Here is a 144,179-nt window from a genome sequence, read left to right as displayed (position 1 = left end):
ACATCAGAAACACAACATTGCAAATTAACTGTACTTCGATTTAAAAAATAAATAAAACACTTCCTACTTTAATTAACAGATGGTTTTAAATTGAGATAATGCAGTATCTATGGGTTTGCATTTCCCTTTATTCATCTATTTCATATATCTAATAAACTATTCCCCATGTGACTAAACATTTTATTGAAACATTTTTATGTCTGTTAATTGCCAAGCATACACAATTCATTTATTTCATGATTTCCCTCCTGTTACCCAGTTAAACTTTTTCTAAAATCTGATTCTTACAGAAGTTCAAGAAACAGCCTAGCACACAAATTTGCTGCATATCTATTCCTGATTATTTCTCAGAAAAGATTCTAAACATATAGAATTACTAAATCAATGAACATAAGCATTTTTTACCATGATTTATTACTTTATGATATAGTTAAAACTAATATTTGAGAGCTTACATTTTACCAGGCATTTTACCAAGATCGTCAGTTATATTGTCTCTCTTAGCTATTACAGTGATACTACAATGTTAATACTATTACTATTCCTATTGTGCAGACAAGAAAACTGAAGTTGAGAGTGACTTTCCTATAAGTCACACAATTAGTAAGTGGTGGACGCAGGACTGGAGACAAAGCAAGGTGACCGCAGGGCCTAACATTGTCCTCAAAAGTGAAAGTTTGGGAATGTTTGCCTGCGTTTGTCTCTCACATCCACAATTTACTAGCTGTGGGATCTATGCAATTTACTATCTCTTTGGCTTTGGTTTTCTATAAAATTGGAGTTTGTAATAGTACTGTCCATGGTGAGAATTAAATGAGATAATGTACGTGAAAATCTTACTAGTGCTGATACATAAGAGGAGCTCTTTTTTCCCCAAGAGGGCCAGAACAGAACTATAATCTTTATCAAACGTTGACTGTTTACAGAAATGACATCCAAGAAAAACATTTTATAACAAGTACATTGGGGGATCTTTTAGCAACAGACTAAAAGTCTCTCTTGCAGCGAAACATGAAAAGCCTGACCAAAACTTGACGTAAGTTAGTTACCCAGTTGCTATCTTACCTATAAAGTTTTGAATATACCTTGCACATTTTCTATCAAAGCCTCACACATTACATTTCCACCAGAAATGTTGTCAACAGATTTATGCAGCTGCGGATTATACTGGGTTCCAAGAGCGCCAAGAAAAATAATATACAAAGAGATGACCAATATATAACGGAACATACTTCCTTTTGCTTGCACAACATAAATGCATCCTAAAGGTGTTATTTGAATTTCCCACACTAAGCTTCCTTTCTATGCCACAGTATGCATTTTGGAAAGGGGAATGTAAGTAAGTAAAGTGGAGAACTGACAGAGTAACTGCGGTAAATCAAACACTTATCAACGTGATATGAAACCTCTGGTTAATGAAGGGCAAAACTGAACTTGTGTGAAATTATTGATAATTTCATCCTTATTCTATTTTTTTTTTCTATATATACAAGAAGCCAGGGGAAGAGGAGAAATAATGGTATTCCTAAAACTCTGCTCAGTGTCTGAACCACTAAGAAAATAGAGGCATATTTAATTTATACATTACTGCTATGTCATTCAATTTTCTCATTCTTATTGCAGTCAAATCAAACATTTTGATGTTATAATCAAGATATTCTCATAATTTATAGACAACTGGCAGTAATGATCTCAAAACTTTTTAAAATGTAACTATATTCAAAGTGCTCAAAATCTGTTGATGAAAGTACAAAATGTAGAAGATTGGATAAGTACATCCATCAAAATATGGAAATTAAATTAAAGGTAAAAAAAAATCAAATGACAAAAAATTCTATATTTTTAAAGTATTCAAATATGAAAAAATATTCAAAGATGTGTTGAAGTTAAAGGTAAAATACAAACTAGAATTAAACAATATCACAATTTTAAATTAAAATGATTTTTAAATATGAATTTTTATTTACTGTTTGGTAATTTAATTACGTTGTATTCATTGTTTTAAACTAAGCATTTTAAACTAATTCACTGTTTTAAACTATGGACCTAACAGAAGCAGAAGATATTACAAACAGGTGGCAAGAATACACAGATAAGGTAAGGTAAGTCACTCAGTCCTGTCTGACTCTTTGCGACCCCGTGGACTGCAACCTACCAGGCTCCTCCGTCCATGGGATTTTCCAGGCAAGAGTACTGGAGTGGGGTGCCATTGCCTTCTCCAAGAATACACAGAAGAACTATACAAAAAAGATCTTCATGACCCAGATAACCGAAATGGTGTGATCACCCACCTAGAGCCAGACATCCTGGAATGCAAAGCCAAATGGGCCTGAGGAAGCATCACCACGAACAAAGCTACTGGAGGTGATGGAATTCCAGTTGAGCTTTTTCAAATCCTAAATGATGATGCTGCTTAAAGTGCTGCCCTCAATGTGCCAGCAAATTTGGAAAACTCAGCAGTGGCCACAGGACTAGAAAAGGTCAGTTTTCATTCCAATCCCAAAGAAAGGCAATACCAAAGAATGTTCAAACTACCTCAAAATTGTACTCATCTAGCTAGCAAAATAATGCTCAAAATTCTCCAAGCCAGGCTTCAACAGTATGTGAACCGTGAACTTCCAGATGTTCAAGCTGGATTTAGAAAAGGCAGAGGAACCAGAGATCAAATTGCCAACATCTACTGGATCATCGAAAAAGCAAGAGAGTTCCCGAAAAACAGCTACTTCTGTTTTATTGACTATGCCAAAGCCTTTGACTGTGTGGATCACAACAAACTGTGGGAAATTTTCAAGAGATGGGAACACCAGACCACCTTACCTGCCTCCTGATAAATCTGTATGCAGGTCAAGAAGCAACAGTTAGAGCTGGACATGGAACAACAGACTAGTTTCAAATTGGAAAAGGAGTATGTTAAGGCTGTATATTGTCATCCTGCTTATTTAACTTATATGCAGAGTACATCATGTGAAATGTTGGGCTGGATGAAGCACAAGCTGGAATCAAGATTGCTGGGAGAAATATCAATTACCTCAAATACACAGATGGCACCACTCTTAGAAGGACTAAAGAGCCTCTTGATGAAAGTGAAAGAGGAGAGTGAAAAAGTTGGCTTAAAACTCAACATTCAGAAAACGAAGATCATGGCATCCAGTCCCATCACTTCACAGCAAGTAGATGGGGAAAAAATGGAAACAGTGACAGACTTTATTTCTTGGGCTCCAAAATCATTGCAGATGGTGACTGCAGTCATGAACTTAAAAGACACTTGCTCCTTGGAAGAAAAGTTATGAAGCATATTAAAAAGCAGAGACATTACTTTGCCAACAAAGGTCCATCTAGTCAAAGCTATGGTTTTCCCAGTGGTCATGTATGGATGTGAGAGTTGAACTATAAAGGAAGCTGAGCACCAAAGCATCAATTGCTTTTGAACTGTGGTGTTGGAGAAGACTCCTTTGGACTGTAAGGAGATCCAACAAGTAAATCCTAAAGGAAATCACTACTGAATATTCACTGGAAGGACTCATGCTGAAGCTGAAACTCCAATACTTTGGCCACCTGATGCAAAGAACTGACTCATTTGACAAGACCCTGATGCTGGGAAAGATTGAAGGCAGAAGCAGAAGGGGACGACAGAGGATGAGATGATTGGATGGCATCACCGACTTGATGGACACGAGTTTGCACAAGCTCCAGGAGTTGTGATGGACAGGGAAGCCTGGCGTGCTGCAGTCCATGGGGTCGCAAAAGTCGGACACAACTGAGCGACTGAACTGAACTGAACAGAAACTAAGCCTAATTCTAGCATTCACTGCCTGTCAAGTTACCAACGTAAAGAATCTTCATCCCATGTCAGTATGTCCAGACATATGTATGCACTTGTATGAGTAACACGAATCCTTCAGCCTCACTTGCCACTCTTCCAAATACCATGTGAACACCACATGGGAACATGAACAGAAGCAAGAAAGCAGAAGCTTCCCAGTAACTGGAAAATGACACATGCATTAAGCAAGGATCTACTGCATTCACACAATCTGAAGGGAAGGACCTGAGAATCTATCTTGTCTCTTACCTGGCATTCCTGCTCTGCGACTCCTCCTCACACCGTAAGGCAGAGTGTTTTCCTAGCACTGACAGCAGCAGATCTCAAGGCTTCAGTTTGATCACAGGTGGTCTTCAGTTTCAAGAAAAGGAGGCAGGAGAAGTATCTCTATGGAGCCTGAACGATGTCAGCCACCAGAGTGAATTTAGGGTCAAGGACCTCATGGAACCTCATGCCCATGATAATGATAAAGATGCTGTCTTGGGCAGTTCAGGCTGCTACACCAGTGTATCTCAAACTGGGCAGGCATGAACAACAAACATGTATTTCTCCCAGTTCTAGAGGCTGGAAATCTGAGCTGAGGGTGCCAGCATGTTTAGGTCCTCACCAGTTCTTCCTTGGTGCATGCGCAGACATTAATTCCTTTTCTTATTTTTATAAGGGCATTCATCCCATTGCCATTTCCCCTGCCTTTACTCATCAAGGTCATTTTGAGACTTGCACATCCTCCAAGACGCAGGTAGCTGAAACAATATGATGTTTGTCCAAGTTATTTTCCAGGGACCTGAAGTCAGCTGTGCCTAGTTGGAACTGAGCTGGTTGAGACTGGATAGGACCACCGACCCTCCAACTGCTCTGCTCAGTGACCTCATGACATCAGGGGACCAGAGATGATGGTCAGGGGACCACCCACAGATGATGCTGAATGCCTCCCTTTTTTAGTGTGCTCAGGCCTGTAGCTCAGGCCTGCACAGAATAACAATTGCCACATCTTTTCTAATCAGCTTTCTCCATGTCTCCATGTTCCCGAGGCCTCAGATAGCCCTGCTTCACTATTTTTCTAAATCTGATCATTTTATGTATTTATCTATTTTGCTGTTTTGGGTCTTTGTTGTAGCACGTGGGATCAAACTTCGGCCCACTGCATCAAGAATGTGGAGTCTTAGCCACTGGACCACCAGGGAAGGCCCCTGCCTCATTATTTTTTACCCCCAAAGTACCTCAAGCTCCTTGCCTTGAAGGAAGTGGATCTGAGACTTGCTCTCCTGTCTCCTTATTTGGGTTTGGCTGCCTTGAGTATTAATCCTCTTTTGGTTGCAAATATTGGCATCTCTGGTGGCTCAGACAGTAAAGAATCTGCCTGCAGTCTAGGAGACTGGGGTTTGATCCCTGGATCTGGAAGATCCCCTGGAGAAGGGAATGGCTACCTACTCCAGTCTTCTTGCCTGGAGAATTTCATGGACAGAGGAGCCTGGTGTTCTACAGTCCATGGGATTGCAAAGAGCTGGACACAACTAAGCAACTAACCGTTTCACTTCACTTTTGGCATCTCAGTGTTTTGGCTTGCTGCATGTCAAAAATGAACCTAGTTCAGCAGGTTCAGTAGGCAGTTTACCCTAGTTCAGGAGGCAGCACCCTCAAGACCTCATTTAACCCCAACGCTTCCCAAAGTGCATGCGTGTGTGTGCTCAGTCGCTTCAGTGGTGTCCAATATTTTGTGACCCCATGGACTGTAGCCTGCCAGGCTCCTCCATCCATGGGGTTCTCCAGGGGAAGAATACTGGAGTGGGTTGCCATTTCCTCCTCCAGGGCATCTTCCTGACCCAAGGATCGAACCCAAGGCTCCTGCGGCTCCTGCACTGGCAGGTGGATTCTTTACCACTAAGCCACCTGGGAAGTCTCACAAAGATCTGATGCTACATACCATCACACTGGGGGCTAGGGTTTCAGCATATGAATTTGGGAGGACACAAACATGCCGTCCGTAGCAGGTACCCATGTGTTCTTTAAAAATAATTTGTGGATATTTTTGTGACATGTGTGGCCCTCTCCAGTGCGGGACCCAGGGCAACAGTGACTCTTGACCAGTTCTGATACTGCAAGGGAGTAAGGATTGCTCCTGTCATCAGAGTTTCTGTCCAGAACACCCAAGTTGAGATTCCTAGAGTCAGAGCTGCTAGCACAGAGCCCTTTGACATTCTCAGTAGGTCCTCAAGAGCAGGCATTCCTTCAGAGGCCAGAATCTCCAGTGAGAGTTCAAGGAGTCAGCTCTTCCATTCACAATAACAGCAACTCAAAGAGCAGGAGGCCCCAGAAGAGCAGGCTTAGGACAGACAGCGGGGCGAGCCCCTCAGATGCCCTACTTCTCCTGTTTAGTGTCCGAGGCAGCTCCTTGCTCCCACGTCTTATTTCAGAGGCCCTGCTGCATTATTTGTACCCGGGCCTTGGTTGGGACCACCCTCATCCAAATCTATGAATCTACCTGAAATCAAACCTCAGGGAGAAAACGGGGTGAGGAGGGGCGAGGATTGAAGTATCTATCTCTCCCTTTAAGACCCTTGGGCTCCTGATGGAAATGGTTTCCCTCAGAAGCTGGCATTAAATGAAATCCTTCTTTTAACCTTTCTTCTGGGCATCACTCATGTCCTCCTAGTATTCAAAAGGCACAGTGAACTACCACCATCTCTACTGGTACAAGGAGGGAGTGGTAACATTTTTGCAGAAGAAAAGGAAGAAAATATTTATATAATATCTTCCAGGGTATAAATTTGGCAGATAATCCTATTTGGCAAGTAAGTAAAAGCTTGACATTTATATTTTTGTAATTGAGGGAAGGACTTCCCAGGCGGCTCAGGGGTAATGAATGAGAGAGACATGGGTTTGATCCCTAGGTCAGGAAGAGCCCCTGGAGAAGGAAATGGCTACCCACTGCAGTAGTCTTGCCTGGAGAATTCCCATGGACAAAGGAGCCTGGTGAGGTATAGTCCATGGGGTTACAAAGGAGCTGGACATGACTTAGTGACTAAACAGCAGATTTAGGGAAACCCTTCAAACAATTCTGAGATATTATCATAGTAATTGGATACATTTGGTAATTCAATTTTATCTAGTTAGTGTCCTTGGAGAGTCTCTTTATGGTTTGTCAAAACTAATACCTTGGTTGTTTATTAATGGTTATTGTTGATTAATCCCGATGTTGAATGCTTGTCAGGATTCTGAATTTCACCACAGAGAGGCAATCATAACATGTACGTCTTTAAACGTGAGTAGGAAATTTAACACTTAGACAAAGAAAAAAATGAGTCAGTATTTTTATTTCTTCTTGTGTGCACCCCTCACATAAATGGAAATCTTTACTGCATAGGATATGGATGTTATGCAATCACACTATAAAACACTTTAAAATTATTTTTATTACCTATAATATTTTTTCTGATTACAAAATTAATGCTCTCTACTGAAAATCTGGAAAATATAGAGGAGCACAGAGAAAAATTAAAATCATCCACATTTTAAAATTCAGATATAAACCTCTCCACATTTTGATGTAATACCTACTAGTATTTTTTCAGCATATATATGTGTACATAATTTATTTTAAAAACTGTGTTCTGAGTATACATTCAGTTTTACAGTTTGCTGTCTTCACTTACTATATCGCAAATTTTTTCATGTTATTCAATATCCTTTTGTGATATTTTACAGTTACTTATTTATTGGCCACTCTGCGTAACTTGTGAGGATATTCATTCCCTGACCAGGGATCGAACCCAGGCCCTCGGCAGTGAAAGCACAGAGCCCTAACCATTGAACGACCAGGGAATTCCCTGTGATTTTTTTTTTAATGGTTGAAGAAGATCATATCATATAGCTCTACTGTTTAACCAATCCCTATTTTTAGACATGTTAAATTATTACTTATGTTTTACTATTATTAACTCCAAGCAAATTTCTAGAAGTAGAATTTTTGGGCTTAAGTATCTATACATGTTGGGGTTCCGGATATGTACTGCAAATTGCACACAGCCAACCACCAGTACCTTTCACTACACATTTACCTGCAGCCCTTGTATATTCTTATAAGAAATGTGTATTTCCAGCACCTTCCATCATGGAGTGTTACATGTTTTTCAGTACTGCCAATTTCTTTAAAGAGGGGTCTCTCTTTTTTTCTTTTTTATATATTTAATTACTTTTTGTGTGTACCATTTTATTTGAGGTATTTGTTTCTTAATGATAGTTTTACTCTGAAAAAATAAACTTTAATTATCCTTGTCATATATTTGTAAACTTTTTCCCAGTTTATCATTTCTCTGAAAATTTTGACATTTTTTGGACATACAGATGTTTTAAATTATTTGTGCTGTCAACCTTATCAATATTCCCCTTATGTTTCCTTCCTTTGGTTTTATGTCATTACACAGAACTGCTCACTCAGTGCAAATTTGTCCAGCACACTTATGATCTGTGCACTTTTCCATATTGATATTTCAAAAAAATTTACCACACATAGTGGAGATCTTCTCTAGTCTATAACATGCATGTGTACACACACCCAATCACACAAATATATATATATATATATATATATATATATATATATATTTTTTTTTTAACTTTTAAAAATATTTATTTATTTGGGACTGTGCTCTCTTCACTGCTGCCAGCAGGCTTTTCTCTAGTTGTGGCAAGCGGGGCCTACTCTTTGTTGCAGTGCACCAGCTTCTCTTTGAGGTGGCTACTTTTGTTGCAGAGCATGGGTTCTGGGTGCTCGGGCTTCAGTAGTTGCAGCTCGTGGGCTCTGGAGCACGTGCTCAGTAGATGTGGTGCACGGGCTTAGCTTTTCCTCAGCGTGAGGGATCTTCTCAGACCAAGTATTGAACTGGTGTCCCTTGAACTGCAAGGTGGATTCTTAACCACTGAACTGCCAGGGAAAATCGGATTTTTCTCCTACTTCTTTAATCCATTTGACTATATTGCTGTAAAGGGAATTAACTGAATGCATTTTTCCAAACTGTCAATTAATTTTAGCAAAATAATTTTCCTTTGAATAGGAATAAGTTAATACCTATTTCTCACCAAACCTAAGCATCCACATAAGCAAAATGAGTAAGATGGATGGATCTCTTGGCTTTTCTCTGTGTCTGAAGTTCTCTGATATAGTAACATACATGTTGGAGAATAACCTATGGTGATTTAAAATCATAAGTGGAGGAAACACTGAAATTAAATATACTTCATCTAACAAGTCAAGATAGACGTGAATAACCAACCTAACAGCAATTATGTTCAGATTAGCAAAGTCTCAGTTCAGTTCAGTCGCTCAGTCGTGTCCGACTCTTTGCGACCCCATGAATTGCAGCACGCCAGGCCTCCCTGTCCATCACCAACTCCCGGAGTTCACTCAAACTCACGTCCATCGAGTCGGTGACATTAAAAAAAAGATGCAGCTGAAGGTAGAAAAACTATTTCTTCCAGGCTTGTAAGGGAAATCGTCCAGGGAAGAAATTACCAGAAGAAGCCAGTCTAGCCACACAGCATGACAGCACCTTCTCTTCCTTTTGGTAATGGAATTTTCATCTGGTCCTGTGGTTCCTGCACATCCATAGATGCCCCCATCAGCTTCTGACATTGATTTTGGTAGCATGGCAGAATTTGACCTTTATGCTGTTTGTTGTTGTTCAGTTGCTAAGTCATATCTGACTCTTTGCTACTCTGTGGACTGTAGCCCACGGGGACCCTCTGTCCATGGAATTCTGCGAGAATCCTGGAGTAGGTAGCCATTTCGTCCTCCAGAGCAGTAAGGAGGGAACCTACAAATTCATGGAGGCAGCGATGCTCCCATGTAGCTAGAGAATCACCTCCCACCATGGTAACCTGAGGTCCTCTTAACTCTTTGGTCCCTAGAACACAAGGCTTCATGAAATTGGTATACCTCCTGTCTGACCTAACACTCAGTGTTAGTTGCTCAGTTCTGTCCAACTCTTTGCGACCCCATGGACTGTAGCCCACGAGGCTCCTCTGTCCATGGAATTCTCCAGGCAAGAATACTGGAGTGGGTTGCTATTTCCTTCTCCAGGGGATCTCCCTGACCCAGGGATCAAACCTGGGTCTCCTGCATTGCAGGCAGATTTCTTTATTGTCTGAGCCACCAGGGAAGCCTCAACACCCAGGTGCTCCAGGAATTCTAGGTACCAATATTTATTAAAGACTCATACAGCCTTTAATATTATTGACAAAACAACCCATATTTATTGCTGGGGGTAGGGGTCAATAAAGAAATCTACTTTCCATTTACTACTCGGGACAGACTGCCATTATCAACTAACACTGGTTTTCTGTTAGTTTCTTTAATCTCAGGCATCTTTTATAAAAACTCTAGCATCCCTGGGTGTATACTTCTGCATGGGTCTCATTTTGGGTAAAAGAAGTTAGGAGTGAAAAAATAAAAACTGAACAGTAAGATATAACCGTGCTGTTTTGACTATATTACACTCAAGGGATCTTATAATGAATTGCATTTTATACCAAATCAAGGCTTGGTAATCTACTCCAGGAGCACAGAAAACTTGTCTGTCCCTAGCTGTCTGTCCCCAGCTCCCTAATTTATTACTAATGTATATAATAATATCCATCACATACTTATTGAGAGGAATAAAGGGTATTTTTAAAGTTTATTTTCTGAATAGGTAATATATACACACAGTTCAAAATTCAAAAGACACTACACAATATACAATGAAAACTTAGTTTTTCTCCCATGGTCTCCCAGCCACCCACTACCCTCCTCAGAAGCAATACCTATCATCAGTGTTTTTCCATAATTTTTCAGAAATAATGACCATAGGCATATACACACTCATATACATTTCACAGGACTTCCCTGGTGGCTCAGACAGTAAAGTGTCTGCCTGCAATGTGGGAGACCTGTGTTCGATCCCTGGGTTGGGAAGATCCTGTGGAGAAGGAAATGGCAATCCACTCCAGTACTCTTGCCTGGAAAATTCCATGAACTGAAGAGCCTAATAGGCTACAGTCCATGGGGTCGCAGAGTCAGACACAACTTCGAGACTTTGCTTTCACTTTCACTTTCATACATTTCACACAAATAATGGTATATGATAGACAGTTTTGTACCTTGCTTTCTTCAGTTAACAAAAAGATCCTTGATACATCATTATTGCACAAAGAGATAAATATTATTGCATAAAAAGCTGCCTCAATGAAAGATATTTTGGTTTTCTCTCCTAGTAAATATACGAAGTTAGTTAAAACTGATTTTGCCTTCCAGTGAGAACAATTTTGTAAACTAAAAATATGATTTAAAAAAAATTTGAATTTCTAAGAAGGCAATAAGAGTCCAGAAATTAAATGACTTCCTGGATTAGAGTATATTCTATAATTCAAAATTCTTCCAGAATGCACTAGGTTTCAGATGAATTGCCAGTCCAGGTTCAATGCATGATACTGGATGCTTGGGGCTAGTGCACTGGGACGACCCAGAGGGATGGTATGGGGAGGTAGGAGGGAGGAGGGTTCAGGATGGGGAACACATGTATACCTGTGGTGGATTCATTTTGATATTTGGCAAAACTAATACAATTTTGTAAAGTTCAAAAATTAAAAAAAAAAAATCTAAGAGGATATCTTTCCCTCTGAACTTCTGAGTGCTAAAAGCCACAAGTAGAAAGTGCCTACCTAAAATAAAGCCAAACTGAGAAAAAACAGAGCCAAATGATATAGCTAAGTCATGATGTGTTCATTTGAACCTCTGAATTCAGCCATGCCTGAATCAGGTCAGGACTAGGGTGAGGCAAGTGAGGCACTCATCTCTGGAGCAAAAGTTGAAGAGGATGTGAACAAAATGTAGTAATCAAAAAACCAGGATTTTATGCAAATCAAAACTAAAATAAGGTATCATCTCACACTGGTGAGAATGGCCACCATCAAAAAAATCTACAAACAATAAATGCTGGAGAGGGTGTGCAGAAAAGGGAACTCTCCTGTATTCTTGGTGGGAATGTAAATTGCTACAGCCACTATGGAGGACAATATGGAGATTCCTTAAAATGCTAGGAATAAAACTCTCATATAACCCAGTAACCTGACTACTGGGCATATACCCTAAGAAAACCATAATTGAAAAAGACACACGTACCCCAATGTTCACTGCAGCACTTCTCACAACAGCTAGGACATGAAAGCAACCTAGATGTCCATCGACAGACGAATGGATAAAGAAGCTGTTATACATATATACAATGGAATGTTACTACTCAACCATAAAGAGAAATACATTTGAGTCAGTTTGAAAATGAGATGGATGAAACTAGAGCTTATTATACAGAGAGAAGTAAGTCAGAAAGAGAAAAACAAATGTATATTTATGCATACATATGGAATCTAGAAAGATGATACTGACGAACACATTTGCAGGGCAGTGCAGATGTGCATCAGTGCAGATGCAGACATAGTGAAGAGACTTGTGGATACAGTAGGAGAAAGGAGCTGCTACTGCTGCTACTGCTAAGTTGCTTCAGTCGTATCTGACTCTGTGTGACCCCATAGATGGCAGCCCACCAGGCTCCCCCATCCCTGGGATTCTCCAGGCAAGAACACTGGAGTGGGTTGCCATTTCCTTCTCCAATGCATGAAAGTGAAAAGTGAAAGTGTAGTTGTTCAGTCGTGTCCAACTCTTAGCGACCCCATGGACTGCAGCCTACCAGGCTCCTCCGTCCATGGGATTTTCCAGGCAAGAGTACTGGAGTGTGGTGCCATTGCCTTCTCCAGGAGAAAGGAGAGGGTAGGACAAACGGAGAGAGTAGCATGGAAACATATACATTACCATATGTAAAACAGATAGCCAGTGTGAATTTGCTGTATAACAGAGGGGGCTCAAACCAGTGGTGGTCTGTGACAACCTAGAGGAGTGGGATGGGATGGGAGGTTGGGAGAGAGGTTCAAGAGTGAGGAAACATGTGTTTAGCTATGGCTGATTCATGCTGATGTATAGCAAAACCAACACAATATTGTAAAGCAATTATCCTTCAATTAAAAATAAATGTTAAAAACCAGTATTTTAAATAATATTTTTAAGAATCAGAATTAATATAAAAAATTCCTGATGGAAAAGAATATTGACTTTTTCAATAAAAACAGGATCCTACTCTGTTTTTACACCTACCTCACTTTCCTCCCTCCAATCTCAGATCTGAGACAACCTGCTTAGGTGAGCAGGTAAATTTCTAGAAGTTCTTTTTTTTTTTTTTTCACCCAAGTTAATTTTAGTTCCATCATGTCCAACTGGAACAGTCCTGTCTAAAACAGCACTTCATAAAGTTATGGCAAATATTGCATGATTTTATGCACACATAGAGCTCAGCAAGTATTTGCTGCATATGTATACATGCGTGTTAGTCACTTGGTTGTGTCCGACTCTGTGCAACCCCATGGACTGTAGCCATCCAGGCTCCTCTGTCCATGGAATTTTCCAGGCAAGAATACTGGAATGGGTTGCCATTTCCTTCTCCAGGGGATCTTTCCAACCCAGAGATCAAACCCGGGTCTCTCGCATTGCAGGCAGATTCTTTACCATCTGAGCTACCAGGGAAGCTGTCAATATAGATGTCAGCTGTTTCGGCTGAAGTTATTCCCTGATAAGTCACCTCTTCTCCCCCACCATCCTGAAATACTCCAAACTCCTACACAAATTTACTACATATATTTTCAAAATTGTAAAACCAGCCCTGTCTACATGGTATCTAAGGGACATTCCCAGGTTCTGCGAGCTGAATTCAACACCATGTGAGTTCCAAAGTCAGGCTGCCCATGAGCTGCTCCCAGCCAATGACCCCATGTGGTAGGGAAATAAGGTAGGCTCCTTCCTCACCTGGTGACTTTCTCTTGAGGACTCCCCACTGGCTTGGCCAAAGTTTTTGAACCCCACTGCAGTCCAAGACTCTTTCCATCCACCCTTCCTTCCCTCTCTCCTTCACAGAAATCAGATCAATGTAGTTGTCTGAGGCTTCTCTCAGCTTCATCTGTTCCATTTCTCTTCATTCTCCCTCACAGGGAGAATTTTCTCCAATAAATTCCATGTACTTTTAACCCTGATTTGACACCTGATTCTTGAAGGACCTGAATTAACACAGGTCATAATCTGTCTTTTCATTCCTGTGTGCATATTTCTCCCTAAATGACTCAGGCCAAATTTAACTATCAGACTTGTTACACACACACACACACACACACACACACACTCAGAATCAAAGGCCAGGGAATTCCCTTTCAGTCCAGTGGTTAGGACTTGATGCTTTCACTGCTGAGGACACAGGTTCAAAGTTCAATCCCTGGTTAGGGAACTAAGATCATGTAAGCTGTGAAGTGTGGCCAAAAACAGAGGCCAGAGGTGGCCAGAAGGATAAAAGGGGGAATGAAAAGGAGGGAGACAGATCCAGCCAGTAATCAGTTCCCTAAGTGTTCTCCACCGTCTGGAACACACAGAAATTCACAGAGTTGGGTAGAGTAGAGAGGGGTTAGGGAGGAGACACAGGCAACCTGGTGGAGAAAAAGGAGGGTCCAAAGGGAGAGAGAGCAGTCAAGCCAGTAATCTCACTCCCTAGTGAAAAATGGGTCCTGAAGATTGGGTCCTTAAAGGTACAAAATTGGTAACAAATACATAAAAGCAAAAATTAAAAATCTAGAGTAGAGTTTGGAATTTCAAAAATACGATGTTAAAGAAAAGAAGAAGGAAAAGAAAGAGAGAAAGAACGAACAAACAAAAACAAACAAGGTCGCGAAAATTATAAAGAAAGTACAGGTACAAAATTGATAACTAATACCAGAAAGCGAAAATTAAAAATCTAGAGTAGAGTTTGGAATTTCAAAAATACGATGTTAAAGAAAAGAAGAAGGAAAAGAAAGAGAGAAAAAACGAACAAACAAAAACAAACAAGGTCGTGAAAATTATAAAGAAAGTACAGGTACAAAATTGATAACTAATACCAGAAAGCAAAAATTAAAAATCTAGAGTAGAGTTTGGAATTTCAAAAATACAATGTTAAAAAAAAAAAAGAAGAAGAAAAATAAAGAGAGAAAACAAACAAACAAATACGAACAATGTCACAAAAATTATAAAGAAAATACAGGTACAAAATTGATATCAAATACCAAAAAGCATAAATTAAAAATCTAGAGTAAAGTTTGGAATTTCAGATATACAATGTTATATAAAAGAAGAAGAGAAAGAAACAGAGAAGAAGAAAAAAAAAGAAAAAAAAAAAGTCACAGAAATTATATAAAAAAAAACTATAGGTACAAAATTGATAACATATACCAAAAAGCGAAAATTAAAAATCTAGAGTAGAGTTTGGAATTTCAAAAATACAATGTTAAAGAAAAGAAGAAAAAAAGAAAAACAAAAACAAAAAAAACCAGAAGGAAAAACATAAATACAGTATACTAACGCACATATATGGAACTTAGAAAGATGGTAACAATAACCCGGTGTACGAGACAGCAAAAGAGACACTGATGTATAGAACAGTCTTATGGACTCTGTGGGAGAGGGAGAGGGTGGGAAGATTTGGGAGAATGGCAATGAAACATGTAAAATATCATGTAGGAAACGAGTTGCCAGTCCAGGTTCGATGCATGATGCTGGATGCTTGGGGCTGGTGCACTGGGACGGCCCAGAGGGATGGTATGGGGAGGGAGGAGGGAGGAGGGTTCGGGATGGGGAACACATGTATACCTGTGGCGGATTCATTTTGATATTTGGCAAAACTAATACAATTATGTAAAGTTTAAAAATAAAATAAAATTGGAAGAATAAAAGAAAAAAAAAAAAAACCAGAGGCCAAAACTCCTTGGCCATCAGGTCAGCCTTAGAAACTTGGAGGTGTTATATAGGGAAAATTGGGCTGTGGTTAAATCAGACTCTCAGGAACCATGAGTACAGGAGAATTATCGAGAAGCTGAATCATGGGCAATTGTTCCTCCACCTCTGTCTTCTGCTTTTGGCCATAATTTATCTACTTAAATTAGTTAAGAAGTAGGAGTAACCACAGGGTATTCTAGCTTATTTTTCTAAAACACCTATATTCGTGAAAGTGTTAGTCACTCAGTTGTGTCCAATTCTTTGTGACCCACGGTTACAGTCCGTGGGTCTGTAACCCACCAGGTTCCTCTGTCCATGGAATTCTCCGAGCAAGAATACTCAAGTGGGTTCCCATTCCTTTCTCCAGGGGATCTTCCTGACCCAGGGATCAAACCCAGGTCTCCTGCATTGCAGGCAGATCCTTTACCATTTGAGGCACCAAGGAAGCACTACTTATATTCTTGGCAGCCCCAAACTGACCCATAAGTCAGAGTCCCCATTCCCCACCACCCATCTCCAGTTACTAAGGCACCACATGGAAACCACAGGTCAGGGGTCCCCAATCTCTGGGATCTAATGCCTGAAGATCTAAGGTGGAGCTGACATAATAATAATATAAATAAAATATTCAATAAGTGTAATGTGCTTGAATCATCCCCAAACTATCACCCCTGCCACAGTCTATGGAAAAAATGTCTTCTATGAAACCAATCTTGGTGCCAAAAAGGTCGGGGACCACGGATGTAGGTCCAACACGTTGCCACCTTTTACTTTCCTCTGGATCCGCAGATCCTCTTCGAAAACAGACACAGAATTCTTATACCTTCAAGAGTTGTTTTACAATGCCTACACCGACCAGCATCTGTTTAACAGAAAGTCTGTGTCTCAGCAGTGAACCAGATTGCTGCTGCTCTAGCCCCACAAGGTGTATCAGAACCACGGAACTGTGTGCTACTTCCTCACCGGGAGCTCCCCACACATTCCTTAAGATGTAACCCAGCGACAAGAGATATCCAGTGACCCCTGATCCACCACAGCGAGGGAAAGCATGCATACCACCTGTGCCAGGTCTATGCCATGCCCTAAACCTCACCAGTAAACCCAAAAGCCTTCTTCTTAACCTACAGTGGGCAGGGAGGGCTATATTTACTGGTTTTGTGGTGTGGCCTTTGCTTCAAAGTCATGATGACACCCTGGCAACTGTGGATATTGTTTCAATCATGGTTCATTTTTCCTAGGTACTGAGAAACTACCAACACTATCATGCTTGAAACTGATAATGGTTACTACTTCCGGAGAAATTAGAGATGATTAGCAGTCAGGGCATAAGTCATGATTTTTATTTTTATAACCTTGTATAGTTAGACTGAATCGATTTAGCACGCATGCATAGTTACTGACAACCCCTGTAGCTCAAACAGTAAAGAATCTGCCTGCAATGCAGGAGACCAGTGTTCAATCCCTGGGTTGGGAAGATCCTCTGGAGAAGGGAATGGCAATCCACTCCAGTATTCTTGCCTGGAGAATCGCATCGACAGTGAAGCCTGGAGGGCTACGTTCGTGAGGTCGCAAAGAGCTGGACATGACTGAGTGACTAACACACACACACTCACACACACACACATAGTTACTGAAGTTGGGGCTATATAGTTGAATTATCCACTCAACAAACAAACTGTAAAATAAAATAGGTGATTGTGCTGTTCCTATAGGGATTTCAGATGGTCTTACTAAAATCAAACCAAGACTCAAAACTCACCCACTAGGGAAGAGACTCCCCTTGGTCTGTTTGGTCTGCACTCACAGACTAAAAGGCTTAAACAACAAATATTTCTATCTTACAGCTCTGGAGGCTGGGAAGTCCAAGTTCAAGGTACCAGAAAATTCAGTGTCTGGAGAGGACCCGTTTCCTAGTTCAGTGATGCCTTCTTCTACCTGTGTCCTCACAGAGTAGAAGGAGTGAAGTAGATCTTGGTAGTCTTTTATTACAAGGACTTTAATTTCATTTATGAGGGCTTAACCCCCATGACCTAATTGTCTCCCAAAGGCCACACTTTCAAATACTATCATATTAGGGGTTGGGGTTTCAACAAGTGACTTTGCAGGCAACACAAACATTCACTCTATAGCAACACTACTCTTCAGTCACTAGTATCTCTCTGGCACCACACTTTACAGTGTCTTATTTGTGCCTCCTGCTACAAGAACACATGGGTCTTCCCTCTTCACATCTCTGAATCCCTCTAATAATGGCCTTCATTCATCCATCTAGAACATGGTGTCTCAAGAAAACTATGCTTTCTCGCATAAGACTTTCCAAGATAGATAATTCCCTAGCTGACCCCAGTCACTCTGTATTCACCTTTCAACAGACTGAGACAAGGTGAAATTTTTCTATAGATCAGCATAGATCCCCAAAGATAGAGCTTCTTTGGCACTTGAAGTAGAACTTTACAATCCCAATAAATTGAAAAATGCACTGATTACTTTTTTTGAATCAAATTCTCCAAGTGATTGATAACTGTGAAAAAATCTTAAGAGTCACGCAAAGTACATCATGAGAAACGCTGGGCTGGAAGAAGCACAAGCTGGAATCAAGATTGCTGGGAGAAATATCAATAACCTCAGACATTCAGATGACGCCACCCTTATGGCAGAAAGTAAAGAGGAACTAAAAAGCCTCTTGATGAAAGTTAAAGGGGAGACTGAAAGAGTTGGCTTAAAGCTCAACATTCAGAAAACAAAGATCATGGCATCTGGTCCCATTACTTCATGGGAAATAGATGGGGAAACAGTGGAAACAGTGTCAGACTTTATTTTGGGGGGCTCCAAAATCACTGCAGATGGTGACTACAGCCATGAAATTAAAAGACGCTTACTCCTTGGAAGAAAGGTTATGACCAACCTATATAGCATACTGAAAAGTAGAGACATTACTTTACCAACAAAGGTGCGTCTAGTCAAGGCTATGGTTTTTCCAGTGGTCATGTATGGATGTGAGAGTTGGACTGTGAAGAAAGCTGAGTGCCGAAGAATTGATGCTTTTGAACTCTGGTGTTGGAGAAGACTCTTGAGAATCCCTTGGATTGCAAGGAGGTCCAACCAGTCCATTCTGAAGGAGATAAGCCCTGGGATTTCTTTGGAAGGAATGATGCTAAAGCTGAAACTCCGGTACCTTGACCACCTCATGCGAAGAGTTGACTCATTGGAAAAGACTCTGATGCTGGGAGGGATTGGGGGCAGGAGGAGAAGGGGACGACAGAGGATGAGATGGCTGGATGGCATGACTGACTCGATGGACGTGAGTCTGAGTGAACTCTGGGAGTTAGTGATGGACAGGGAGGCCTGGCGTGCTGCAATTCATGGGGTCGCAAAGAGTCGGACACGACTGAGCGACTGAACTGAACTGAACTGAACTGAACAGATACTGTAGGTGCCTGGTCTATATATATCCAACATTTACTGTCCCTATATTTCCTAGCTCAGTTGGTAAAAAATCCGCCAGCAACACAGGAGACCTCAGTTCAATTCCTGGGTCGGGAAGATCCGCTGGAGAAGGGATAGGCTACCCACTCCAGTATTCCTGGGCTTCCCTTGTGGCTCAGCTGGTAAAGAATCTGCCTGCAATGCAGGAGACCTGGGTTAGATTCCTGGGTTGGGAAGATCCCCTGGAGAAGGGAAAGGCTACCCACTCCAGTATTCTGTCCTGGAGAATTCCATGGACTGCATAGTCCATGGGGGTCGCAAAGAGTCAGACATGACTGAGCAACGTTCACTTTCACTTTCTATTTCCTATGGGTAAGAACCAATGGCTGACTGACTGCCTAAGGGCTTCTCCAGGTATGGAGTGTGCTAGGCCCCAAAAGGGCAGATGGGGAATGTTGAGGAGTTACTGTCTCCAGGAACAGCCTTGAGCCATTGACAGATGAGAACTTGTGAATAAGTGCCCCGGCTCCTCACCCATCATATAGGACAACTCCAAGACCTACTCTCCATATCTTCTAAGATCTTCCATTAAGATTAACTCATTATTCACAAAGCCAATCTTCTCATCAACATACCTTCTACTGGCTTTTTCCCATGGTTGTCTCACTTCCCCATTTCCCCTTTTGTGTGTCCTGTGACCTACTGAATAAAAACCTATACTCAAATCTGTACCTCAGGGTCAATCTAAGTCAAACCACTACCCTTTTGGTTCCCATACAGCTAATTCATTACGGCTGTCATTTGGGTCATCTATACTCCAGCCAATCAATACTAAAATCAGAAGGCCTGTTAATGGGCCTAGTCCTATATCCATCTTAGGAAGCCTATCCGCATCTCCCTCATCCTTCCTGAAGTGGTTACATTAGACCCTACTTCCTATTCAACCTCACCACGTTCCACACCACAGAAGGTAACTTATGGGAAAATACATTATTCTTCCTCTTATTTTAGGCTTCTATGCATTGCATCACTACTTTAAAAAATCTCAGCAATCCTTTGGGGGCTGAGGATAAAAATGAAAGGAGTGTAAAGGGAGCTGACCTAGGGTATCAGGAGGCTAAGTGTTTATTCCCTCATTCCTTTGAAGATTACAGCCTACTTTGGTTTATTTGTTTCTTTGACTTGAAACTCCTCCTTCTTGCTGCTGTTACTTGGCTCTCAAGCTTCCTAAGAAATTAATAGGAGTCTTAGTAGCATTCCAAGAAGTTGGCCCCTGGAATCTGCAGGCGTGTCTTCTGGCAGATGGTTTTTTGCGGTTCTGCAGAAAAAACCTAATTATCCTCTTTGAGTTGTCATCTGAGTTTCCATGTGAGTTGCCAATGTTTGTCCATTTGATTCTTCTCCTGTCCATTAAGCAATTTTAGTGCATGAAAGAGCATCTGCAGAAAAAGAATGTCAGGAAACCAACAGCTATTTATTGAGAGCCACATGGGGTACACTCAGACATTCACCAGAAATCCATTTATTTTCTTAATCAAGCAAGTGGGAAACACATAATAATAGAGTAAAGAACTCAACAAAGGTATTACCTAGCACACCTACAGGTCAGTTTGGGAAAATCCTATCACGTTAACAGAGTCCAACGTATGTGCCAAATGCATTTCTACTTGGTCAAGCAGAGTGTACGTAATCTATAGAGATAAATCCACGCACATATGGACACCTTATCTTTGACAAAGGAGGCAAGAATATACAATGGATTAAAGACAATCTCTTTAACAAGTGGTGCTGGGAAAACTGGTCAACCACTTGTAAAAGATTGAAACTAGAACACTTTCTAACACCATACACAAAAATAAACTCAAAATGGATTAAAGATCTAAACATAAGACCAGAAACTATAAAACTCCTAGAGGAGAACATAGGCAAAACACTCTCTGACATACATCACAGCAGGATCCTCTATGACCCACCTCCCAGAATATCGGAAATAAAAGCAAAAATAAACAAATGGGACCTAATTAAACTTAAAAGCTTCTGCACATCAAAGGAAACTATCAGCAAGGTGAAAAGACAGCCTTCAGAATGGGAGAAATAATAGCAAATGAAGCAACTGACAAACAACTAATCTCAAAAATATACAAGCAACTCCTACAGCTCAACTCCAGAAAAATAAATGACCCAATCAAAAAATGGGCCAAAGAACTAAATAGACATTTCTCCAAAGAAAACATACAGATGGCTAACAAATACATGAAAAGATGCTCAACATCACTCATTATCAGAGAAACGCAAATCAAGACCACTATGAGGTACCATTTCACACCACTCAGAATGGCTGTGATCCAAAAGTCTACAAGCAATAAATGCTGGAGAGGGTGTGGAGAAAAGGGAACCCTCTTACACTGTTGGTGGGAATGCAAACTAGTACAGCCACTATGGAGAACAGTGTGGAGATTCCTTAAAAAACTGGAAATAGAACTGCCTTACGATCCAGCAATCCCACTGCTGGGCATACACACTGAGGAAACCAGAAGGGAAAGAGACACGTGTACCCCAATGTTCATCACAACACTGTTTATAATAGCCAGGACATGGAAGCAACCTAGATGTCCATCAGCAGATGAATGGCTAAGAAAGCTGTGGTACATATACACAATGGAGTATTACTCAGCCATTAAAAAGAATTCATTTGAATCAGTTCTAATGAGGTGGATGAAACTGGAACCTATTATACAGAGTGAAGTAAGCCAGAAGGAAAAACACCAATACAGTATACTAACGCATATATATGGAATTTAGAAAGATGGTAACAATAACCCTGTGTACGAGACAGCAAAAGAGACACTGATGTATGCAACAGTCTTATGAACTCTGTGGGAGAGGGAGAGAGTGGGAAGATTTGGGAGAATGGCATTGAAACATGTAAAATATCATGTATGAAACGAGATGCCAGTCCAGGTTCAATGCACGATACTGGATGCTTGGGGCTAGTGCACTGGGACGACCCAGAGGGATGGTATGGGGAGGGAGGAGGGAGGAGGGTTCAAGATGGGGAGCACATGTATACCTGTGATGGATTCATTTTGATATTTGGCAAAACTAATACAATTATGTAAAGTTTAAAAATAAAATAAAATTTAAAAAAATAAAGAAAAAAAAAAGAAAGAAAGAAAATAGCACCACACTATAAGCTATAAATTGGAGCTATCTAAATACTTTGAAATAAGTGCATATTAAATATGTACAAATGTCCTTTCCTCAGTTTTGTTACATTTCAACAAAGGGTCAACTGCCACCCGGCTCCCTCCCCAGCATCTCTTGTTTGTCTAACTCACAACAAAAATTAATCTTCTTTCACTGATTCTCCCTATATTCCTTCATTGCTTTAGCAACAGCAGCACCAGGAAAACAGAAAACAAGCAAAAAACACCTTAAAATCAGCCAGTTTATTTTTATATACAAGGTTTACTATGAAAGTGAAATCGCAGAACTTCCCTGGCAGTACAGTGGACAAGAATCTGCCTGTCAATGGAGGGGACACAGGTTTGATCTCTGGTGTGGGAAGATGCCACATGCCTTGGAGCAACGGCCCACGTGCCACAACTACTGAGCCCATGTGCTGCAACTACAGAAGCCCAAAGACCCGAGAACCCACTTTCCACAATAAAAGAAGCCTCCAGCATAAGAAGCCTGCACACCACAACCAGAGAAAGGCATGTGCAGCAACAAAGACTCAGAGCAGCCAAAAAAAGAGTGAAATCACAATTGTCAGCGATGACAAGAGTACTTTAAAAAATAAATAAATAAAAGTGTTAGTCACTTTGTAGTGTCCGAGTCTTTGCGACCCCATGGACTGTAGCCCACCAGGCTCCTCTATCCATTAAATTCTCCAGGCAAGAGTACTGGAATGGTAGCCATTCCCTTCTCCAGGAGATCTTCCTGACCCACGGATCAAACCTGGGTCTCCTGCATTACAGGCAGATTCTTTACCATCTGAGCCATTCAGGAAGCCCATGAAATAAATAAGAAAGACTTCTTAAATCTTTCAAGTGCTTTTGAATCAAGGATGCTTAGCTTACTTTTAAGCCCATAAAAGTAGGGACAGGTGAGATCACCTTGACAGCAGGCTCATCTTCACAGTAGTAAGGTTCCTCCTAGGACATATTTCCTAGGTGTTCAGAGCTTGAGTTGTAAGTTGGGATAATTTTTTCTCAATACTAGCAATCCCAAACTAGAAATATCCAATATACCTATGAATGGCTTCCTAGATAGGGAGTCACCTGGTTATCGAAAGAACAGGCTTTCCCTGCCCATCCCCACTGCCCCTGGGCCCTCTCCACATCACCTTTCTTCTCTTCTTCACTACTGATTAGCAGAACCGGAGGCTGATAAAGGTTCTGTTCCCCAAGTCCAGTGTGCTTGTATGTGTGTGTGGATGCTCAGCCGCTCAGCCTTGTCCAACTCTTTGTAACCCCATGGACAGTACCCAGTCAGGCTCCTCTGTCCATGGGACTATCCAGGCAAGAATACTGGAGTGGGTGGTCATTTCCTTCTCCAGAGGTTCTTCCTGACAAGGGAATGAACCCAAGTCTCTAGTGTCTCTGCTACCAGGCAATTCTCTGATACCATTTGGGTGTCCTACAATTCAACTCAATTCTGACACTGTTTACCTGGATAGGCATCAGATTCCACAGGTTAAGAGCTCAGTCCTTCAAGGAGTGCCCCTTCCTCCCCCAACACATACACACCCCCCCCTCAGAGGCTAGTTGAAAGCTCTTATTATCACCCATGCATCTTACTAACTGGCTATAACCACCTCCATGATGGGTTTAATTAATTTGCTAGAGTAGACTGCAGATGCCAGTGACAAACCCATGTTGTCACCTGTACTTCTGACCAACTGACTATAAAGCAGAGGTTTCCATACCACCCTCCTTAGGTTTGCTAGTGTGGCTCCCAGAACTCAGGAAACCCACTAGATCGTCAGTTTACTACAAAAGGATATTAAAGGATACAAATCAATAGACAGATGAAGAGATAGAGAGTGAAGTCCTAAACAAAGGAGCTTCTGTCCATAGAGTTTGGGGCCTGGCACAATGGCACATAAAGAGTTTTGTTTCACCAAGCATTCTTTTGGGTTTTTATGGAGACTTTATCACATAAGCAATGATTACATCATTGGCCATTGGTGACTGATTTCTGCCTACAACTCCTCTCCTCACCCCAGAAATCAGGGGATGCGACTGAAAGTTCCAACCCTCTATTCATGGTTAGTTCCCCTGGCAACCAGCCCTCATCTTTAGGGGATTTCCATAAGTCACCTCATTAGCATAAACCCAAAGGTGGTACAAAGTTGCTTGTTGAGAAAATCAAGACACTCACTCCACATTTATGCCTTTGAAGCATTTTCAGGAACTGAGAACAAGAAATCAAATTTTGTAACAAAAGATTCTCCCATTGCTCTTATTGCTAAGGAAAATCCCAAGAGTTTTGGAAGCTGTTTAAGTCAGGTACTGTGGACAAAGAGCAAATCTATATGAGTTATATATTCTGATCATCTGAATGACATATACTAAGTTGATTCAGTCGTGTCTGACTCTTTGCGACCCCATGGACTGTAGCCCTCCAGGCTCCTCTGTGCATGGGATTCTCCAGGCAGGAATACCGGAGTTGGTTGCCATGCCCTCCTCCAGGGGATCTTCCCTGACCCAGGGACTGAAACCCAGTCTCTTGTGTCTTCTGCATTGGCAGGTGGGCTCTTTACCACTAGTGCCACCTGGGAACCCCATATACATGTAAATGTGTATCACAATATTGCAATTGTTATTGTCTCAAACTCATCAACCAAGTCTCCAAAGCTGCCTGGAATCTGTGGTCCCAGGCTTTCTATTTTTCCTGATTTACCACTCCTGCTAGTCACTTAAACTCTAACCAGGGTCCTTCACTCCAACTTTCCACAGCATCCCCACGAGCATCTAGCCATGTTAGATCACTTATCCCCACCCCAATGATCTACCAATTCTCTCCCTCACTTCTTTAAATGCAAATATAGTCCTCTCTCCCTAAAACTACAAGCAGTACTAGTCTACATCATAAAAATGTGACTTGCCCTTAAACACTGTATGCTCCATTATCCCTGGAGAAGAGAATAAGGTTTAGTATAGAAGTCTTCTCTTCCCTGAAGGCTCAGATGGTAAAGAATCCACCTGCAATGCAGGAGACCCAGGTTCGATCCATGGGTGAGGAAAATCCCCTGGAGAAGAAAACAGCCATCCACTCCAATATTCTTACTTGAAGAATTCCATGGATAGAGGAGCCTGGCCAGCTATATTCCATTGGGTTACAAATAGTTGGACACAGCTGAGCTACTAACAAACAGAATTCTCGCTCCCAATTCTACATCTGAGCTAGAGATGTTGCTCTACAGGGGTCCTGGGTTGGCCTTGTAAATTCAAGTCCCCATAGAAGCATTCTGATGAATGATATTTCATCTGCTTTATCAGGAACACAGTAGTCTAAATGGGTGTTGTAGGCTCTCTGGGAAAACGAGCACGGCCGCTATGGGATTTACAAACACTATAAAAAAGAAACTAATTCCTCAAAGGACTGTAATCTAGGTTCCAAAATCTGGATCTCCAGCCAGGTCGTCTCTCTTTCCGGCACTTCCATTTAGAAGTCCACGAGGTGCCAAAAAGCTAACATTTATACTGCACCAAACCTGCCTGTCCTCTATTCCCTGTTTAGTTAATAGCACTTTATCCACTGATTGTCCAAACCTAGAAACCCGAGATGGCTGTCTGGTTTCCTGTTCCTCACAGGCTCACATCCTGCTAGCCTTTCCCTGAAATGTGGCCCAAACCTCGCTTATCCCCACAGCTTGAGTGCAGACTCCAGCAGCCTTCTCTGTGACTATGACAATAATTTCAATGATTTCCTTCCTTTGCTTCTCCCTTGGTACTGCCTCTTCCCAAGGATTATGACAAGCCTTGCTGAAAACAAAAGGCAATAGAAACACCACCACCACCACACACACAAACACACACACACACCCCCCACCTGCTTTCAGAAGATTATTTTTTTTTAGGTATATGACAGTGAAAGTCATTCAACCGTGTCTGACTCTTTGCGACCCCAGAGACAATACGGTCCATGGAATTCTCTAGGCCAGAATACTGGAGTGGATAGCTGTTCCCTTCACCAGGGGATCTTCCCAACCCAGGGATCGAACCCAGGTCTCCCACATTGCAGGTGGATTCTTTACCAGCTGAGCCACTAGGGAAGCCCAAGAATACTGGAGTGGGTAGCCTATCCCTTCTCCAGCAGATCTTCCTGACCCAGGAATTGAACCTGGGTCTCCTGCAGGCAGATTCTTTACCAACTGAGCTATCAGGGAAGCCCCTTTTAGGTGTATAATAAATTTTTTAAAATTTATTTTTATTTTATTTTTTGGGCTCCCTGGGTCTTCATTGCTGTGTATGTGATTTCTCTAGTTGTGGTGCGAGGGCTCCTCATTGCAGTGGCTTCTCTTACGGTGGAGCACAGGCTCTAGGGTATGAGAGCTCAGTAGTTATGGCATGTGGGCTTAGTTGCCCCATGGTGTGTGGAATCTTCCCAGAACATAGGTGGAACCCATGTCCCCCGCAGCAGCACTTAGCCACTGGACCACCAGGGAAGTCCTAAAATAATTTTTTTCACCGAAGTATAATTGACCCGTGGGCTTCCCAGGTGGTGCAGTGGTAGAGAATTTGCCTGCCAGTGCAGGAGATGCAAGAGATGTGGGTTTGATCCCTGGGTCAGGAAGATCCCATGGAGAAGGGCATGGCAGCGCAGTCCAGTACACTGCCTGGAAAATTTCATGGATAGAGGAGCCTGGTGGGTTACAGTCCATAGGGTCACAAAGAGTCAGAAGCAACTGAGCGACTGAGCACACACGCATAATTGACCTAAAATACTAAGTAAGTTTCAGGTGCACAGTGTAGTGATTTGATATTTCCATATGTTACAAAATGGTCACCATGTAGAGAGATTACTGCCCACACTGTGTCACTCAACTGGTTAGTACCTCTGCAGCTTTTGCTGGCAAAAAACCCCCAAGCTCTGATGTGAGTCCTACAATAAGGCCAGGGAACAGATGGCTTGAATGCTTCTAGTCTCTCAGTCTTGCTCTATAGTGAGCCCCTCTTGACGGGTCAAATGAAAATGACAAGATGACTGGAGGCCACAGAGACAAAAGGAAATACAGAGAAGAGACCGGTTCTTGGGTTCAAGTGGGGACTCCTGCTGCAGAAACAATCTCCTGGCTTTTTCGTCTAATCTCAGATTTCCAAAGACCAGAGAGAAATGTTGTGTTGTTGTAATAGCTCCTCTTAATCACAGTTTTTATGCATTCTCGCCTTTCACCATTTTCCTGATTTGTCTCTGGTCATATTATTAGAATTTAAATGGCTTCAGTTTGAATTAAGTTATTAAAACAGTCTATATATTTTGCTATTCAGATAAATTAGAATAATGACTTAGAATGCCACCATTTTCTTTCTGCTCAAATTCTGAAAGAATTTTGTTCAAATTCCTAAAATTCAAATGAATTCAATAAACACATATATGTTGAGCCCATATTTAGCAGCAAGCACTAAAATTGGTGCTGGGGCTACAATAGTAAGGAGACCAGGCGTGTTTCCTGCCCTCCTGGAGCCTACAGTAGAGAGAGTTGAATAGGCACTTGAGAGTTGGTCTGTGAAGAAGGCTGAGCACCGAAGAATTGATGCTTTTGAACTGTGGTGTTGGAGAAGACTCTTGAGAGTCCCTTGGACTGCAAGGAGATCCAACTAGTCCATTCTGAAGGAGATCAGCCCTGGGATTTCTTTGGAAGGAATGATGCTAAAGCTGAAACTCCAGTACTTTGGCCACCTCATGCAAAGTGTTGACTCATTGGAAAAGAGTCTAATGCTGGGAGGGATTGGGGGCAGGAGGAGAAGGGGACGACAGAGGATGAGATGGCTGGATGGCATCACTGACTCGATGGACTTGAGTCTGGGTGAACTCTGGGAGTTGGTGATGGACAGGGAAGCCTGGCGTGCTGCGATTCATGGGGTCGCAAAGAGTCGGACACGACTGAGCGATTGAACTGAACTGAAACAATCACATAACACATTCAAGCGTAAAACCGCAAGTGCTCTGAAGGGGAGGTGCCTGGTATTTTGAAAAACTATAAAGCTGAAATTTTACTTAATCCACAGGTCTCCTTGGTAGGGACACCTGATCTGAGGCAGGAAGGATGACTAGGAGATATCTACTTGAGAAAGTCAAGTATTCCAGGCAGAGAGAACAGCTTCTGCAAAGTGGGAGTATGACATGAGCTTGGAGAGGTGGGTAATAGCTAATCCCATTCATAGGTAAGACGTATCTGTCATTATCATAAACACAATGGAAGCCCTTCAAGAGCTAACTTTCCTGGGAGGGAATGTGCCCTACCATATGTGATATGGTCTAATCAAAGGGAGGGGAAGGTGCAAGTGTTAGTCACTCAGTTGCATCAGACTCTTTGAGACCCCATGGACTGTAGCCTGCCAAGCTCCTCTGTCCATGGAATTCTCCAGGCAAGAATGCTGCAGGGGAGAATACTGGAGTGGCCATTCCCTTCTCCAGGGGATCTTCCCAACCCAAGGGTTGAATCTGGGTCTTCTGAGTTGTAGGCAGATTCTGAGCCACCAGGCAAGAGAGGGGAACTTCTGAATTCTATCTCTGGGATGCATTGTTTACCCTATAATGCCTCTATGACTCAAGTGTCTTTACCTATAACGAGTTTACTTCAATGAGTGCAGTCTCAAGCTTTGTGAGATATTTTAAGAAACAATGAGTCATAATTGCTGAGCTCTTTGAACTCCTTGGATGAAAGATGCCATACAGCCTATAAATGTAAAGCATTGTTATTACCCATCAGACAGAAAGCTGTCTCCAGCCAGAAAGAAACCAGCAAAATTATAAAGTATTTGAGGCTCCAACTACTTCTATAACACATTCATAATCTGGGTATAAATTAAACAGGTTTAATGTTGGGTAAACTCACCATCTTTGATCTAAAATGCCCAGAGCACTCTGCAAACATGAGGTCATCTCTTCTCAAAACACCAGCCACCATAATTCATTCCTGAGAGTTACGACCAAGTTCACAAAGTTTATGTTTCTTTTTAAAGGTCACCACCCAAGGCAGGGTAAAATCTGCAGAAGAGGATATAACCTCCTGGTTTATTCTGCCAGTCCTGTTGTTTGTTTGTTTTTCACTCAAGTAAACAAAAATACCTCAAAACCAAAATATAAACTATAGAACATGGAGATGGGGACTTCCCTGGTTGTCCAATGGTTAAGACTTCACTGTCCAATGCAGGGGGTGTGAGTTTCTGATGCCTGGTCGGGAAGCTAAGATCCCACATGCCTCATGGTCAAAAAAAATCAAACGTAGCACAGAACGATATTGCAACAATTTCAGTAAAGACTCCAAGAAAATAGTCCACGTTTAAAAAAAAAAAAAAAGAGCATGGATATGAAGGAAGAGTTTTAAAAGAAAAAAAAAAAAGCAATAAACTTTACCCCCAGGTAAATGTCTTCTCTCAGTGGATTGCTATTTCCTTCTCCAGGGGATCTTCCCGACCCAGGGCTTGAACTCGTATATCTTATGTCTCCTGCACTGGCAGGCAGGTTCTTTACCACCAGTGCCTCCTGGGAAGCCCCTATCTCCTTCTTTAGTACAGGGAAAATTAATACCTTATGTATCGTTGCAGCGTAAGAGGAAAAGTAGAGAAAAGGAACTGTAGATGAAGAGACGATGAGGATAGAGACTTTTGGCAAAAGAAGTAACATAAAGACAGAGATGAGAAGGAAGTCTGCAAGCTGACTCCTCTTATTTCCTTTCAAAGAAAACCTTTAATATTATTGGCATCTTCGGAACAGCTTATCTTAGGGGTGAAGAAAGGGAGGGAGAGAGAACCAAGGCCCAGAGTAAACTTATCCAGGGCCTGTGAAAATGTTTTCAGGTCTTTTAAAATGATCTAGTCTGGATTAAATTTGTCTCTATATCAACACAGCCATAAAAGATAATATAAATTTTTTTTTAATTGGTGGGAGGGGTTCATGGAGGCAAAAATACCCAGGGCCTGTGAAAGTTAGCACGAGGCCTTAGAAATGCATTAACTTAGATATTTTAAAGAAAAATTGCTGAGAAAATCATTGACAAGGATTTATTTATTCTACCAAGGCACTGGAGAATCTCATGAAAACAACTGAATATAATGTTTTTCAAGTGATTCAACAAACCGAAAGGAGCCAGCTAAATGAAAACATCTGGAGGGCAATCAACAAAGGAAGACATGGTCTAATTTCTCTATATAGCTAATCTAGAGAGCACAGGGTTGTTATTTTATCTAAAAGGGCTATTGAAGCGATGCGAGTGATGAGTCTCATTGAGAATTTATAACTTCAAGCTCTTCCTCGTGCTGGTTTCTGACCATAATTTACATTAACTGTGATCTCTGATAAACCTATTACAAAAAATTATTTTTTAAGTTTTCCTGGATTGGTAGTGCCCCTAAGATCCCAAAAGAAGCTAATACAAATTCTCTCTCAAGGAAGGTATTTAAAAATCCCTCAGATGATTCACACAAAGTTCCACAAATAAGAAGCCAATAATAAGAAATAATCATAGAACATGAAAAAAGAAGCCTAAAATAATCAAGAACCTGTATAAACAACAAGGAAAAAGATGAGACACACAGATTTCAAATACAGTAATTACTGTACACCTAATCTATATTCAATATACTTAGAGAAATAGATATTTGGAAGTATGGGTAAGGAATAAGAAACCAAACAAATAGGAAAAAAGATTAAATGTCTATAAATGAAAAATGTAGTTGAAATTAAAATCCATTAGGAGAACTGAATAGAAGACTCAACACAATTGAAGAGCAAAGTTGTTAACTCAAAGATAAAATTGAAAAAATTACCTGAGATTTAGCTCAGAATACCAAATACTTGAAAAATAAAAGAGTGAGATATGAAAGTTCGAATGAGGAAGTGTAATATATATCTAACTGATATCTCAGAGGATGATAAAAGAATATGGGGAAAACAATACTCAACAAAATTTGGAATACTGAGATTTTTCCAGAATTGAAGGATGACAGTAATTCAGGTTCAGGAAATCCTTGACTGGATAAATAAACAGGAACTCCGAACTTGACACATTGTAATAAAATTAACAAATTAAAGAGAAGATCTTAAAAACAGCCAGATTAACGACAAAGATCATTAGATTAGCTTCATTCCAGCAGCAAAGGAAGACAGAATACAGTGGAACAGAATTTTGAAAGCACAGACAGAATAGACTGACAAGACCCAAATTCTATACCAAGAACACTACTTTTTAAGAAGGAAGGCAAAATAAAGACGTATTTTTAGACAAACAGAAATCATTTCTCAGTAAACAAAGTTTCCTCAGTAAAGGAATTTGTAAAGGACATACTTCTGGAAGAAGGAAAAGAAGTGGTTTGACATACAAGAAAAAATGAGGAAGAATGTGAGAATTGCTGACTAAAGAAAAATGCAGAGCCTGAAAGTTGTGAGTGAGGTTTTATTTGTGGACCATAGTGAGGACTATAGCCTGGGGAGCAGTCTCTCAGATAGTTACAAGTATCTGTTCTGAGGAAGTAAGGGGAAAGCTAGGATATATACTATATAGCAATTTTCTGTTGAAAAAGGAAAAAAAAAGATACATGTGGTCAAACATCAAAATATTACTACTAGTAACAATAAAAACAGACATCTCAAGTTAGTAATTTTAGTGCTTTGCTATATGTGGGAGAAATATCAATAACCTCAGATATGCAGATGACACCACCCTTATGGCAGAAAGTGAAGAGGAACTAAAGAGCCTCTTAATGAAAGTAAAAGAGGAGAGTGAAATAGTTGGCTTAAAACTCAACATTCAGAAAACTAAGATCATGGCATCCAGTCTCATCACTTCATGTCAAATAGATGGGGAAACAGTGGAAACAGTGACAGACTTTATTTTGGGGGGCTTCAAAATCACTGCAGATAGTGACTGCAGCCATGAAATTAAAAGATGTTTGCTCCTTGGAAGCAAAATTATCATCAATCTAGAGAGCTTATTAAAAAGCAGAGATACTACTTTGCCAACAAAGGTCTGTCTAGTCAAAGCTATGGTTTTTCTAGTGGTCATGTATGGATGTGAGAGTTGGACTATAAAGAAAGCTGAGCGCAGAAGAATTGATGCTTTTGAACTGTGGTGTTGGAGAAGACTCTTGAGAGTCCCTTGGACTGCAAGGAGATCCAACCAGTCCATCCTAAAGGAAATCAGTCCTGAATATTCTTTGGAAGGACTGATGCTGAAGCTGAACCTCCAATACTTTGGCCACCTGACTGGAAGAACTGAGTCATTGGAAAAGACCCTGATGCTGGGAAAGATTGAAGGCAGGAGGAGAAGGGGATGACAGAGGATGAGATGGTTGGTCGGCATCACTGACTCAATGGACATGAGTTTGAGTAAACTCCGGGAGTTGGTGATGGACAGGGAGGCCTGGTGAGCTGAAGTCCATGGGGTCACAAAGAGTCGGGCACCACTGAGTGGCTGAACTGAACTGATACATGAGAAGATGCCAGAGTCTGGCCTCACTGAAATTATAAGTTAGATATGCTTCCTTACTATCCAGGGCCTATAGCCAAAGCACAGAATGCTTCCTGTTTTTCTCCATCCTGAACTACCCTCCAGGTGTACATTGGCGGGGGCGGGGTGGGGGGTTGAGGAGGAGGGTAGTTGCAGTTGTTGATGGCCTGATCCTTGTAGAACTGGAATGGCAGGCAAAATTCTATGTTTATTGGAATGGCAGGCAACATTCCCTTTCCACAAGACAAATCTAATTAAACAGTGCTATGTAACAACAACAAAAAAAATGGCAATATATAATTATGAAGTAGACAGAACAAAAACAATGGATTACAATAAATTAGGAGAGGGATTTGGTAGGAGTTAAACCAGTCTAAGATCCTCGTATTATTGGAGAAGAGTAAAGATGTCAATTCTCTTCAGGCCTTAAAATTTTCAATACGCATGGAGACATTTAGCCCCAACTGAGGGCAGAGTTTTGAATAAAGAAGGAGAATTAAACACATGCATTTGCCTCTACTCCTCCCAAAAGAAAATCTCAATAAATTATAGTAAATGGAACTTTTAAAAAGGCCTCCAGGCATAGGGACAAAGGTAAAAGGACAGAGGTTAACAATACCAACATTTTAGAAACTGAAAGCAGATGATGAAAGTTTACAGACTACCTGCACTCAAGAAAGTTGAATTCCAAGCCAGCAGTGGTCCAAGTGAAGCTTCAAACAGTTTTGAAACCAAATAGAACCCTGTGGCGTCCTCCTGGGTACAAATACTTTTTGGTCCTCCTGGGTACAAATGTGCCCCCATTCCCTGTTTGTAGGAAATAGGCATCATTTGCTTTCCTTGACCTTCCCTGAAGTCCAAAAGGCAGATTCAAACAGTTGCCAATTAGAAAAGTGAGGGAGGGACTTCCCTGGAGAGTCCAGTCCAGTGGCTAAGACTCCAAGCTCCTAACATAGGGGGCATGGGGTCTAATCCCTGGTCTGGGAATTTGAACCCACATGCCATAACTAAGGAGTCTGCATGCCACAAGAGTTTTCCTGTTGACACTAGAAGACCCTATGTGCTGCAATTGAGATCCAGCCAAATAAATACATAATCTTTGAAAGAAAGAAAAGTGAGGGAATGCAGAGACAAAGGAGGACCAATCAAGAAACAATAGTGTAGGGCTTCCATGGTGGCTTAGTGGTACAGAATCCGCCTGCCAATGCAGGATACATGAGGTCAATCCCTGTCTGGGAAGATTCCACATGCCTCTAAGCAACTAAGCCCTCGAGCCTCAGCTACTGAGCCTGCATGCCCTAGAGCCTGTGCTCCATGACTAGAGAAGCCACTGCAATGAGTGGCCCTCACACTGCAATGAGGAACGAGCATGGCCAAAAAAATAAATAAATAAAATTATGTGTGTTCAGCTCAGTTCAGTCACTCAGTTGTGTCCAACTCTTTGTGATCCCATGGACTGCAGCACGCCAGGCTTCCCTGTCCATCAACAACTCCCAGAACTTACTCAAACTCATGTCCATTGAGTCAGTGATGCCATCTAAACATCTCATCCTCTGTTGTCCCTTCTCCTCCCACCTTCACTCTTGCCCAGCATCAGGGTTTTTTCCAATGAGTCAGTTCTTCCAATCAGGTGGCCAAAGTATTAGAGTTTCAGCTTTAGCATCAGTCCTTCCAATGAATATTCAGGACTGATTTCCTTTAGGATGGACTGGTTGGATCTCCTTGCAGTCCAAGGGACTCTCAAGAGTCTTCTCCAACACCACAGTTCAAAGGAGATTGCTGCTTCGGTGCTCAGCTTTGTTCATGATCCAACTGTCACACCCATACATGACAACTGGAAAAACCACAGCTTTGACTAGACAGACCTTTGTTGGCAAAGTAATGTCTCTGCTTTTTAATATGCTGTCTAGGTTGGTCATAGCTTTTCTTCCAAGGAGCAAGCATCTTTTAATTTCATGGCTGCAGTCACCATCTGCAGTGATTTTGGAGCCCCCCAAAAATAAAGTCTGTCACTGTTTTCACTGTTTTCTCATCAATTTGCCATGAAGTGATGGGACCGGATGCCATAATCTTAGTTTCTGAATGTTGAGTTTTAAGTCAACTTTTACATTCTCCTCTTTCAGTGTTATCAAGTGGTTCTTTAGTTCTTCTTTGCTTTCTGGCATAAGGGCAGAGATACCATAGGGGCAGAGATGCTAAGAGATACCAAGAGTAACAGGCAAATTTGGCCTTGGAGTACAAAATGAAGCAGGGCAAAGAGTTTTGCCAAGGGAACGCACGGGTCATAGCAAACACCCCCTTCCAACAACATAAGAGAAGACTCTACACATGGACATCACCAGATGGTCAATACTGAAATCAGACTGACTATATTCTTTGCAGCCAAAGATGGAGAAGCTCTATATAGTCAGCAAAAACAAGACCAGGAGCTGACTGTGGCTCAGATCATGAACTCCTTTCATTGTCAAATTCAGACTTAAATTGAAGAAAGTAGGGAAAACCACTAGGTCATTCAGGTATGACATAAATCAAATCCTTTACAATTCTACAGTGGAAGTAACAAATAGATTCAAGAGATTAGATCTGATAGACAGACTGCCTAAAGAATTATAGATGGAGGTTCATGACATTGTACAAGAGACAGTGATCAAGACCATCCCCAAGACAAAGAAATGCAAACAGGCAAAATGGTTGCCTGAGGAGGCCTTAGAAATAGCTGAGAAAAGATGAGAAGCTAAAGGCAAAGGAGAAAAAGAAAGACATTCCCATCTGAATGCAGAGTTCCAAAGAAAAGCAAGGACAGATAAGAAAGCCTTCCTCAGAGATCAATGCAAAGAAATACAGGAAAATAATAGAATGGGAAAGACTAGAGATCTCTTCTGGAGAAGGCAATGGCAACCCACTCCAGTACTCTTGCTTGGAAAATCCTATGGACAGAGCAGCCTGGTAGGCTGCAATCCATGGGTTCGCTAAGAGTCTGGCAGGACTGAGTGACTTCAGTTTCACTTTTCACTTTCATGCATTGGAGAAGGAAATGGCAACCCACTTCAGTGTTCTTGCCTGGAGAATCCCAGGGACGGCAGAGCCTGGTGGGCTGCCGTCTATGGAGTCGCACAGAGTCGGACACAACTGAAGCAACTTAGCAGTAGCAGAGATCTCGTCAAGAAAATTAGAGATACCAAGGGAACTTTCCATGCAAAGATGGGCACAATACAGGACAGAAATGGTATGGACCTAACAGAAGCAAAAGATACTATGAACAGGTGGCAAGAATACACAGAACTATACAAAAAAGATCTTCATGATCCAGATAACGACTATGGTGTGATCACTCACCTAGAGCTAGACATCCTTGAATGTAAAGTTAAGTTGGCCTTAGGAAGCATCACTATGAACAAAGTTAGTGGAAGTGATGAAATTCCATTTGAGCTATTTCAAATCCTAAAAGATGATGCTGTGAAAGTGCTGCACTCAATATGCCAGCAAATCTGGAAAACTCAGCAGTGGCCACAGGACTGGAAAAGGTCAGTTTTCATTGCAATCCAAAGAAAGGCCATGCCAAAGGATGTTCAAACTACGGCACAATTGCAGTCATCTCAAACATTAGCAAAGTAATGCTCAAAATTCTCCAAGCCAGGCTTCAACAGTATGTAAACTGTGAACTTCCAGATGTTCAAGCTGGATTTAGAAAAGGCAGAGGAACCAGACATCAAAATTGCCAACATCCATCAGATCATCGAAAAAGCAGGAGAGTTCTAGAAAAACATCTATTTCTGCCTTATTGACTACGCCAAAGCCTTTGACTGTGTGGATCAGAACAAACTGTGGAAAATTCTTAAAGAGATGGGCATACTACACCACCTAACCTGCCTCCTGAGAAATGTGTATGCAGGTCAAGAAGCAACAGTTAGAACTGACGGAACAGAGTGGTTTCAAATTGGGAAAGGAGTATGTCAAGGCTGTATATATTGTCACCCTGCTAATTTAACTTATGCACATCATGCAAAATGCCATGCTGGATGGATGAAGCACATGCTGGAATGAAGATCGCTGGGAGAAATATATATATGAAACAATAGTGCAGCCACGGGGCAGGTCCTGGGGCCTCCTCAAAGGATATATATATAACAATATCTTTGAGTTCTTCTGCAGGATAAGGCGTCCATGCAGGTGAAGGATGGTAACAAGTTTGAGAACAAGATTTCTAGATTACCAACCTGTTGTTCAGTCACTAAGTTGTGTCCAACTCTTTTCAACCCCAAGGACTGCGGCCCACCAGGCTCCACTGTCCATGCAATTCTCCAAGGAGAACACTGCAGTGGGTTGCCATTTCCTTCTCCAGGGATCTTCCCGACCCAGGGATCGAATCTGGGTCTCCTGCACTGCAGGCTGCTTCTTTACTGTCTGAACCACCAGGGAAACCCAACAAAGGCTGATCTCGTCCCCAAATGACCAACTACAGTTAGCTTCCTTTTTCTCCCTTTAAAAGTTTTCTTGGTTGAGCAGAATCTTGGGAGTTGGATACAAGTCTGCCTTCTTCCCAGGTTGCTGGTCTCCTGAATAAAGCAACCTTTCCTTTCCAACCAACACTTGTCTGTGAGTGTTGGATCCCTTGCTAAGAAAGGGCAATTCATTTCACAGCTGTGAGTTATCTGTAAGCTAGGTTTGAGGATACCAAACAATCCATAATTTGCACATTCTAGAACTAATGAGATTATCTCACTGCCCATTCTAGGAACATAATTTCCAAGCAGGCAGTAACAACAAAGGTTTTTAAGGTGTCAGATTATTTAATAAATTTCAGATTATTGCATAATTTCAGCTACTGCTTATACGAAATAATGCACTAGTAAACCAAAGTCTAAAAAGGACTTCAAATAAATTTTTTCCCCCTTTCCCCAGTTTTAATGTAATTTTTAAAAGAAAAATACTTCACTAAATAGGATAAATGGCTCATTTTAAAGTTATTTAATTCTTAGATATACTCAAGTGTGTGTGCTCAGTTGTGTCTGATTCTTTGTGGCCCCTTGGACTGTAGTTTGCCAGGCTCCTCTGTCCATGGAATTTTCCAGGCAAGAATACTGGAGTGGGTAGCCATTCCCCAATCCAGAGTATCTTCCTGACCCAGGGATCTAACCCTCATCTCTTTCTGACATCTCCTGCATTAGAAGGTGGGTTCTTTACTATGAATGCCACCTGGGAAGCCCTCTTTACTAGTGCTACCTGGTAAGCCCTTTAGAGATGATTCATTTGGAAAAATCTATGTTCAGTAATCTAAAGAAGAAAACATTAATTTAGTGAAATTTACCTGTTAGCAGTACATTCTAAAAGCTATATTAAGATGTAGTGATTTGTGAGTTACTGTATGGATATTTACATACTCTATTAATACAGTCAATATGCTAATTAATACATGAATCAATTGAACAAATCCTAGGGAACCTACTGTGGGCTATGCTCCCCAGAGTAAAAAAGATGAGCAATGTGCCTTTTGGCTTTCTAGAAATATTCGGGAAAGAGAAGTGATTGATAGGAATGAAAATGCCTACCACAGGAGGCAAAAAGCAAGAATTGTAATGACAAAGTACCAGAATAAAAGAGATTAAGGTAAAAATAATTTGGGGTAATTTCTAAAGATTTCCTTTAGTAAGTGACTGAGATGACCCTGGAGGGTGCGTTTGATTTCTCCGGAAGGAGACACTCAAGGTATTAGCAGCAACTTTATAACAAACGTGTGCTGTTCGGAAGTGATTCACTAGAAGAGTCCTCATAAACAGTCTGAAACTTTAATATGTCCCTGGTGGCTCAAATGGTAAAGAATCTGCCTGCAATGTGGGAGACCCAGCTTCCATCCCTGGGGCTGCCCAGTTGGCTTCCTCCATCCAGGTGGTGATAGTAGTAAAGAACCTGTCTGCCAATGCAGGAGACATAAGAGAGGTGGGTTCGAACCCTGGGTCAGGAAGATCCCCTGGGGGAGTGCATGGCAACCCACTTCAGAATTCTTGCCTGGAGAATCCCATGGACAGAGGAGCCTGGCGGTCTATAGTCCATGGGGTTGCAAAGAGTCAGACATGACTGAGGGATTAACAGGTCACAATTTTTTCTCATTTCATAAAGTATAATGTGAAGTGAAGTGCCAATTGCTGGTGTGGGTTGCTGTTTCCTTCTCCAGCAGATCTAGCCAACCCAGGGATGGAACCGGGGCCTCCCATATCGCAGGCAGATTCTTTACCTTTTGTGCCACAAGGGTGCATGCTAAAGTATAATTTGGTGCATAAAAATTCAACTTCCAAATATTTTATACAGTACCTTCAATTATGGGCTTCCCTGGTGGCTTAGTGGTAAAGAATCCTGAGATGTAGGAGACAAGGGTTCAATCCCTGGGTCAGGACGATCCTGGAGAAGGAAACGGCAACCCACTCCAGTCTTCTTGCCTGGGAAATCCCATGGACAGAGAGGCCTGGCAGGCTACAGTCCACGAGGTTGCAAGAGTGGGAAACGACTTAGAGACTAACCCATCACCATCACCTTCAGTTATATCCAGTAGAATTCTTGTTTCCTCAACTAACAGGAAGTCCTTAGCCATTACTCTGGACTCTTCTTAAATCAGCCAAGATTCCACTGGAGACAAGTTAAGCCAGGATTGCCAGACTTGGTGTTCAGGTATTTTAATTTTATAAAAGTTCTCCAATAATTTTAATGTGCAGCCAGGGTTGCAAACCACCCACCTAAATTGCAGGGGGGCAAGTTTGGCCTTACTGATAACTGTTTCACTTTCTTTGCTGGTTCAATAAATATAAGACTTTCCCATCACTTCTTATTAGCTTCCACTTTGACGAGCACTTACTATGTGTCAGGCAATGTGCCAAGCATTCTTTCGTGAATTATCTCATTTAATTTTCATAGCTACCTGTGAAAGTATTAGTCACTCTGTGGCGTCTGACTCTTTATGACCCCATGGACTGTATCCTACCATGCTCCTCTGTCCATGGAATTCTCCAGGCAAGAACACTGGAGTGGGTTGCTATTCCCTTCTCCAGGGGAATCTTCTAGATCCAGGGACTGAACCTAGGTCTCCCACATTGCAGGCAGATTCTTTACCAAACCAGCCACCAGGAAAGACTCCATGCTGCTGCTGCTGCTGCTGCTAAGTCACTTCAGTCGTGTCCGACTCTGTGCGATCCCATAGATGGAAGCCAACCAGGCTGCCCCATCCCTGGGATTCTACAGGCAAGAACACTGGAGTGGATTGCCATTTCCTTCTCCAATGCATGAAAGTGAAAAGTGAAAGTGAAGTCACTCAGTCGTGTCCGACTCTTTGCGACCCCATGGACTGCAGCCCACCAGGCTCCTCTGTTCATGGGATTTTCCAGGCAAGAGTACTGGAGTGGGGTGCCATTGCCTTCTCAGAAGACCCCATGAGGTAGGTGCTACTTCTAAGTTACTTGCGCAGTTATTGCCCCATTCCGGAGCCCAAGAACTCACCCACTGTTTTTCTCCTCTAATTCACTCCTGATAAGGAGCTCCTGGGAACACCAAAGTCTCTCAGTAGTTTATTGTCAGAGACAGTAAAACTCTGCCTGCAGTGCAGAAGACCCAGGTTTGATCCCTGGGTTGGGAAGATCCCCTGGAGAAGAGAATGGCAAGCCACTCCAATATACTTTCCTGGAGAATTCCACGGACTGAAAAGCCATGGTGGCTACAGTCCATGGGATCACACAGTCAGACAGGACTGAGTGACTAACATTTTCACTTTTAGTTATAAATAAACATTGTCTGCAAAGACCAACCAAGGAGAAGTAGCAAAATGACAGAAGAACAAGTATGGCCAGCCCCTGGAGGCAGAAGCAACATCGCAGGGCTGACAGGGAGAGTCTGGAGATTCAGATCTCATTCCCAGGTCTCCTAATCACCGCCCTCTTCCCCACCCCCAAGCCTTTAGCCGTCCCTACTTATCCCTACTTTTCAAACTCACTGATCCTTGGCCAATCTCAGGGCTGGAATAACCTTTAAATACAAGGGAGGAAACCCAATCTGGGTATTTCCCAAATTAGCTCCGTCATTATTGAAGACTCGGAAAAGCCTCTAGCCTTGTAGTACAACAGCCCGAAGGACCCTACCTTTTGGGAGCAAATGCCCGGGGGCTGCCCAGTTGGCTTCCTCCTCCGAGGTGGCGCTAGTGGTAAAGCTTCCCTGGTGGCTCAGACTGTAAAGAGTCTGCCTGCGGTGCGAGAGACAGGGGTTCGATTCCTGTGTCGGGAAGATCCCCTGGAGAAGAATTGGCAACCCACTCCAGTATTCTTGCCTGGAAAATCCCATGGATGGAGGAGCCTGGTGGGCTACAGTCCATAGGGTCCCAAAGAGTTGGACACAATTGAGCGACTTCACTTCACTAGTGGTAAAGAACCCGCCTGCCAACGCAGGAAACATAAGAGAGGAGGGTTCGATCCCTGGGTTGGGAAGATCCCCTGGGGGAGGGCATGGTAACCCAATCCAGAATTCTTGCCTGGAGAATCCCATGGACAGAGGAGCCTGGCGGGCTACAGTCTACAGAGTCGCAAAGAGTCGGAGAGTTCAGTTCAGTTCAGTCGCTCAGTCGTGTCCGACTCTTTGCGACCCCATGAACCTCAGGACGCCAGGCCTCCCTGTCAACTAAGCACACAAGCCCACTCCGGGATCCTTAGGTGGGAGAGCCCGCCTCAGCAGCAAATCTCCAGAGGCAGGAGGCGTGGCTGGAGGCTCCTGCCCCTTCGCCCGCGAGGGTGGGTTTAAGTGCAGGCTGGGCCAACTGCTTTAGTAGCCCTTTTGAGTCTGGGGTCAGGTGGGCGAGGATGTCTCCTGCCTTGCCTTTAAGCAAGGGTGCGACAGCAGTTTCAATCTTCTGGTGAGAAGAGATGGTCCGACCCACGTGGACCAACCCGATTTAACTGAAGGCATGGAGGCGTGGATCCAGGCTCCGGCTTGGGGCGAGTGGCTGCTGGAGCACCTCAACTCCCGAGCTCACCGAGGCAGGAGTGCTTTCCCGGGAGGGTTCCCGGGGCTCCGCGTTGCCATAGCAACCCCACGCACCCGACGGGGATGGCGCGGGCTGCCTGGGCTTCGCTACTACCGGAAGTGACGTATTTCACCTGCCGAGCGAGGGCGGGGTGGGACCGGGCTGCGAGGTGCGGCCGCCGCCAGCCAGTCGGGAGCTCGCGAGGAGACGGGAGACTGAGACCCCGGGGTGAGAGCCGCCTACCTGCCGTTGTCTCCCACGGCCGGGCCGCCACCATGGAGCTTCTGCTGCGCTTCTTGCTCCTGTGCGGAGTGGCGGGTGAGTCGGGGGGGGGGGGCGGTTCTGTCTTTCGGGTCCTCCTCGCCTGGCCAGCCCTCGGGCGCTCACTGCCCGCGGCCACCCGGGAACAATGAGGCGTGGGGGAGGGGGCGATTTGGGGGCGCTGCGGCCGGCGGTGGCGGTGCGCGCCGAATTGCGCCTGGATGGTTTTGCAGGACCCGACGCGCGAGCCGCGTAGGTGGGGTCGCTGGGAGGGGAGCCAGACGGGGACGTGGGGTGCCCGGTGGGGGAGGGGAGGGCAATGTAGTTGGGGGGGGGGGGGTACCGAGCCCCGGGAAGAGGGGGAGGCGGCGGTGGAGAGGCGCCCCGGGCGCGGGCGGGTGGGCGCGGCGTACTGGGTGCGCCTGGCGCTTCTCCCTGACTATTCTTTGCTGCCGGTGCAGGCTTCGCTTTATTTGCTCTCGCCCTTTCCCTTGTTGGCTGCTGTGCCGTGTCCGTCCAGGGTTACCCGATTTCAAAAGCCTTGGGCATCAGCGGATTTTCAGGTGTCGAGCTGCCCTAGCCAGGAGACCGAATTACAAACGCCATGATTAAATGTTACACTGAGCTTCTCAGCGCCTCTGATCGTCCAGGCTACCTCCAGGAAAGAGGCGCAGAGCGATCTGTACGCTGAGCATTCTCGGTCTCTGGGAAAAGGCGAGCTCGAGCTGTACAACTAGACGGTAACTCGGAGAAGTAAACCGTGGAAAATCGGAAGTAGGTTCCAGAAAAAAAATGCAGTATTGATTTCGGCAGTCGCCGGGCCGAGTGCAAAGGAGAAATTAGTAACCTTGAGTTTATAATGTTTTGATTTATGTTGATGATAACATAGAATGACTTGTACGGGGTAATTCCGAAAGGATCCGCCAAGTACGTGTTCGACTGAGCCTTTGTCAAGGGAGGGGGAAAGGGCTTTTAAAATAATGTGGACAAAAGACGTGGTCATTTGATAGTTTTAAAAAACGGATTTGTTTCCATGTCCGTGCTTTAGCCTACTGATCTTGTTATGTCAAAGTAAGCACTTGTCGCATTGTAGAACCAAAAGATTTCAGTAAACCACCCACAACAAAACATCCATCGGTGGGACCCTAGGACGCACACTTTGTGTAGGCCCGGAAGGATAATTTTAAAGCGCTCTGAAGCTGGATGGAGTGGCCCGTTGTGTTGGGATGGCTCTCTGCTTCCTGTTAAAACGTTAATTCCATTGTTGGATGCCACAGCTGTGAGCATTACTCATGGGATCAACATTCTATTAACAAGTCTAATTTTCGATCTGAGTCTATATAGCATTACCTCCACCTTTTTAATGCTTGTCATTTCGACATGGCTGAAATATCCCAAGTAAAGCTTCCGGAAAAGATGAAAGATCCGTAACCATTTTAGGCGATAGGTTTTCACCTTGTTTTGGTCTAGGACTAAACCGAAGAAGTTGAGAACATTGTGATCTCTGTGGAAAAAAGGGAGAAAAATGTTTTAGGCTACATCTAAAGCAGAGAAATGGAGGAATATAAACTTTATAGAGGATTCTTCCTCCCCTGCCCCCAACCCCCATATCAGGATAATTTCATTTTTTCTGGATGCCTCACTTTGGTAGGCACAATCTAAACGCAGGATATTTTGATAGGTGTAGAGTCCTGCTGCTTGTAAACTGCACACTGTGGTACAGTGTTAAAGGGCTGTTGTCTTCAACTAAACTAGTTTTACTTCAGTTTTCCTGCTTAAGCAACAACTCAAAAACTGTAATTGATATATGGCTTTGAGTATTTCTTCAGATACTTCTCCGCACTTGAGAAATTTATTGCCATGAACTCAGTTTGAGTGGTAACACAATTGGAATCTGTTTTACAGTTGGCAACATAAGGTGGAGGCTGTCATTAAAAATGAGCCACTAGTAGATCTTCCTCTAGCGTTGTCTCTGTGGGTTGCAGAGTTTTGTGGTGTACTCTGGTTGCTGGTGGAACACTTTTCTTTGCCTTCCGAGTAGCAAGCCATACCACTAGTAGTTGCAGTAGTAATAGAGTAGTAGCAGTAATAAAGTAAGGCTTGATTTTGCAGTTATTAAATGCCAGGCACTGTTGTAAGGGCTTTACATACATTTATTTAATGTACCTCGCAGCCCTGGAGGATATGTACTGTAATAATCCCAGCTGCACAAATGGAGAAACTGAGGCACAATGTGGTTGTATAACTTTACTTGCCAAGATCATAAATTTCCTCCTGAATCCCTTCTTTTATCACTGTGCTATCACTTTCCTCTTTGATTTCCTCTGATCGATACCCTAAATTAATGTCACTGGTTATCTGTCATTTATTAAGAACTTGCTGTTGGTTTGACCACATGCCAGGTACTGAGGCCTTTTATTAGTAGCCTTTTATTAATAATTTCATAATCTTAGCCGAATATTTTTGGACACTCTAAGAACACGAGGATCCAGGGCTTGTACTGGTGTTGCAAGCTTATATGGCGCATGCCCCACAGCATTGTTGTCTCCTAGGGATGGCAGTGTTAAAAATTTGAGGTGCTGCTGCTTTTCACAGTATCAGTCTGAGTGAGAGTAAAGCACTGGCCAATGAGTCTGGTCTCCAGACTACTTGTTAGCCATTCAGTGACAGCAGGACCCTGTTCTCTGTGAGCCTCAGTTGGTTTATGTGTCAAGAATACTTATTGCTTTGCTTTACCAGGAGTATTTTCCTTTACTTTAAAAAAAAAAAATGAAGATTATTAGATGTGAACTTTATCCCCTCCATATGCCTGTCTCTTAAGTACATTCCTGTATTTATACCACCACCAAAAGTCCCCATTATACCTGGGCAAAAGTTGCTTTTCCTCCAAGGCAAGCCACCCAGCATTGGCTCCTTACCCTATCTCTTGTGGGGTTTCCATAAAATTACCCAATATATCTCACTGTACTGGGTCGTGGGCCTTATCTGTGTTGCTGTTCACTGTTACAGTCCCAGTGTTAGCTTTTGGTGCCTAGCACATAGCAAGTGTTCAGCAAATGTTGAATGACCAAACGTTTTCAGCCTCTTTGCCCCTAGGCTTAAGGATATGATTCAGCTGTCATCAGTTACATCCCTCATTTTCTCCTGGTCTCACCCCCCTACTTCAGTTGTCAAAGGTATCAATCACCACGTGCCAAATCCATCCATTTCTTTGGAGCTCCATGACACCTGTTTGGGCTCCTTCCCATTGTGTTCTCCTGCCCTTCTCTGCCTTCTTCACTGCGTCCCTTAAAGGTCAGCCTCCCCCATGATTTGACCCGTAGCTGTCTTCTCAGTCTCCATCTGAAACCTGGATGACTTCATCTATCCATCACTGCATTCTCAAAATAGTCACTAGGAACTTTAAAATGTTGCCGGCTCACCTCTCCTTTGATTTCTGGGCCACTGTTTCCAACTGCCTTCAACATTCAGCCTTCCACTTTGCATGCACTTGAGTACCTGAGACTCTGCAGGTCCTCAGCTGAACTTAGCATTAGTTAACTGATTAAATGGTCCAGTCATTCAAATATTTATGGCCTGCTGCATACTGTGGTTGTGCCGGATATCCCAGCAGTTGTACAGGATTTTGCAAGATGCGCAAGATTTGATGGAGCATTCCCAGCAGATAGAGATCTGGAAGGAAACTCAACTTGCCTTGGGAGCTGAGACGTTCAGGGCAAATAAGGCATCTAACTAGTCCTTCTTTTGATGTTCACCTGAGTCAGAGGGACGTGTGGGGTGGAGCTTGAGGTTTTGCATGTTAACAGGCTCCACGTGATGTCATTGATGACTGCACTTTGGGCAAAGGCCTGGAGACTGTGTAGAGAGCTTAGGGGAGAATCGCTGTCTGTCACGTAAAGTGTTGTCCTGCCCCTGCCGCCCAGGGGTGGCACTAAGAAGCTCCTGGAGGTGTTAAAGAAGAGAGCCTGTATACCGAGAGTGATTCTCTTGAAGAGTGTAGATCTGGAGGCAGGGAGAACCACAGCCCCAAGGCAGGAATCCATTTGGGATGACCTGGACATGTGCAGTCCCTGGAAATACAGCAGGAGTGGTGCTGGGCCCGCTCTTTCATCTGAAAAGTTGTTCTGAGGGAGGTGCAGTGGAGCCCAGTATCTGGTTGAATGAGTGGGCAAGAAAAAGCTGGAGGGAAGGAGTAAGGCTTCTGGCTTGAGTGAGTGGTGATGTCACTCCACAAATCTTGGATGACTGAGCTTTGGACCAGTCGTATTTGCGGTGGATGCCTGAGGGGAATGGATATGAAAGAAATCCAGTGGGAAGATTCCAACAAAGGACCGGATCTCAGGAGAGAGGCGGAGATGGGTGGTACAGAATTGAGAATCACTGCTGATAGTTTGGCATCTATGTCAGGTTAACTAGGAAAAGCAGGTAGGACTCGAAGAGAAGGTGAAACGTGAAGCTGGGGAACATCAGCGTCTTACTAGATGGTGGGAAGTGAGGAGCTGGGGACAGGAAGGAGTGATGGGAATGTCGGAGAACTAGGGGATGAGGGGGTCCCAGAAAGTGATGAAGAAATGAGACCAGTGCATCTTACAGTAGGAAATTGTTGAGAACATTTGGGAAGTTATTGATTCTGGAGAGAGGACAGTTCCTATACTGAGAGTAAGGCTAGATTTTAGTACGGTGAGGAGTGGACATCAGGTAAGTAGAGAATGTACTTAGAGATGTACTTTTCACTTGCCGTTGGTTTGATAGTGCGTGTTGCTGGGATTTTGCTGGCGGTCCAGTGGTTAAGATCCACGCTTCTATTGCCAGGTAGCAAGGGTGTGATCCCTGGTTGGGGAGCTAACATCCCGTATGCGTGTGTGCATGCTCAGTCATGTCCGATGCTTTGTGACCTCATGGACTGTAGCTCCTCTGTCCATGGGGATTCTCCAGGCAAGAATACTGGAGTGGGTTGCCATTTCTTCCTCCAGGGGATCTTCCCAACCCAGGGATCAAACTGGCATCTCCTGCATTGGCAGGCAGATTCTTTTACCACTGAACCACCTGGGAAGCCCTTTTAAGATCCCACATGCCACCAAAAGACAAACACAAAAAAGTAAAAACAACAACACACAAACAGTGCCTGTTGCACATGTGGCCTTAATTTCAGGGGACGTAGCAGACTCCATGGGAGAATGTGGAAACCAGCAGATGAGGGCTCTAACTTGTAAGTGTATGTTTAATAAAGCGTGTGTTTATACACACACACATACACATACACTTTTTCATATTCTTTTCCATTCTAGGTTATTACAAGGTACTGAATATAGTTCCTTGTTCTATACAGTAGGTGTTTTTTGTTTATTTAGAACTCTCATTTCCAACCACCCCCACTTGGAACCTTGTTCACATGATTCTTCCTTGAAACAGTGTATTCCTCTTTACACTCACTTCAGGACTCTGAACCCTTTGGCTTCCCATCTCATTTGTCTCTTATGTAGGGATTCCCATCAACTTTAAGGAAGCTTGAATATCCTTCCTGACATGCCCTCAACCCTTATATCCGTTATATCCCTCCTTAAGCACTCCCCTGTCTCTCTTTTCTCCACCAGATCTCTTGAAGGAGTTTGCTGCATTTGCTGACTCCAGTGACTTCCTTCATGTTCATTCCCATAGAAGCTCATTTTCAGCCCCCTCTCCCCCTGTGAAACTGCAGTGGCCGCCGTGGCTGCATCGCACAGTGGACATGTCGCACTGTCACCCTCTTAAAGCGAGGATGGCTCTGTTGACTAAGCTCTTTTCCCCTTGAGTCATCCCTCATCATCCTTAGCAGATCCACTCTCCTCCCTCTGCCTAAATGTCTGTTTCTGGCTTCAGTGACCAGTTTCTGTCCCTATAGCCTCCAGGTGGTCTCTGGTCTCACTCACCCGAAGCTTTGCCCATAACGTCAAACCACTCACTCAACAGCGCTGCTTACACTTCGCACAGACACCACCAATCAGTCAAACCTGTCTCCACACCACTGTTCTCTTGCACATTAAATGGCATTTTCAGCCATCAGACTCCCCAGGCAGAAATCTAGGCACCTTACTTGACTTTTCCTATTCTCTCCCCAACTTACACCCGTGTTTCTAGGTCACTTGTATCCTTCCAGCCACCACTCGTAGTTCAAAGAGTATTGCCATCTCTTAAGATGGTTGAAATAGCTTTCTAAGTGGTTTCTCATTGAGTGAATAAATGGGGAAAGATGGACCAGGCAGGAATTTGTGCTTGTTGGCTTCAGAAGAGACCTGGAGCAGGGGCAAAAGCATTTGAAGATCCAGAATGGGTGTATCATTTGAAGAGGTGAGCAGTGGGCCCCGTGTCCTGCACAGGCTTGCTTTGTGTGTCAGTTCTGCCACGTGGGCAGTGTTGGGGTGAATTTGTATTACTCCTCCAGTCTCATCGTAATCCTCTGCTTGCAGCCTGTTCTCCTCCTCCCTTCAGTCCCTCCTTTCCTCTGTCATACTCAAGTGTAAGTAATTAGGTAAAGGCAAGAGTTGAGCCTGGGAACTTTTGCTTTTTTCAAACTTTTTATATTGTATTGGGGTGTAGCCAGTTAACAACATTGTGGTAGTTTCAGGTGAACAGCGAAGGGGCTCAGCCATACATGTATGTGTATCCATTCTCCCCCAAACCCCCTCCCATCCAGGCTGGCACGGAGCTTTGAGTAGAGTTCCATCTGCTATACAGTGGGTCCTTATTGGCTATCCATTTTGAATATAGCAGTGTGTACAGACCTTCCTGAACTCCCTAAGTATTCCTTTACCTTGCTTCATTTGGTGGCCAGCAAGTAATGGATGTGAACTTTAATTTGATAATTATTAAAGTAATTAACAGGCTTCCCTGGTGGCTCAGACAGTAAAGAATCTGTCTGCAATGCCAGAGGCCGGGGTTCAGTCCCTGGGTTGGGAGGATCCCCTGGAGGAGGGCAGGGCAACCCACTCCAGTATTCTTGCCTGAAGAATCCCCATGGACAGAGGAGCTGGGTGGGCTAAAGTCCATGGGGTCACAAAGAGTTGGACACGACTGAGCGACTAAGCACACAGCACAAAGTAGTTAATTATTTAGGTAGCCTGAAAAATAATTAAAAGTTAACTAGAATGAGCTTATGGCTTTATCTTACTGTCTTTCATCCACCTTGCTTTTTAAATGATTTATTAAAATATTCACTTATTTATATATTTTGGCTTTGCTGGATCCTATTTGTGTCTCCAGTGCTCTTCATTGTGGCATGCACAGTGATCTAGTTCCCCAGCCAGGGATCAAACCCAGGCCCCCTGCATTGGGAGCACGGAGTCCTACCCAGTGGACCACCACTGAAGTACCTTGCATTTCTAAAGAAAATAATGTTGTAGAATAATTGTTAGATTGGTTTTGAAATTAGATTGTTAAGAGTGTGATGCTAAGTGGAAGTAAAGAGCAGTCACCTTCTCTAGCTCTGGCTCCTTTATCTTCTATCTAATTTCTTCAGTGGGGCCGAAATTACAAATGGCAGAGAGTGAGGGGGTGGGGCACTCACCCTGGCACAGTGATCTGTGCAGGACGCTGGTAGTTCCTGGTTTGGTGATCTCTTGGGAGCCTGTTATCGGTGTTCTTTGTAATTTGTTCAGTTTGTTGACTCCATTACTGTCTCCACACGAAAGAAAATAGGCAGGAAGTTGAAAATGTTTCTGCATTGAGTGGCAAGATGGTGACTTAAAGGGACATTTTATCTCTTTAGTCCTTTTCCACTGGTTGTAGGCTTTCCCTCCCCTCATGGACTCACCCTTTCTGGTTGCTAATAAGGAGTTAGCCAGTTGAAGTTTAAGCCTTAAAGGCCTTTGCTTGACTCAGCAGTATTTGCAGTTCATTTTAGTTGGCAGGATTCCGGTAGAAGAAAAGATGATTGCCTGCTCTGTTGAACAAGAGAAGGTAGGATAAGGGACAGTAACAGCCTATTTTTAGGGTGGGTGTGAGATCGGGGACATAGTTCAGTTTGTCCTTTGATAGTTGGTGAGAAAAAGGATTAATAGTCACATTAACCCGTGTTTACATACTGAGACAATGCACTTTTCTTTAGAGACTATTAAATCACTTCCATTCTTTCAAGGGTACTTTACAGATTGGAGTGGGAATAACTTTGTTTCATTTATTTCTAAAAAGTATCAATAAAACTGTGTTTAGATTTTGAGAAGAAGCAACAGAACTCATCACGGTTCCCTTTTCACTTCCCCATAGCGTCACTGTATGTTCCATGTGAGTTTTAGAGGTTTCTCCGAAGGAAGAAACACCGATAAAAATGCTCTCAAGGAATCTCAAGGAATATGCAGATGCAGTGAAATCAAACGTGCTGCACCACATCTTTGTTGAATCGTTAGAGTGACTCGAGTTGACCCTCCTCAGTCTCTCAGACTCCCCAGTGAAGAGTGCTTTGAACTCTTGAATAACAGGCGATTCCCAGGGGGGTTTTCTTTAATAAACCAGACAAAAACTTTCAAGTGTTTTGTGCGCTGGATAGTTCTACAGTAAGAATTGAGAAGACTCTTTGACCTACTTGGTTGTACAACGTGAAATCTGAGACTTAGAGAAGGAACTGGTGACTTGGGGCTAGAAGAGTATCTTACTGTGTTTTTAAAGACAATTTCACACGCATCTCATTTGAATCCAGTCTCCTGACAGCCTATGAGTAGGAGGGACACTGTTTTTTGTTTTTTGTAACAGGAATCAAGTCATAAAGCCAAGGCCTAAGTCTAATAAATTATGGCATCGGTCCAGACAGTGCCGTCCTAGTAGAAACATAATGCAAGCCACATATGTCATTTAAAATGTTCTGGTAGTCACATTTTAAAGTGAAAAGGAAAAGGGTGAAATTAATTTAAATATTAATTTTGTTTAACCCAGTATATACAAAATATTAATTTTATATGTGGTCCAACTGAACATCAATAACATTTTTTTTTTCCTACTAAGTCTTCAAAATCTGGTCTGTATTTTACCTGCAGCACATCTCAGTGTGCACTAGCCACATTTCATGTGCTCAGTAGTCGGGTGTGGCTACCACACTGGTTAGCAGAGGTCTAGAACCTGGAGCTTTAATTCCAGTCACCCTCCACTATATTTAGTTTCGGAACATGCTACTGATTAAAATAGCATGGGTGTGGTGTGCCATCAGAACAGCTTCTTCAGTGGGAAGTGCCTTTAGAATTGCTGTCATGAGATTTTATCTAAAATATTTGTATCACATAATATTCCTATCGGCAACAAGTTAAATAAAGATTTTATCTAAAATATTTGTATCACATAATATTCCTATCGGCAACAAGTTAAATAAAAGTCTCACTTCATATTTAGTTTCATAAAATCATCAGAGAATTATAAAAACTGTCTTTATTTGATAGTTATATGCATTTGTATTTTAGGTATAAGGGAAAAAACCAAATATAGGGGAAAAATAATATTTTTAGCTTGCCTTTGAGGAAAATAAATGCATTTATGGAAATATCAGAAGTAAGTGGTCCCTGGTGATGGTTGCTAGGGAAATTTGAATTCATTTGGGGATATTAGAAAGGAAATCATGCCAAGATTGAAGCAGTCAAGTTAAATATACTTACAACAGGAATTTTTTTTTTTTTTGGTAACCTTTTCCTTATTAACTTCACGGTTTTTCGTAAGATCAGTTTATTTGCTTGTTTTGCTGTAATCTCTTTGCTTTTTTACTTTCTGTGATCTCTCTAAGACACTTCACCTGAGTTTTTTGTTGTTGTTGTTTTTGCCAAGTACTCACTCTTTCCTCTTTCATGTTAATTAAAGGAAGAAAAGAGAGCCTGAGGTTTTTTTGAGCAAGGAGGCAAAGGCAGATTTCTTAAAATGGAGCGATACATACTATTCTCTGAAGGTGATGAAAATATTCACCATGGCAACGGATCTGCTTTACCCATAATGCAAAATACCCAATTTGCATTTGTTTTGCCAGAGAATTCTGAAATTAGCATCTCTGTATTAGAGAACATGAGGAAAGTAGTATACTACATAGACTGAAAAAGGCTGAGACTTAATTTTAATCAAGAAATGAAATTTCTGTCCTTTCCTTAGATGAGTCTGTCTGTGTGCCCTTGAGGAGAGGAGGAAGGAGTGGGTCGCAGTCCAGCTCCACAGATACAGTCTGTGCTCACATTCCTGACTCTCCCGTTTGGCTTTACATTGTAATTTGTGCTTTAAGTGCTCCTGATTTATAAGTTACATATTCAGTTTCTCATACAGGACCACAATCGCCATGGAAGAAGTTTGGGGGAATAAATAATATGTACATGTGCGTTAGGTATGGCAGTAGGTTCTTTTGGAGACAGGAGGAAGATGTCGTTGCAATACTGTGGGCAAGCTTCAGTCTGGAGGAGGGTGACTGGCATTTAATCCTGAATAAAATAAATAAATAAGACCATAAATGAGTAGATAAGTAAGTGAATAAATAAAGAAAAACAGGTACAGATTAGGGCAGATGTGCTATGTGATGTAAAAACCATATGGTTTTCTGATTATTCTCTTGAGGACCCACTGGCTTCTCCAACCCATTTCCCCCTTCACCTTGTATGCCAGCCCTTCAGCCCACTGTTCTTACTGTCCATTTGGCTACAGTTTTTTTAAAGTACATTTTTATAAAGCATCAGAAATATAACAGGTGGAGCCCGCAGAGAGGCTTATGGGGTCTTAGTTCCCTGACCAGGAGTGGCAGCAAGCTCGCCAAGTTCTAACCACTAGACCACCAGGGAATTCCCAGAACATCGTGTTTTTTTTAACAAAGACAAAATAAAGACAAATTTTCTGCTTTAATTCCTTCACCTTTTAAAATTCATTTTTAAATAAACCTTTGACTTCCCTGCTGGCTCAGACAGTAAAGTGTCTGCCTACAATGCGGGAGACCCGGTTTCCATCCCTGGGTTGGGAAGATCCCCTGGAGAAAACAGTGGCAACCACTCCAGTATTCTTGCCTGGAAAATCCCATGGACGGAGAATCCTGGTAGGCTACAGTCCATGGGATCGCAGAGTCAGACATGACTGAGCGACTTCACTTTCTTTCTTTTCTTTCACTCGTAGAAAAGCATGCTGTGCTGTGCTTAGTCACTCAGTCGTGTCAAACTCTTTGTGACCCCATGCACTGCAGCTCGCCAGTCTCGTCTGTCCATGGGGCTTCTGCAGGCAAGAATATTGGAGTGGCTTGCCATGCCCTCCTCCAGGGGATCTTCCCAACCCAAGGATTGAACTCAGGTCTCCCACATTGCTGGCGGATTCTTTACTGTCTGAGCCACCAGGGAGGCCCGAAAAGCATGCAGTTTAGAGCATTATTTACCAGTGAGAGAACATTATCACAAAGCAGACACATCTATACAGTTATAACCCAAGTCAAGAGATAGAACAAAACCCACCATCAAAAGTCCCCTCATGCCCCCTGCAGTCATTTCCAGCACTGTCTTCTCATTTCTAACGGCGTAGATCGGCGTTGACACTGTATACACAGAATTATATTATACGATGTATGTTTTTCTGCCTAAACCTGGCTTCCTGTCACGTTTGTACAGTTGTTTCTGTTGGGTAGCTCTAGTTTATTCATTCGCTCTGCCATACGGTATTCTGTCATGTGACTGTACCACAGCTGATTTACGCATTCCACTGTTATGGACATGTTTTTCCTCTAGTTTTCTGCTCTCATGAAAAATCTGGCTATGACGTTCTCAGCCACGTGTTTTAGGGCACACAGTAACTATGAATGGCATTTCTGGGGTCTTGGTTACACATCTGTTTAGCTTTAGGTGATGCTACTAGACATTTTCCAAAATTAATTGTACCAGCTGATACTCCCTTCTGTAGAGACGAGACTGGCTCCGAATCACGGCCTTTCTTCATTTTGTTCTGGTGAGTGTGTAGTGCCACATCATTGTAGTTTTCTTTTTTAAACACTCTTATTATGGCAAATTTCGAATATATATAAACTAGAAAAAAATGGTATGATGTTATGATATAAAATGGTATTTATCATACCAAAAAATAGTAGGATAAATGTCTTTGCTCCTCTTCATCAGCTATCAGCTCACTTCCATTGGACTCATGGTACCATTCTGCAGTCTTTCAACTCTTCTCCCATTCCTTTTCACATATTAAAGGTTTGAACCAGTCTCCGAAAGCCTCTCTTAGTTCAGTCATTCAGTTGTGTCCAGCTCTTTGCAACCCCGTGGAGTGTAGCATGCCAGGCCTCCCTGTCCATCCCCAGTTCTCAGATCTTGCTCAAACTCATGTCCATCCAGTCAATGATGCTATCCAACCATCTCATCCTTCTCTCTTGTCCCCTTCTCCTCCTGCCTTCAATCTTTCCCAGCATCAGGATCTTTTCAAATGAGTCACTTCTTCCTATCAGGTGGCCGAAGTATTGGAGCTTCAGCATCAGTCCTTCCAATGAATATTCGGGACTGATTTCCTTTAGGTTTGACTGGTTTGATCTCCTTGCAGTTCAGGGAACTTTCAAGAGTCTTCTCCAACATCACAATTCAAAAGCATCAATTCTTTGGTGCTTAGCTTTCTTTACGTCCAGTTCTCAAATCCATACATGGCTACTGGGAAAACCATAGCCTTGACGATGGATCTTTATTGGCAAAGTAATGTCTCTGCTTTTTAGTATGCTGTCTAGGTTTGTCATAGCTTTTCTTCCAGGGAGCAAGCATCTTTTAATTTCATGGCTGCAGTTGCCACCTGCAGTGATTTTGGAGCCCAAGAAAATAGTCTGTAACTGTTTCCATTGTTTCCCCATCTATTTGCTATGAAGTGATGGGACCAGATGCCATGATCTTAGTTTTCTGAATGTTGAGCTTTAAGCCAACTTTTTCACTTTCCTCTTTCACTTTCATCAAGAGGCTCTTTAGTTCTTTTTCACTTTCTGCCATAAGGGTGGTATCATCTGCGTGTCTGAGGTTATTGATGTTTTTCCCAGCAATCTTGATTCCAGCTTGTGTTTCATTCAGCCCAGTGTTTCTCATAATGTACTATGCATGTAAGTTAAATAAGCAGGATGACAATATACAGCCTTGATGTACTCCTTTCCCAATTTGGAACCAGTCTGTTGTTCCATTTCCAGTTATAACTGTTGCTTTTTGACCTACATACAGGTTTCTCAAGAGGCAGGTCAGGTGGTCTGATATTCCCATCTCTTTAAGAATTTTCCACAGTTTATTGTGATCCACACAGTCAAAGGCTTTAGCATAGTCAATGAAGCATAAGTAGCTGTTTTTCTGGAATTCTCTATCCACATTTTTTTCTGCCTCTTATATTCTAGGTAAATACTCCATGTCTCTCCTTTGTTACAGCAGAAGAAATGTCCTTCCCTCGAATCTCATTTAAAATTGTCTTATCCCTTTTTTCTAGGTCTCATTGTTTCCTTCAGTCTCTGAGTGTTCTTTGTATGTAACCTCCCATTCCCCTTTCCTTCTGACTTTATAAACATGCTCTACATTTCTCACTTCAAAACAACCTTTCCTTGATGACATATCACAGTGCTATTTTTCTCCTACTCTTAAGAGCCACGTTCCTCAAAATAGCAGTCATTTCTGTCTCTGCTCACATACTCAACTTCTGTAGTTAGAAATGTCCCTCCCCCACCTGCAGCCTTTAATTAAAAAAAAAAAAAATCAGATTTGGTCTAGGTCGCCAGTGAGGTTCTGATTGCCAGATCTAGTATAAACAAGTCAGTGTCCTTTATTTACATAACAGATTTTGAGTTCTGTATCTAAGGTGCTGCTCAGTGTGAGGGATAAAAGATACCTTCCCAACACTACATGAGTTCATTTCCTAGTAGGAATGACGGGTTTTGGAAGACAACAGCAAGTTGTCATACTGGATACTGTTTATCGAAAGGATGATACCTAAGAGCTTTACATGCATTATTGTATTTAATCTCTATGTGGAAGTAAGCATTCTTCCTGCTAATGCTCACTTTATAGTAGAAAACATCAATACTTAAAAGACTAGAAACTTGCTCTCCCTAAGCATTTGGTAGGGCTTCCCAGATGGCACAGTGCTAAAGAATCCGCCTGCTGATGCAGGAGACCTGGGTTTGATCCCTGGTTCAGGAAGATGTCCTGGAGTAGGAAATGGCAACCTACTCTAGTATTCTTGCCTGGAACATCCCGTGGACAGAGGAGTCTGGTGGGCTACAGTCCATGGGGTCACGAAGAGTTGGACATGGCTGAGTGACTAAGTACGCACGCCTGCAAGCATTTGGTAACCTCGGTTTGAATTATAGCGCAGCTCGCACTTCAGAGCCCGTGCTACTTGTAGGCAGAACTGCTTGCACAATTTCGCCTGCTCATATTTCAGAAATGTCTGCACTTGCTGCGAGGTAAGCCCGGACAACTGTCACTGCCGGCATGGAGTCGTGCAGGGAGGGGAGGGGATGGGTGTTGGGGGAAGGCTTCCTGTTGGTTGCTTGCTTGATTGATGGTCTACACTTAGGACGTATTTAGATCTGAAAGAGATACTTTAGTTTAACACCCTTAATTTATGTTTGAGCCCCGGAGAAACAACATGTCCAAAGTGATAGAGCTTTTTTTTATGACAGACTTGACAACAGATCCTAGTCTGGTATATCTCATTTTAAAAACGGGTCAGCCCATACTCCTGAACTTTGTGCTACCGAAAATGATGTCTTGTTGGAAATCTAGTATAGGAAGGGAATAGCGAAAATCCCAAACCTTCTGCCACCACAGTGACTGAAAGGGGGTCTAATAATGTACTCACTGTATTATTTTGTAGTGATTTTTAAAAGGAAATCTCTTAATGTCCAGGGGTATTGACTCATAGACTTCTACTTGCAGGGGAAGTGTGGCTTGGGAGCCAGTCTACCTCGATTTGTATCTTGCTCACTTAGTAGCTTAGGTACCTCTTATTGTCTCTGTTTCGTCACTGCTTGAGATAATAGTAGTAACGCCCTCAGAGTTGTTATGAGATTTGAAGGAGTTAATGTGTATAAAATATTTTGAAAAGTGCCTGGCACATAATCTAACACCCATGGTGGCTCAGACAGTAAAGAATCTGCCTGCAGTGCAGGAGACCTGGGTTCAGTCCCTGGGTCAGGAAGATCCCCTGGAGAAGGGAATGGCTACCCACTCCAGTATTCTTGCCTGGAAAATTCCATGGACAAAGGAGTTTGGTGGGCTGCAGTCCATGGGGTTGCTAAGAGTGAGAAACGGCTGAGCGACTAACCCTGGCACTTAATAGGTACTCAGTCACTGTTCATTACTATTTATGGTTAAGGTGATGGTTTCCCTATTTCCATCTCAGTTTATTTTCTGGGCACTTGCTTTTTGATTACTCATTGAGGGTAGGGAGCTGAGAGTTGATTTTAAAAAAACAGCATAGAAAAGCAAATAAGTATACCTAATGTTGTTTCTCATTGTTATTAACTTCTCTGACTCTCAGTATTATTTTCTTAGCTCAACAGTACCTATTAACACCCTGTACTGAGTAACACATGGGAATGGGATCACAGAGAGTTGGACGTGACTGAATGACTAGCACACACACTAGGCGGCGCGGAGGGTGATTTCTACCTTCCAGTGTTTTTTTTCTCTTCCTGAGCAATGTTTAAAGGCCTAGTTGGAGTAGTTAACTACCCTTAATGCATAGTAAGTTTTTCTTTTTCTTTCCTAAAAAGAAACCCTTAGTATTTGGGTGACTTTTAACATGCTAATCCCAAAGCAGCTCCCTGGTGAGAAGGAAATTGGCAGTTTAGATTTAAGGTCAAGGAAAGGGTCTAAATAGTTTGGCAGTTGCATTTTTGCAATATTTAAAACAGGGTTTAAAGCATCCCAGTGAGTTGCTTGCTAACCCAGACATCTGATTTGTAGTATTTGTTAATCAGACATACACAACAAAATTATACTTGTCCCAATCAACTTCTTAAACATACCACTTCCTGATTTTCCCAGTTTATTTTTTAACATTGCCCTAATGAATCGTTTTTGAGTGTTTCTGTGTTTTTATGTAAGGTTCCTGAACTCCATATTCTGAACTAAGCAATACAACTGAATGTCTTCTCTATTTAAAATAGTAACCTTTTTGACATTTTTGATATTTCTCACAAAAGTCAATATCAAATAAATTCTTTATAAAAATTGACACTAAGATCATACCCCTTTTCAAGCAACCAAAGAATTATGCCAGACCTTTGGAAAATGAAGTTAAATTACTCTTATTTTTATTCCTAGTTTCTCTTTTTTGTTTATGTCTTTGGAATGACTCCAGATATTTTGAGAAAACATGCATAAGTGTATAACATTTTTCTCATTTTGCTTCATGTTGTTCTCGAGGTAGTTGCAAGACAGACAAGCAACTTTTTCTTCATCCCTAGTTGTGATTTTAGTGAAGTGAAAGTCACTCAGTCATGTCCGACTCTTTATGACCCCATGGACTATACAGTCCATGAAATTCTCTAGGCCAGAATACTGGAGTGGGTAGCCTTTCCCTTCTCTAGGGGATCTTCCCAACCTAGTGATGGAACCCAGGTCTCCCGCATTGCAGGTGGACCCTTTACTGGCTGAGCCACAAGGGTTGTGATTTTAGAATATTCACAAATTAAAGTTTTAATGTCATCTTTCTTTCATGTTAACATAAATTTACAGGCTTCCCAAGTGGCACGAGTGGTAAAGAACCCACCTGTCAATGCAGGAGATGTAAGAGATCCCTGGATGGGGCAGATCTCCTGCAGGAGGACATGGCAACCCACTCCAGTATTCTTACCTGGAGAATTACGCGGACAGAGGAGCCTGGCAGGCTACATCCATGGGGTCGAAAAGAGTCAGACACGACTGAAGTGACTTACACGCAACATAACTATATAGTTGAATCCATGTTAATTTCTTATCAGCTAATATTTCTTGTGATGTGAATATTAAAGCAATAAGCATCAGTCTTTGCTCCTGTTAGCATACAGTCAGGTTTGCTCAGCTCCCTCTGAGCTCCATGCATCCCCAGTGGCTTCGCTGTTCCTTTACTGTGCTACATACACAGTCTGCCCATGGCCCTCCTTCCCATGACTTTCCCAGAAGGTTTCATGATCTTTTCTCCCATGAGCATTCCTCTTGCAAACAGCTCCTTCACCTTCACTCTGCCGAGAACTCCCGCTCTGTGCTTAAACTAAGCAGTTTCTTCTGAGGCAGGTCCAGGGTGTGTTGAATAAGGCTTGGAACGTGCCCTCCAGAGATGAAACCCTGGGACCCTGTTAAGCAACTGAAAGTGTGTGCTTAAGGGTGTGCGTGTATGCTCAGTCGTGTCTGAGCCTGCCAGGCCCCTCTGTCCATGGGATTTCCCAGGCAAGAATACTGGAGTGGGGAGTCACTTCCTCCTCCAAGCGATCTTCCCGACCCAGGGGTGGAATCTGCGCCTTGCGAGTGTCCTGGATTGGCAGATGGATTCTTTATACCCCTGAGCCTTCGAAGAAGCCCTCAGGTAAGGGTGGGAACTTGCTCCGTGCTTGCAGTAGAGGAGCAGATTGTGTTATTGTGAGCGGAGCGGGAAGCAATTAACACTGCCTGCGGGGATCTGCGGGGAGGAGGCCACTGGTGAGAGGTGTTGAATGGCTGCCAGGTGCTTTCAGTGGGAGAAGGTGGGCCTTGCAGACAAGGGAAATGTGTGCAAACACAGATGCTCCACAGTGTGTATGCACTTAATTCTGTCTTCGCCCTTCGGTGCTTCCTCTGGTATCTTTGATTTCCTTTGATGATTGGGCTCTGACCAGAATGCCTTCGCTGTTGTGATTCCATCTTTGATAGAAAAAGACCTTAACTTATTTTCACCGGCTTTTAGCCACACCTTGTTAATTTTTCTTCACTACTTTGAAATGGAACACCTTTCATTCAGGTAGACTCTGTTTCCTTCCTCTTACATAAAGGAACTACATGCTTATGCCGTAGCTTTTCTTTTCCTTATTTTTAACCTGAGCACTAGAAATTTTGCTCCGCTAAAGGAAATCAGTGATAATCAAGAAGCTTTGGCTTCTAAGTCAAATGTGAACTATTCACCTAGGGTGTAGGGTAGGAAGTGTTACCAAGTCCAAGTTTGCTCTGCTCGCTGCACAACAGGCCAATGAATCGAAGACAGGAGGAGTTGAGGCAAAGAAGAGACTTTATTCAGGGAGCTGGCTGACAGAGGATGGCAGGCTAGTGCCTCAAAATAACCATTTTATCGGGGTGTGGATACCAGGTTCTTTTGTAGATCAGAGATGGGGGTAGGTGAGGAAGCAAAGTAAAAATACCATTAATCTTGGAAACATCTCCTAGAATAGTAAGCCTCAGGCAAGGGATGTGTTAATTTCTTCCTTCCTGCCATGCACAGGTGGACAAGGTTCTGAACAAAGGCACTCTAGTTTAACAGGCAGGCGAAGGGCCAAGAGTCTCAGGGGCAGGCCATTCTGTTTGGTTATAATAACAAAAGCAAGTTAAAGAAACAGTTCCAACATGGAGTCAGTATTGGCTTCTTCTCTGCAAAAGAGCGCTTCCCAAGTGTCACTAGTGGTAAAGAACCCACTTGCCAGTGCAGGAGTCATAAGAGACTCGGGTTTGATTCCTGGGTCTGGAAGATCCCCTGGAGGAGGGCATGACAACCCACTCTAGTATTCTTGCCTGGACAGAAGAGCCTGGGGGGCTATGGGCCTTCTGGTCCCCACCTGGTGGGCAGCCCACCAGGCTCCGCCATCCCCGGGGTTCCCCAGGCAGGAACACCGGAGTGGGTACAGTAAAGAAGCAGCCTCAGTGAAACAGGGTAAGTGCTCGTGATGGAGGCCTTATCCAGTCAGTCAGTCAACCGATAAGGCCTCCATCACGAGCACTTATCCTGTTTTACTGAGGCTGCTTCTTTACTGTGTGTCTTTCTGAGGCAGTGCGTGCTTGCTTAGGAGCTTTGGGCGTGTATGACCCTGCATTGGCTTGTCAGTTGTTGGACTGCTGTTATTGGATTCAGTCTCTTGTTTAGTTGCTCAGTCATGTTTGACTTTGGGATCACAAGGTCCTTCTCTGTCCATGGAATTCTCCAGGCAAGAAGACTGTAGGTTGCCATTCCCTTTTCCAGGGGATCTTCCCAACCCAGAGATCGAACCCGTGTCACCTGCATCGCAGGCAGATTCTTTATCACTGAATCACCAGGGGACCCCTTAATTGGGCACAAAGAATGCTTTCTGGGGAAGGGCCTGGCCTGAGACCAAACTAACATAATTGCCCTAAAAGGTGGGCTTGATCAGGGAAGGCAGTGTCGTAAAGTGTGTGGGTGCTCAGTGCTGAGGTACACACGGAGAGTGGGGGTACTGAGCAGCTAAAGGTGGGGAGGTGCCTGGTCATAAAGGGTGCTGAGGAGAATAAAGGCATCTGAGCTAGTGTGGACCCACAGAGGTTTTCAGACCAGGCAGTGATACAGTTGAAAAAGCAATGTGTAGTGAACACTGGGTGAAGTATGGAGATGGTTAGAATGAAGTAGAGTGGGTGCAGGGAAGACCTCAGGCTTAGCCTATGGGAGAGATAATAGAGGCCTGAACGTGTTACGGAATCTGAGCTCAGCCTGCTCACTGCACGGCAGGAATTCGGAATTTGGAGATTAGAAAAAGCAAGCAGAAAACCGGGAGATGTTATTTCAGTCACTCCCAAAAAGGGACATGACTCAGCTAGTTTATTTACATAATCCAGTACTGAGCTCTTACTAACAAGACTCTGCAAACACTTAGGGTTGATCATGTGCTACCTATTTCATCACATTCTGAATATAAGGTTGTATTTCATCACACTCTGAATATAAGGTTGAGTAAAATTGTTAAGAAGGTTTGTTACGTGATTTAGTTTAGAGATCATGTTTGAACTTGAAAGTAGTTTACGAGTTAAATTATCCCTCATGTGCTGCATACATAGAATTGGGCAGTATTAAGAATATCCAGAGACGCTACATGAGACCAAGTGTCTGCCTTTGTCTTCTACAGTTTGTGACTGATGCATGCATCAATATTGAAAAACATGCCTGCATGCCGAGAGGCCCCTTCAGAGTTGCTAGGAAACCCAATAACTGTTTTGTACCATCCTGAGATTTTAATTCCTTTCTAGTGTAACACAATGAAGAGTAGTTGAATGTTTTAAACATTTTTGGAAAAAGAAGTACTGCAGGTCTGTAAGAGTCTGTTTAAAATTTCTTATAGCAGTATACATATTAAGGAAATCTCATTATAAAACTCATCCTTCTTAAAATCTCTGTTGTGAAAAATAACTGCTAACAATTTGTCTATCCAGATCACTTTTATATACATGTAACTGTTTTCTAAGATACTCTTTGAAAGAGAAGTAATTTTATGTATCAGACAGGAAAGAGTGGATGATACTATCATGAAAACAAAGTTACATTTCATTCTAATGATGGTAGTGTCAGTGCTGAGAACATGAATTAGGAGGATTGCAAGTTTTACTCAGTTTAGATGTCTCAGGGATGCCTCTTAACTTTTCCATTTGATTTTTATAAAATAAAAACTTGAAGCACAGAGTAGGTTTTAATTATTTTTTCTATAGCAAATTTCATTCTTAGATATTTTGCCTCCATAATTTTGAGCTGTCTTGATTCATTTGAAATGGACTTCTCTATCTTATATCATTTCTATGGTATTCATTCCCAGGCCAATTAGATGCAGGCAACAGTTACAGGAGCTGTAGATAGGAGATCTTCAAATAGGACCTGCTGACAAATTAATGCTCTTTTTCAACATTCCTAAAATTGATCAAACTTACAATCCAGCCACCATTTATTTTCTACTAATATGCAAGGAACCCAGCAAGAGATAAATGCCACAATTTCCCCAAACCCTGATGGAGCTAATGGTGAATCAGGGTATACATTTTAAAATTTTTCTTAAACATACAAGGTGGTATGGGAAGATAAGCTCACTGATGTCTGGAAGATGAGGCAAAAACCATGGAGCCTGAGTCAATTTCACAGTAAAGTTTATAAAAGGGAAAATAAAAAATAGTATACACTGAGTGCCAAATGAGTGATAATACAGATAGCAGAAAGTAAAGTACTGTGAGCATTCCAGAAAGGCAGAAAGAAAAATCATTGTAGGCTGAAAAGATAGCAGAATGCCTTAAGTGAATGAAGCAGGACTGGAACTGAGTTATTAGAGATGATAGAAAGTATTCACTCAGAGAATTGAATATTAATCAGGAGAATTAGCTGTAATTATACACATAAGTCGGAGAAGGCAATGGCACCCCACTCCAGTACTCTTGCTTGGAAAATCCCATGGATGGAGGAGCCTGATGGGCTGCAGTCCATGGGGTCGCTATGAGTCTGACATGACTGATCGACTTCACTTTCACTTTTCACTTTCATGCATTGGAGAAGGAAATGGCAATCCACTCCAGTGTTCTTGCCTGGAGAATCCCAGGGATGGCGGAGCCTCGTGGGCTGCCTTCTGTGGGGTCGCACAGAGTCGGACACAACTGAAGCGACTTAGCACCAGCAGCAGCATACACATAAGTATCAAATCATACCATCTAAACTAGAAATGTGTACATGAAATGGAGATTGGGGTAGTATGGACTTTGGGGGATGGTAAGTAGTTCATTTGGGCTGAATCAGAGATTTTGGATGGCGTATCATTAATATTTGCTGTTTAACAAACCAACCCAAACTTGAGAGGCTCTAAAACAACAATCATGTGTTAGTTCACGATCCTATCCGGGCTCAGTCCTGGGGCTGCAGGTGGCTGTTGTGGGGCTGGGCCTGTGTTCCAGGGTGGCTGTGTGTTGGGCACTGGTAGCTGCTGTGCTCACACCTCAGCTCTCTCCTGTCATGCACATGGTGGCAGGTGGCAGGGGTCCTAGTGGGCCAGAGTGGGGGCAGCAACACCTCCTGAAGCCTGGCCACGGGAGGCTCAGCAGGACTCAGGCCACAGGCTATTGGCCAAAGCAAGGCCAGCCTCTCGTTTAGGGGAAGTTGTGCAGAGAGTCTGTGTCCAGTGTTTATTGTTGTTTTTTTAAATTAGTTTTGGCTGTGCTGGATCTCTGTTGCTTCGTGGTATTTTTCTAGTTGCAGCAAGCAGGGGGCGCTGCTCTCTAGTTGCGGTACACGGGCTCTTGTGGTGGTTTCTCCTGTGGCGGAGCACAGGTTCTGGGGCACCTGAGCTCAGCAGTTGTGGCTCCAGGGCTCCAGAGCACAGGCTCAGCAGTTATGGCACACAGGCTTAGTTGCCCTGCAGCATGTGGGATCTTCCCAGACCAAGGATCAAGCACGCGTCTCCTGCACTGGCAGGCAGATTTTTTACCCCTGAGCTACCAGGGAAACTATGTGTCCAGTTTTAATTTGCTGTTTGATAAGTGCACTTAAATGTGATAAAAGCTTAGGATGGTGCATGAACATAAACGGTCTTGAATGTAACTTTTCTTTCATTCTTAAATCTGTTGGTTTCAGCCTTACTAACATTTTATTACAGCTGATAATCCATGTGTATTAAGCCTCTTGTAAGGGCTAATAGGAAGGATCATATAATGGCTGATAATACAATTCTTCATTTTGGCTTGTTCTGTTGGAATGTATCATTGGAAAACCAGCAATGAAATCATTATGGAGAATTAGGACTGGATTTACTTTTAATTTTGCTCTGTGTTTATTTTTACATTGTGAACGGGGAGAGGCGGGTAGAGGGGAGAGAGGCAAGCCCCATGTATCATCATCTTAGCACTTGGGGCCCCTTCCAGGTCATCTTTCAGCCCTGAAAGTCAGGGTCGGATGATGCAGAGGTCGAAGTGGTAGAGCTGCTAAACAGAAACCAGTGTGTGCATTTGAAACTTCAGATCTGCATTCATTACACATTTGACTTTACACATAACAAAATGTTGGGTTATCACAAGGAAAACATACAGTGACAGACTGGTGCTGAGCAAACTTTTATAGTGTAAATAGTAAGAAAAAAATTAAGTTTTGTGTAATAGTTCATTTACAGACTGAATTTACATTTTATGTTAAATCGTTGGCTGTTCAAACTGCAGTCTTACTATAAGGCATAAGTAGTGAACAGACCTATTTTTATGAGTGTAATTAAACTGGATTTTTTTTTCCCTTATAGGTAAGAAAGAGCATCATTATATTCATAGTTTGTTCCATCTTTTATGCATGTAATGGATACTAGTTTTGTTACAGTAAGTCATTAACCATAAGGAGGAGACATTTTTTTCAATTCTTATGGGATTGTACTGAGTTTAAGCCATCTCACAAAATCAGTCAGAAGAAACTATGTTGGAATTTTTGTTTGGAGCTCTGGACATCTATTTTTGCTTTTAGAGAGTTTTAAAATATTGGTATTTAGCATTAATTCTCTTAGTAATCTAAGTGGAAGTTTCATAGGATACAAATTTGAAAATAAGTTACAGAATTTTAAGATGTCTTCTTAAAATTATATAATAACTTTGACTTTTTCAGAAGGGAAATAGGAAGAGATAAAGTAAGAAATGTCTTATAGATAATATTGAGGTCAACATTTTGATATGTTTAAAACTATATAAATTGACACTCTTTCTTCTCCTTTTGAATTGTCATCAAAATTTATTGCTTAGAAATATGTTTAAGCATTCAGTAAAAGTCACAAAATCAAATTTAATAAAAATTTTTATTTTGTGTCCAGAAGCCTGGACACAAAATGTGTCAGAATTCATCAGTCAGCATGTGCCCAGTGATGGGAATTCCAAGTGTGTTTCTGACACCATGGCAAGCATGAATTAATGTGGCCTTGAATTAGACTGATGTGACGGACCTTTCAGAGACTCTAGCCAGGTTCAGTTTTAAACACCTGCCTGGATAATAAAAATCCTGTTAGGTTCTTCTAACTCATGTGAGAATGCTGTTATTCCAAATAATATTGGGAAGTTTCCAGTGCTCTGAAACGAAATTGTATTGAATAGGATGTGTATTAGTATTTCTATTTCTACAGAGGCGCACACACACAACCTGGGACCACTGAGTTGGAGTTTCATTACTCTGGTCCCCAGTAAAGTCCTGTTTCCCCCACCCCCTGTGGTGCCTCTGAACAGTCGAGGTGTCCTGAGGGTGCTGCCAGCCTGGGAGCAGATACTCAGTCCATTTGTGTTTCATTTTCTAGATTTCACCAGAGGGTTGAGTATCACTACTCCTGAACAGATGATTGAAAAGGCCAAAGGGGAAACTGCTTATTTGCCATGCAAATTTACCCTGGGTCCGGAAGACCAGGGGCCTCTGGACATCGAGTGGCTGCTGTCACCAGCTGATAATCAGAAGGTGGATCAAGTGGTAAGTGCTGCTCACTCGGCAGATGTCGGGGAGCCTGTGTTTGGTGTCTGTCACTGTGTTGATACCACAGGTGGGGGGACACGGGGAGCTGTGAAGAAAGCCTGAGACTTCCTCGGCTTGCAGTGTAGGGGAGAAAGGCAGATGCTTGGAAAGTAAGCACCCTGATGTAATGGAGTGAAATGGATAAGTGACCTCAGATTTCAGAGGAAGGAGAGGTCACCAGACTTCTTACAGAGGGCTGCAAGGAAGAAGGGGAGCTTGAGCATATTCTGATAATCTGGCCTTGGAAGTGTGTGTGGCCCGGGGCATGGGAGGCATGTAGGGAGCAGGCATGTTAGTCTGCAGGGAAGTGCGTGACATGTCAGGGGGCGCCGGGGTAAACTGGACATTGTGAAAGGTTAGAGAGAATAGAATTTCCAAGTTTCACACAAGGATTCCATCACCAGTATAAGGGTCAAGTCTAACAGAGGAGCGAAGGTACATATTATTACAGTCTATTTCCCATATTTTTTGCAAGTTAAATATCCTGTGTGTTGAATGCTTTAAAAAACAAAATAGCAGTTGGCCCTCCAGATCTGTGAGTTCTGCATTGGTGGATTAAACCAATCATGGATTGAAAACATTCAGGAAAAAAAAAAATTCCAGAATATTCCAGACAGCAAAACTTGAACTTCCCACATGCCAGCAATAATTAACATAGCACTTACATTGTATTAAGTATTCTAGATAAAGGTAATCTGGATAAAGTATATGGGATAATGGATAAGTGACCTCAGATTTCAGAGGAAGGAAAGGTCACCAGACTTAGAGAAGGCTGCAAGGAAGAAGAGGAGCTTGGGAATGTTCTGAAAATCTGGCCTTGGAAGTGTGTGTGGCCCGGGGGCATGGGAGACGTGTACGGAGCAGGCATGTTAGTCCACAGGGATGTGCGTGACATGTCAGGGATGCCATCATAGGTCATCTAGATAAAAATATGGGAGGATGCATATGCTTTACCATCTCATAAGTACGTCAGACTTCCCTGGTGGCTCAGTGGTAAAGAACCCACTTGCTAATAATGCAGGAGACACAGGTTCGATTCCTGGTTCAGGAAGATCCCCTGGAGAAATGGCAACACCTGCTCCAGTATTCTTGCCTGGGAAATCCCGTGGACAGAGGAGCCTGGTGGGTCACAGAAGGGTTGAATACGATTTTAGTGACTAAACAACAATATATGTATGCCATCTTATTTGAGGGAGCTGAGTATCTGTGGATTTTGGCATCTGAGGAAGGGAAGGGGAAAAGGGAGGAGGTCCTAGAACCAACCCCCCACCCTATGGTTACCTAGGGATGACTGTATTGTTACAGAATTTTTTCTAGTTACACCTTAACAGGGACCTAATGTAGAAAACCCCATTACTCTGTGACCCATAATCAGAGGCATTTTTATAAAGGTGATCAAGGAATTAAAAAAATAATTAAGGCACGCTTGGTCAGCGAAGGCAGGATACAAGTGGAGGGGTTTTTATAAGCTGTTCTCTTGTATGCTATTCTGTAAGACAAGCTCAAGACTTCCTGTTAGTCACCAGTTTCCATTAACCCTGTGGGGCGCAATTTCAGCCCAGTCTGCAAATAATGTATCACACTTTGCCTTTTAATGGTACCATAATATTTCACTTCATTTAGAATGCTTCATATCAGCTTTGTCTGACATACTTAAAAATACGACAGTGTTAACAAATACTATTAAACCAGGGAGAGAAAAAGAAGTTCAAATATTTGGAGTAATGTACTATATATATATATATATATATATATATTTGTAAGAGAAATTTTTACATGTTGTCCATATTCAAAAAGGGGGTTATCCAGGCAGTCTGTGGCTGAATCAGTGCAGTTAGGTAATTAACTGTTTTTGGCAAATACAAGTAGTGTGCCCATGATGTTTTTGTGAAGGAAAAAATTAAGGTGCTTTCCTGAGTTGTAAATGGCTGGGGCCACTCCCTCCAAGGATATATCTCTACCCTGATTCTGGTATGAGAACTTCCTTCTCTCCCTGAAGGAAAAGAAATTGAGCCTGACTCCTCCTGTCTACTCAGCCCAGATACCCTGTCCCCCTCCCATCTTGCTTTTCATTCCTCCCCTCTTTCCATGACAGTGCCGACACCCTGAACTCAGGCTTCTGCCTGAGCGCCTGCACGCCCCTCATTCCTTTGCCAGTGAAGTGCCCACCTCCTTTAGAATCTAGGACTCTGGTTCCATGGTTAAGATGTGAGAATGGAGAGCACAGATCCTGGCTTAAGGCTCAGGGGTGAAGCCCTGTGACACGGCGCCTTTCGAGACCAAAAAGGCCAGTGTGTCCTGCAGCCTCATGTTTCCATTCAGGGAAGGAGAATCCAAGGACTTCTGTGCTAAGTGGGAGGCCCAGCCTCACTGTCCACAGGACCTGAGAGACAGATGTGATAGTGGGTGCTGGGCTGAAGTGTCCATTTCTGGTTAAGACACCAGCCTGTAACCTAAAGCACAGTAAATAAGTCCAAAAGAAAGAAGGGTTAGGGAGAGATTGATGCATAGGAGGATGTGCGCACAGAATTACAGCTGTATTATAACGCTCGCTAAATCCTTCTTTTAAGCTAGCAGGCAGTGTGATGGGGGCCTGGGCTGGAGAAATTTCCTTCCTCATTGCCTGTGTGATCTCTTTAATCAGCAGTTATGATGTACTCACGCACTTACCATGTGCTGGGCTTTATATGCTTTATAAACCCTGGACAGGGTTTTATATACTTTAATTATATATACCTACTTAAGTTTTAAAACAACACCCCAGAATGAAGGTCATTATACATTCGAGGAGGAGGAGAAGGAGGCCCAGGAATTTGAAGGAGCATGCCCAGGGTCACATAGCTGGCAACAGACACAGTGAGGGTTTTGAGCCCAGATCTCTCCTGACTACTCCTCCCACCCCCCGCCCTGATCCCGTCTGGATTATCTTTTGCAGTATCATGTACTGCCTCCCATATTTCATAAGCCTCTGTTTCCTCATATGTAAACTAAGAACAGGTACACCTGCTTTTCAGGGTTGTGATAAGATTTTCTGAAAATACTGTATGCTTTAGTGTTTTCTGAGTCTACAAGTCATACAGAAATGTTCATCCAGCCTGCAATGCCAGACTGGATGGATCTGGTTTGCATCGCAGCCGTATGATTGAGAGAGTTTGTCTGTGACAGCCACTGCCTTCCGCAGGGTTAAAAGGTTAAATATGGATCGTGCCTCCATCCCCATTGGGCTGTAAAGAGGAATCAAAGTTGCCTGGTACATGTTACTTCCCCATTTCTTAGCTACTGTTCATAAAATTTTTTTCATGAGAACATGACCAAGTTAGTTTACAAAAATGACTGACTGTGAAGACACATTTGTCAGGCCCTCTTTGAAAGCCTGGGCTTCCAGATGGCTCAGTGGTAAAGAATCCGCCTGCCAATGCAGGAGACTCCAGTTCGATCCCTGGTTCAGGAAGATCCCCTGGGGAAGGAAATGGCAATCCGCTCCAGTATTTTTGACTGAGAAATCCCACAGACAGAGGATGCTGGCAGTCTACGGTTCATGGGTTTGCAAAGAGTCGGACACAACTTAAGGACTGATGACTAGGGCCTCCTAGAAAGGCATGTGTGTGTGTGAAAATGAGGGGTTCAAAGTATCATGGGTTGCACTTCCTGGCTTTTCACAACAGGAGAGTCCATTGGTTAATACAGAGGAAGATACACTTAAGGAGTTCTCAGTACTGCTGTTGAAGCTGTTGACAGTTGGATGTGGGCAGAGATGGAGCAAATAAAGTGATGGCTTGTGTTTACGGAGCAAGTCAGCTGTGGACCCTTCAACCGCTTTTATTTACTTAGCAAGCTGATATTGGGTGCTTCCTCAGTGCTGACTCTTAATATGTATCCAGAAGATCTTCAGTGAATTAGGAGCAGGGTCAACATGGTAGAGGAGGTCATGAAAGAAAACCCAAGTCTGTGCTCTGGAGAAATTCCTACACATAATGCCAGTTCTGATCTTACTGAACATACGAGCTAAATGGTCTGCAGGATGTATGCTATAGTTTTCTGATTATTATTTAAGTTTGGTACTATTGCTCTTTGGCCCTTGGGTCTCAGATGGCCAGAATGAAGGACTTCATGAGTGAATAAAACGTAGGAAGTATTTAAATTAATTTTCAGTTCAGTCACTCAGTTGTGTCCGACTCTTTGCGACCCCATGAATCGCAGCACGCCAGGCCTCCCTGTCCAACACCAACTCCCAGAGTTCACTCAAACTCATGTCTGTTGAGTCGGTGATGCCATCCAGCCATCTCATCCTCTGTCATCCCCTTCTCCTCCTGCCCCCAATCCCTCCCAGCATCAGAGTCTTTCCAGTGAGTCAACTCTTCTCATGAGGTGGCCAAAGTACTGGAGTTTCAGCTTCAGCATCAGTCCTTCCAGTGAACACCCAGGACTGATCTCCTTTAGGATGGACTGGTTGGATCTCCCTGCAGTCCAAGGGACTCTCAAGAGTCTTCTCCAACACCACAGTTCAAAAGTATCGATTCTTCGGCGCTCAGCTTTCTTCACAGTCCAACTCTCACATCCATACGTGACTACTGGAAAAACCATAGCCTTGACTAGACGGACTTTTGTTGGCAAAGTAATGTCTCTGCTTTTGAATATGCTATCTAGGTTGGTCATAACTTTTCTTCCAAGGAGTAAGCGTCTTTTAATTTCATGGCTGCAGTCACCATCTGCAGTGATTTTGGAGCCCCCCAAAATAAAGTCTGACACTGTTTCCACTGTTTCCCCATCTATTTCCCATGAAGTGATGGGATCAGATGCTATGATCTTTGTTTTCTGAATGTTGAGCTTTAAGCCAACTTTTTCACTCTACTCTTTCACTTTCATCAAGAGGCTTTTAGTTCCTCTTCACTTTCTGCCATAAGGGTGGTATCATCTGGGTATCTGAGGTTATTGATATTTCTCCTGGCAATCTTGATTCCAGCTTGTGCTTCTTCCAGCCCAGCGTTTCTCATGATGTACTCTGCAAATAAGTTAAATAAGCAGGGTGACAATATACAGCCTTGACATACTCCTTTTCCTATTTGGAACCAGTCTGTTGTTCCATGTCCAGCTCTAACTGTTGCTTCCTGACCTGCATATAGGTTTCTCAACAGGCAGGTCAGGTGGTCTGGTATTCCCATCTCTTTCAGAATTTTCCACAGTTTATTGTGATCTACACAGTCAAAGGCTTTGGCATAGTCAATAAATTAATTTTAGTGATAGTTAAAAATGAATCAAAGCCTACAGCAGTGGTTCAGAAAACTCAGTGAGGTTAGGAAGGGTCTTTGCTTTTAGTCACTGAAGATTAATTGGAAGGTCCTGTTAACCAGGCTGGGCAGACACATCTTAACAGGTTTATGATTTTATATGTTATAGCCTGGAACCTTCAAGTGCCCCCAGCTTAGTATATTAAGATAAAAAAATGTCTTTGTCGTTGTTACTGTTCTGAAGTTCCACAGGTAAATGATCATAAGCCCTCTTTGGGGAGTAGTGTTGGTGGTTGATAACCTGATTTTATACGGTTGATTGGCATACTTCTTTCTCTGAGGCAGCTGAAAAACAGTGTATAAGAATTCACAAATCCACGAACTTGTGGGTCTCACCGAATGGCTCGCATAGAGGGCTGTATTATTTAATCATGTCGGGTCTTGGTTTCCCTATCTGTAATGACCACGAGTGACCATACTTAAGGATCATATTGGCCTCTTTCCGTTTTCTTGAGAGCTCGTTTGGAGATTCTAGTAGGGGAGCACAGGTACTCTTTATACCCTTGACTGAAGACCGATCCTCCTCTATCGGGGATGGTCTTCATCTCCCACCGAATGTGCAGCTTCAGGAGGGGTGCTCCTGGAGTGGTGAGGGAGGGAGGGGCTAATCTAGCCAGCCAGATCAGCTGAATCAGCCCCGCCTATCAGTGGGCTGACAGATGTCGCAAACAGATCGCCCTCACATTCTCCTTCCGTTTTCTTAACCTGTGGTTTGAATAATTGTAGATTCCTCAGGATATTGTGTTCTTGTTTTTTTTTTTTGGATCCCTACAGTACTGTGGTGTATCTAGAACTCCTTTAACAAGACAGGGAGTTCACTTGCTTGCTTGTTTTCTCATTGTCTTATTTTGTCTTTCTTTCAGATTATTTTATATTCCGGAGACAAAATTTATGATGACTACTATCAAGACCTGAAAGGACGAGTACATTTTACAAGTAATGATCTCAAATCTGGTGATGCTTCAATAAATGTGACAAATTTACAGCTGTCAGATATTGGCACATATCAGTGCAAAGTGAAAAAAGCTCCTGGTGTTGGAAATAAGAAGATTCAGCTGACAGTTCTTGGTAAGTTATTTGTATCAGTGTTACTTATTAACAGGGTAAGGGATAACAGTACTGTAGTAGCAGCATTTACGTGAGACAGAACTTAGAATTCTAGGGTAGTACGTTTAAATATTTGACATACTGTCCTCAAATAGCATAAAGCTGGCAATTTTTTTTCTTATATAGAAAAAATAAGTGAACAGCTTCTTCGTCAAGTTCATGAAAGCATTTGAAAGTAAATGAAGGAGTTCTGTGATATGGGAGATGAACTGTAAGGCAGGGGTAGGGGATCCAGACTTTTTGCCTTGTTCTCAGGTTTGCCCTGGGAATTAAATAGAACCTCTTCATTGCCTGGGCCTCAGCCTACATATTTGAAGCATAAAAATGATAATCATTAAATCTCTATGCAGTCTCATTCAGCTCAAAATTGTGACGTGTGCTTTAAGCTTTATCAAACTGCATATCCCAAGGAGTAAATGAGATTTCTATGATGAATAATTGGAGTATTTAGAGTAGAGGAGATGGAATATGGTAGCTGGAATATTGAATTGGGGTAAGGCCATTAGACCCCAGACAGTCCTTTAACCTCCCTGAGCATCATGGGATGCTTTTTTTTTTCATCCTTAAAAGTAAGGAGGTTAGACAGATGGCCACTAGGATGTAGCTCTCCAGGACAGTTAAGAAGAAGAATAAGTATAAGCTGCTTTGTGAACATCATAGACTGAAAAGTTTATTATCCTTCTCTAGATTTTGTGGTCATGCACAAGCACCCTTAAGCCCTGCAAACTGAGAAACTCTGAAAGGTACTGCTCAGAAATATACTTCTCAAATCTTGCTGTGGTAGCTTTGCCCAAAAGTACAATGCATTGCCATGTAGAGAATCTCAACAGTCTGGCACTATTATGTGACAGTAAATTCCCGTGTGACCTAAAGTGTCAGGTTTGGGGGATACTTGGGGACCCACTTTACATAGGAAATGCTAACTGCCGAAATTGCCTTCCATATCCCTGGAAATAACTCATCTGCACAAGTCTCCCTCACATCAACTTCTACCTTTTGTTCCTTTTAATTTAGAGAACTGAGCAGGGGTTAAGTGTGTCGGATTCCAGACTTACTTAGAGCAGGTCAGTTCAGTTCAGTCCAGTCACTCAGTCGTGTCCGACTCTGTGATGCCATGAACCGCAGCACACCAGGCCTCCCTGTCCATCACCAACTCCCGGAGTCCACCCAAACTCATGTCCATTGAGTCAGTGATGCCATCCAACCATCTCATCCTCTGTCGTCCCCTTCTCCTCCTGCCCTCAATCTTTCACAGCATCAGGGTCTTTTCAATCAGTCAGCTCTTCGTATCAGGTGGCCAAAGTATTGGAGTTTCAGCTTCAGCATCAGTCCTTCCAATGAACACCCAGGACTGATCTTTACAATGGACTGGGTGGATCTCCTTGCTGTCCAAGGGACTCTCAAGGGTCTTCTCCAACACCACAGTTCAAAAGTATCAGTTCTTTGGCGCTCAGCTTTCTTCCTAGTCCAACTCTCACATCCATACATGACTACTGGAAAAACCATAGCCTTGACTAGATGGACCTTTGTTGGCAAAGTAATGTCTCTGTGTTTTAATATGCTATCTAGGTTAGTTATAACTTTCCTTCCAAGGAGTAAGTGTCTTTTAATTTCATGGCTGCAATCACCATTTGCAGTGATTTTGGAGCCCCAAAAAATAGCCAGTAGAGACTAATTTTTGTGCATCCTAGCAACAACTCCCAGGGTTGTCGTGGTTGATAAGGCAGTCTTCTGGCAACATCGTCAAGGGCGTCCTGGTAAGAGGCACTCCATGCTGAGTGGAACTCATTCAGAATATGAAAGCAAGTGAACCTGAAGAGGACCTGGGAAAGGCAATATGGTAACAATGGAAGTTCTAGCCTTTTGCGTCTATATTCAGCAAACGTGGAGTTGCCTTTCTTTTTTATAAATGTGAAAGCTGGTAAAAGTTTAATAACTTGTCTGAGCTCTTATCCCAGAACGTGGCATACCTGAAATTATAACTCTGAGTATATCTTCTTTGGGGCTTCCCTGGTGATTTCAGAGGGTAAAGAATCTGCCTGCAGTGCAGGAGACATGGGTTGGATCCCTGGGTCGGGAAGATCCCCTGGAGGAAGGAATGGCCTCCCATTCCAGTATTCGTGCCTGGAGAATTCCATGGACAGAGGAGCCTGGCGGGCTACAGTCACTGCTTTCCAGGAAGCGTTGAGTTAGGATATATATGGAATTTTAACTGGTTCCTGATATACCAAGCAGATGATACATATTTGTCAGAATTATTTACTGTGGAGTCCCTGTTTGATGTGGGCAGGTACACTGGGAAGGATGTAATTGGGGCACATGTTCCCAAAAGAGGTGTGGACAGATACTCTGTGTATCTGCGTGTGTGTGTGTGAGAGAAAGATCTCGTAGGGGCTGTCGTAGACTCTGGCCAGGCACACCCGAGGCAGCAACCGTGACTGTCGGGCAGGAGGGATGGCCTTTTACATTAAACCTCACACCTCTGACATCTTCGTCCTCAGCCTGGATGGGTGGAAACACTGACACTGTAACTCCTTTGGTCAGCTCTGTTTGGGAACAACATGGCCAAGCAAGCCCTGGTGTCAAACCAAGGGGCAGGGAGAGACTGAACGAGGGGTGAGGGGAGAGAGGGGACAGTGGTGGCCGAAGGGGAAAGCAGGGATGACCTCTGACCTGGTGAGACTGTCTCAGAGCCAGAGGAGAATTTCTTCATCTCTCCTCCATGTTTTCAGATGAGTCAGGACCACTGTGGCAGAAAACACTAGACGTTTCTCTTGCAAGTGAGAGCTGGATAGAAACTTGTTTGCTTTTTTCCTGAAATTACTGCTTAGGCAATCTGGAGGAAAGATTAAACAAAATGCCTTATAGAGACCAGACTGTCCAGTGGAGCTTTTGATTGCCTCACTGTCAGAGGCTCGGCCTGATACTTCGATTTGCTTGTCTGAAATCTGTAGGTGCCACCATGGTGTCCCCATAGTAATACAAACTTGTTCGGGGACTTCCCTGGTGGTCCAGTGATTAAGACTCCGAGTTCCCAATGCAGGGGTCACAGCTTCCATCTCTGGTTGGGGAACTAAGATCCACATGGCACAGCCAAAAAACAATTAAAAAAAAAAAAAGAAAGCTTGTTCAGAGCCCTGGTTGCTGTACAGACATAAACGGGGATGACTGTTAGCTGCCTGGGTGTGAGGGGTGGCGTGTTGATATCCCATGTTCTGTTGCTAGGGCCCGCCCTGCTCTTTCAGATGCGCCAGCTGTACATGTGGATGCAACTCAGTAAAGAAGCTGGACAGGGCGGGTGATGACAAGGGTTAGTATGGGGGCTGCTGACTGCCAGCGCCTTCCCTGGGAACTCCAGAAAAACCTGTAACTGGGAACTTTTGGTGTAAATAGACTTGGCTATTTTGTATATGGTGTACTCAGACTGCACCCGCACCACGAGAAGGGCATGTGCAGGGATTCAGTCAACACTGGGATTTATTTGGTTTTTTTTTTTTCACTTTTTATTCTGAAATAATTTTAGTTTTACAGACAAGTTGGAAAACTAGCAGAAAGTTGATGAGAGTGTACCCATTACCTAATTTTTCCTAATGATAACATTTTGCAAAATCATAATACAACTACTAAAACCAAAGATCCAACCAGTCCATTCTAAAGGAGATCAGCCCTGGGATTTCTTTGGAGGGAATGATGCTGAAGCTGAAACTCCAGTACTTTGGCCACCTCATGCGAAGAGTTGACTCATTGGAAAAGACTCTGATGCTGGGAGGGATTGGGGGCAGGAGGAGAAGGGGACGACAGAGGATGAGATGGCTGGATGGCATCATGAGTCTGAGTGAAGGGAGTTGGTGATGGACAGGGAGGCCTGGCGTGCTGCGATTCATGGGGTCGCAAAGACTTGGACATGACTGAGTGACTGAACTGAACTGAACTAAAACCAAGAAATTAGTATTGAAGCTATACTATTAATTATGGGCCTAATTTGAATTTTATAGCTTCCCATTAGTGCCTGTTTGTTCCCCTGTCAAGTCAAAGGTCCATGCTGAATTGATGTCCCCTTTAGTCTCCTCAAGTTAATGTCAAGGGGCACATGTTGTTCTGTCTTATTGTTAACCATGATCACTTGGTTTAGATTTTATCTGATAGATTTCTCCATTATAAAATTACTAATTTTCCCTCTGGGATTGAAAAATACCACCACCCCCCCCCCAAATCCCCAATACCAGCTCTTTGTATATAAAACAAAAATTTGAAAACTTAAAAAAAAAATCCCAGTCGGGGAGCCACTTTGAGACTTTGAAAATATCCTTTCTCTTCAAACTTTTTGCCTATTGATTTTTAGCATTTATGCATGGATTTTTACCAGAAGTCAGGGTATTTTGAACCAAACAAAAATACTATTCCTGGGTGGATCACATGATGATAAAAGTATATTCTGTCCCAAATAGAGATTTGGAGTATTTTCTGTAGTCTGAGGTAGTGGGCCCCTAGCTTGGAGGGATGATGATATAACACACAGATGGAACACAGCATTACTGAATTGGTGGGATGCCAACCAAGTGCAAGTTGAAAGTCATAGATCTTTAACTGAGAAGGATTATTTGTTGGTTTTGTCACTAAACATGGGGACAGATGTTCTGAGGACAATGGCTGGGTATCCTGGAGCCCCAGACCAAAGAAATGTTAGGTGATAAAACTTGATCTTTGTTCCCTTTCTGGTTTTATCTTTCAGTCCAGCAAGGTGTAATGGATTAAGAGTTCATCTTCCCTGTATTGGGATGGTAAAATTATAATATGGTTAGTGGTTGGGGTTGCCATGTAAAAGGCTTGCACTTTCTCCTCCCTTTGGAAAGCAGGTAGCCACCCCTAGGCAGGGTTTCCCAGGTGTCACTAGTGGTAAAAAGCCTGCCTGCCAACACAGGAGACATCAGAGACTCGAGTTCAGTCCTTGGGTTGGGAAGATCCTCTGGAGGAGGATATGGCAACTCATTCCAGTATTCCTGCCTGGAGAATCTCATGGACAGAGGAGCCTGGTGGGCTACAGTCTATGGGGTTGCACAGAGTTGGACACGACTGAAGCAACTTAGCACACTTGTACTCCTAGGCGACACTCAGAACTAGTATTGGTAAAATCTTGCTCTGTTGTGGACGGAGTATCTTGAAATCTCACACTCAGTGGAACCCTGACTTCCTGAGCAGCCACTATAAATAACTGCCCTTTATTGGATATATTTGGGAGGGGGACATTTTCAGTAGAAAAAAGTTTAGGGTTAGAATGCTGTATTACCAATAGATGCTTGATGTCCGAAGCATTGCTCCAGTATCTCACTTACTGCTCATCTGTGTAATAAAGGATTTATTGGTAGTTTGAAAAAATGGAGAACAAGACTCATTTTGTTGAAGACTCAGAGGATGAAATAATTGTGCAAAGCTGATTCAAAAGTCCAAATGATGTAGTGTCCAGGGCGACTGATAGATGTGAAAAAGAAACAGATTTGCTTAGGAAAATCAACAACACAGTTAAATGCATCTGTTGATGCTTATTAAAAAGAGTAAGTTGTAACAGAATAACAGACAAAGGGGAGAAATCCAATTAAATTTTAGAATTATCAAGAAATGTGTGAAATGAGACCATGATCAACACCCTTATTTAAAGAGACCCCACTGGGTATGACAGACCCTGTCAGCCAGATTTGGAAAACAGTTTGACATTTTCTTATAGAGTTAAACATTCACTAACCTGATGTGAAAAAGGAAAACATATACCAGCACTTATAAGCAGCATTGTTGTTCATAACAGTGCAAAACTGTAAAACCCATTCACATTTATTCTTAGTAGTGAAAAAATAAAAGCCCAACCAGGACTTGAAAGACTCAACAAAGAAAAAGCAGTCCTGCTATCTGTCAGACTGGGAGGATGGCTGCAGACAGTCAGGTCGAGGGTCTATGGGAAGGTTGCTCTCCCAAGGGTGTGGAGCGTTGGTAAACTGTGGCCTATGGCTGTCTCCTCACTGTTGCCCCCAGAGACACCGGCACTGCACCTCCTGTCCTGGAGGGCTCAGGTTGCTGGGTTGTCCTCGACTCCAGTTTAATCCCCGCTTCTCCTAATCCTGCTGCAGAAACGGCATCAGATTCAGAACTGGTCTCTGCTCTTGAAGACTCTTCTCCAAACCTTCAGACTCTCTCTCTGCCTTGTCCAGTGACATGCCACCACTTCTCACAGTGCCTCCTCGCCAGTCCATCTGATTCCTGCTGACTTCACACCTGCTCCTGGTCTTAACTGGGCTTTGGTAGTAACCCTCAGACGGAAACAGCATTCATCAATATCTGAATGAAAAAGCAAATTTATGTTACAGTCAATGGGATCCAACTCAACAATAGGAAAGAACAGATAACTGATATATATATACAACAACATGGATCAATTGGATCAATCTCAAAGTGAAGAGGAATTAAAGAGCCTCTTGATAAGGATGAAAGAGGAGAGTGAAAAAGCTAGTTTTAAAGTCAACATGCCAAAAAACTAAGCTCATGGCATCCATTCCCATCACTTCATTTCAAATAGAAAGGGAAAAAATGGAAACAGTGGCAGATTTTATTTTCTAGGGCTCCAAAATCATTGCAGACAGTGACTGCAGCCAGGAAATTAAGTTATGACCAACCTAGACAGCATATTAAAAAGTAGAGTCATTACTTTGCCAACAAAGGTCCATCTGGTCAAAGCTGTGGTTTTTCCAGTAGTCATGTATGGATGTGAGAGTTGTATCATAAAGAAAGCTGAGCACCAAAGAATTGATGCTTTCAAACTGTGGTGTTGGAGAAGACTCTTTGAGAGTCCCTTGGACTGCAAGAGGATCAAACCAGTCAATCCTAAAGGAAGTCAACCCTGACTCCATTGGAAGGACTGATGTTGAAGCTCTAATACTTTTGCCACTTGATGCAAAGAGCTGACTCAATAGAAAAGACTGATGCTAGGAAAGATTGAGGGCAGGAGGAGAAGGGGGCGACATAGTCTGAGATGGTTAGATGGCATCACCAACTCAATGGACATGAAGTTGAGCAAACTCCAGAGATAGTGAACAACAGAGGAGCCTGGCATGCTGCAGTCCATGGGGTCACAAAGAGTTGGACACAACTAAGCAACTGAAAAACAATAACAGAAGCCTTATGATGAATAAAAGAAGCAAAAATACATACTGTGTATTCCATTTATGTGACTCACAGAGAAGCAGAACCAACCTATAGTGATTATGCAGTTCAGCAAGAGGGTATGACCTGCCAAGGTGTTAACTAGGATTGAGGTGGGTTGCATGTAATGGAGCTATTAGCAGCTGCTCTAAACAGTACCCCAGAGAGACCTGGAGTATAACCTCAGAACTGCCTTTTTGTAACACTGCTCTCTGGGGGGGCTTGGATTGCTATAACCATGGAATGTAATTGGCCCTTGCTGCTCTTATGTGAGTTGTCCCTTTTATCAGCATACCTTATCATAAATCCCCTGACTGTGGGCTAACAGATGTGACAGTGCACACACACTCCAAGGGGACCACATACTCCCGGAAATCTATGCTACGTGTCAAGCTCCAAGTAGAAGAATAGGTTTAGGACTGGAGGGGAAGCGTCCTTGGGTCTGAAGCAGCCCAGCCCGCATCATTCTTGCTTCTTTCAGATGTGCCCTGTGGGAGGGGCACAGACCCGCGTCTGAGCTGCTGCCTGGCCTCTTACGCAATGGCTGCTTGCCTGAGCTCATTCTCGCCTGTTCTGAGCTGGACGCAGCTAAGGAAACTGGCATTGGCAACCTGTTTTAGTCTCTCAGTCTTGTCTGCTCCGAACCCAGGACCGCTGCTCTTGATTTAGCGGTTTGCGACATGCTGTGTTTGTTTAAATCAACATTTAGAAACACACGTTCCGTTTTCCTGTATAAACTTATAACTTGATGTCTTTTCTTAGTTAAGCCTTCAGGTATACGATGTTATGTTGATGGATCAGAAGAAATTGGAAATGACTTTAAACTCAAATGTGAACCAAAAGAAGGTTCACTCCCACTACGATATGAATGGCAGAAGTTATCCGACTCACAGAAACTGCCCACCTCTTGGTTACCAGGTACTGCTGATTATACAGCTTGATTCTGTGCCATCAATTTGAACTTAAGCCTGGTAGGATTTGTGCATGTATGTATAGATGTTTTAATCTCCAAAGCATTCCCTTTCCTAGACAGAGAAATCGGGATTCTAAGGGTATTCATGTTTTATAATGACAACTTGGTGTCATGCAGTATAAATGAAGAGACATTTTATAACTGTTAAGGATATTATAATTGATTTCTTTGGTGTGTATTTTTAATTACCAGTAATATTGATGGAAACTTCCTTATCATAAATTAGTGGCTAAGCTACAAGGAGAGATGGATCTTCAGTGTTTTGGCTGAATTCAGGTTGAAGATATGGTTATTTACACATGGCATGTCTGTAAAAACAAAATAGCTGTGTGACACTAACCACAATGATTCAAATTGGTTAAATCTGATCACTCATCTATGTGTTATAATTAATCTATTCAGACTGATTAATTCCCCTCCATGCCCTGTCCTCCAATAGGATCTCTCTCTACCTCTGTCTTTTTTCAGACTAAGAGGCTGAACAGGGGGACCCCGTCTACTTTTCTGTTTCTTCTGTCTGGTGGGATGAGATACATTTTGCAGATCTTGTTGCTGCACCTAAGAGCTTTCATGCCACAGAGTATTTTTTTTATAATCAGTGTGGCTCTGTTTCAGCAGAGACTTTGTGCCTGACCAAAGGGTTCATGATTACTTTGGCTCTGACATGAATGAACCGGAGGCGCAATGGTTTGCATTCAGGAGACGTGCACGTGTCTTGCTGTGTTTGTTCTGCGTCTCGCTTGAGTTTGTCTCACTTTTACCTGGATTGTCAACCAAGTAGGGTTTGCCTTACTAGAAACTCAGCAGTCTGTTATTATAAAAATGGGTTTTGCTCCCTCACCCCCTCTTTCTTCCCATAGAAATGACATCACCTGTTATATCTGTGAAAAATGCCAGTGCCGAATACTCCGGGACATACACCTGTACGGTCAGAAACAGAGTGGGCTCTGATCAGTGCCTGCTGCGCCTGGATGTCGTTCCTCGTAAGTATCTTCCCTGTGCTCTGAGAAGGTGGTTTCGTGATGTTTATGCAGTCATCTTCGGTTCCATCAGCAAGTGTGTGTGATGGGCAGTGGCATGCTGCCTTTGAGCAAAGCACTCTGGCTTGGTTACTCGCTTTTTTAAGACATGGAAGGGAAAGAAGTACTACATTTTATTAATAAAACCTTCAGTATTGTAGCACCATTATGGAGGCAAGAGTTGTCAAGTTAATTCTTGTACCATATTTAGCCAATGTAAGTAAGGCGTCCCTGGTGGCTCTAGTGGTAAAAAAATCCGCCTGCCGATGCAGGAGATATAAGAGATGCAGTTCAGTCCTTGGGTTGGGAAGATCCCCTGGAGGAGGGCATGGCAACCCGCTCCAGTGTTCTTGCCTGGAAAATCCCATGGACAGAGGAGCCTGGCGGTCCATAGTCCGTGGGGTCGCAAAGAGGTGGACACGACTGAAGTGATTTAGCATGCATGCAACTAAGGACAAATTATTTAGAACATTCTTATGCCAACCTAGCTGTGAATAGTAAAATCTTTCAGAGTGATTTTATTGTTTTTATCCTTGAAATAGATTATACAGTTCAGAAGAAAGTTCGTTTAGTAGATTTTCCCCCGACCAGAAAAAGCTAGCTAATTTGTCTCTTAAAGTTAATATATGCAATGAAATCAATCTGTTATTGTGTATCATTACCTTAAATATGACTAGGTAAAAAGTATTTTTGTTTTGTGTTGTTTTTACTATTATTTATTTTCTTGTTAACATTTTATTCTAGCTTCAAACAGAGCCGGGACAATTGCAGGAGCTGTTATAGGAACTTTGCTTGCGCTTGTGCTTATTGCTCTTATTGTCTTTTGCTGTCATAAAAAGCGCAGAGAAGAAAAATACGAAAAGGAGGTTCACCATGATATCAGGTAATTAAGTGACACAGGAGTTGACTGATATACTGAATTTATTACGTCATTAAAGCATTAGTTCTCTTAACCATCTGAAGCATTTGGCCGCATGAGGACTGGATGAAAGCTGTAGCTTTTCCCCTTAACACATTTGCAAGCATTTTAATACTTATTTCAAGTGTGTGGAGCCAACTAACCTCTCCCCTACTTGGTGCCCTACTTTAAGAACCACTGCTGAATGGTTATCTCAAGGCTATTTGCCTTCTCCCATTAAAGTACAGGCATGCAGTTTTCAAGAAATGAAGATGTTAAGGTTGGTTTGTTTTTTAAACGTCTGATTGTATCTAGTGACGTAGCTAGTTAAAAGATCTATTGGTAATGTGACTTAATTTTTTAAAAATATTCTAAACCAGTAGATCTTAACTAGAAGTGAATTATAACATTGAATTATAGATCTTGTAAGAATAACAACATATGACCAAAGTAACACCCAGAAAATTGACATTTGCTAAGTCTGGGGTGGGGTCTGGCACTTTTCTTTTTGAAGTGTACCAGAAGTGACTCAGATATATATTCTGTGTCAGTGCTTATTATGAAAATTCTTATGCCTGCTTCTCAGTTTTTGCAAACTTAAATCTGCTAAGTTTTCAGCTAAAGTCTTAGATGAGTAGCTTTCATAATAAAAACAATATTTTATCTTTTTTTTTTTTGGTTGAAATATCTGTCGGTTTATTAACTATGGAGTATTACACGACTATAACCAGGTTATCTAGATCAGTGATACTAGAATATGAAAACATTTGAGGTTTGTTCTTTGTGAGACAACATTATAGAGTCATGCATTTTTGTAAAACCCACATTTCGTTGTGTGTGAAGATGGAAACTCTGTATTGATAAACTCGGGCCAAACACACAGTTGCTGACATTATGCCTTCCTGTGCTTGTTTTCTGTGTGTCACTTGCACTGTTACACACTTGATGCTTAAATAGCGGCTCTTCCCTCATCCCTACCCATGATTCACAGCTCACATAGTCTAAGATTTTTTAGAAACGTTCTTTGGGATCTTCGCTTTCTAGAGAAGACGTGCCTCCTCCCAAGAGCCGTACGTCCACTGCCAGAAGCTACATCGGCAGCAATCACTCATCCCTGGGATCCATGTCCCCGTCCAACATGGAAGGATATTCCAAGACTCAGTACAACCAGGTGCCAAGCGAAGACTTGGAACGCGCTCCTCAGAGTCCGACGCTCCCACCCGCCAAGGTAGCGGCCCCTAATCTCAGTAGGATGGGGGCGGTGCCTGTGATGATTCCAGCGCAGAGCAAGGACGGGTCCATAGTGTAGAGCCTCTGTGCCCGTCACCCATGCTGTCCTCTGGAAATATGAACATCCGTACATTTTGCTACCAGCCTCAAAATAGGTGAAAAAAGAAAAGCTAACCAAAAACTGTAAGAATAATACATCAAAAAGTTTTGTTTGGTTATACTGAAATAGTAAAGGCATTGAAGTTCTGAGGAGATTCACTATCTAAATAATATTTCCTTTAAGAGCTTGACTTTATAGGTTTCTGAATATCAATACTTAAGTCAGATGTGGCACTTTGAATATGAAATCAGAGGTGAAGAAAGAAATTGGTGAACTTTGGTACACACCAAGTTGATACTTGAATCATCTGAAATTTCTGCCATTGTCTTCAGATTGCTTTTTTTCCACGTAATTTATGTGACCCGATAGTGTTCCCCTAACCCCTCAAAATCGGTAAAGAAAGATTCATGGCAAAAAGACTTAGATGCATTTGTTTGTTCTTGTTTTCACTTCTTTGAAAGCTTTGTGTTTGAAATGTCTCTAATAACTAGGAAACACTACAGGGTTCTAGAAATCACCTAGTTCTGTGTCATTCATAAGCCTTGGATATGAAATGACTTCTTAAGTATTTAATGGATAGATTGCTGTGGGTGGCAGGGACATAGTAGGCTCTTTGGTATGCTAAATTAAAGGAGCATTTATCTGATTCGTTTAGAAAATTTGCTGTTACCTGTATACAGTGATGATACTCGTGGTGCAATAGTGAGGAGAGGATGGATCTTGTTGATTAATGTTCCAGTGCCCTGAGGCCTGTGGTGGTCTGCAGAACAGTGGCCTGTTATCAAAGATGTAGAGTATTTTGCAGTTGCCAAGTAAATGCTGGCCCTGCGCTTTAGGTGATATTTTCCTAATAAGAAAAAAAATTATAACTCATTTATTGTTTGGCAATTACAGATTGTCATTCTCTAAATTATTGGTTCTAAATTGAAGAATTTTTTGTTTTCCTGGTTCGGTTCTTTTGTGTTTGTGATGGTGTTGCATAGTATATGTTCTAGAAAGGTAATCTGAAATTTACCCTCTTGAATGCAGTTCCTGGAGGATATTTTCTTCATAGACTTAGAATGATGAACTACATTTTAAACTAGTAAGTGTCCTCTGTCAATTCTGTATTTCAGACTTGGGAGGATGTACAGTTGCTATTGTATGGCCAACATGTCTTGTGTAGTTTCAGAAAATCAAGTTGAGCTTGGAAAAGTTTGTCTTAGTTTTGTGGAAGTGACTTAATCTTTTTAAAAGAAAAAAAGAGAGAGAGAAATGAAAGGAAAAGGAATTAGAAAAATACTCCTACTGCCAAATGTGTTAAATACTGTTTTAGTAGATGAAAGTGAATTTATTGTATTTCCCTTAAGATTGTGAGGGAGTGTGGATTTAGTAGAATGAGCCAACAGTTTCTTTATAGTAATAAGGTCTGCAATAAATTATTTCACTAGCTCTAAAACCTTTTCCCTAGATTTTAGTAGGGAGTTGGTTTCTGTTCATCTCTTTGGGTGCTGTGGTGGTAAATGCTACATTATACATTAATGTTGGCATGTATTTATGATTAGACAGAGTATTGTATACATTTTTTAATGGCAAATTAAAGCTGAATGTGTAATGGATTCGTGTATAGTTTTACATATTTGGAAGCATTTTTAACATAGGTTTTTAACGTTACATAATGTTGCTTTTATACTTACGTTAACATTTTCATCCGTGCCTTTTGGGTAATTTAGTTGTATTATGAATTTCTGGTGCCTATGAGCTAGCTATCACCTGAAAGGTGCTTAGAGGTGAAGGTACTGGTCCTGGAAATGCATCACTGTGATACCTATCTATCTTCATACCTTCAGTCTTGCCTCTTCCTGTTCTTTTTGGATACAAGGTAACTGATTGTGTTACTCATATGAAGTTTTTAAAATGTCAACATCCCCTACACTCTTTGACTGTGTTTCTGATTTTATAATAATAACTATTTTTGAATATCAGAGCTCTGATCTGTTTTATATGAATAAAATATATAAGGTATTATAGAAGTAAATAACCAAGCACAGACATTACTAATAAGAATTTTGGTCCTTCCTGGTCCCAGTTTTGTAATGAAAAGTATGCTATCAGTATAAGTAGAAATCCCTACAAAAAGTGGACATATGTAAGGCTTTCCTTACCTTAGACTTCATAGTTAATCTGGGGTTTGGCTGTAGAATCTCTTCCAAAAGTGCTTTTCAGGCAAGAATCTTGGAGTGGTTGCCATTTCCTATTCCAGGGGGTCTTCCCTACCCAGGGATCAAATCCACGTCTCTTGCGTGTCTCCTGCGTTGGCAGGTAGATTCTTTACCTCTAGTGCCATCCGGGAAACCCCCCATTGTTTTCTCTTCCCTTAGACTTCGCAGTTAATCTATGATTTGGCTGTAGAGTCTCTTCCAGAATGCTTCCTTCCAATTCAGGTCCATTACTACCTACAGCCTGAGAAACAAGCTCAGGAAAAAAGGCCACTGTCATGACCTCAAGAGACCTGTTAGATGTGGTTGAGTTTAGAGGACAGAACTCAGTTTTCAGTTTTTATCTCCAGCCACTTGTAAATTTCAGTGAATCCAAAAGTCAGATAGTACTGGTAACTTCCTAAATAATTCTGACTGATAGTTTCCACTGAACTAGAGATCAAAGATGTGTTCTAGAATTACTGTTGGTAATCATCAAGCAAGTCAACAAAAGATTATTATTCAAGCATTTTGAAACATCAGTCAAGGACAGCACTGAACCATCAAAGCAAAGCTGTTCTATTCCACTTTGTACCTAAGAGATTGACACCGTATTTTTGAGTTAGTTGGGGTAACTTTAAAAGAAATATAGAGGTTATAATTCTGTGTTTTGAATATGTAGGTTACAGGTGTTTGTTTTCATATGGCAACCTTACTAATATTTCCCTGAATGGAGATCAAAAACAAAATGTATTAAACTGGCCAGTTATTCCAGGCAGATAACCTTTAAATTTGGGCTGTCATGGAGTTGTTACAATGGAAACACAGACTGAGTGTGTCTTATAGGGAGGTTAATTCAAGAAACACAATTAGATTATTGATATGAAGACATGGTTCTTACTAAAAAGATGATTTTTAGGATTGAGTTCTGGAAATTTGTAGCAGGTGAAGGGGCAGATAAGACAATTTGATTAAATATGAAAAGAATTCATTGCATGAAGTTGGATATCCAGTCCTGTAATGTATGGCTTCTTAACTATTCTGTCTTTCTGTGTGCGTGCAGCATGTAAATTTGAAGTTATATAAACGTTGAAAGTTTTTTTCTAATCTTTTTTCATCTCCATAGTGTTTAAGGCTTTCAGATGGCCTTATTCCAGTGTGCAAAGAAAAAAATTTCATATTTTTTGTGGTTAATGCTTTGATGTGTCATGTAAGGAGTAGTTTGTAGAAAATGTTGGCACAATTTTAACTTTTTAGTGGCTTGTGACATATTATATATATGTGTATATATATATATATATCTTTATAATATTTCTGTGTTTAGTAGTAGAAATGTTCTGGGCAAGTTTTAATATTTCAAATGCCTTTGGATATTCTTGCAATAAAGGCGACGTGTTCTGTAGTTAGACCTTTTTTACTCATTTGACACTAAAATGGTTCATAACTGAGCACAAATTCTACCTAATAGAAATAGGAACGAACAATGTATACATTGGTGAATTGTGGTTCTGTTTGTCTTATGAAAGGTAACACCAACACACGTTTGTTGTTTTGGCTTCTCACTGTTAATTAAAATCTAGTTTTGCAAAATATCCTAGTTAATGATTTCAGAGTGTGGTAAATGTCAGTTGAGTTTGGTTTAGACCTCAAACACTAAAAGCTCCAAAGAACTCTGTTTTCTACTAACTTATTTTATGACACAAGCATTGAGAGAGCCACAATTCACTGATTGTCCTATTCTCATCCCTAACTGTGAATTTTTGTGACAAATGTACTACTGAGAAGAAATATTTTGACACTTCACATATGCAAGTAGAGAACTGCGAGTGTCAGTTTCAAAAATGATTTTTTTGTATTTCAAGTTTCTGGCTTAAATATCCAATGGTGCAGATTTTGAAATTTGTAAGAACAAAGTTTGGTTTGAAAAAAGCCAAAAACTTGCTCTAGTTTTGTGACTTTGTGTACTTTGAAAATAAAATCAAGAAAGCAATTTTTTGCCTCATGGTGTGGCTTCATTGTGCCTCTTATTTTTAAAAAAAAAAAAAAGTCTACTTTATAACGTTTCAATATTACTGTTCTCCCTGCTTTCTTGAGCCAGGGTTTCTTCCCCCGCACCCCCCTTGCATCTTTTATTAAACAAAGTAAAGATCAGAACAATCACACATCAATGAAAACTTATCCATGAAAATTTCTCCAGTCCTGTGCATCTATTTGACAGTGTATAACAATGTTTTTGGGGTTGAAGCCTCCAAACTTCCATGGAGGATCATGTCACAATTATAGTCTAAACTCAAGAGTTTTCAGATACATTGAAAATGTGTGTACAGTGGCTTTCCTGCTGGCCCCGTGGTAAGCCTCCGTGCTTCCCATGCAGGGGGCTTAGGTTCAGTCCCTGGTTGGGGAACTAAAATCCCCCATGCCCCATGGTATGGCCAAAAAGAAAAATGTTCATGCATATATGTATTAAATACACATACATCTAGTTATGCTTAAAGCCATTTTCATTGACTCTAAACAGTGATTTCAGAAAAAATGGGGTAGTAAAGCTTTTGTAAGAAGATATTTTGAGAAATATTTTGTTTTTACTATAGTTTCTCAACCTTGGCTCTTTTAACATTTGGGGATGGATGATTCTTGGTTGCTGGGGACTATCTGTGCATTGCCGATGTTTAACGGCATTGCTGACCTTTACCTGCAAAATGCTCATAGCTCCTGCCCTCCCCACCAAGAGGTGACAACCAAAAATGTCTTCAGTGTTGCCAAATAGTCACTGGGGTGGGACAAAACCACCCCTGGTTGAGAATCAGTGGTTTATACTAATGTGAAGCTTTCCACTCACATTAAAAGGAGAGCATAGAGTTTGGAGTCAGACATATCTGAGTACCATTTATTACTAGATGCTTTGCTTCACTTCAGTTGCCTGGTGTTTAAAACGGGGATAAAAATACCTGCATCACAGGGGATGTTGAAAGATTTTAAAGAAATAAAATTGATATAACGATGAAAATTCTTTGCATTTATCTCTGTTTGCTGGGATGCTGATAGGGAGGCACAGATTTTCAGAGCATCAAGATTACAGTAATATAGGCTTAGTGAAACTACTAAGTATAATTCAATGCTTTTCATTTAGATCATATTTTAATCATGCATTTCTGAAGGCCAGATCATACTTCTGGATAATTAAGTGCCAAATGGCAAAACTGTTGAAATTGAGACAAAATTTTTGTCTCAAATTTGAGCATGAAATAATTTGTTGTTAAATAAAAATGGTTCAACTCTAAGGTGTAAACAAATGTAATTTCTAAATGTGGCAAAGGCAACTGAAAAAGATCAGGAAGCCAGTGCTAGAAATTCAGCTGTTTTTCTTGCTGGTATTTCTGATGTATAAATCATATTGGATTTGTTGTTTTTCTACTTATATGATTTTTCTAAATTTTTAAACTATTTACAGGGGAAAAAAGTCATCCTAAGATAACTGCAGAGAAAGTAGAATTTCCAGAGTTAATGAAGCACTGAGAAATAAATTTTAGTCCAGTTAACCAAGGACAAGGATCAGTGTGTTTCTTGTTTTAAGTGCTGAGCTTGGAAATTCTAACTCTATTGGAGAATGAGAGCAGGTGAGAAGAAGACACAGGAAATTACAGAGGTGACATCTGATGTTAGCTGCCGAGAAAGTGCTAAAAGCCGTCATTATCTTGACTTTGTCTTTCCCTAAGTCATTTGTTGTCTGTGATCCTAGCGGATTGGTTGTCTTAAAGTGTAAATCTGATCGTATTGAAATTTAAACCAGATCATCTTAACCTGATATAGAAGGTCTCTCATGACCACTCCATTTCTCTGTGCTTTATTTTTTGTGCAGTTCTAGGTGCATCTCTATGATAGCCATACTCCAGAAATAAAGGGCACGGTCTCATAACTTTGTGAACATACCATTTCCTCAACCAGAAAGGAGCCCAGCCTTGTTGATCTGCCCAGTGCATATTTGCCTGCCCGTATCAGTCCACACTCTTGTCTCCTTGGAATCATTTTTCCTATTCACAACCCTGCCCTCAACTCAAGCTAAGCTAGGGGTGCAGGACCCTCAACATTGCCAGTGTGGGTCTTTATGGCACAGAACCTTTTGCATTCTAACCGTTCAGCATGCTCAATATATCTTCTTGATGAGTTTGACTGACTTTTATCCCCAGTTCTTAACTCTAATTTGCATATTGCTTAGTAAATGCCAAATAAATTTTTGGAAGGGACGTTATGGGCATGTGTCATATGTTTCGTAAGACAATTGGCCTGATTTCTTCCAAGAAGGCAATATCAAGAGAAAAAGGGTGAGTAAGTGTGGTGACGGAAAATTCTGCATAGGGCTTAAAAAGATAACTTGTGCAAATAAAGACTAGGTGAACTGACTCAATAAGAGCCAACACAGAAACAAGCTAGTTATTATACCAACCTAGAGCGGTGGAGAAGCATTGGAGAAATACATTTCTAAAACCCTCCTCAGAGATTCTGAGTAGGTTCAGGTAAGGTCAGTGGGTCTGTGTCTCTCCCAGGTTATTTTCAATAATCACCCAAACTTGGGAACTTCTGAATGGTTTGGAAAACTGTGCAGATGACTGGTGTCCTTGCTACGTCACTTGTGGTAGAATGGTTTTTCTTGAGCTTCATGAACTTTGAGAAGTATTTGAGTCCACCTTCAGTGAGACCAAAAAACTTCAATGCTTTTAGATGTCATGGCCTAATTTGAATATCAAAATAATATTTCAGAATTTAGGGAAACCTACTTAGGTAAATAAAGCACCATATCTTAGAAGATTTAATTTTTAATGAAAAAAAATTTTTTTACATGGCATTATGTCAGTTGTTTTCAAGTCTCTGAAAATGATTAGTCTCCCAAACAGACCTGGTCATTTATGATTAATTCTGCGTATAGTTGTATTAGTTTGCTGGGACTGCCATAACAAAGTACCACAAATTGGGTGACTTAAGAAACAGAAAGTTACTGTCTCACAGTTCTGGAGGCTAAAGGTCTGAGAGCAAGGTTATGGTAGGATTGGTTCCTTTTCCAAAAAAATTTGAAGTATAGTTAGTGGATTTCCAATATTGATTTCAGGTGTACAGCACTGTGATTCAGTATTTTTTTTTATAGATTATACTCCATTCAAAGTTATTATAAAACAATGGCTGTATATCCTTGTGCTGGATGATGAATACTTGTAAGCTTATTTTATACGTAATAGTTGGTACCTCTCAATCCCATACCCCTCTCCTCCCCCTCTCTCTGCTGATAACCACAAGTTCTATATTTGTAAGTCTTTTTGTTTTGCACATATATTCACTTGTATTAGTTTTTTATTCCATGTGCAAGTGATATCATACAGTATTGGCCTTTCTCTGACTTAATTCACCAAGTATAATATTCTCCAGGTCCACCCACTTTGATGCAAATGGCAGAATTTCATTCTTTTTAATGGATGAGCAGTATTCCATTTTATATATATATGTGAGGTTTTATATATATATAAATATATGAAATTTATATATATGGATATAGATATATATATATGGTGGTGGGTTAGTCATATCCCACTCTTTGCAACCGCATAGACTGTAGCCCACCAGGCTCCTCTGTCCATGGGATTTCCCAGACAAGAATACTTGAGCAGGTTGCCATTTCCTTCTCCACATCTTAATCAATCATCTCTTGATGGGCACTTGGGTTGCTTCCATGTCTTGGCTATTGTAATAGTGCTGTTATGAACATTAGAGTACACTTGTCTTTTCAAATTTGTGTTTTCATTTTGTTTGACTGTATACCCAGGAATGGAATTGTTGGATCACATGACAATTCTATTTTTAGTTTTTGAAAGACTTCCATACTATTCTCGATAGTCAGTCAGTCAGTTCAGTCACTCTGTCATGTCCGACTCTTTGTGACCCTGTGGACTGCAGCATGCCAGGCTTCCCTGTCCATCAAGAAGTCCCAGAGCTTGCTTAAGCTCGTGTCCATCGAGTCAGTAATGCCATCCAATCATCTCATCGTCTGTCGTCCCCTTCTCCTGCCTTCAATCTTTCCCAGCATCAGGGTCTTTTCCAATGGGTTGTTTCTTTGCATCAGGTGGCCCAAGTATTGGAGCTTCAGCCTCAGCATCAGTCCTTGCAATGAATATTCAGGGTTGATTTCCTTTAGAATTGACTGATCTCCTTGCAGTGCAAGGGACTCTCAAGAGTTTTCTCCAACACCACAATTCAAAAGCATCAATTCTTCAGAGCTCAGCTTTCTTTATAGTCCAACTCTCACTTCCATACATAACTACTGGAAAAACCATAGCTTTGACTAGACGGACCTTTGTTGGCAAAGTAAGGTCTCTGCTTTTTAATATGCTGTCTAGGTTTGCCACAGCTTTTCTTCTAAGGAGCAAGCGTCTTTAATTTCTTGGCTGCAGTCACCATCTGCAATGATTTTGGAGCCCAAGAAAATAAAGTCTGTCACTGTTTCCATTGTTTCCCTATCTATTTGCCATGAAGTGATGGGACTGGATGCCATGATCTTTGTTTCTTGAATGTTGAGTTTTAAGCTAGTCTTTTCACTCCTCTTTCACTTTCATGGAGAGGCTCTTTAGTTTCTCTTTGCTTTCTGCCATAAGGGTGGTGTCATCTGCATATCTGAGATTATTAATATTTCTTCCAGCAGTCTTGATTCCAACTTGTGCTTCGTCAAGCCTGGCGTTTCATATGATGTACTCTGCATATAAGTTAAATAAGCAGGGTGACAATATACAGCCTTTTCCATAGTAGCTAAATATTTTCATTAGTAGCTGTATCAATTTACATTCCCATCAACAGTATACAAGGGTTCTGTCTTCTCCACATCCTCAGCAACATTCATTTGTAACTTTTCAGTGATAGCCATTCTGACAGGTGTGAGGTAATGTTGTGGTTTTTTTTTTCTTTTTTTTTTTTATGTTGTGGTTTTGATTTGCATTTTTGATGATTAGTGATGACCATCATATCATGTGTACCTTTTGGCCATTCGTATGTCTTTAAAAAAGTATCTATTCAGGTTTTCTGCCCATTTAAAAAAATATTTATTTTTAATTGAAAATTAATTAATTTACAAAATTTTGTTGGTTTCTGCCAAACATCAACATGAATCAACCATAAGTATATATATATATCTCCTCCCTCTTGAACTTCCCTCCCATCTCCCTCCCCACCCCACCCTTCTAGGTTGTTAGCCCCTGTTTGGGTTCCCCAAGTCATCCACCAAATTCCCACTGCCTGCCCATTTTTTAATCAGCTTGTTTGTCTGTTTGATATTGAGTTGCATGAACATTTTATATATTTTGGATATTAAACCCTTACCCATTGTATTGTTTGCACATTTCTCTTTTAGTAAGATGTCTTTTTGTTTTGTCGACAGTTTCCTTTGCTGTGCAAGAGCTTTTCAATTTAATTAGGTCCCAGTTGCTCATTTTTGCTTTTGTTTCCTTTGTGTTAGGAGATAGATCCAACAAAATATTACAATTTGTTTCAAAGCGTATTTTCCCTTTCTTTTAGGAGTTTAATGGTTGCTTTCCTTTAGGAGTTTAATGGTTTCTGGTCTTATATTTAGGTCTCTAATTCATTTTTAGTTTAGTTTTCTGTATGCTATGAGAAAATGTTCTAATTTCATTCTTTTACATGTAGCAGTCCAGTTTTCCCAGCACCATTTACTGAAGAGACTGTCTTTTCTCCATTGTGTGTTCTTGCTGCCTTTGTCATAGATTAATTGGCCATAGGTGTGTGGGCTTATTCTGGGTCTTCTGTCCTGTTCCACTTATCTGTTTTTGTGCCAGTACCATATTGTTTTGATTATCATAGCTTTGTAGTATAGTCTGAAGTCAGTGAGCATGATTTCTTCAGCTTTGTTCTTTAGCCTCAAGGTTGCTTTGGCTATTGGGGATCTTTTGTGGTTCCAAATAAATTATAGGATTTTTGTTCTAGTTCTATAAAAAATGTCATGTGTGAAATTATCCTTCAATTGAAAAATATAAAATTTTTAAAAAATGTCATGGGTATTTTGATAGGGATTGCATTGCATTGATAGATTGCCTTGGGTAATATGGACATTTTAACAATATTCCTCCAATCCATAAACATGGAATTTCTTTTCGTTTGGTTGTGTTTTCAGTTTCTTTCATCATTGTCTTATAGTTTCAGAGTATAGGTCTTTCATCACCTTGGTTAAGTTTATTTCTAGGTATTTTATTCTTTTTGATACAGTGGTAAATGGGATTCGTTTTCCTCAATTCTCTTTGTGATAGTTCATTGTTAGAGTATAGAAAAGCAACACAATTCTGTACATTAATCTTGCATCCTAAAACTTTGGTGAGTTTCTTTCTTAGTTCTCATAGCTTTCTTGGTGGAGGAGGTCGGTTCCTTCTGATTGTTGTGAGGGAAGTCCTCTCTCCGTGGCTGTGGTTGGCTGACTTCTCTCTGGGTCACTTCAGGTCACCGTTCCTCTGTGTGTCTGTCACTGTGCCCTAGTTTTCCCTTTGTATAAGGACATCAGTCATTGGATGAAGACCCAACCCTAATGACCTTATTTGAACTAATTGTGTCTTCGACAACCCTATTTTCAAATAAGGTAACATTCTCAGGTACTGGAGATTAGAACAGCAACATACAAATTTGGGGGCACACAGTTCTACCCATAACAGTAATGATGATTGGAAATTGTGAAGCAGAACTAATAAAATAGTGGAAGTTGGACAGAATACATTACCAGAAAGTTTTCCTTTTTTTCTTAGTTGTTAGTGAAATGCTAAAAAAATATCAGCACCTAAGTAACTATGCCAATATAGTTTTTTCATAGTTTTCAGTCTCCCCCATTCTTAACCCAGGAGTATTCTATCTTTATTTCAGAGATGGAATGACCATAATACACTATTAACCTCACATCTGCTTGTCAGGTGAAAGAGATTGATGAAATGATTATGGATTGTTTTCTTATGAATCTTGCTGACAAGGTGAAACTATTTTTCCAGGGAAATCAATTTTTAAAGTTCTGTATTTCAAGTTGCTAATACAGTTTTTTGTGAAATGAACAGCTTTTTTTTTTAGAGTTTCAGATAGATAGTGCACATGATATAGAGTGAAATGTGAAACACCTTCTCATTCACGTTTTTCAGTTTCTGTCCTCAGTTTCCTTCAAGAAACATAACAGAATTTTTTGTTAATTTTTTAAATAAGTAGTTCATTAATGGGGTATAAAATTCATAAGGTATAAGAGCATGTAGTGAGAAGTATGATCAGCTTCTTATTTATCCTTCTAGAAATACTTTATACTTATAGAGATACATGTCTGTATTTTTAATAAGTAATAGTAAATGGATTGGCCATAGGGGTATGAGGGGATATTAAGTGGAAAATGAAAACATTGAATCCTGTTTCTATTAGAATTCATTGGAATCTATGCAGGATGATAGTAGGCAGGTGAATCCTGAACCTGGATCTAAATAGAAAACTCAGGGCCAGAGATACAAGTGTGGCAGTCATAAGCATGAAGACAAGAATAGATCATGACAGAGAAATAATAAAGGTGGGGATTGGAGCCCTGACTCTTTGAGTGTTTGAAAGTTAAGCTAAAGAGATCAGTTTTTAACATGTTGAGTTTGAGAAGTTTATTATGTGTATTAATGAAGTGTTGGATGGACACATGGATATGTGGATCTAGAGTGTGAGGGGTGGACTGAAAATGGAAGTCATGTGTGTGAAAACTTTGGAGGTTACTCAGGAAGTGAAGTAGGGGACAATGAGTGACCAGACCAGGCACTTCACTTATGTAACTAGAAAGAAAATGAAGGGGGGAAAAGTGTATGTGTGTGAAAGGTTTGATATTGTGGGAGTCCAATGCTGTCAGCCAGTGGAGAACTAGTATTCCTGGGAACTTCGGAAGAGCTGTTTCAAACCATCTTTCTGTTCCTGTTGAGAAGGTTTTTCTGGTATTTTGAAGAATTTCTGTTCCTCAGTTTTGGATTTTTATTTTTTAGGGGATTGCTGCTTTAGTTGGAGAGAAAAGTACCCAAGAGGGATCCATTTATTGAACACATTTTATTTGGTATAACAGGCAGTCAGTGTAGGTGTGGGGTGAGGGTGGGGCCTTCAGACAGGGTAACACTATAAAATGAGTTTGGAAGACAACTTGCTTGATTCTATCTGGGTAACCTTAGACAAAACACTTTACCTGTATTCTCCTTTTCCTTAACACTACAATAATAGGACCAACTTTGTGGAATTTTTCTGAAAATGATTAGTCCATCTGAGGCACTTAGGCTAGCACATCGGTGCTCTGTAAGCATTGATTGCTGTCATTATGATTATTACTGTGTTGTAATAACAGTATTTGCCTCATATCTTATGGGATTGGGTGACTGTATCCCTTTCCCCAAGACAGTTCTGTCTTTGCCTGTTATCTCACTGTCAATACATATAGCAAGAGATGTTTTGCTCTAGAAAATGTCTCAGTTTGGACAACAAGATCTGCCATTACCCTGCCTTTGACATGTATGGAGTCATGGTGATGTAGTACTTGGCATGAAGAAAGGAAATGTCTGTGTTCATTTTTTCTGACACTGTTCAATGAAAAGCAACACCAATATATTTACATATAATTAAATTTCCTGTATGTTTAGGTTATTCCTAAAAGTCTAGAACATGCACCAGTACTACTATAATGTGTGGGATTGTCCCATGTGTTACGTAGGAATATTTACCAGTATGGAAAGTAGTGAAGAAGTGTCAGTTCCAAAATTGGTTTAACTCATTACACCTTCTAAATTTGATTTCATCTGACTTAAATGGTGGAATATTTTGAAAAGCTCTTTCCTTATTAAGATAGCATGGTAACAACAGTAAATGAGTTGAAAAATAATTTCACCTAAATGACATCACTACCAAAGACCTTTCTGTTCTATTTCTCTTCTAGTATATTTAATATCCCTATTAAAGTAAACGTCCTCTATTTGATTTCTTTCTCCTACGTGATATTGTATCATATTTGTATATCTTCAGTTCAGTTCATTTGCCCAGTCATGTCCAACTCTCTGCGACCCCATGAATCGCAGCACGCCAGGCCTCCCTGTCCATCACCAACCCCCGGAGTTCACTCAAACTCATGTCCATCGAGTCGGTGATGTCATCCAGCCATCTCATCCTCTGTCGTCCCCTTCTCCTGCCCCCAATCCCTCCCAGCATCAGAGTCTTTTTCCAGTGAGTCAAGTCTTCACATGAGGTGGCCAAAGTACTGGAGTTTCAGCTTTAGCATCATTCCTTCCAAAGAACACCCAGGGCTGATCTCCTCTAGAATGGACTAGTTGGATCTCCCTTCAGTCCCAGGGACTCTCAAGAGACTTCTCCAGCACCACAGTTCAAAAGCATCAATTCTTCGGCGCTCAGCTTTCTTCACAGTCCAACTCTCACATCCATACATGACCACTGGGAAAACCATAGCCTTGACTAGATGGACTTTTGTTAGCAAAGTAATGGCTCTGCTTTTGAATATGCTATCTAGGTTGGTCATAACTTTTCTTCCAAGGAGTAAGCATCTTTTAATTTCATGGCTGCAGTCACCATCTGCAGTGATTTTGGAGCCCCCCAAAATAAAGTCTGACACTATTTTCACTATTTTCCCATCTATTTGCCATGAAGTGATGGGACCGGATGCCATGATCTTCATTTTCTGAATGTTGAGCTTTAAGCCAACTTTTTCACTCTACTCTTTCACTTTCATCAAGAGGCTTTTTAGTTCCTCTTCACTTTCTGCCATAAGGGTGATCATCTGCATATCTGAGGTGATTGATATTTCTCCCAGCCATCTTGATTCCAGCTTGTGCTTCTTCCAGCCCAGCGTTTCTCATGATGTACTCTGCATAGAAGTTAAATAAGTTGGGTGACGATATACAGCCTTGACATACTCCTTTTCCTATTTGGAACCAGTCTGTTGTTCCATGTCCAGTTCTAACTGTTGCCTCCTGACCTGCATATAGGTTTCTCAAGAAGCAGTTCAGGTGGTCTGGTATTCCCATCTCTTTCAGAATTTTCCACAGTTTATTGTGATCCACACAGTCAAAGGCTTTGGCATAGTCAATAAACCAGAAATAGATGTTTTTCTGGAACTCTCTTGCTTTTTCCATGATCCAGCAGATGTTGGCAATTTGATCTCTGGTTCCTTTGCCTTTTCTAAAACCAGCTTGAACATCTGGAAGTTCACGGTTCACGTATTGCTGTTGTTAAAAGTATTTATATATATATATATATATATATAGCTGCATGATGTCTCATTAAGATGATCCTCTATAATTCCTTTTTTTCCCCACTTTTGGACCTAGAAGTTGCTTCTGATTTTTTGGTTATATGTAATTTGATTTGCATTCCTAGAGTCTCCCCCATTCTTTGAGGTATTTCAGAGCATAAGTATTAGAACAGTGGGTTGTTAGGGCAAGTTAAGTTGTGGGATTTAAGTGAAAGTACTGTTGTTTCTTATACAACTAAACTAGATTATTTCACAAGCTTCTTTTTGTGAATGCAAAGCACAATTTGAGGAACCTGGTAAGGTGAAAAAGTGAAGTTCTGGCCTTTTTAAGCCAAAGGCATATATATATACATTAAATCTGAAAGAAAAAAAAGGTGGGGGGAGGGTGAAATCACTCAGGAGAGAGTTGTGTGGGATGAGAAGAGGACCCGAATCAGCCCTCTGGAGCACAGCAGACTAAAACAGAAACCATTCTGGGAATGAAGTCATTCATAATGACGGACCAGTTCTGGTGGATTGGTTGTCCCACACCTTAGTTCTATGGGTTGAAGCATGCATGAGAGCTGAGGAGGATCTAGAAACATAGTTAACATTCAAAACACACCCCACTCAGATTAAATCCTACCAAGTCCAAACTGTTGTTGTTTCTCTTCCCACAATATCCCCACCAGCTCTTGAGATGTCTGATTCATAAGATGCAACTTGAAAGCTATATTAGACTGTTCTTTCAATATTCTTGGCCATGAAGGGAAGGAGGAAGGCAGAGGAAACAGTAACTAGAGTGGGGTAAAGGTTAGCTACTTTGTGAGGCTGCGGAAAAGGAGTCTGGAAAGAGGAAGGGGTCAAAACGGAATGTGGGTAGGATTGAGTTGACGAAATCAAGGAGAACGTCTTCTGAGATTGAGGGGAAAAGTCAGTGAGGTTGGGGGCAGATTTAATAGGATTGTGACTGTGGATGGAATATAATTAGATAGTCTCACTTTTCTCCAGGAAGTAAAGGTGAGGTCATACTCTGGGAGGGTGGGGGGTGGGTGGCTAGGTGGTAAGAGGACTGAGGAAGGAGATGAAATTACAAAGTTTTGGTTGAAGAATGGGAGAAGGAGGAGGCTAACACACACAGAAAAGGGACCTCAGATAATCCTGAGAGAGCAGATGCGGTTTTGACCATGAATGTGTTATGCCTAGCCTGTTTAGCATCTGGTACTAGAGCTGACTAAAATTAAATATTCAGTGAAAGCGTGCTTGTATGATTTGTTTCAGCTCTGTTGCTTTTATAAAAAGAAATATCCTTTTCCATTCATTTACTACTTGCTTGGTGAGAACTGGAAGCATCCAACCTCAGGAAGACCTGAAGAGGTGCTTATTGCTCAGTCACTAAGTTATGTCCAACTCTTTGCAACCCCGTGGACTGCAGCACGCCAGGCTTCCCTGTCCTTCACCAACTCCTGGAGGCTGCTCAAACTCATGTCCATCGAGTCAGTGATGCCACCCAACCATCTCATGCTCTGTCTTCCCCCTGCTCTTGCCCTCAATCTTTCCCAGCATCAGAGTCTTTTCTAATGAGTTGGCTCTTTGCATCAGGTGGCCAGAATATTGGAGCTTTCAGCATAAGTCCTTCCAATGAATTTTGACTGCTTTAGATAGAAATAATCTATCTGATATTTGAAGTGAATAGATGACCATTTCTCTATAGTTAACCTTTGTTCAGACAAAAGTTGATTAAAACTCTCCGATTCAAAGTTAATCTTCTTAAAACACTTCAGTGCACTCCCTTGCTCAAAAGTTTTCCTGGACAATATCTAACTTAAAGTCCACACTCTGCCTACCTTTAAACTTTCACAGCTAGCTCTCCACTGCAACATTTACTCTATGCTTATGCCTGCATATATGTACATGTATATCATGTGTTCATTCACTCAGTTGTGTCCGACTCTTTCCAACCCCATGGACCGAAGCCTGCCAGGTTCCTCTGTCCCTGAAATTCTCCAGGCAAGAATACTGGAGTGTGTTACCATTTCCTCCTCCAGGAGATCTTTCTGACCCAGGGATAAAACCTAGGTCTCCTGCACTGCAGGCTGATCTTTACCAGAGTCACCAAGGAAACTCCACATATGTGTTTTTTTTTTTAATAATGTTTTATGCACACTTATTTAACAAATCCTCTCAGACCATCTTACATCTATTTATCTATTATCTATCATTTATATATCTATCTAAAATAATCTTATTTTCAAAACTGTATAATATTACTTCAGAGTGCTACACTGTAACTTACTTAACCAGTCTCCAATTGGCCACTTAAGTTGATCCCATCTTTTTGATACAATGAGTAAAATTATAAGTAATATTTGTCTATATATCAGTTTTCTTATGTGCAAATATGTCTTTAAACTTCCAGAAGGGAGAGGTATGAGTAAAGCCTATTTTGAAGCTGTCATTACAATATCTTCTTTAATTAGTGTAGCAGCTTATGCTTGCAACGGATAAGAGTGCTTTACTTATCCCCTTCCAGTTCCTCACCAATACTCTTATCCAGCATTTTTTATCTTTCCTAATCTCTGAGAAGAAAATTTTGTCATGGCTTAAAATTCTATTTCCGTGTAGTTAATTGAGCATCTTTTCCTATGTTTAAAAACCATTTGTGGTTTTGAGAACTATGTTCATATGCTTTGCCCATGTTTCTTTTATATCACAATTCTGCTTATTTGGTGTGTGTATTGTGTGTGTTAGTCACTCAGTCATGTACGACTCTTTGCGACCCCATGGATTGTAGCCCGCCAGGATCTTCTGGCCATGGGATTCTCCAGGCATGAATACAGGAGTGGGTTGCCATTCCCTTCTCCAACCCAGGGATGGAACCCAAGTCTCCCACATTGCAGGCAGATTCTTTACCATCTGAGCGGGAGCTCTTAAATATTACAAAAGATAGCCCTTTGTGATACGAAATGCACTTTTTTTTTCCTTTTACCAGGTTACTCTTTTTCTTTCATTCTGCATATGGTCTTATCCTTTTCTGACCATGTAATCCCAATCCTTTCTAAGCTCTCCTCCTAATCTTTTCCTTCTTGAGATTGTACCCTCCGAGGAAACTGAGGGTTCCGTCTTCACCTGTCTCCTCTCTGTAAGCAGATGTCACTCTTCTCAAAGACAGATCATGTTTACATCTACATGACCAATGCATAGTAGAGTCTCAGTTAAACTTTGTTGATGGAGTAGGAAATGGCAACCCACTCCAGTATTCTTGCCTGGAAAATCCCAGGGACAGAGGAACCTGGTGGGCTACAGACCATGGTATCACAAAGAGTTGGATACCACTGAGCGATTAAGCACATGCACTCAAACTTTGTTGATGATAATTGGAGCAGTTCTGACTATGTTCATATCAATTCATTGCCACAAGTGTACCCATCATTGTGTATTTCTTGGTTTATTTATCCTTGGTTTCTTCAAGTTTATGGAGGTTTTGCCCACAGCAGTTTTATGGAATCAGCACAAACTACTAATGGTGAACATGAGTTATCTTGCACTTGAAGATGTGTTGGTCACGTGTTAGGTCAACTGTCACGTTGGCTACTGGCACTGTGTTCTTTATATGTTGCTAAGTAGGACATTTTTCCTCATGGCGTCCCAGAACTGTCAACAGTGAGAACATTTCTGGAGACCAGTACAGTGACCTTGCAATTCTGAGAGGAGACTGTGATGGTGAAGATCCAGTAGTCCCCCCTTACCGGGCATACAGTCCAAGACCCCCCTTGGACACCTGGATCTGCAGATAATACTGAACCCTATGTTTACTGTGTTTTTCCTACACATACATACCTGTGTTACTGTTTCATTTATAAATAGGCACAGTAAGAGATTAATAACATAATAATAAAGTAGAACAATTACAACAATATGCTATAATAAAATTTATGTGAATGTAATCCCTCTCAAAAATCTTATTGTACAAATTTAATGCCTTTTCCATTTAATTAAATACCTGCCCCTCTCAGTGGCTATAACTTGGCAGTTTGAAGTGTGACAGCAAAACCAGCACATTTTTTTTCCTTCTTCACAATTTACGGATGAATGATTTATTCTTCCTGTAGATGTTAGCAATCTCAGCAGTTTTTTCTTATTAAGTAAAGTTTTACATTTTCACTTAAAGGAAGCACTTTATGGCTTTTCTTGGGCATATTACAATTACCAGCATCGCTACACTTGTTAGAGCCATCATGAAGTAACACAAAGGGTTACCGGGACACGAATGTTCATCTGATGACTGAGAGGGTCACTAAGTGACTAGCAGGTGGGGTACACAGGACAAAAGGATGCTTCATGTCCCAGGCAGGATGAACAGCATGGTGCAATATTTCATCACACTGCCCAGAACTGTGCAGTTTAAAACTTATGAATTTTTTATTCATAACAGTAATATTAAATGGAAAAATGTTTGAACCATGGTTGACTGCAAGTAAGTGAAACCGTGGAAAGTGACACCATGCAGAGGCCTACTGTGCCAATGATTTGAAACCTTTTGGACAATCAGCCCTCCATCATTCAGTCTCCACCAGCCTTCTGACCTCCAGATAAGGGGGAAGATGATTTATATGTTCAGAGAAACAAGAGAACACAAAGCAAGATAATTACATGAAAGGAAATGTAATCTCTGCCTTGCCAACTTAAAGATACAGTCTGTTACATCCAAGACACTGGATAGTAGCCAACAGAACTTGATGAACACATGTTTTTGTAGGTTTCATTTTTTGGTGTGTGATTTTGTAGCATTTTAATTTTCACAATATTATGGGCAAAAGATTTGTAATATAGTTAAGTGAAGAAAATTCACATAGCAGTTAAATTTGATAAGTCAAACAACCCCCAAGATATCCTTGGGCTATGTTATCTAATTCAGTATCATTTTATGAGAGGTTCCCTGGTGGCTCAGTGGTAAAGAATCCACCTGACAATGCAGGAGACTCAGGTTCAATCTCTGGGTCTGGAAGATCCCCTAGAATAGGAAATGCCAACTCGATCCAGTATTCTTGCCTGGAAAATTCCATGGACAGAGGAGCCTGGTGGGCTACAGTCCATGGGGTCACAAGGAATTGGACATGACTTAGCAACTAAACAACATCATTTTATGAAAATATCAAGATTCAGAAAGGTTTGGATTTACCAAAGCAAACAGAAATGAAATTCAGGTCTCCTAATTCTATTTTTTTGGCTGTGTGGGCTTCTCTAATTGTTGTGCACTGGTTTAGTTGTGGCATGCATATGAGATCTTAGTTCCCCAACCAGGGTCAAATCCTCTTCCCCTGAATTGCAAGGCAGATTCTCAACTACTGGACCACCAGGGAAGTCCTGATATTAGATGACTGACTGTATACTGATACATTTTAAATATTTAAAATGTTTATTGGGTAGATCATTTGTAATGGTTTCCCACCTAAACTTTTTGATTGGCAATCCTAATCATGCTAGGGAGGGTAATTTTACAGTAAATCTGCATGCCAAATCCCTGTAAGAGAGCTTGCATTTTAGTTTTTTCTGTCCAGATTTCACAGTGACTATCGAGCATTCACAAGCTGTCTTTTCAGAATTATTTATGAAATAATTTGATCTTATCAGCTATCAATATCTGATTTTAAATATGGTCTGTATTAACATCGGCAATATTAGGAAACATGAAATATTATTTCACCTTAACTCAGGTGAAAAAATTTAAGTTTACATTTGTCATGTTCCAGTCACTTTAGACAAAGTTTATAAATTTTAAATACTTTTATTTTTAATCAGTAAATTTTATTTCATGTCTTTATATGTGTTTGATGATCAATAAGATTCAAAACCAAAACTTTTTTTTCATTGAATTTAGTGCAACAGTCCTATTTTTCTGTTGAAATTTTACAGCTTATTGACTTGACTCTTAAGAAATTTATCATCTATAGATGATATGTATGTATGTAAATTAAACTGGCAGCTCTGAAACAAATTTGCTCATTTATTTCTGGACTTCAAAGGAATACCTCCCTGCCTGCAACCACCTCCAACAAAGGAGATATATATTTAAATAATGTGGCTAAAAAAAAATTTCCTATAGAGATCAGTAGCTTACAATACAGTATTGTAATTAGTCTCCAATTAAAATAAATAAATTTACATTAAAGCTTCAATAAACAATTATGGACAAAAAAAATAAACCGGGGGGGGGGGGAGAGATCGGTAGCTTAATAGCTAATGATAAAGACTGGTTAAATCAATTAAGGTACATAAATATGAATACCATGAAAATATTAAAAATCATGTTTTAGGAAAAAAATCAATGACATAAGAAAATGTCCCACATTTTCAAACTGTGAGACCATAAAATGAGTATATTTCATAACAACAAAACAGAGGTTTATAAAGTAAAAGCTCCCTCTTTTATATATCCCCATCCACTAAAATAGTAACTCGGCTACTAGATAAAATACTTTGCTAGATAAAATAGTTATCTCAGCTGGAAATATTATAGTTAATTTGATCATCTCTTTCTTTGTGCTTTTAGGTACTTTTATTTTCCTAAATGAACTATATATTTTTTTTAATTAACAAAAATGATTCCAGTAAAGCCATGTATATAATAACAACTTTGGCATACTTAACATTCTCCATTACAAGTAGCAATTTCTGTATGTAGATGTCTAGGAAAAACAGTGATTTAAACTATAACCACAAATACTTTACCTTGGAGAAGGGAGATTATAATTACAACCTTTAGTTTGGAAGTTGGAAAAAGAACATCTGATGCCCTCTTGTGGCCAATAATTTTGATAAAGTGATTTTCATTGAAATCCAGTCTTAACTAAGAGAATAATACCATAGCTCTGTCGATAAGGGGCTTCCCTGATAGCTCAGTTGGTATACAGTCTGCCTGCAATGCAGGAGATCGTGCCTGGTTCCGATTCCTGGGTTGGGAAGATCCGCTGGAGAAGGGATAGACTACCCACTCCAGTATTCTTGGGCTTCCCTTGTGGCTCAGCTGGTAAAGAATCCACCTGGGTTAGGAAGATACCCTGGAGAAAGGAAAAGGCCACCCACTCCAGTATTCTGGCCTAGAGAATTCCAGGGACTGTTTAGTCCACGGGGTTGAAAAGAGTCAGACACAACTGAGCAACTTTCACTTCACTTCACTTCAGTTGGTAAAGAATCTGCCTGCAGTGCAGGAGACCTGGGTTCAAGCCCTGAATCGGGAAGATGCCCTGAGAAGGAAATGTCAACCCATTCCAGTATTCTTGGCTGGAGTATTCCATGGACTAAGGAGCCTGGCAGGCTACAGTCCATGGTGTCGCCAAAGTTGGACATGACTCTGCAGTTAACTAGCGCTACTGAAGAGCACAGTAACATTGAAACCAGAAGTCTCTGAGGTTTAAAGGTAAATTTTCTGTTGAGATTGCAGACATTTTGAATACCACATACCCTGAGAGCTATGTATCTTTATGATTTGTGCACTTTTCTGGTAGTCTATACTCAACAGAATTTACCAGCAACAGGAATATCTGGAACAGCCAAGGACATCCAATGTTTATTAGCAAGTGTTGATTTTTCTGATCAAATAATTTAGGACTAGAAATTTAAAGATGTGTATAATGAGAAAGTGTAATCATCTTAGTTTTTAAAAATATACCTTCGGGGAAAAAATACAATTTTTTTTTAAATCCAAATTTTTCTATCTCTTTTTGTTTTTGTAGTTCAAGTACACTTACAAGACTGATGGCACTACAGTGGTATAAATACGAAGGACCACTGAAGAATCTGAAGTACTGTACTGTTTGACTTTATTTTAGACCACTAATAAAGACTTTTAAAAATTCCATCGAATAGCTCAGACTGTAAAGCGTCTGCCTACAATGTGGAAGACGCGGGTTCAATCCCTGGGTCAGGAAGATCCTCTGGAGAAGGAAATTGCAACCCACTCCAGTACTCTTGCCTGGAAAATCCCATGGACGGAGGAGCATGGCAGGCTACAGTCTATGGGGTCGCAAAGAGTCGGATACGACTGAGCGACGTCACTTTCACTTTCACTTTAATAAAGACTTTAACGTGTTGAAGAAAAAAAAGCACAAGGCAGAGCTTAGAGCATCTACAAGGACATTTCTGCTTTATGCAGTGGCACTAGGCATAGTCAGATGTCTTATCAACATTTGTACAGGCCAAATTCCAGGCTAAGAAAATCCTATGTATAGTGACTTTGATGACTGAAAGATGTTTCACTGTATTTATATTTTCAATTAGGTACTACTAACAAATTTTAGACTTTTTATATGAATCACTTGCTACTATAGCCTTTGGGAAAGTTATGGTTAATAAAAAAATTTTTTAAAGAAAAATGGAAATTGCTACATGGCTTTTTCTTTGCTAAATATTTAACTAAACACTGCAGTGAGATATCCCTTTCACTCTTCTCTGTTTATGCACAGAACAGCAGCACACATTGTCATGCCTCAAACTACTTTTTATTTGCAACTACATGATTTTATGCAATTCTTCTAAACAACAACATAAAATAGATTTCCATGTGTATAAATAACTTACATACTTTCCATAAAGTAAATGCTCAAAGGTGCTAGATCATCCACTCCTACAGTATCCTCATAAGCAACAGAGCTGATGCACAATATATAAATACTCAAGTTTAATATTAAAAACTCAGGCACTTGACTAACTTTTATAAAGTTTCTCAAACTATATCAATATATCTAAAGTGCATATATATTTTTAAGAAAAGATTATTCTTAATAACTTCTCTATAAAAATAAGTTTGATGGTTTAGCCCATCTAACTTTACTACTTTAAGTATGAACTTTTAATGTGTAGTCAGGCTTATTCTACCTTCGCTCAACATGACACCAACAGACAAAAGCAGCTAGTGAGGTGCTAACATGTGAGGATTAATCCAGTGATTGCGGTCACAATGCATTCCAGGAGGAGGTACCCATGTTACTGGAACTGGGCGATATGGTTTATTCTTCCGTCCCTGATTTGGATAACCAAATGGAATGGGAGGAGGGTAGTGACTTTGATTGCCATTCCCTCGATACATTATTGGCTTTTTTCTGGGCAGCGGGTGCCACATTGGAAGAGGTGGGAATATTAATTCCGAAATCTGTAGGGAAAATAAAATGGTAAATCAATAAAAAAACAAACTCACTCACCCACAACCCAAAGAGTAGCTCTAAGGGACATTCCCTACAGTCAAGTCTAAATATGTTAAAAACTTCAAATATAGTAAGGGATCAGTATTTTTCAAATGAACAAAAATTAATAAACTCAAACACACCCCTCGAAAACCAGGTATTCTCTGGCTGTATCAACCAGAAAAGATGAAAACACAGAATGAGTAGAGGCCTGTAAGGACACATCATGTTTAAGACCGCTGGTGTCCAAAGCTGGCTGAAGAGTCACCTATGAAGCTTTTAAACACAAAAATGTCATGCCCCAGTCCTGGTCTAGTGAACAGTATTAACAACATTTTAGGAAGAGAGGCCAGGTATTTTGATGACACTCTGCAGGTGATTCTAATGTAGCCAGTTTAGCATTTTGGAACAACAGTCTTAGATTATGCTCTAAGTCAAGTGGGACATCAAGTTCACATTATGCAAAATGTTTTCAGCAGTCTTGGACCTCTCTGCTCAGAATACTGTGCCCTGTGACTATGAGTTTCAGAGTTCTGATTTCTAATCTGCTCTTAGCATAGGGATTAAAAAATTTATATTCTGTATATCAGCACTACATTCAGGATAGAAAATTCAAAAGGCACGAAGTTGTATATAGTGGAAAAAAAAAGTCTCTCTTTATCTGATTACCAGCTACCCTCTCAGAGGCAGCAGACACTAATCAATTTTTTGATTACCTTTAGAGAGATTCTATGAATATACTTGTGTGTACATCAATATACACATTAAATATCCACAATTCTGCATACTGCTTCTATACTCAAATACATATCAGAGACATTCATATATATAATGACTTTTTCCATAAATCTACAGCTAGACAGTAATGCAGTGACTATGCCATAACTAAATCAAGTGGTATCTTGTTGATAGGACATTTCGGCTGCTTTCAGTCTTTTAAAACAACAATGCACAAAAGCACACAAAACAATGCTGCAGTGAATAACCTTAGCATGCACAGTTAATTCTTGATTACCTACAATGGGGAAATGAAAACATTTATTAATAGTTCCAACTAATAATTGACCTATACTAAAAACCAATAGTGAAGTGGAATGTTTTCATTTCTTTCTACAATGGGGTCCTGGTAAGCTTTTAAAACTCAAAAAGTAGACACAATTCTGGAACAATGATTCCCACAAGCAACCACTGTTCAAATTTCTATCACAGACTGAGTTTTCCCTGTTTGTGAACACCATATAAATGGAAGGTATATATTCTTTTGTGTCTAGCAATATTCTTTTTTTGGGGCTGTAACACATGACTTGTGGGATCTTAGTTTCCCTACCAGGAACCAACTTGTGCCCTTGGCAGTGAAAACAAGAGTCCTTAACCACTGGACCACTAAAGAATTCCCTGGCAAAATTCTTCTGCTCAAAAGAATGTTTTTTAGGTCCTTCTGTACTGTGTCTATTATGAAATCTGTTTTATTGTTATTATCCTATGGTATAAATGAATATATGACTATCTTCCCCCATTCACTTGTTAATGGATATTTGTTTTTTTTACTGTTATAAACATTCTAGTAAGAGGCTTTGTAGATATGGTTCTTTTCATTTCTCTTGTTAAAATACTTAGGAGTGGAACTGTTGGGTTATAGGGCAGATGCATATTTAAGTGCCAAGCAGTTTTCAAAGTGATAGTACCATTTTTTACACTTTCATCAACAGTTTATGAATCCAGCTTCTTCACATCCTTGTCAGCACTTGGTACTGTCAGATGTTTTAATTTTAGCCATTCTGAAAGTAGTGTTTCACTGTGGCTTAAATTTACAATTACCTGATAACAAATAAGGCTGAGCACCTTTTTCATTTGCTTACTGGCCATTTATATAACTTCTTTTGTACAAGTGTTTTTTCACATCTTATACCCACTGTTGTTATTTGGATCATTTGTCTTTTATTGTTGATTTATAGGACTGATTTTTAAAGTATATTCTGAAAACAAGTCCTTTGACAAATATATGTATTGAGAATATTTTGTTCCAGCCTATACTTCTGCCCATTCATTTTCTTTACAGTTTCTTTTGATGGGCAAAGATTTTTAATTTTGATGAGGTCAAATTTAATAACATTTTTGGAAGAAATCTTTGCCTATCCTAAATAATAAAGGTATCTCCCTATGTTTTCTTCCAAGTGTCAGATTTAGCATTTATGTTTAGGCCTGTGACCCATTTAAAATTAGTTGTTGTTGTTGTTGTTTTAATGTATGGAATAAGGTAGCAGTTAGGGTCACTTTTTAAAAAATAAATGGATTATCCAATCGTTTCAGTACCAGTTCTTATAGATTTTCCCCACTGAATTGCTTTGGCACTTATTAAAAAAAATTTTGTACGTAAGGAGTCTACTATCTGTTCCAATAATATATTTGTGTATCTTTAAACCATTACCACAGGGATTGCCTAGTGGTTCAGTGGTAAAGAATTCATCTGCCAGTGTAGGAGAGGCGGGTTGATTCCTGGGTGGGGAAGATGCCCTGGAGAAGGAAATCATAACCCACTCCACTATTCTTGCCTGGGAAATCCCATGAACAGTGGAGCCTGGTGGACTACAGTCCATGGGGTCACAAAAGAGTTGGACACAACTTGGAGAGTAAACAACAAACCATTAACACACTGTCTTGATAAACATAATGACTTGATATTAGTGTGAGATGTCTGACTTGATTCTCCTTTCTTTCAATTTTATCTAGAAAAAAGCCTTTTGGGATTTTGATAGCAAGGTGAATCTATAGACCAATTTGGGGAGAAATTACATAATCTTCATTTTTAGTGGAGAATTATCTTTGGAGGTTCCTTTCAGAAAACACAGACCCCTATCAGAGAACAAAGACCCCCAAGCTAGAAATTATTTTGTCCATACTTTGATAACCTGTTTTTTTAAGGTTCTTCTTGGTAAAGCCAGATCCAAGATGAAAAAAATGGACAGGTAAAAAAGATCTTAAAGTGGACCATCTGCTCCAACTTTCTACACAATGACTGTTAAGAGCTGAACTATACTTCTCCATTATGAAATGTTTTGTGAAAGTGAATGTAATGTCAAAAAGAACTGTTTTATTTTAAAAGCACATAAAAGACACTTCCATTTCTATGCTTTTCTGTTAGAATTTTATCCCAGTAGTCTTTCAACAAGGGGGAAAACAAGTACAATTTAATTTTAAAAGAAAATCTAAAAATTAAAGGTCAATTTACTTGTAAAAATTAGTAGCAATAAGTTCAATTTGGGATTCATATTCTTGCTTTACTGAGTAACAACAAATAAAATTCTGAGATCAAATTACCACACATCTCAATGAATTGCAAGTAATTTAACAATGGTAATTTGTAGCACATAATGTATCACACAGGGAAAAAAAGTCCAAAATATTTATGTCAGTGGTCTTAAAATGATCCCCGAAATACAAATATTATGTTTACTTATCTATATAGGGACTCTATTGGGAAGGATACAAAAATAACTGGTAATGAACACCTTCATGCAAGGGCACAAGACTGGTGGCTGGGGAAGCGGAGGACCTGTCACTGTTGTACTCTGGCTTTCCAGGTGACGCTAGTGGTAAAGAATCTGTCTGCCAGTGTAGGAGACGTTAAGAGATGTAGGTACAATCCCTGGGTTGGGAAGAGTCCCTGAAAAAGGGCATGGCAACCTCTCCAATATTCTTGCCTGGAGAATCCCATGGACAGAGGAGCCTCATGGGCTACAGTTTATAGGGCTGCAGAGTCGGACACAACTGAAGTGACTCAGCATGGACGCACATACTGTTTCAAGTTAATTTTTTAAAGGTTCAGTCTCTAATACTCATGATACTCTGATTTCTTACTCATTAAAATCTAAATTCTCATTTTAGGCCAAATCAAACCATACCAGAAACCTGTTATGTTTAATTATATCTAATTAAGCCCAACTTAATAAAAACAGGTATATTTAAAAATAGACTCAAAATCAGAAAAAGTACATGTACAGAATAAGGCTCAACTCAAAAGATTTTTTTTTTTTTTACTTGACAATATTTCCTGTTGAAAAGTCCTGTTAAGAATTTTACAATCTATAATACATTAACTGTTCTTTGGTATGTGGGGTATAAGTAATAAATAAGTGAACAAACTTTGACTGCTATGTGTTAGTTGCTCAGTTGTGTCCCACTCTTTGTGACCATATAGACCACAGCCTGCCAGGCTCCTCTGTCCATATAATTCTCTGGGCAAGAATACTGGAGTGGGTTGCTATTCCATTTTCCAGGGGATATTCCCAACCCAGGGATCGAATCCGGGTCTCCTGAATTGCAGGCAGATTCTTTACCAACCGAAACAGCAGGAAAGCTCTCATGCTTGCTATATGATTCTTACATGTTAAGGCAAAGAAAGATATTGTTTTGGCTTGAATGAAAAATTAACTAAAGAAAAATTTATTGATGTTTCTCTTTAACCACAGGGAGGGAGGAACATGAAAGTTAAACCTAAAGTTACAAATTGGAAGAGTTAAAGGCTACAAAAAAAAAAAAAAGTAGCTGTTTCTGAAAGCACTAAGGATTTTAAAACATCAGAAATGTTTTATTTCCATGATTCTTCCTATTCTTTTTGAAATATATTTATCCTACATATTGAATAGTAAAGCAGACCTTTGATAAAATGACTCAGGATGCCTATTCTCATCTCAGATGAAACAGCTTCCCCTTAGTGTGGAAAGGCAAGAACTGTGATCTAAAATCTCAAGTCAGAAATCCTGGGCAATATGAGCAGAATTACCCAGGATGACCTTGCAAGCCCTGCTCAGGACCTTCAGTATGGGGCCACTTCATGGTTACCTGGTACACAGGGCTGGGGGTCGCAGCCACAGAATTCGGTTTCACTTCCACTTCCTTACATGTTTCTTCATCTGAAGAGGAGGATCCTGAATGATAATCAGAGGTAACCTTATCAAGGGCCCTGGTAACTTTCTTGGAAATCTCATCCTTGTTTTCATCCTCATTTTCAAAGCTGGCAACAATGAATGCATTATTTTTCTCTCCATACCTTAGAATAAAAAAATCCAAAAACAAAAAACTTAGAAACCCTGAAGTTATATCAACAAAGCAACAAATGTCCATAAAAACAACTGAACAGGTCTGGACATGCCACCAGTCCCGGGCCAAGAAGGAACCCTCCCAGAACTTGATTCTACATATATAGTATGTTAACCCAGCTCCATGCCAACAGGCAGGCGACAGTTTTCCAGTCTATTAACGTATCAAAAAAGTGACCTCATTCATTCTCTTTTCCGATTTTCTTTTTTACTGCCCCAAGAGAAATTCATTGATTACATTTTTGTATGCACCACTGAAATTGGCCATACATTAAAGTACTGGACATTTACATTAATACAGTAAAACTTTCTAATGAATTTTTAATTGACCCCTATATTGTAGATCATAGTAATTCAAGTCAAAAATCAACTAGACATTTCTTATGGGATTTACTTTTACTGCAATTAAATTAAAAAAGGGGCCTGTGTTTCCTGTATCTACACTGACAAAAATGAGAACTGAGGGAACTGTTGAGGTTAAAGAGAAAAAGAAAATATAGCTACTGTTGAGGAAAATAAAAGGATTTTTCTTGAATTACACTGCTGATTTCAGAGATTCCTATGATAAATGTTCACTTCTTTTAAGCAGTGTTTTTATTCTTCCAAAACATTTTTAAAGCCTTGATCTAAGAAAAACTGTCAGGATATCTAACTTTGGCTATTGGTTACTAGAAAAAAAAATTCTGCGATCAGGGGAAAATAGCATAATACACAGTAAAACTAGGAGTTTTCATTGAGAGGACAGAGAAGAAACCGACAAATCCATTCAAATAAATTAGACATCATAAACACTATGAAACAATTTCTAGGAAGTGTTAGGACAAAGGAAATGAACTGTTAAGCAGTCTTACACAACATGTAATTAAAGTTAAACAAATGATTCCAAGCTTACAAAATGTAAGAATGACTTCAAAAGAAAAATAAGGTTAACTATGATGTCAATTAATTTCAAGATAACTCATCTCAAATTATTTCTGAATCAGGATATTAACAATTAAGTAAAAGGCCTAATTACAACAAAGTCTATGAAAGTTTAAATAGCAATCAAGTAGTCTCATAGGTGAGTTCTATTTCTTTTAGCTGTGCTATCTTCTATTCTCATGGGCTGAATGGGGCCATAAATGCAATCTAAATACAGTATATAATTCCCTTTTTCTATTCTCTTTCAGTCTGTCTCATAAACTGCTATAGGATGGTGGAAAGAGCACAAGACATGTTTTTGGTTCTGCTCTGCCATGTACTAGCTGTAACCAGGTACAAGTTATGCAGTCTGTCCAGGCCTTAGTTTCTTATCTGCAGGATGAGGAAGCTGGAAATAGCTGGATAGTGGTTGTTCTTCAACTGGTGATTCTTCTTCTTAGAAAATGCCTGAACAATTGGGTGAGTTCTTAACAACACAGAATTCACAAACTACAATTTCAACTCAGGCAAAACAGAAAGGCAGGAAATCTGAGAAAAAACCCTACCTCAGTAGAAACAGAAACCTAAACCAAGGGCAGACATCTAAATGACTGAAGGATCAGCTTTATTAACTCAGATTTCTTTGACACTTGAGCTCAATTAGGTTTTGCATTTTTCCCTTGGTAGTATTTTGGCATGAGGGCTCTCTTCAGGGTAAGTGAAACAGCTTACTATATTACCGTAATAGCAGAACATGCAATTAATTCCTCAGAATTAGTAAGGGACAAGTTTTAAACTTTACAATTTAAAATTTAAACACACTGCTAAAACATTAAGACCAACTGAGTTAATTTGAAAAATATCAATAGTATCTAATGCTCTTTATCAGGAAAAGAAAGGATTACAGAAATTACAAACAAAAAAGAAGTGTAGACTACTGAGTAGATAATAACATGCCAGCTATTTGCAGGATTTCTCCTTATAGGAAAGATCTGTTTTCTATTCAGTATAATCTGAAGTATTTCACGAAGTGATTACCTTTCTAACTATATAACACTTTTGCATTTTTCCAATATCTATCCTGAGGGAATAATTCTATGAATAATGTTCTGAGTAGATTTCAAATATTTTTTACAACCACAGCCTTTAGTATACAATGATTTATTATTTTTAATGACTCACATTATTTATTCAACTATGTAACTGCTGTATCAGTTTTAATTTTCAGAATATTCCCAGTTTGGATTCAAAAGCACTAATAAATATCTCAATTTCCTTTATTAATTTATAGCAATCATCTCTACCCAATTACTAACACTTTGTTTCCTCTGGGGTTTCTATCATCACTTAATGAACATTCTAAAGATAATTTCTATTAACTGTGAAGAAACTCACATCATAGTCAATTTGGGGCAAAATTTTGATCATACAGAAGGCAATGCAAGGATTTTCTTATACTAGCAAGATGAGAAAGCTCAGTAATTTTTCATTATCTGGTATTATCATATAATGAAGTATTCACTTTAAAACAGAATGTCCACGTAACTAAAGCTCTCATCTTCAGGTGTCAAGATATGGTTTAAGCATTTCAAATAAATATGTCCATAATGTTCATGTAATTCACCAACTTCTTAAACATCCTTGGATATAGAAACTTTCCCCTATGATTTAAGACTGTTGTATTAAATATTCCTTATTTGACAGTGTGATAATATATTTGGCTCAACTCTTGCTTTTTTGTTCCCACTTCTATGTTAGACTATTACTTTTTTTGTAAATTTATGACAACAGTATCCTAGGGGACTGGTTCCAGGACCATCCCCTCCCCCTCCTCTCCCAGTGTGAAAATCTATGGCTGCCCAAGTATTGTACCTTAAATAAAATGGCAAGGTATTTGCATACAACCTGCCCACACGCTCCCATACACTTTAAACTATCTCCAGATTACTTATCATATCTAATACAATGTAAATATTATGCAGATACTTTGAATATTATGTAAATAGTTGCATAGCATGGCAAATTCAAGTTTTGCTTTTTAGAACTTATCTTTAATTTTTTCCCCTCAAATATTTTTGAACTAAAGTTGGTTGAATGCGTGGATATGGAACCCTCAGATATGGAAAGTCAACTGTATTTTGAACAGTCCCCCTTCAAATGTCATGTAAGTCTTAATGGCTTAAAAAACTATAAACTTAAAGAACTGTGCATGAAGTAAGAGTAAATCAGGATCAAAGTATAGGCCTTAAAAAAGTAAGTATTTCAATATAGTTATTTTTGTGATAGCTATTTCTTGTATACTGAAAAGTCTTCTGCAGGGATTCAGTGGACCAAGTCTACAAAACAAAGTCTGACCCTGGCCTGAGGTAAATCCGTCCTTAGTCCCAGACTCTAAAAATTGTCTGACCTTCTCAGACCAAAAATTGCTGCTATTCCTTTTTATGAGAAATAAGTACTGGAAAATCTACCTGCCTCCAGTTTTCCAAAGCAATAAGCTTACATAAGACACCAGCTTACATCAAGCAGCCCCAGGGTGGTCCAGAAAATTGTTGCAGAACAACCATGTATTTATCCAGCATGTCTTCGTCACCACTTTCATTGATGAAGATCAAGTCACAGCCCATGACCACCTTTAGAAGATATTAGGGTTACATCAAAAGCACCTCTACTACAATCAATGGGTAAACTGTACCTCTAAACCAAAGAGAAAACCCTAATGGAACAGCTGTAGGAAATCACTCACAGGGGGTTCCATGCATCTGTTCATCCTGTCTGGAAACATCTTTCCTACTTTGTCATCTAGTCAGTCAACTGCAACTCCTTCACCACTCAGCTCAAGTATCACCTACTCAATAAAATCAGTCCTCTGTATCTATGGGTTCTGCATCCGTGCATTCAGCCAACCACAGACCAAAAATATTGGGGGGAAAAAATCTAGAAAGTTCGTAAAAGAAAAACTTGAACTTCTTCAATTTAAGGCAACTATTTACATAGCATTTACATTGTATTAGGTATTATAAGTAATCTAGAGATGATTTAAAGTAAATGGGAGGTTATACACAAGTTATATGCAAATACTGCACTATTTTATATAAGGGACGTGGGCATCCAAGGATCTTAGTTCTGGCTGTGTATGCGCGTGTGTGGTGAGGAGTGTCCTGGAACTAATCCTTCACTGATTTACCAAGGGGTGACTACAGTCTTCCGTGAGGCAGTAACTTTCTCCTTTGTGCCACCAACCAGGGCATCTTGTACATATTTCTATTATAGCATAAATCTCACTCTGTTGTTATCTGCTTATTCTTTCTTCTCCCTTATTACACTTTGAACTACCTGAAAGAATAATGTCACTTTCATTTCCACAACTAAGAATGCCTGGTCCACAATGAATGCTTTTAAAGTGAATGAAGTTCAGCTTCATACCTAACACACCTAGCTTTTACAATTCTGCTCATTAGGAAACAAGAAATAATTTCCATTATGAAAATAAAACCACAGAAAGTTCACTCAGCCACTTAAAAGCCAAAAGGGGCAGGGGGCAGGGAGAGGCAAGAGTAGAAACAAACAGCAACAGAGACCAACCAAAAGTAATTATCCAGTATTATTTGGGATTAGCAACTTTCCTAGTTTGAAGAGGGGAAAGGGCACTATCAAATGCGAGAAGGTAATAACTGACCTATGGGGAGTCAAGGTATCTAAATTCTACAATAAACTTGGTAAAGCTCTTCAAAAAAAAACCCCTACTCTATCATTTCTTAAGTTTCTTTAGTTGTAAAACAGGAGTGTAACCAGTCTTTTACTATCACCTCCTAGAAGATTAGTTTACAAAATTCACATCTGAGAAAGCCAAACAACCAGCTCCTGGCCATTAAGATACGTGTATAGGCAGTACCTGAGAGAATTTCATAAAAATCAATTCCAGCATGGTGATCAGTTCAGTTGCCAAACTCAAGAACTCACCTACAGCACACCTCACATGGGTCCACCCATAGAGTGAGTTCCTTTGGCAAGCCCAGGTCACTGTACAAGATGCAGCTGTTCTCACAGGCTTTCAGGACATCAGGATCAACTCTCTGAAACTTATTGACACGAATGCATCTACAAAAAAGTGGAGTAATGTTAATAGCTTTAAATAAAATTTAAACCAGAAACTTAGTTATATCTACTAGTATTTGCCAACATGAATTAAAAAAAATAAAACCCTGGTAAAGAACTCAGGAATACCTATCCTAAATAGATTAACAAATCTGAACTAAAGGCAAAGAGACAGCAGCAGCATCAATGCTGCTGTCTACCCAGCCTGGTAGAAAGAAGAGGGCATCTGCATGAGCACAGGGAAATCAGAACTGGCTCTACCTCATTTCAGATAGTAACTACTCAACCTCACATGTACTTCAACAAGCAAGGAGTATGAAAGTTGCATGAAATTACTTAGAACTTTGAATGCAAAAAATTAGCCAAATTCCTATATAACAAAATCTCCAGCTAACAAAAAGACCTCAACTAATGTTTTAAACAATATTCAGAAATTTTTGTGACAAGTTTTGCTCTGTCATTACTTTGCTTAAGAAGAGTATCCTTTGCCTTACCTATAACTGTTCTCTAAATACCAAATCAGTCAAGGACACAGAACCATTTTTATCATGTATTAAGAGTAAAATATAATCCAAAAGTGTTACTGGCTTATTTAAGTTGTGTTACTCAAGGGTTTTCCTATTTTTTAGTTAGCAAAAAAGTGAAAAAATTCTAAACCAATAAAGACTGTTCCAGCACACAGTTTATAGGATCTTAGTTCCCTGACCAGGGATCAAACCTGGGCCCACAGCAGTAAAAGCACAGAGTCCTAACCACTGGGCTACCAGGGAATTCCCATCTGTCCCATTTTTTCTTTTAACTCAAGAAGTACTTACCACAGCTACCTAACAGAATGCTCAAAGATGGCTCTCAGTATGAATGCAAAAATACCTCTTAAAATAAGTATCCTGCTTACATAGAGAAATTTTTAGTTACAATGAAAGTATTTACTGCCTACAGCTAAGAAATGAACCAAGAGAATCCAGGTTTTTGTACTAATCCTGATTTATAGTGTGAAAGTATGAAAGTAAAAGTGTTATGTCTCTCAGTCATGTCCAACTCTTTGTGATCCCCATGGACTGTAGCCCCCAGGTTCCTCTATTCAAGAGATTCTTCAGGTAAAAATACTGGAGTGGGTAGCTATTCCCTTCTCCAGGGGGTCTTCCCATCCCAGGGATTGAACCTGGGTCTCCTGCACTGCAGGCAGATTCTTTACCGTCTGAGCCACCAGAGAAGCCCACGATTTACAAGGGGAATTTAGATTAAATCATTTTACTTCTTCTTCAGACCCAAAGCTTTAAAATATAGAAAATATAAGTTAATTGACAAATATTGATAATACTACTAACTATAATACTGTAACATCAAGAGAATAATGTGTTTATATTTAATTAGTCAATTTCCATTTTCATTTAAAACAGTGAAAAAGTTCTCATTAGATAATAGCTAATATATATTTCTAAGTAATAATAATAACAACCCTTTTTGAAAGTTTTCTAAATACTTTGTATGTATGGCCATACCTCAGACATTGTGGGTTGGTTAAAGACCAGAGCAATAAAGTATCACAATAAAGCCAGTCACAAATTTTTTATTTCTCAGTGTATATAAAAGTTATATTTATACTACACTGTAGTCTATTAAATGTGTAATAGCATTACATCTAAAACACAATATACATAGCTTTATGCTAAAAAATGCTAACCATCACCTGAGCCTTCATCGAGTCTCTGTAATAGTAACATCAAAGATCCCTTATTACAGATCACTGAAACAAATATAATAACAAAAAAGTATGAAATACTGTAAGATTTACCAAAATGTGACAGAGACGCAAAGTGAGCAAATGCAATTGCAAATGTGGCGCTGATAGACTTGCTCAATGCATGCTTGCACAAAACTTCAATTTATAAAAACCACATCTGTGATATAAAATAAAGCAAAGTACAATAAAACAAAGTATGTCTATATTAACTCTTTAAATTTTCACATTGATCCTGTGAGTTACATACTATTTTCTCCATTGCAAGAAAGAAAGGAGGCAGAGAGAGTTTGAGTAACTTGCCCAACATTACCCGGCAAGAAAGTAGTGAATGCAGGGTTCAGATCCACAACAGATGCCAAAGTTCATCTTATTGAACAACCCAATTAGGCCTATATTTATCATAACATCACCATTAACAATTTAGCAAATTCAGAGTAAAAATTTAAAACTAGTTTAAAACATGTAAGAAAATCTTTGTTCCTTTCTATGAGATGGTCTTATGTTATAGATTCTAATGTTGTGTAGGTTGATTCAAAAGTCCCATGTGCCCAGGATCAAAATCAGTTAAGGGTAAGGAGATAGATCTTACATGTATACATGTATGTGTTTTTTAACACACAGTGAAGATGTAGGCTCTGAGCTTAAAAAAAAATATGTAAATATAAAGGCTTAGAGACACTGTTTCAACAAAATTTGCATACCATACATATTTCTATGCTATTTTTTTTTCACTCTAGATACTGTGACTACTTACCCATTAGCCACTCTTCAAAAACAAGATTTTAAAAGCTGCATAAAAATAGTCTATCATTTACTTGACAGTGTAGTGCTTTCCAATTTTTTGCAATTATAAAGTGTAAGAAATATCCATATTCATACATATTTGTCTGCATTTCTGATTATGATTCTAGAATAGATTTTAGGAGACTCAGTTTTCAAAGACTATGAATATTTTTACAGATCTCGGTAATGTTGCCAAATTGCCCTTATTTGTGTATGTTGCAGAGAAACATACTAATATAAAAACTTTAGAAGAAAAAGAACACTTCCAACCTACTCTATGAAGAGTCTAAAACTTTGGTTAATTCTATAGTCTACTAATTTTTATAAAAGAAAACAACCCACTATTAACTCTAATAGTTTTCTACTTCAAAGATGGCTTCAAAATGACTCAATAATGATAGTTCTGATTACATGCCAATTTAATCCTGTTTGGCTAACTTTTTTCCTCAAGTTTTTGAAATTAATGGAAATGAAATTGTACACTGTCTGATCTTTAAGCATTTATTTGACAGTGTCTCCTTTTTCAGTAACAGTACAGTGGCTTGGCACTACCAAAAGCCTTAGTCCAATGTCAATTACATCAGTGTAAAAAGCCTCAAGAGCTCTAATTCACAAAAGCTGTACACTTTATCAGAAATGAAGATATGCAGGAAAAAACTGAGAGAATCAAGTGAGAGGATAAAAAACAATAACTTGAATTATATCCACATCTCTACTTTCACTCACATTTTCCAGTATACTAGGAAACCTCTTTGGATAAAAATGAGAGAGAAATATATCAATTACTTTGATTCTTTTCAACAGATCACATGCTTACCTTGCTTTTCACAAATGAAAACTAAACAAGTCATATTTTTACCTCCTTTGCACACTGAATAGTCATACACTTGACAAGAACACAGTGACTGGAAGAAAATTCTTTTTACTGTGAAGTGCTGATTTGTGGAGGAATCTTTAGGGGCAGCAATATGCATAAATAAAAGAATTTATATTCATGACAGTCACAACTGTTCCACTTTTATTTTTTGGTCACATCCACAAATGGGACACAGTTTGACAGCTGAGTTTAGTAGAACATTCTCAACTCAGGTTCCCAAGTAGTCACATAAACACTAAAGAGAGAACATGCCAGGACAAGTTTTACAGGAGTCTGCTCTTCTTTAAACTGTATATGCAACTTATAAACTGGAGTACAAAAGACAGCTGGGAGTGAGAACTGCCTTCACCCTCAGAGACAAGGCAGTGGTCAGACTGTGGTGTAACAGAAAGCTCCTAAGAATTTAGGGTGAGTTAGACCTGAATTCAAATTCCAGAGCTAGTATTTACCATTTGCAAATCATAGGTAAGTTACCTTCATCTATAAAATGGTTACACTGGCTTCTACTACAACGAATTATGCACAGTACAAATGAAATCATTCCTGTGTCGAGAACATATGAGGTGTTCTAATAATCTTATTTCTCATTTGCCAGAAAACTTTTAATATGTCGCATGTAATTTACTTTTAGATACAAGGATCTCATTTCTCTCAGCTCTTACCATGCCCTTTTCTAAGTGATAGTTTCAAGGGTCCTCTACAATTGTGAAAATCCTCAACTACCTGTGATACACAAAGAAAAACACTCAGGAGTCACACTATGACCACAAAACTAATTCCCAGGAGTCTACAGATTGGCATCCCAAGTCCAGGCAGTAGGAGTCCCAACAACAAATGCTTGTATTTTTAAGTGAATAAGGAAAAAATAAATGAGCCACTCCTGAGCTGGGTATGATGCAGCTAAACTGTGAAAGACATAGACAGGACACCATCACTCCTCTGGCTCCTAACCCTAACCCTAACCCTTTGAGGAGCTGATGATCATCCCCTTCACTCAGTCCAATTCAAATGTCCAAGCTAATCCTTTACCTGTAGGCTTGTCCTTTTGATGGTTTTTCCGGATACCAGTGATTTTTATATTTTTCTTGAAGTATCAGGGTCAATTTCTCAGCAAACCTCTCGACTGCTTCTTTTTTCAATTTATCATGTTTTCGAACTAGTCTTGTGAAAAAGAAGACTACAGCAGCAATTTCGTTCTTCATTTTCTCCTGCAAAGATAAAATAGTTTTTCTCAAAAAAGTGGAAACATCAAAATTTGAAGATAAAGCTCTGTGAAATATACCTCCTTTACAGCCCCCTTTCCTCCTGCCAATTTTATCTCATGTTTCATTGGCTGATATCTGGAGCAAGGAACAGTCACTAATTTATGCCATAAAGACCTTATTATTAAATACTGCTTAAGAATTTTATCACCTTTGTAAGGAGTTCACTAAAGAGAGCACACCAAGTTGTTCCTGTTAGCTAAAATAAAAATCAGAGATATCACTCAGAAGTACTACAATGATACCACTATAAGCTTTTACTACATGCATAAATATTTAACTATAATAATTCAAGTTTAAAATTATAAGAAATAACATGTACTTTAAAACATAAAAAAGTCCACTTTAAAATCCAGTATTGTAGAGCCAATATAGAAAACAGTTTAGCAGTTCCTAAAAAGGTCATATATATAGGGCTACCACATGACCCAGCAATTCTACTTCTAGCTCTATACCCAAGAAAAATGAAGCCATATGTTCACACAAAAACTTGTACACAAATGTCCGCAGAAACATTATTCATAATAACCAAAAAGCAGAAACAAACTAAATGTGGAGCAACCGATATATGCATAAATAAAATGTGGAATATTATTCATCAACAGAAATGACAAACTGGTAGGTGCTACAACATGTATGAAACTTGAATACATTATGCTAAGGGAAAGAAGCCAAAAGACCAAATACTGTATAACACTATATGAAATGTCCAGAATAAGCAAATCTATATAAACAGGAAATAGATTAGTGGCCTAGGGGTAGGAAGAATGGGGGAGGAGTGATGTCAGTGAGTATAAGACTGCCTTTTGAAATGATGAAAATGTCCTAAAATTGACTGTGGTGATGGTTCTACAACTTAATGAATATACTAATACCAATGAACTGTACATTTTAAATGCGTGGATTATAGAGTGTGTGAACTATATTTCAACAAACCTGTCATACACAAAGATCCACCATCGAGCTTCTCTAAGTATTCTTTCAGGACCAGAGACATAGGTAAATATGACCAAAAAACCCAGCTCTATCAAAGCATATTTAAGAAAGTGGAAATTCAGGATCATTCATGGAAAACCAAACTAAAAGGAATAATTAGACATTCAGTTGCATTTTGGAACTGCCTCAAGAAGGATTCTTTTTAAACGTCAGATCTGATTTATCATTGATTAATCCATAAAAGCAAAAACCTTGTACTGGATATCTTTCTTGTACTGGGATTGTTTCAATGTATATTCTGTCTTTACCCGATGAGCTCATTCATTTGGCTGCTGTAAGTAACTTGGAGTTATCAGATGCTGCATTTACTAAGCAACACCACCTTTTCAGAGCCAATTATTAAAGACATACAGCCTCTGCTATGTCTGGTGTAAAAACTGACTAACCTAGCCTATAGTTCTTTCAGATTTAAAAACTAAAGCTGATTCTGTTAGCTTCCTTTTTCTTTTCCCAAACTTCCTCTTAAAGTCTGTCTTCATAGTATGATTCCTTTCCTCCTTGTGCAAATTCAAACAAGGGACATCAGTGTGAAATAAATTCTGTATGGTATTTGAGAAGTATGCTGGCAGCCATAGCTACCCTGATCCTAGATGGGAAGACACCCAAACCTTCCTCCTGGAACCCTAGAATGGGTTTCTTCTATGGCCAGCGGCACACAACCCCAGCCCTCTGCAACTGCTGTGCAGCCTCCTGTTGAAAAAAACGTCAGCCATTTCCACATATAAAGCTATATTTATACTCCACCACGTTATGATAGAAAAGAAAACCCACTGCAATTTAATATATGCTTTGGGATGAAACTTGCTGATGGAACTACATCAGCCTCCACCCCACCAAAGAAAACAAGGAATCACGCTAAAGAAATATACTCCATCCCCAACTAACTCATTTTCTTCATTCAATTTGCCAACTCTGCTCTACATATCTGAGTGTGGGGTTTTGTTTTCCTTTCCTGCCCCCCTCCACCCCTCCTCGGCCCTCTGTTTCACATCAGAAAATAAAAGGAAGAAAGGAAGGAAAGAACCACTTAGTGGTGGCTTTGGGTTGTAACACAAGATGAGTCATACGGAATTTTTTTTTTTTCCACTTTTGAAGGAATAGTGCCTGATTTGCTGACAATTTAACCCACCCTCACAGGTCAGTATTCCAGGAGGATCCGAAGGGTACCCCCCAGAGGGGAGAGTTATGAAGTCAGGAAGCAGAACCCAGCAAGGCCCAGAAGACCCGAGGTACGCAAGCGAAGTATCTCGAGTAAGGGGCCACAAACCCTCCACCCACACTCGGAGCGAAAAGCTCCCATTTTAAATCTCGCACGGTGACGTCATCCGGGGACGTAGTCACCGCGGCAGCTCCTCAAGTTCTACTTTGTTCCACAGTCTCCTCGGCTCCCGGCGGCGGGCCGAGAACCCCAAGGAAAACCCAGCCCTGCCTGCCAGGAGTTTATAACTTTGTACTTTTCCCTCCCTTGTAACGAGAGGCGAGTCGAGCCCGTTTCTGGAAACAAGTATTTTTCCGGACAGACTTTCCCAAGGTTGAGGGAATCCCAGCCGCGGGGGGCGGGTGAGGAGCCTCGGACCAGCCTCGCGGCGCCACAAAGCGGGCTCCAGACCCCGAGAGGCAGGATTCCCGCGGCGCTGGGAGGTGGGCTTTTCATGCCCCGGCAGCCCGCGGCCCGGCACTGGCACGGGGCTCTTGAGGAGCGCTAGGTGAGGGGGCACCCCACGTATCCACCCACTCCTGGAAGAACCGCCCGCGAGCGCGTCCAACTTCTGCAATCGCGGATTTTCCCGAGTTAAGGGGGCAGGGCCCCGAACCCCGTTCCCTTCCTCCCCCGCGAACAGTCGCGCAGGGTCCGTCGCCCCCGGGCAGGTTCCAGCCTTCGGAGGCCCGGGTTCGAGAACTCGACTGCCCTCAGGCGCGACCTCCCTCCACCCCGACATAGGAAGCCGGGTCTCCGGGTCCAGAAAACCCACGGCCGCGCGAGGAAGGCTGTCGCCCACCCCGAGCGGAAGGTAACGCGCTGTGGAAACGTGGCAGGAGCCTCTAGGCGGCGTCTCCGTCGTCGCGATGCCCCTGAGGGTCTCGCGGAAACCCTCGAGGACCGCCCCCTTCAGTTCCCAGCCCTTCCTTCGCGCCGGGCCAGAGCCGATGCAAGCCTGTTTGACCCAGCACTCCTCGCGGTCCCCCCACGCACTGCCCGCCCGCGAGCCTTCGACGTGGCCTCCTGGGCGCCCGGACCACCCTCCTCCCGCTGCCCTGAGCCCCGCCATGTCCGCCTCCTCCTGGCCCAGTCCTCTCACCGCCGCCGCCTCCGCTCTGGGGCCACAGATTCGGCGACCCCAACAGTCCCCGGGCCGGGAACCGAACGTACCGCCTTAGCGGACAGGCGCTCAGTGGTAACGAGCGCTGCAAGCCTCGTCAGGCTTGTGAGGCTCCCGCGTCGTCGGGCTGCCAAGCGCGCGCTGAGAGGGCGGGCTGGCTAGCGCGCGAGAGCTAGCGAACGCGGCCCAGAAGCGACGCGCGGGGGGCTCGCGGGCCGGAAGAGGGGCGGGGCGATGACCCGGGAAAGGGATGGCGCCGCTCAGGACTGGCTCGCGCTCCTAGGGGGAGGAGCCTGAGGCGGGGCTTCGCCTCGGCCACGCCCCCGGGGCGCCGGCCCCGCGGCGCGGGCGGCGAAGCACCCTCAGTCGTATCACGCGCGCGGCAGACCCTCCAGTCCGAGCACCAGGGCAACAACGCCATGGGCTTCCCCCTTCCGGAAAGAATGGCACTGAGGGTCTAGCGGACTCTCGCCAGCCCGACCCACCTGCCGCAGCCCCTTCGTGGGTCGCGTGGGCCACTTCCCCTCTGCTGCTGGGGTCTCTGCTTCTTCCTCTCGTGTCTGCTTGTTGCCCTGAGCCCTGACACCCCGTGGCGGGGAGGGCGAGTCTTAGACCCTGCTCTGTAGAGGCCCAGCTCTCTAGTCCCCGGGCTTGGGGGGCGGCGGTGAGGGATGCGAGTAGGGGGCGTTTACACAGATCAGACGGAAGGCAGACGTTGCTTTTGTGGACAGAACCTCTTCATTGGTTTGATAATTAGGGGCACGTCAGCTGTGCAGCCTCTTGGTGACATTTCAGTTTGTTTCAGAGTCCTAGTTGGGCCGCTCCCTGAGCGGCGGGTAGCTCCCTGAGAGCAGGGACTGCCGCCTGCTGACCTTTGTGTCCCAACCGCACACCAAAGAGGGTCTCCTGCACAGAAGAGGGTCTCCAGGGATATTAGCTGAATGAAACCTTGAGTCCAAGCTTTCTGTTTCCCAGACGCTTCTAGTCAAGGACTTCCACATGCAAAATTTAATCTTTGACCAAATACATATGTGAAAAATGTATATTAATTTTCTGGGCGGGGGGGGGACATCTTTCTAACGTTTCTTACTGGCCCCATGGTATTCGTTTTGTGAAAGCACTTTAATACATTAAACAGGCCAGAAAAATACAAGATATTTCTACTTTTTTCTTTTAACTGAAAACTAGCTTTCATTGTTTCTAGCCAAAGCATAATGCAAATTACTCAAGAACTTATTGTTCAAGTTATATGTTGACCAGATATTTCACTGCCTGCTAGGCCTGGGAGTATTTTAAGTTTGCATTACTGGTGGTGAGTGTAGCCTATTTGCAAATTCAAAATGCTAATATTTTAGCAGTAAAAAAATATGCGATTCCCAAACCAGTACAATAAAACTGTGTGTGTGTGTGTTTGTATAAAGTATACTGTTCTAACTGAAGCTACTCACCGGTCATTTAAAAAGGATACTTAAATTCACACCCTAGTCTGTTCTAGGAGATACGAAGGTGTTTTCATTCTAATCTCATAACGGAGGTTATTTTCCTGTTGAAGCCTTTTCTGTCTACAATTTAATAAAATAGCTAGGCAGTGACAAACACTACTCAGAACTTGTCCAGAAATATCTATAGCTCAAGATTAGTATTTTGATGTTTTTTAATAAATCTGTGACCCATATGGTCCAGTCTTAGAGCACTACTATATTCAAAACACACAGGAATACCTGAAACCCAATTTCAAAATCCAAAAAATTCTCATAGCCTTGAAACTGGGAAGCAGGTAATTAACAAACTATCTTAAACACTTCTGTCATCAACCGTTCTTACACAAAGTTACTGATTGTGTGCCTCTTTTTCAAACCACCCTACTCTTCTTCAGTTCTGGCTGTGTGCTTTAGATCTTTCTCCCTCAGCTCTTTCCTCTTAATTCAGAATCACACAAGCCCAAAAGAATTGGTCTCAATGCAGGTCCCTACTCTAGGAGGCTGGAACAGGGGAACAGAGCTGATACAAACAATTACCCATTCATATGGGTTTTTTCCTTTCACAGTTGATTTCTTTTCTCAGTTCACTCTAAATGTTCACTAAATCATGTATTAATAGATGTAGTTTTCTTTTAGCACAAGCTGTTTCCTTTGAGAATGAGCCACCTAAATGAGCCTAGGGCAAGGGCTGTATAATCACACACATAAAGTCACAGAGACCATGATTCAACAATCACCAAAATTTCAAATCTGTTATTCCTTTGAGCTCAGAGAAATTCAGCATTGAAAGCACAACAGTCTCAGGTACCATCTTCTCAATCCACATTTCTAGGGGAAAGTGTGCGGCCTTTGAGGGCCTTTGGAGGTCTACCAAGTGGGATTTAAGACTTTTTAATTCTAAAAACACTTCAACATATTACTTCAAAAATTTCCAGGACCTAACCACTTGGATGAATTAAAAGAAACTAAATCTGCTTTCTTTGCTTCAACTTTTTAAATATCCATAAACTGGCAGTAGTTTAAAACAACATAAGCATAAAGAAAATTTGTAATCTTCATTATTTTCTCCATTACATCATGCAATAAAACTGACTTCCAAGAGTCACAACACAAACTCTCTTGATGAATGAGGCAATGGAAACTGGGCAAACCAACATCTTATTTTGAGTTGCATTAACTCTTAAAACCCTCCTCCCTGTCCCAAATATGGTCTATCTTTTTTGGGAAAAAAAAGGTTTTGATCAAGCTTATCAGAAGTTGGTTGTTATGTTATTGTTTATTTGCTTGATTTGTGTCCCACTCTTTTGAGAGCCTATGGACTGCAGCCCATCAGGCTACTCTGTCCATGGGATATCCCAAGCAAGAATCCTGGATTCCTGCCATTTCCCTCTCCAGGGGATCTTCCCAACTCAGGGATCCAACCCACGTCTCCTGCATTGCAGGTGGATTCTTTACCACTGAGCCACCAGGGAAGCCCATGGAAATTGCTTAGGATTTGTCAGTTCACATGAATTAGCTTAAGAAAATCTGTGTGTTTAGTCATTCAGTCGTGTCCGACTCTTTGTGACCCCATGAACAGTAGCCCACCAGGCTCCTCTGTTCATGGGATTCTCCAGGCAAGAATACTGGAGTGGGTTGCCATTTCCTTCTCCATAAGAAAATCTATAGGTAGGTTGCACACTCTGGACTCAAATAGAGCTTCATACTGAAAACTTCTGGTATAGGATTTCCCTGCTTGCCAGGAGAGGTGCCAGTGTTGTTGGATTCCTTGCACAATACTCTCTTGTTCTTCACACCAGCAGAATTCACTATTAGTAAGCAGTATGTAAACTCCTACCCCTATTCAATATAACGAAAGTAAGAATAAAGATATATTCATTAAGCAAAACATTCAGAAATACTGTGAAAGAAAGAACTGTTTAGAAACACAGTTGTGTTAGGGTTCTTCAGAGAAACAGAACCAAGAGGATACATATATGGCGAAAGAGATTAATTTCAAGGAATTGGTTCATGAGATTGTGGGAGCTGGAAAGTCTGAAATCTGTAGGCCAGGCCACCAGGAAACACAAAAGAGTCAGAGCTGCTGTCTTGCGTCCAGAGTCCATAGAAGGGATTTTTATGTTAACCTGTTGAGGAAGGAGTAATAATCCTTCTACTCTGGGAAATCTCATTTATTTGCTCTGAAGGCCTTCAAATAATTGAGTCCCACCCATGTTATTGAGGGTAATCTTTTCTTGAACTCCTAGTTATAAATGTTAACCAACATCTACAAAATACCAGTTGCAGCAATATCTAGGCTAGTGTTTGACCAAACAACTGGACACCACAGTATGACCAAGTTGACACATAAAATTAACTATCACAACTACCTTCATTCAATAGTATTTCCTCAGTAGGTTTAAAAATATAAATTCCCTTAATGAACACTGTAAAGCTTGCTTTTAATAAGAAAACAAATCCCCTCATTTTTATGTTTCTTTGCTCTTTTCAGTCAGTTGTCTGGTGATGGGGATGGGTGGGGGTGAGGGAGAGAGGATTGGATGTTGGTCTTCAGGTACTCAAGTCTGCTTAGTGATGTCACATATCTATGCTAGAGTACTGGGGACAGGACCCTGTGTCCATTCAAGAGGATCTAAAGATGAGCAAATGAGTTGCTCACAATCTAGTGGAAGATAGAGATGTAAACAATCCACCTGACATGTTACATGTTAACATATGCAGAGTACATCATGAGAAACGCTGGGCTGCAGGAAGCACAAGCTAGAATCAAGATTTCCAGGAGAAATATCAATAACCTCAGATATGCAGATGACACCACCCTTATGGCAGAAAGTGAAGAAAAACTAAAGAGCCTCTTGATGAAAGTGAAGAGAGTGAAAAAGTTGGCTTAAAGCTCAACATTCAGAAAACGAAGATCATGGCATCTGGTCCCATTACTTCATGGCAAATAGATGGGGAAAAAGGGGAAACTGTGGCTGACTTTATTTTTGGGGCTCCAAAATCACTGTAGATGGTGATTGCAGCCATGAAGTTAAAAGATGCTTACTCCTTGGAAGGAAAGTTATGACCAACCTAGACAGCATACTAAAAAGCAGAGACATTACTTTGTCAACAAAGGTCCGTCTAGTCAAGGCTATGGTTTTTCCAGTAGTCATGTATGGATGTGAGAGCTGGACTATAAAGAAAGCTGAGTGCCGAAGAATTGATGCTTTTGAACTGTGGTGTTGGAGAAGACTCTTGAGAGTCCCTTGGACTGCAAGGAGATCCAACCAGTCCATCCTAAAGGAGATCAGTCCTGGGTGTTCATTGGAAGGCCTGATGCTGAAACCGAACCTCCAATACTTTGACTACCTGATGTGAAGAGCTGACTCATTTGAAAAGACCCTGATGCTGGGAAAGATTGAGGGCAGGAGGAGAAGGGGGCGACAGAGGATGAGATGGTTGGATGACATCACCGACTCAGTTCACATGGGTTTGGGTGGACAGGGAGGCCTGGCGTGCTTCGGTTCACGGGGTCGCAAAGAGTCGGACATGACTGAGTGAATGAACTGGAACTGGACATGTTACAAGTTGTATTATAAAGTCCCACAAAAATATATATAGGCAATAGTGATGTAGGTATATAAAAGGGTGTGGATGTGATTGGGACCCCATCTGAAAGGAAGTTTCACAGACTTGGAAGGCAGCATTGCAAACCTTCCTTGCTACTTTTTCAGTTCAGGTGGGTGGAGGGGGAGAGACCATAAGCATAAAGAAATTGCTCCCAAGGCAGAGTCACTCCTCTGATGCAGCAGCATCAGTTGCACCACAAAGATAGCTAGAATTAGTCAAATTCACGCAGCATGTCCTGACACTTGATGGCTTAATTAGGATGATTATGGGTGAACTTTTAAAATCTGCTTTGTCAGCAGATGATCCCATGAGATGTTACCATAAGGAGCATGTTTCCATCCCTCACCCAGCCCAGGAGAAGCTCAAAACATGGAGCTAAAGTTAGTACATTAATAGTTTGTGATGTGGTTGGTGAAAATACTTTGTAATTGTGTCTATAGGAGTACTTTAGGTACTTTACTACTTTAGATAATTGCAACAGGTCAGGTTTTTTTTTTCCTATTAGGTTGTTGCAAAAGTAATTGCAGTTTGCATTGTTGAACTTTGCCGTTTGATATTGGAATATATTCTTAAATGTGGTTATGTTTTATACCATTTTAATCCTCATTTCTCACTTTATTTTTTTTTGCTAATGATATTACTTGATGCTTATTTTATATTTATTTTAGACTATAGAAATGATGTTAGACAAAAAGCAAATTCAAGTGATTTATTTTATTCAAGTTCAAAGTGGGTCATAAAATAGCAGAGACAACTTGCAACATAAACAGTCTTTTGGCCCAGGAACTGCTAATGAATGAACAGTGCAGTGGTGGTTCAAGAAGTTTGCAAAAGAGATGAGAGCCTTGAAGATGAGGAATGCAATGGCTGGCCACAGGAATTTGACAACTATGAATTGAGAGGGATCCTTTTACAACTACCTGAAAAGTTGCTGAAGAACTCAGTGTCGACCATTCTATGGTCATTTGGCATTTGAAGCAAATTGAAATGGTGAAAAAGCTCGATAAGTGTATCTCATGAGCTGACTCCAAATTTTAAAAAAAAAATTGTCAATTTGAAGTGTTATCTTCTCTTATTCTGTGCAACAACAATGAACCATTTCTCAATTGGATTGTGATACGTGATGGAAAGTGGATCGTATATGACAACTGGCGATGACCAGCTCAATGGCTGGACAGAGATAGAAGCTCCAAAGCACTTCCCAAAACCAAACTTGTCCCCCAGAAAACGTCATGGTCACTGTTCGGTGGTCTGCTGCCTGTGCAATCTGCTCTAACTTTCTGAATCCCAGCAAAACCATTACATCTGAGAAGTATGCTCAGCAAATCGATGAGTTGCACCAAGAACTGGAGCCGGCATTGGTCAAGAAAAGGCCCAATTCTCCACAATAATGCCTGATCGCATGTGGCACAACCAATGCTTCAAAAGCTGAATGAGTTGGGCTATGAAGTTTTGCTTCATCCACCATATTCATCTGACCTTGTGCCAACAACTACTTCTTCAAGCATCTTGACAACCTTTTGCAGGGAAAGTGCTTCCACAACCAGCAGGAGGCAGAAAATGCTTTCCAAGAGTTCACTGAATCCCGAAGCATGGATTTTTATGCTACAGGAATGAACAAACTTACTTCTCATTGGCAAAATTTGTTGATCGTAATGGTTCTATTTTGAGCCTAGTTATAACGATTTAAAATTCATGGTCCAAAACCACAATTACTTTTTCCTCAAACTAATATGTTGTAGGAAGATTGCAACAGCTCTTTGTGATACAAAAAGTTTTATGTGTAGGACACACACATATGTATTTACACACAGATATATATTTGTATATTTGTAATACTTATAGATAGATATCTATATAACATATATGTATAAATAAAAGCTTTATCTCTGAGAGAGAGAATAAGACAGAAAATGAGAGTCATGATACAAAGAGAAAGATTTATGACAGAGTTGAGTTTTTTTTTTTAAAGTGTTTTTATACTAGCCTAGTATGAAGGCTAGCCTAGCTGAAGCTGAAGCTCCAAATATTGGGCCACCTGGTGCAAAAAGTCAACTCATTAGAAAAGACACCAATGCTGGGAAAGACTGAAAACAGGAGGAGAAAGGGACAACAGAGGACAAGATGATTGGATAGCATCACCAACTCAATGGACATAAGTCTGGGCAAACTCAGGGAGGGACTCAGGTGAAGGACAGGGAAGCCTGGTGTGTTGCAGTTCATGAGATTGCAAAGAGGTGGACATGATTGAGCAACTGAACAACAAAATACTAGCCTAAGGGCTTTCCAGGGGGCTCAGTGGTAAAGAATCTGCCTGCCAAGCAAAAGATGCAGGTTTGATCCCTGTGTCAAGAAGATCCCCCCCGAGAAGGAAATGGCAACGCACTCTAGTATTCTTGCCTGGAAAATCCAATGGACAGAGGAGCCTGGCGGGCTACTGTCCATGGAGTTGCAAAGGGTCAGATATGACTTAGTGATTAAAAAACAACAAATACCAGCCTAAAGTGCTCACAAATTTTTTTTTTTTTTTTTTCAGAAGGAAAGTTGGTGAGAGTAAACTAGCTATGACCCATACCATGACTAACAACTGACAATGGTGGCAGTATGTGTGAGAGAAAACAAAGAGTAGAACAAAGCTGCTGGGTTGGTAATTTTCTGTTTTTTTTATTTTTTTTTTGCAGACATGTAAACACTCAATTCTCATAGGGCTGAGGTACCAAAAATGAATTGAAAAACAATACCCCTCACCAGATGTTTAGCATGTTATATAAAAATGGACATAATTCTAGGATGTTAAAATGCCTCAGAGCAACAGGGTAATATAATTTACTGGGTTTTTGATATGGGTGTGTAGCTTATGCTGAATTCACTGGGCTTTTTCAACTCTTTGTTTTGTGTTTAATTTAGAAGACCTAACTAAAATTAAGTGATGACTGTGTATTTGGGGTTTTCTGTGATAGTATGGGTTTTATTCAATTTTCTCATTTTTTAAGACAGGGAATTCATTAAACATGTAACTAAATATTTTTTAAATATTTTAGTTTCTGGGGTTATTCTTATATTTGTATTTATAAATTAAAAAAATAATAGCATCTAGGAGAGAGTTTTAAAAAGGGGGCTTCCCTGGTGGCTCAGATGGTAAAGGATCTGCCTGCAATGCTGGAGACCTGGGTTCAGTCCCTGGGTCAGGAAGATCCCCTGGAGAAGGGAATGGCAACCGACTCCAGTATTCTGGCCTGGAGAATCCCATGGACAGAGGAGCCTGGCAGGCCCCAGTGTATGGGGTCACAAAGAGTCAGATACATGACTGAGCAACTTTCACTTTGACTTTCCAAGCCAGGAAGTACCATTCTTCTCTCTTTGTACTCTTTTCCATGGCATTTGAACTCATCATCTTAAGACTTTGGACACTGTTGATGAGAGAGAACTCCCTAATGAATAGTTCCAGCTCCAGATAGTTCTCTGAACTCTAGACTTTTGCATGTAACAGTTCAATGAACATCTCCACTTGGAGTCTGATTGGCCTTTCATATATATATGTTCCAGGATGAACTCTTCTCTGCCCCTGGTCCCCAATCCCCCTCTAGACTTGCTCCTCCTGCATTGTTAGTCATCTCAGTACTACACTTCTACCCTTGCCTCAGGCCAGTGGTTTTGGAATCAACAATGACTCCTCTCTCGAAAGCATGTCATGGGCCATGTGCGTGTGCACGCATGCTTGGTCATGTCTGACTCTTTGTGACCCTTGGGACTTCAGCCCACCAGACTCCTCTGTCCATGGGATTTTTCAGACAAGAATACCAGAGTGGGTTGCCATTTCTATGAGCCAATCTTCTTGACTCATCCTTTGATTTTCTACTCTTTTTGAGCCACTCAGATGGCAGTTTTATATACTTCAGCCTGATGTACCCAGACTCTGAAGTCTTCTCTCTCTTACAGTTTCCCCAGGTTTATATTGTTGTGTCAACTACTATAGCATCCATCTAACTGGATTCTTACACAGGATAGTTCAAAGTGATCCTTTCACAACATAAGTTTGATTATGTTATACCTGCCCCAGTCCCCCTCTGACTCCTCATTTCACCCACAGTAAAAGACAAAGGGCTTCCAATGGTCCACAAGGCCCACAGGAGCTGCCCTCATGTTTCCCTTCTTCTAATCCATGCTTTTGAACGCTTGCTTCATCTATTACGTTCCCCCTCATTTCTTTTTTTTTTTTTTTTTGAACTACGTAATTCTTTTAATTTATTTATTTATTTTATTTTGGTTTGCTAGGTCTTTTGTTGTGTTTGGGCTTTCTCTGGCTGCAGTGAGTGGGGACTACTCCTCACTGTTCTCATTTTGGTGGCTTCTTTTGTCGTGGAGCACAAACTCGAGGTGCACCGGCCTCAGTAGTTGCGGCACAGGGGCCCATTAGTTGTGACCCGAGGATCGTAGAGTGTGTGGGCTCAGGTAGTCGTGGTGCAGGGCCTTAGCAGCTCCACAGCGTGTGGAATCTCCCTGGACCAGGGATCGAACCTGTGTGCTCTGCATTGGCAGGTGGATTCCCATCCACTATACCACCGAGGAAGTCCTCCCCCATCATTTCAATCCATTGTCGTGGTCTACGACTTTTCAATTGCTGCTTATGGCCCCAAAGGCCACAAATTGCCACAAATTTAGCAGCTTAAAACAATAAAAATTTATTATTTCACAATTTTGAAGGTCAGAAGTTGGGTTGGTTCAGCTGGTTTTTCTGGTTGTTAGAGACTTGGGCTTGATGTTTCTAGGACTAAGGTCTCTGTTTCCTTGCTGGCTGACAACCAAAGGCTGCTGTTAACTCCCTAAGGCCTCTCTCCTCACTCAGGGGACCTTACATGTCAGAGCCAGCAACATTGTGTGGTTGTATTCTCACACTAGGAATCTCTCTGGTTTCCTTTTCTGCCAAATCTCTCTTGCTGCAGCCAGAGGAAGTTTTCTGCTTTTAAGGACTCATGTAATTAGATGTATGTGGGGGGGTGGGGGTGGGGTGTGGGCCGGGGCCCTGCTTCCCAGGTGGCTCAGTGATAAAGTACATGATTATATGGGACTCACCTGGATAAACCAGGATAGTCTATTTTAGGATCTCAAACTTCAATTCCATCTGCAGTGTTCCTTTGCCATATAATATAGCAAATTCACCCCAGTGGCTCAGTAGTAAAGAATCTGCCTGCAATGCAACAGATGCAGTTTCGATCCCCTGGGTCAGGAAGATCCCCTGGAGAAGGAAGGGCAACCCATTCCAGTATTATTGCTTGGGAAATTCCATGGACAGAGGAGCCTGGTGGGTGACAGTCCATAGGGTCACAAAGAATGGGACACAACTTAGCAAGTGAACAACAACAACACGGCAAATTTACAGGTTCTGGGAGTTAAGACATGGACCTCTTTGGGGAACTATCATTCTGTTTACAGAGGGCCTCTTGGATAAAAATGCTTCCATCTCATGGCTCATATACTTGCTGTCCTGTTACCTGGAACATTCCTCCTCAGATAATTACACAACTCATTCTATCACTTTGTCCAGATCTCTCAGTGGAAGATCTGTTATCACTATATCCTATCAGCTTCTCTGATCAGCCTTTAAAAGAAACCTCTCCTTACTCTTTTTTTCTCTTTAACCTGCTTTTTTTTTTTTTCCTTTGTCTCACCAGTACCTGACAAAAGAATATAACCATTAACTTCTCTGTTTTCTCCCTCGCTCAGCCACATCCTTTGAGATCAGGGACTTTGATTTATTTACCATTGGATTTCCACTTCCTACAGCAGTTCCTGGCACATGGTAAAATGTTCAATACATATTTGTTGTATTAATGAAAATCACTAAACAGACCCAGAGACCACTCCATTAATCATCTCTGAGAAAAATTAGTCAAGTAACTCTGAATTGGCCTACTAATAGAATAACGTAAAAAAAAAAAAAATCTTATTCATGAGAATATCATTAGTTTGCCAAAAGTCTTGCTGAAATCATTAGTGGCAACTTCCCTAGCATCTCCCCATCTATCATAAAAGGAAACAAGGAGCTTGGCATTTGTGTCCTTGGTGTACCTGAACTAGCTCAAAAATTTTATTCCCTTCCATTTCTAAGAGCTGACAAGCTTTTTAATAATCTGTTCTAAAATCTTGAAAGAGCTCAAGTCTGTAGTTTTCAGAATTCCCTTTTTTCCTTCTTTCAAAATCAGGATATCTCTCATTTGCAAATTCTTTAAAAAATTTTTTATTGTATTTATTTTTGGCTGCGCTGTGTCTTCACTGTGGCACAAGGGGCTCTTTGTTTCTGTGTGCAGACTCTTTCTTGTGGCACACTGGCCTCTCGTTGCGGTGGCTTCTCTTGTTGCGGAGCACAGACTCTAGGCACATGCTCCGTAGTTGTGACTCAGCTGCAGACTCAGTTGCCTCGTGCAAATGGGATCCTAATTCCTGGGCCAGGGATCGAACCTATGCCCCGTGCATTATCAAGCACTGACTCACCTGGGAAGTCCCTCATTTGAAAATTCTTGATACTTGTCTTAAATATTCGCTCAAGATGATTGACAGTGCACTCTCAATCTATCAATGGCTCTATAATTAGAGATATGAATCCCTTTAACATTACCATTTCTTCTTTTGCTTAACCCCCAACCATCCAATCCCCCTCTTCTGTGATGTTTCTTTTGTTTATTCTTAGTTAAGGTTGCTTTGCTTGGAGCAAAGAATCAGCACAAAATGAAACTTTAAGGTTTTGCTGTCTGTCTCCAGCTGCAGCTGAGCAAAGATCTGAACATTTTCTCTGCTGCTAAATCACTTCAGTCGTGTCTGACCCTGTGTGACCCATAGATGGCAGCCCACCAGGCTCCCCTATTCCTGGGATTCTCAAGGCAAGAACACTGGAGTGGGTTGCCATTTCCTTCTCCAATGCAGGAAAGTGAAAAGTGAAAGTGAAGTCGCTCAGTCCTGTCAGACTCTTAGCGACCCCATGGACTGCAGCCTACCAGGCTCATCTGTCCATGGGATTTTCCAGGCAGGAGTACTGGAGTGGGGTGTCGTTGCCTTCTCTGGACTTAGCTAAACAGCTGCTTGAGAAGTTCTGACACATTCTGACAGTTAACCTTCCCCTCACCACTGTTCAGGGTTGCAGTGACTATCTTTTTTACTTGTAGCTGATCCACCAGACAGCACCTGGTGCAATCTCTTTGGTTTCCTATGATTTTCTTCTTTCCTTTCCTCTTGGGTAATATTTATAATAATATGGGCAAAATATTTTAGTTTCCCCTTCTTCCTGAGCCATTTCCTAGTTTAGATCTGTGTCACTGCAAGTATACCTACACTTCTGAATTAAAACAGGTTTTTCAAAAAATATTTTTTTGAAACCAAGCACAAGCAAAATGTGCTGTATGCAATGGAGCAGTTATTTTGTCAAGGTGTGCTCCCTGGACTACTGCATTAGAATCATGGGATAGGAAGGGGGCTGCTTATTACAATGTAGATTATCAACTGTGTGTGTGCTCAGTCATGTCTGACTCTTTGCTACCCTATGGACTATAACCCAGGCTCCTGGGCTCCTCTGTCCATGGGATTTTCCAGGCAGGAATACTGGAGTGGGTTGCCATTCCCTCCTTCAGGGGATCTTCCCAACCCAGGAATTGGACCCAAATCTCCTGCATTGGCAGGCAGATTCTTTATCCCCAAGCCACCTGGGAAGCCAGAATTGGAAAGAGGTGGATGGGAGGCTTGGTAATCATCATTTTAAACAAGTTTCTCGGGTTATACTCTTCAGAGTTTGAGAACTTCATTTGTCAAAGATACGCAGGAGCATAAATTATTGCTATTAAGGAGGTAATGCTATATTTAAGGTAAGGTATAAAAATAATATATGTCAAATGAATGGCCTAAAGAGTAAGTGCATTCACTTGAGTCAGCAAATCCAGCTATCAAGGATGGGGTGGGGGGTGTTCAGGTTGGCTTCATGAAAGACACATTTATTACTCATAAGAGATACTCAAGAATTGTTTGTAGAATTAATGACCGATCTGTCCTGAAAGGTGAAGAAACCATAACTTTTCTTTAATGGTGAACGAATTCCGGATCCTCTTGTTGTATATCATTTTTATGCAGATAAGGAAACTGAGTTTCAGAGAAGTTATTTGACAATTGCCCCATGTCACACAACATGGTAATATTGAAAAAGATTGAAACAGAGGTTTTCTAATTCCAGAATTTGGACTGGGATAAGAGTGAGGGGAAGGTTTTCTTGTCTCTTCTTGCTATTCTTTGGAACTCTGCATTCAGATGTTTATATCTTTCCTTTTCTCCTTTGCTTTTCACTTCTCTTCTTTTCACAGCTATTTGTAAGGCCTCCCCAGAGAGCCATTTTGCTTTTTTGCATTTCTTTTCCATGGGGATGGTCTTGATCCCTATCTCCTGTACAATGTCATGAACCTCTGTCCATAGTTCATCAGGCACTCTATCTATCAGATCTAGGCCCTTAAATCTATTTCTCACTTCCACTGTATAATCATAAGGGATTTGATTTAGGTCATACCTGAATGGTCTAGTGGTTTTCCCTACTTTCTTCAATTTAAGTCTGAATTTGGCAATAAGGAGTTCATGATCTGAGCCATAGTCAGCTCCCAGTCTTGTTTTTGTTGACTGTATAGAGCCTCTCCATCTTTGGCTGCAAAGAATATAATCAATCTGATTTCGGTGTTGACCATCTGGTGATGTCCATGTGTAGAGTCTTCTCTTATGTTGTTGGAAGAGGGTGTTTGCTATGACCAGTGTGTTCTCTTGACAAAACTCTATTAGCCTTTGCCCTGCTTCATTCTGTATTCCAAGGCCAAATTTGCCTGTTACCCCAGGTGTTTCTTGACTTCCTACTTTTGCATTCCAGTCCCTGATAATGAAAAGGACATCTTTTTTGAGTGTTAGTTCTAAAAGGTCTTGTAGGTCTTCATAGAACTGTTCAACTTCAGTTTCTTCAGCCTTATTGGTTGGGGCATAGGCTTATGGCAGAAAGTGAAGAACTAAAAAGCCTCTCGATGAAAGTGAAAGAGGAGAGTTAAAAAGTTGGCTTAAAGCTCAACATTCAGAAAACGAAGATCATGGCATCTGGTCCCATCACTTCATGGGAAATAGATGGAGAAACAGTGGAAACAGTGTCAGAATTTATTTTGGGGGGCTCCAAAATCACTGCAGATGGTGACTGCAGCCATGAAATTAAAAGACACTTACTCCTTGGAAGGAAAGTTATAACCAACCTAGATAGCATATTCAAAAGCAGAGACATTACTTTGGCAACAAAGGTCCATCTGGTCAAGGCTATGGTTTTTCCTGTGGTCATGTATGGATATGAGAGTTGGACTGTGAAGAAGGCTGAGCACCGAAGAATTGATGCTTTTGAACTGTGGTGTTGGAGAAGACTCTTGAGAGTCCCTTGGACTGCAAGGAGATCCAACCAGTCCATTGTGAAGGAGATCAGTCCTGGATGTTCTTTGGAAGGAATGATGCTAAAGCTGAAACTCCAGTACTTGGCCACCTCATGGGAAGAGTTGACTCATTGGAAAAGACCCTGATGCTGGGGGGGATTGGGGGCAGGAGGAGAAGGGGACAACAGAGGATGAGATGGCTGGATGGCATCACCGACTCGATGGACATGAGTTTGAGTGAGCTCCGGGAGTTGGTGATGGACAGGGAGGCCTGGCATCCTGCGACTCATGGGGTCACAAAGAGTCGGACACGACTGAGTGACTAAACTGAACTGAATTGAACTGAAGAGTAAGGGGAAGGCATTCTGAGAGCTGGAGTAAATTTAGTTCAGTGTTTAGAGAGGAAGGGCAGAGGATTTGATTGAGAGTTTAATAGTGACAGACAAGCCTGAAAAGGTAGATTGGAACCAGATGGTGAGCAACTTTGAATACTAGAATAATGAATGTATCAATAGATAATGGATACCTGCTGAAAATTTTAGGATAAGGTAAAAGCAATTTATTAGGAAGATTTACCTGTAATTGCTACAAAGATGAGAAGGATGAAAGGCCAGGGTGTCACAGTGAGAAGGAGCCAGATTCATGGTCCATGATGAGAAAATTCAGACCCAGTTTGTTAGAAAATGGATGTGACCAAATTTAAAGAATGAATCAATAAGCCATGGAAACTAGTTAAATTCTGATCTACTTCAGTAGTTTCCTTCTTTTTCTAGTTGACTAACTTTTCAGTTGCAGTTTCTAAGAAGCTGCTGCTGCTGCTAAGTCACCTCAGTCGTGTCCGACTCTGTGCGACCCCGGAGACGGCAGCCCACCAGGCTCCCCGGTCCCTGAGATTCTCCAGGCAAGAACACTGGAGTGGGTTGCCATTTCCTCCTCCATTCTAAGAAGCTAGGGATTCACTTTTTGTCATTCCAATATAGGGCCCAACTTTTTTTTTTCCAAAAAATAAATAAATAAATAAATCTAAGTCTTACACTTAGGAAACAATAAAAGCGCTGTTTTAAAATACCAGTTCAGGGTATTCTCTGGCTGTCCAGTGGTTGGGATTCCATGCTTTCACTGATGAGGGTCCAGGTTCAATCCCTGGTGGGAGAACCAGGATCCTGCAGGTAGCATGGCATAGCCAATAAAAGAAAGAAAAAGGAAAAAAAAAAAAAGCCAAGTCATTCAGTAAACTTTTAAAAGAAGCATCTCTTTGTTTGGCACTGTACCAGTTCTGGGTGCTTAGAAATACATGATTTATGGTCTCTCTATTAGTCAGAGTTCTCCACAGGATCAGAACCAATAGGGTGTGTGTATGTGTGTGTGTAAATAAAGATTTATTTTAAGGAACCAGCTCATGCAATCATGGAGACAGAGAGGTCCTAAGATCTTTGGAATGAATCAGCAAGCTGGAGCCCCAACTGTATTTCTAGTTCCATGGTTAGCAGACTGGAGACCCAATAAGTCTCCAAATATTCAATTTGAGTCTAAAGACAGAAAAAAGCTGATGTTGGAGTTCAAAAGCAGGAATCCTCTGTGACTTAGGGGAGGGTCAACATTTTTGTTCCATTCTGGTCTTGAAATGATTGAATAAAGCCCACCCACATTATGGAAGATAATCTGGTTTGCTCAGTCTACTGATTTAAATGTTAATCTCATTCAAAAACACCCGCACAGAAATACCCAGAATAACATTGAATCAAATCATTGGTCATTTGGTGGCCCAGTCAAAGTGAAAGTGAAATCGCTCAGTTGTGTCTTTGCGACCCCATTGACTATGAGACTCCTCCATCCATGGAATTTTTCAGGCAAGAGAACAGGAGTGGGTTGCCATTTCCTTCCCAGTCAAGTGGCCACATAAAATTAACCATCATGGCTGCTGTCTTCAAGGAGGTTATACTTTTTTGGGAGAAGACAGACAAGTAAAATAATAACACACCATTTTAATGCTCCAATATATGTACTTTAAAAGTACTATGACAACAAAGGGAGAAGGATGAATTTTGCCTATAGAGAAAGAGAAAAGTCAATGAAGTTTTAGGACAAATAGGAAAACACCTGGACAGACCATTTTGTTCATGGATATCAGACTTTCTGAGCACAGCAGTGTTAACCCACAATACTCAAAATTGTCCCGGGTGGGAAATAAATGCACATTTGAAGTTTGGATGTAGCCAGGAGATTAAGAGCTAGATTCCAGGAAGAAATCAAGGCAACCACAAAATGTATTGAGCTAGTTCTTAAATGGAGAAAAAGCTCCAGTGAAAATTTCTAAGATTCAGGATTAATGAGAAGTTCTAAGAACAGGAATATATCATTTTTTACATTTAAATTTAAAAATTGCATGAAATTTAAACACATACAAAAGAGACTAGCACAGCAAAGTTCCCTATCCATCAAGATTTAACAGTTATTAAGATTTTCCCATACTCAATCTGTTTTCTCTCTTTGCTGAATATTTGATAACAAATCTCAGAAATGATGTCATTTCAATTACATATACTTCAAAAAAGCGTCTCTAAAAATATGGACATTTTATAAACCTTAGCAACTTTTAAAAAGACAATGCAATTTTGACATCTAACAAAATTAATAGTAATTCTTTAATATCATCTGAATATTGTCAAACATCCAGTTCATATTAAAATGTTCTGTTGTCTCAAATATTCCATTTGAATGCACTGACTCATGAATCTTTTTTATCTAGGGAGGACCCACTTCTTTTTCTTTTTCTTTGTTTTTCATGCTATTGTCATATTGAAGAAATTCAGTCTGTTGTCATTTAAAATATCCCACATGCTGAGTTTGTTCCAATATTTATGTATAATTTATTCACTATATTGTTCTGCAATATAATCCTCTATCATTTGCTCTGTGTGTATGTGTGTTAGTTGCTCAGTCATGTCTGACTCTTTGCAACCCCTCGGACTGTAACCCGCCAGGCTTCTCTATTTATGAGATTGTCCAGGCAAGAATACTGGAGTGGATTGCCATTCCCTTCTCCAGAGGATTTCCCCAACCCAGGGATCGAACCAGGCAGGGTCTCCTGCATTGCAGGAGTAAAGGCAGATCCTTTACTGTTTGAGCTACAGGGAAAGCTTTTGCTCTGTACCTTCAGTCATTTCTACTCCCCGCTCTGCTTTAAGTCAGAGGTTCTTATGGGAGCAGTAGACTTGGAGAGATGCTTTCCAAAGGAGGATAGTGGATCATGGAAAAGGGAATGCCTGAGTAGAAAGTGATATGGCAAAAAGACAAAGGAGGGACTTTCCTGGTGGGCCAGTGGCTAAGACTCCGCTCTCCCAGTGCAGGGGGCCTGAGTTCGATCCCTGCTCAGGGAACTAGATCCCACATGCCACAATTAAGAGTTCACATGCAACAACCAAAATATCCAGAATGCCACAACTAAGTCCTGGCACACCCAAATAAGTAATAAATAAATAAGGATAAATATCAAAATAGAAAGAAGACAAAGGAAGCAGAAATGGAAAGAGAGAGAGATGATGAAGAGAAACATAAAGCCTTGCCACAGCTCCCCTACACCTATCAAAGAAAGTAAATGAAATTTGAGGCAATAGAGACATCAAGTATAGATATTAAGATAATTATAAAAATATCACTATTACAGAAGGAGGATGATGTAAATCTGAATAGTAAAATGTGTTAAGTGTACTAAATAGATTAC

General features: G+C 41.0%; 2 protein-coding genes and 1 non-coding gene across 6 annotated transcripts; 1 reads left to right on the top strand and 2 right to left on the bottom strand.

Moving 5' to 3' along the window:
- The first annotated feature begins 41,753 nt into the window (after nt 1-41,753).
- On the top strand, nt 41,754-106,537 carry CXADR (CXADR Ig-like cell adhesion molecule). 3 transcript variants are annotated; one of them, XM_061426947.1, is made up of 8 exons: nt 41,758-42,121; nt 66,225-66,391; nt 72,585-72,789; nt 80,779-80,934; nt 81,850-81,972; nt 82,753-82,891; nt 83,951-84,134; nt 106,415-106,537. In XM_061426947.1, exons 1-8 carry the CDS (start codon nt 41,887-41,889, stop codon nt 106,454-106,456), a joined length of 1,251 nt encoding a protein of 416 aa, XP_061282931.1. In that variant the 5' UTR covers nt 41,758-41,886; the 3' UTR covers nt 106,457-106,537. The 3 variants fall into 3 exon arrangements, with proteins under 3 accessions (XP_061283002.1, XP_061282931.1, XP_061282840.1); XM_061427018.1 differs by lacking the exon at nt 83,951-84,134 and having other exon boundaries at nt 41,754-42,121; XM_061426856.1 differs by lacking the exon at nt 106,415-106,537 and having other exon boundaries at nt 41,759-42,121; nt 83,951-88,403.
- A 620-nt stretch (nt 106,538-107,157) lies between these two features.
- BTG3 (BTG anti-proliferation factor 3) lies at nt 107,158-126,157 on the bottom strand. Of its 2 annotated transcripts, none has more exons than XM_061427075.1 (5): nt 125,988-126,157; nt 122,388-122,566; nt 117,820-117,957; nt 112,703-112,910; nt 107,158-107,829 (listed from the first exon to the last, which is right to left on the bottom strand). In XM_061427075.1, the coding sequence occupies exons 2-5, from the start codon at nt 122,558-122,560 to the stop codon at nt 107,590-107,592; spliced, it is 759 nt and encodes a 252-aa protein (XP_061283059.1). In that variant the 5' UTR covers nt 122,561-122,566; nt 125,988-126,157; the 3' UTR covers nt 107,158-107,589. The 2 variants fall into 2 exon arrangements, with proteins under 2 accessions (XP_061283059.1, XP_061283081.1); XM_061427097.1 differs by having other exon boundaries at nt 125,917-126,146.
- TRNAK-UUU (transfer RNA lysine (anticodon UUU)) lies at nt 118,652-118,724 on the bottom strand. Its single transcript has one exon. It is a non-coding gene; the product is annotated as a tRNA-Lys (tRNA).
- Nucleotides 126,158-144,179: the final 18,022 nt, after the last annotated feature.

Source organism: Bos javanicus, chromosome 1 (genome assembly GCF_032452875.1).
Source record: "Bos javanicus breed banteng chromosome 1, ARS-OSU_banteng_1.0, whole genome shotgun sequence".
NCBI classification, from domain to species: domain Eukaryota; kingdom Metazoa; phylum Chordata; class Mammalia; order Artiodactyla; family Bovidae; genus Bos; species Bos javanicus.
Note: the sequence above shows the minus strand (reverse complement) of the source record. Positions and strands in the feature narration are given on the sequence as shown.

Bases quoted from the DNA above. Each gene is read 5' to 3' on its own strand.
- CXADR (XM_061426856.1), top strand. From the start codon at position 41,887: ATGGCGCGGGCTGCCTGGGCTTCGCTACTACCGGAAGTGACGTATTTC. The intron at 42,122-66,224 runs GTGAGTCGGGGG...TTCATTTTCTAG, and splicing joins GCTCCTGTGCGGAGTGGCGG to ATTTCACCAGAGGGTTGAGT. The intron at 72,790-80,778 runs GTAAGTTATTTG...GTCTTTTCTTAG, and splicing joins GATTCAGCTGACAGTTCTTG to TTAAGCCTTCAGGTATACGA.
- BTG3 (XM_061427075.1), bottom strand. From the start codon at position 122,560: ATGAAGAACGAAATTGCTGCTGTAGTCTTCTTTTTCACAAGACTAGTT. The intron at 117,958-122,387 runs GTAAAGGATTAG...ACTTTTTTGTAG, and splicing joins TCAAAAGGACAAGCCTACAG to ATGCATTCGTGTCAATAAGT. The intron at 107,830-112,702 runs GTAACCATGAAG...TTTTCCCTACAG, and splicing joins CCCCCAGCCCTGTGTACCAG to ATTTCGGAATTAATATTCCC.